The 121,896-nt window shown below is 49.1% G+C and overlaps 3 protein-coding genes across 9 annotated transcripts in view; 2 read left to right on the plus strand and 1 right to left on the minus strand.

The window, feature by feature from the left end:
* Nucleotides 1-33,692, plus strand: part of PTK2B (protein tyrosine kinase 2 beta) — a 126,915-nt gene extending 93,223 nt beyond the window's left edge. For 2 of the 4 annotated variants that reach the window (XM_082622196.1, XM_082622197.1), the window contains exons 6-31: nucleotides 7,332-7,394; nucleotides 7,595-7,649; nucleotides 8,091-8,231; nucleotides 8,661-8,735; nucleotides 9,311-9,412; nucleotides 10,152-10,269; nucleotides 10,632-10,671; nucleotides 11,101-11,147; nucleotides 12,054-12,104; nucleotides 12,660-12,757; nucleotides 13,503-13,587; nucleotides 13,816-13,916; nucleotides 14,159-14,274; nucleotides 15,930-16,030; nucleotides 16,210-16,299; nucleotides 17,422-17,626; nucleotides 20,720-20,828; nucleotides 22,290-22,355; nucleotides 22,994-23,119; nucleotides 27,638-27,784; nucleotides 28,011-28,046; nucleotides 28,410-28,434; nucleotides 29,834-29,880; nucleotides 30,452-30,589; nucleotides 30,848-30,928; nucleotides 32,614-33,692. In XM_082622196.1, the coding sequence (XP_082478322.1) occupies nucleotides 7,332-7,394; nucleotides 7,595-7,649; nucleotides 8,091-8,231; nucleotides 8,661-8,735; nucleotides 9,311-9,412; nucleotides 10,152-10,269; nucleotides 10,632-10,671; nucleotides 11,101-11,147; nucleotides 12,054-12,104; nucleotides 12,660-12,757; nucleotides 13,503-13,587; nucleotides 13,816-13,916; nucleotides 14,159-14,274; nucleotides 15,930-16,030; nucleotides 16,210-16,299; nucleotides 17,422-17,626; nucleotides 20,720-20,828; nucleotides 22,290-22,355; nucleotides 22,994-23,119; nucleotides 27,638-27,784; nucleotides 28,011-28,046; nucleotides 28,410-28,434; nucleotides 29,834-29,880; nucleotides 30,452-30,589; nucleotides 30,848-30,928; nucleotides 32,614-32,829 (2,479 nt within the window). In that variant the 3' untranslated portion in view covers nucleotides 32,830-33,692. The remainder of the gene's footprint in view (nucleotides 1-7,331; nucleotides 7,395-7,594; nucleotides 7,650-8,090; nucleotides 8,232-8,660; nucleotides 8,736-9,310; nucleotides 9,413-10,151; nucleotides 10,270-10,631; nucleotides 10,672-11,100; nucleotides 11,148-12,053; nucleotides 12,105-12,659; nucleotides 12,758-13,502; nucleotides 13,588-13,815; nucleotides 13,917-14,158; nucleotides 14,275-15,929; nucleotides 16,031-16,209; nucleotides 16,300-17,421; nucleotides 17,627-20,719; nucleotides 20,829-22,289; nucleotides 22,356-22,993; nucleotides 23,120-27,637; nucleotides 27,785-28,010; nucleotides 28,047-28,409; nucleotides 28,435-29,833; nucleotides 29,881-30,451; nucleotides 30,590-30,847; nucleotides 30,929-32,613) is intronic. The other 2 variants (XM_082622199.1, XM_082622198.1) reach the window with 2 other exon arrangements.
* Nucleotides 33,693-35,474: 1,782 nt separating this feature from the next.
* CHRNA2 (cholinergic receptor nicotinic alpha 2 subunit) lies at nucleotides 35,475-45,312 on the minus strand (the record flags this gene model as incomplete). Of its 3 annotated transcripts, none has more annotated exons than XM_082618831.1 (6): nucleotides 35,475-35,600; nucleotides 36,751-37,759; nucleotides 40,839-40,948; nucleotides 43,622-43,666; nucleotides 44,105-44,256; nucleotides 45,240-45,312. In XM_082618831.1, 6 exons carry the CDS (start codon nucleotides 45,310-45,312, stop codon nucleotides 35,475-35,477), a joined length of 1,515 nt encoding a protein of 504 aa, XP_082474957.1. The 3 variants fall into 3 exon arrangements, with proteins under 3 accessions (XP_082474957.1, XP_082474956.1, XP_082474955.1); XM_082618830.1 differs by having other exon boundaries at nucleotides 44,150-44,322; XM_082618829.1 differs by having other exon boundaries at nucleotides 44,105-44,322.
* Nucleotides 45,313-56,049: 10,737 nt separating this feature from the next.
* EPHX2 (epoxide hydrolase 2) lies at nucleotides 56,050-115,273 on the plus strand. 2 transcript variants are annotated; one of them, XM_082616084.1, is made up of 19 exons: nucleotides 56,050-56,277; nucleotides 68,632-68,716; nucleotides 71,804-71,963; nucleotides 72,970-73,160; nucleotides 74,581-74,703; nucleotides 78,496-78,570; nucleotides 82,050-82,145; nucleotides 82,675-82,753; nucleotides 84,350-84,384; nucleotides 86,404-86,430; nucleotides 89,046-89,131; nucleotides 92,629-92,740; nucleotides 104,886-104,957; nucleotides 106,709-106,742; nucleotides 107,867-107,969; nucleotides 109,784-109,853; nucleotides 112,551-112,631; nucleotides 114,607-114,665; nucleotides 114,809-115,273. In XM_082616084.1, exons 1-19 carry the CDS (start codon nucleotides 56,177-56,179, stop codon nucleotides 114,885-114,887), a joined length of 1,668 nt encoding a protein of 555 aa, XP_082472210.1. In that variant the 5' UTR covers nucleotides 56,050-56,176; the 3' UTR covers nucleotides 114,888-115,273. The 2 variants fall into 2 exon arrangements, with proteins under 2 accessions (XP_082472210.1, XP_082472211.1); XM_082616085.1 differs by lacking the exon at nucleotides 56,050-56,277 and adding an exon at nucleotides 66,588-66,811.
* Nucleotides 115,274-121,896: the final 6,623 nt, after the last annotated feature.

The raw sequence follows: 121,896 nt of genomic DNA on the forward strand, positions 1-121,896 counted from the left end.
GTTGGGGGGCATTGAGGAATTCTGGCTCCCATCCTCTATCTCAGAGAGAGTGCTGAGGGGTCCCCCAGGGAGAGCCGTGGGATGGGAAGGGGGGCTTCTGAAACTGTTGGCATCTGTGACGGAACAGGTCAAGGACAGCCTCGGAGGGCTCCTCCTTGCTTTCCTACTTGGTAGCTGTCTCAACAAGCCAGGGAACACAAGGGTCCCCTTCACAGAGGAAGTCTGCACCCCTGATGCCAGTTGGAAGACAGACCACCTCGCCGCAGTTGGCAGTGGTCCTGGGAGTTGCGTGCTGCTGGTTCGGGGGCTCTCCGCGAAGTTTACCTTATTACATGTGCCATGTATGCCTTCCAAGACCATCACAGTATTGCAACTTAAACACGCCTATCTTCTCCTCTGAAATTAGACAACTTAAAAAAGCCCACCTTTACCTTTTTGTTTGTGGATCTCATACCCAGGACTCCAGTGTCACTTTGAGACTCTGATCACAGAAGTCACTATCAAAATATCATCACTTAGTAGTAAAATAGCAGCATAGAGAAGACCCATGAGCATTCTAGTTCATGTTCTTCTTTCCTTGAATCACTCCCAAACTATTATTGGTTGTAATAATAATGACTATTATTATTTAGCACCGGGCACTGGGCTAAATACACTGGAGGACAAAGTGCGCCAACTGACGTGGCTCCATTTATAGTCTTATAAGGAATGGATAGTCTCTTGGTGTTGGCTATCTTATCAACTCAGGATTATTCCAAAACCTATGCTTGTTTTACGACAGGGATGTATTATTTCACATCTCCCCTAGCCTGATGAGCAGAGTCAGATAAATGTTCCTATTCTTACGGGCTGACCTTCGAGATACAACATATATTCGGGAAAAGATATGGAAAACACCTATTTTGTAAACTTCATAGATTTTCAAGCCTATAATTTTTAAAGTTGAATACAAAGCTATCCATTATCATGGACTATTTTAAAGTCAAGTTATGACTATTTCTAACCAAGAGAGACAGATATATTTCTGAAAATCAGGCCATAATGCAGAATTTTCAAGGCTGTGATTTTTTTTCCTGAAAAGGTTCCAGAGTGCAGTCTACCTACATATTATGGGGAAAAGTCCTATTAACATTGTTGTGTCACCTGCCTACCCATAATATGATGTCTCCAGAAAAAAAAATGTATTCTTTCCTAGCTTAAAAAAGAAGTGTGGGGCTTCCCTGGTGGCACAGTGGTTGAAAGTCCGCCTGCCGATGCAGGAGACACGGGTTTGTGCCCCAGACCAGGAAGATCCCACATGACGCAGAGCGGCTAGAACTGTGAGCCATGGCCGCTGAGCCTGTGCATCCAGAGCCTGTGTTCTGCAACGGGAGAGGCCACAACAGTGAGAGGCCTGCGTACCGCAAAAAAAAAAAAAAAAAAAAAAAAAAAAAAGGTATATGCACAAGATATGAGATTACCAAGATGAATCCTCAATGGACTCAATTCATAGCAAGGAGCCATTGGGCATAATGATGAAGAGCAAAGGGTCTGAAGCTGGGCTGCCTGAATGTGCATCCTGGGTCTTCCACTTACTAGGCAAGTTACTTCATCTCTCTGTGCCTCAGTTCCTTCATCTGTAAAATGGGAAGGATGATAATGGTAGCAACCCTACAAGCTTGTTATGAGGAATAAATGAGTTAACATATTTAAAGTAGTTAGAACAGTGATAGAGACAGAAGAATTCACTAGTTATTCATTGCTTGTACTCATTAATTTTTTCTCTTTACCTTTATTTTGCTGTTTATTTACTTCAGTTGACTTTATTTTTTAGAACAGTTTTAGGTTCACAGCAAAATTGAGTGGAGGGTACAGAGATTTCCCATAAACCCCTGTCCCCATCAACATCCGCCACCAGCATGGTTCATTCGTTACAACTGATGAACCTACATTTACACATAATGATTACTTGAAGCCCATAGTTTACCCTAGGGTTCACTCTTGGTATTGTACATTGTATGGGTTTTGACACGTGTACAGTGACAATGTATCTACCGTTACGGTATCTTAAAGAACAGTTTCACTGCCCTAAAGCTCCCCTGTGCTCCACCTATTCCTCCCTGCCTCCCCTCCCAAGCCCTGAAAACCACTCATCCTTTACTGTCGTCATATTTGGCCTTTTCCAGGATGTCATATAGTTGGAATCATACTTAATTAATTTTTTTTGTTGATTTACTGGAAGTGCTTTATTTTTTTATTTTGTTTGTGGTACGCAGGCCTCTCACTGTTGTGGCCTCTCCCATTGCGGAGCACAGGCTCCGGACGCGCAGGCTCAGGGGCCGTGGCTCACGGGCCCAGCCGCTCCGTGGCATGTGGGATCTTCCCGGACCGGGGCAGGAACCCGTGTCCCCTGCATCGGCAGGCAGACTCTCAAGCACTGTGCCACCAGGGAAGCCCCTTACTGGAAGTGCTTTATAAATGCCAAATATTTTCTGTAAATATCCCCCTATGAATTAAAGTGTGAAATTCATGGCCCACATGCTGGAGTACCCTCCCAGTCTGAGGAACCAAATAGCCTCCCCCTCACCAGAGACATCCAGGACTATTGTCCACTCCCAGCAGAGCCCCAGAACACTCTGACCTAAAAACTCAGAGTGAATGTGTAACCCAGCAGTAGTTAGCTAGTAACGGATAATACGTAAAGATTAGAGAAAGAACACTCAGCTTGTTTCAAAAGGCATTTTATCTCATAGTTGATTTATAAACGTTCGTGATAAGTTAATACTTGTATTGCTTTTCTTTACTTTCTGCTGTCCTTACCTGAGTGTCAGTCAGGGGCCTGTGCCTGCCCAGAGGCCCTGCTGTCCACCTGGTGTTTGCCAGTCACAGTGGCGGACCAGGCTGCGGAGAACCAGCCAGGCGCTAGAGGGCGCTCCGAGCAGGTGCAGCCTCATTCAAGGATGGCAGTCGGGGCAGGTTGGGGATCGTTGACAGCAGCTGAGACGGGCTTAGCACAGAAGATTGGGAAGATCAGCCTCAGGCGAGAGGGTCCATCTGATGAGGGCTGGTGACTGCTTCTCCCGGACATCTCAGTGATGTTCAACCGCTCCAGACATTAGGGACACAGATCACAGCACACTTGAGTGACTGGGCACCTTGGTCAAAAGTTACACAATACATGATCTTTAGTGCATGAGAGAAGGGCCATCAGTGATATAGGCAGGAAGCTGGATTTCTAGAGATTGGGATGGTGTAGATGTGTTATCTTCCTTTTCCCTAATAAAAAATTTTTCCACTCACCACCTCCTCAATCATTCTAAAATTGATATTATTTTTCATGCTTTTTAATTCCTCGGTGTTCATTTCCAAATTTGTTCACCTTTCCATTTAGCCAACCCCAATTTTTTTTTTTTTTTTACTAAGGCTTATTTAAATACCCCAGTCCTCAGAATTCTTTCATCCATCCTTAGTCTCAAAACTCATTCATTCATTCATTCATTATTGTAAACCAGGGGTGACATTAACAGACCGCTGTCACCTGGGACTGGGAAGCAGATGTCACCCCCTCAGTGGGTAGTGCATCCCCTCTGTCTGGAATACTCGCCTAGTACCCCTTTTCAGCCTGATAAACTCTTCTTTGTTCTGGCAGCTTTAGAAAATGCACTGAGCCAGGGTTGCCCGCTTGCCCTCTACATGCATAGAAAACCTCAGAGGACACCTGTGAAATGTTGGCAATAAACAGGGTGGCCCTGGGCTCTTCCTGCAGAGCCGCCTCAAGGGTCTTTCCACCTCGAAACCTTCCCCTTCCCTGTGCCCACCCCGCCCGTCCTACCCCGCAGGGATCTGCCATACTTACGCGGCAGGCACCGAGTGGTTCACATCCACTAGTCTGAAATCTATCAAACCTTGGAACTCAGGGTTGGTGCCGCCTTCACCTGGCACACGATGAGAGCACAGTACGTATTTGAATGAATGGATAACCCTGAAAGATCTCAATTCCTCTTCTCTGGTGGACACGTGCTAACATTTATTCTGTTAGAATGACATAACTGCGTGCAGCAAGCCAATTCGTTCAGTTACCTGGGAGTACATTTTGCAGCTCACTCAACCCGGGAGGAAATGCGGGTGGCTGTGCTGCCTGTTGTGGAAGCTGCACAGGCGTGCTCTGAGGTTTCCTACGAATGCGGAGAGCCGCAGGGAACACTGGCTCAGAAAACTTTCTAAAGCTGCCATGATTGACTGGAAATTTTAGATCTTAACTGCAAGTGCCTTCAGGTGGAAGTAGGAGGAAAATGATCTTCCATCCAGGGAAGAGCCCTGGATAAGTTCCTCGCGCCCTATAACTGAATGTCATCCCTGCTCACCTGTTGTCTGATTTCCAGAGTGCGGATCTGCCCTTACTCAGCTAGGACACTCCTCCAGCCTCTGCAGGCCCGCTCTGTGAGGCACCCGGTAGCAAGAAGTGGGGTTAGGGAAGAGCCACTCTTTCTAGTTTCCCAAGTTCTCCCCTTGGATCAGGTTCCCAGGGGTTCCCAGCCTCAGCAAGAGGGACATTTGGGGCTGGATAATTCCTTGTTGTAGGGGCCATCCTATGCACTGTAGTATATTTAGCTGCATCCCCACCTTTTACACACTAGATGCTGGTAGGACCACCCCTCATCCCAACCAGCTGTGACTAAAAAAAGATCTCCAGACATTGACAAATGTTTCCAGGCTGGGGAGAGGGTGCAAAATTGTCTCTGGTTGAAAACCACTGAACTAGACCATTGGAAGGTCATACACTCAGACCACATTTAGTCAGGCCCTCCTACTCTCACATTTACTGAATTGTGCTTTAACGTTATACGATTGGTATTTACCAGAATTGCAGCAGGAGGAAAAAAACCATGAAACTGGCTTCACATTTTTTTGGTAGAATGAGTGTTACGACTATTAGTTTTCTTTCAATCAGTGGTTTTTCATACTTTTTAATTTAAGAAATGCAGTCCTTGTTTTATGATTAATATTATCTCCTGATGAGCTAAGCACTTGGTGAGGTTTTCTGTCCACTACCCTGGCTGCCAGGACAACCAGCCCAAGCCACAGATTGGCACATTTTTAATCTCATTTACCTCATTGCCTGGTTTCTTTCTTACTCTATTTTGTTTAAATATGTTTCAAAACTGTATCTTAGGGACTTCCCTGGTGGTCCAGTGGTTAAGACTCTGGGCTCCCAATGCAGGGGGCACGGGTTCCTTCCATCCCTGGTCGGGGAACTGAGATGCTGCATGCCACACAGCACAGCCAAGAAAACCCCAAAAAGAACAACAGCAACAAAAAATGGAAAAAAAAAAACACTGTATCCTTGCATCTTTTCTTAGAAGGAGATAGACTAGAAATACATTTCAATATTGTGAAATATAATTCAACAATATTTACTGAGCTGTCATTAAATATTATTACTCCTTGAAACTCATTTTAATGTACTCGTCTTTGATTCTAGAAGAGAAATTTTATATGAAACTTTTTGTCTTTTGCTTTCCCTCCATTCCAACTGCTGGCCTTTGAAATAACTGGCCCTGCCCCAGCTGGAAAAAAACACTTGTCTTCCTGTACCCCTCTCACCACAGAGCCAATTTTTCTTTCTCATTCTTACTTTGCATCACTTTTTGTCATCTGAGTGAAGCAGTTGAAGTAATTGAGGACAATGCCCTGGTGTGTGTGTGTGTGTGTGTGTGCGTGCATGCGCGTGTGTGCATGTGTGTGCGTGCGTGTGTGTGTGTGTTGGGGACTATAAGAAGAGAGCGGACCATAATGAAGAGAGAAGTGATGATAAAAGATTTGCCTTCAAATATATGGCATCTAAGAAAGGATTAAAGTTAGTCTCCGTAGCTCCAGGGGCCTAATGAGAGGACGGGAAAGGAAAGAAGAACTTTCTACACAGGGGAAACGTGTAGCCATGAAGGAGGCCATCCCAGCAGGGAGTGAACCCAGAAAGCTCGTGCATTACGATGGTTTGACTAATCTCACTGCCTTACATTTTTTTTCAGGTAAAAAGGGTAATACCTGTTCAATGTGGAGTATTTGGGACATGTAGAAAGGGGGAAAAATGACTAAAATTATTTGAAATTTCATTAACCAGAGATAACCTCCATTAGCAGGGTAGATCCAGTCAGGTTTTTTCCAATGCATTTTTTTCTCTAAAACTGAGACCATAATTATTAAAAGATAACTACTTCTCTTCATTGACAATATATTCAAAGACACCATTTATTCAAAATTGTTACGGACATAGCGCTACATGTTTTAAGTGTTTATGGGAGATCTCTTCTATGATTTCATGCTTTAGATATTCTTCTCAATCCCATGATTTGAGAATGTTTCCCTAGCTTTTCTTCTAGTTTTAAAATAGTTTCATTACTCACATTTTCCCCTTTAATCCGTCTAGAATAAATAGTTAGCATAAAGTACGAGGTGAGGATCTAACCTTACTCTTTTCTAAACACTGTGAATTATGTAAATTTATTGCTTTTGAATCATAAGTTGCTTTCCCCTCTCTGCTTATGGTATCTGTAGCTTAAAACTATTCCCAGATGTGCACGAGGACACCCGGGCTAAAGTAACACTGAGTTACTCTAATGTACAATCAAGAGTGGGACAATGTCTGCAACCGTTGAAGAAACTACTAGACACAGTGATCCAAGCAGGGAAGGGAGGATAACACAAATGGGGACATTGGCTATTTGATCTCCACTTAATTGTTATAAATACATAATACATAAAAAAAATCTTCATCAAGACTACATTTTAAGAGAAAATGGGACTTCAAGAATATGTAAAACAAATTAATAGATGTCACCCCTGGTGGTAGGATTATGGATTAATTTTATTTTCATCTTCTGTTCCATAAATTCTAAAGTTTTCCTGTGTACTATTAATACATTTAACAATTATTTACATATACAGAGATAGCAAATGAGGGAAAAGGAAATCACAAAGGGAACCCAAAGCCTAAAGGTGGAGGTAGGTGTTCCTTAGCTGACAGGTCAAGTGTTGGCAGCCTTGGGTCATTTAGTTTTAGAGGCCACTGGTAGAAGCACCATCTTGCTCCTCTGCCCAACAACCGTGTAGTCCCAGAGCTGGGCCCCCCAGAGCACAGCTGGAGTCTTTTCTAGGAAGGAAATGTGTGGGTTTTCCTTTTCTTCATGGTTTTCTAAATATCGAATTTTTCGACTCTCCTAACTTTTCCCTCCCAGTGGTTCCCAATGGAACAGGGGAGGGGGCTTCTAGGCCAACGTGTGGGCATTGGGTGACCCAGCTCCGATGGCCCCATTCCCCAGCCATCAGCCTCTCCGTGGCTTCTCTCTCTCCAGGCGGTTCTTCAAGGACATGCCCCACAACGCACTGGACAAAAAGTCCAACTTCGAGCTCCTGGAGTAAGTCCTGGGACCGGCCCCAGCCTCTCCTCCCTTCCTCTCCTGCTGCCCTGCTCTTCCTGCCCCCCCTATACGCCCCCCCAAGACCACAGCCAGGAAGGACCTGTCTCCCTGGTCCTCCCGCCTTTCCCTGATTGGCCAGAAGTCCTGGGTTGGGGATGAAAGGGAGTCAAAAGCTGCTTTTCTCCCCCATCTTTCAGGAAAGAAGTGGGGCTGGACCTGTTTTTCCCAAAGCAGATGCAGGAGAACTTAAAGGTGAGGAAACCAGTGGGTAAGCAGCTCAGAAAGACTCCCTGTGTGTCTCCTTTGTGTCCCCGCAAGGACTAGAGCTAAAGGGATGGGGCTGGGGGTAGTCGGGGAAGCCAGGGGTCTGCACTGCCTTGGGCCATCTGGACCCAGGACCGCTCCATGCATCCAGCGGGCCCTTTCTGTGGCTGGGAATCAGGAAACATGGCTCTAGTTCCACATCAGAGGCCAGTTAGCTTTGTGGCCTGAGCACTGGGGATGCTGGCTCCCCTGGCTCCCTCCCAGGGCCATGGTAAGCTCCCTTGAGACAACAGATGTGCACTTTAGGTAAGACATCACCACTGCCCTCGTGGCAGAGGCCTGGGGGCCATCCTGCAGCAGCAGGCAGGCTTGCGATGAGATCGTAAGGGAAGGAATCAGGCCCCGCTGACCCCTGACCCTCTCCCCCAGCCCAAGCAATTCCGAAAGATGATCCAGCAGACGTTCCAGCAGTATGCCTCGCTCCGGGAGGAGGCGTGCGTCATGAAGTTCTTCAACACCCTTGCAGGCTTTGCCAACATCGACCAGGAGACCTATCGCTGTGAACTCATTGTAATGCCACGCTCTCTTTATTCTCTCCCTGACCTGAATTCCAGGCCTCTCAGGCAAGGGGGCCATGAAGGCAACTCGGTGGCGGGGTTGGGGGGAGGAGGGGGGTGCGCGGGACGTGCCGAGAAGAGGCTTTGCTTGCTTGTAAGTTCTGTAGCATCAGGGCCTCCCTAATGTATCCGAAAATGCAACTAATGCTAAGCCACTTGCCTGACGAAGGCAACTGAAATCTTGGCTCCAACTCTGGGAGGTGGGCCGTGCTGGCAGGGTGCTGGGAGGGGGGTAATCTGTATGGCAGGGTGCGGTTAGGATGGAAGGAGCTGGAGGGCCCGGGAGACAATGGCCCGTGTCTAGCTTAGTGAGCTGTTTTCAGATTTCTGAAATATGGGCAAGCAGAGCTGGGGCAACAGCCCATCTCTCCTTTGATTCCAGCAAGGATGGAACATCACTGTGGACCTGGTCATTGGCCCTAAAGGCATCCGCCAGCTGACAAGTCAAGATGCAAAGGTAGAGACAGGTTGGGGGCAGGCCCCACCCAGCCCCGGGCAGAGCCATCTTCCCCTTTCGGCTGCCTCGTACCCTGGCCTGCCCTGTCGGTTCTTCCTCCCCCACTGCTGAGAGCTGTGGAGAGGGTGTTTGGGATAACAGCATGGGGCAGAGGGTTCTTTACCTCCCTGTGACTGTCCCCTGCACAGAGGAGGGGGTCAGGGCTGGTTTAGGGGGGACGGCAAGAGGGAAGGTCACAACTATTGTTCTGGCTCAGATGAAAGAGTTGCTCTTTCAATGGCAAAATGGGGTAATCATGCCCCCGGGACTCAGAAGGCCTGGGTCCAGCCCTGGCTCTATCACCAACTTGGCGTACGACCTTGGGCAAGCCCTGACTCTCTCCAGGCTAATTGTTTTCTTCTGCAAGGGCTTGGGCTAGATGATTCTCCTTAATCATCGTTGATTGCCTCTTCATCCCCTTGAGAGACTCCAGTTCTCAGTTCTTTCTTGGGCCCCATCCCCACACCATCCTGACCAATCTGCATGGCCTGATCCCAGGAATGAGATGGTCTGAAGGGCCCCCTCCTTCCCCACAGCCCACCTGTCTGGCCGAGTTCAAGCAGATCAAGTCCATCAGGTGCCTCCCGCTGGAGGAGGGCCAGGCGGTACTGCAGCTAGGCATTGAAGGCGCCCCTCAGGTGAGCATCTCTGGGCACCCGGAAGCTTGGAAACATTGGGAACGGCTGCGGGCGGGGAGCTCCTGCTCAGGCCAGCCTGTCTGGGGCTTCCCTGACTGCTGAGATCTTGTTAAGAAAATGGTACCTAGTTCTTAGACAAGGTAGCAGGATGATGATAAATTAAAGAAACTATCTCAGGAAGCAACGTTATTGTCAAAAATGTCAAGAAAGAAGTTGTAGGAGATTGGGGGGGGCGGGGAGCGGGGGGTAAAGTGATCAGAAATCAAGGTATGGATCAGAGGTCTAACTTTGAACAAGTGACAATGACTCAGAATCAAGACCTTGGGGCCCCAGGGCTTTTTGTGGGTGGGGGAATCAGAGAGACCTCAGGCTGTGAACAGTTTGTCTGTCTCTCCTTTCATCCGTCTGTCCCCTGCCCCACCCCCTCCCTCCTCCCTTCTCTCAGTTTCTGCTTTTGCATACTGAGCACCTCCTAGGTACAAGGCATGAGCTATGCCCTGAAGGGCCAGAATAAGCCAACCTGGAGCTGCCCTCCTAGAGTGTAGGGTGGTCAGTTGGGAGAGGTGATGAGAGCGCCCTCTGGTGGCGGTGGGAAGTGCAAGCTGAGCCCCAGGAGAGGGGCTGATGGCGTCCAGGCTGGGGGTGGGCAACAGTGTCCTGCAGTTTCTTCTCCAGTCCCTTGGGGTAGGCTCTAGCCAAGGCTCTGGGGTCTCATCCTTGGCTGGTCTCTTCCCTGCAGTCCTTGTCCATCAAAACCTCCTCTCTGGCAGAGGCCGAGAACATGGCTGACCTTGTAGACGGTTACTGCCGGCTGCAAGGGGAGCACAAAGGCTCCCTCATCATTCGACCCAAGAAAGGTGTGTTTCCACTTGAAGATAAATTGGACCAAGGGCGGCATGGGGGCTGGCTTCTAGAGGAGAGGATTTGTAGTCCCGGGAAGATCAAAGCTATTGCCGGAACATGGCTGGTCCCTCCTCTTTGGGGATGGAGTCAGAAAGCAGAGGTCAGGCTGGAACACTTGACAGTGGCAGAGGAAGCCTGAGAGTTTCTTCTACTAAAAAGATTCCAATTCAGGCCAGACGCCTACCCAGCTTCCACTCCGACTTTCAGGGGCCACAGAAAGGCGGGAGGCGTGTCCCTAGTGTTGGCCCCTAGGAGCAGTGCAGCCAGGACCCTGTGTCCCTGACTCCACCTCCCCCTCCTCCTCGCCTCTCCCCAGATGGTGAGAAGCGGAACAGCCTGCCCCAGATCCCCACACTGTGAGTACGCCCGGAAGGCGGGGAACTGGCCCCACACTCAGCCTGTGTCTTCCCAGGAAAGGCAGAACAAACAGGGAGCCTCCCTGCCATGGTTTCTGGTTTCTGGGCCCCAGGAGAAAATGCTGGAACCCCAGCATTTCACAAGTGGTGATTTTTCACCAGTAAATTTCTCCCAGAAAATTCATACAGGGATATCCCTGTGTCCTAATGCCACCTGGCATCATCTTTAGTGGGGGAAGGGGGTGGTATTGTTGCTGTTCCCTCCCTCCTGCCCCCTGGCTGCCTGGGCTGTGCTCCCAGGTTACTGCTGTGAGGACAGGCTGCTTCTCCAGGCAGGGTGGGTGGGAGAGAGGGGGCTGAGGCTGCCCTGGGGGAGCATTGCCAGACTCTGAGCTCACTTGGCTCCTGCCCTCCCATCTCCCCCTATAGAAACCTGGAGACTCGGCGACCCCACCTCTCAGAAAGCTGCAGCATAGGTAAGCCTGCCCATCTGCCGTCCTCTGCCTGCGCCCAGAGCCTCTCTTCTGCCTGCTCTTGTGACATCATCAAGTATTCCCTCAAAGTTGCAGAAAAGTGAACTTCCCCCATGCCTGCTCAGTGACAGCTTAAAATATCATTAATCATAACAGTTAATCTATGTTGGGCAGCTAGTATGGGGCACCGTGTTTGTCTTGGTCAGCTCAGTCTCCATAACAAAAACCACAGGCCCAGGGGCTTAAACAACAGATACTGATTTCTCACAGCTCTGGAGGCTGGAAGTCTAAGGTCAGGGTGCCAGCATGGCTGGGTCCTGGTGAGGGCTCTCTTCCTGGCTTGCAGACAGCCGCCTTCTGTGTGTCCTCACATGGTGGAGAGATGGAGAGATCTGGTTTCTCTTCCTCTTCTTCTAAGGACACTAATGCCATCATGGGGGCTCCACCCTCATGACCTCATCTAAACCTAATCGCCCCCCAAAGGCCCCAGCTCCAAATATCATCACACTGGGGATCAGAGCTTCAACATAAGCATTTGGAGGCGGGGGGGACACAACATTCAGTTCATGACAGCGTTAAATACATAATAGGTATTATTTTATTTAATCTTTGCATTCCCCAGAAACATTCATTTCACAGAAAGGGAAACAGATTAAAGGAGACGAACCAACTTGCCCCAAATAACAGCCATGAGCAGCAGTGAGCAAGGACTCAGGCCGAGGTCCCTGGGCCCTGTGGCCACTCTGAAATGCAGGTCAGGAGCCCAGTTCTTGTCTGGCTCCTCCCCACACCCCTCCTGGTGATGTCAGCTTGGTTCCACTGGCCTGCACGGGGGAGCCCCACACCTGGCTCCTGGTGGTGCCCCCTGAGGCATCTTGCCGATGGGGTGTCCTCCTTCCGTCATTCCAGAATCAGACATCTATGCAGAGATTCCCGATGAGACCCTGCGAAGACCAGGAGGTAGATCCCTGACTGCCCCACCCACCCCTGCACGTCAACCACAGCCAGGGCCCTGGGAAGTGACATTTGGGGACACATGTGACACCAAAGGAGGACTTTCTTTCCTTCCTTTTTACTCTCCCACGTGTGCCTCAGACAAGGACAAAGCTGAGTGAGGCATCTTTGATTTTGAAAGTGGAGATCATTGTTTATATCCCCACACCATCGAACTTTTGTGTGCCCTGGGGAGGGGGGCGGAAGGAATCTAAGCCTGTGGATATGGGACCCAGCCTTCAGAGGGAACAACTCTTCCCCTGTCTGAGACAATGAGACCTTCTAGATCCCCTTTCCCAGCCCAGCCCCTGGATCCTGGCTGAGGGGTTGGCAGGGGGGCGGGTGGGGCAGGTCTGGTAACACCTAGGCAGGAGGGGGCGGAGCCTGGTGTTAGAGCCTGCAGATGCTCAGATGCCCAGGGATGCAGGTGCGCAGATTCCCGGGGATGCAGACACTCGGATTCCCAGGGGTGCCAGCTGGTTTCTGCACTCCAGGACTCTCTCGCTTTCTCCACCTGTGCAGGCCCACAGTATGGCATTGCCCGGGAAGATGTGGTCCTGAATCGTATTCTTGGTGAAGGCTTTTTTGGGGAGGTCTACGAAGGTGTCTACACGAGTCACGTGAGTTCCAGACTCTTCCCTGACACTCCTCCTCTGCTTTTCTGTAGAATGAGAAAGGAGCTCAAATACTCTAGAGTTGGAGGTGGCTGCCGTGGTGTGTGGATCTTCCCCAACTTGGTCTTTGCAGTATTTATGAAATACACAGGGAGTGATGAAAACAAGATTCATTGCCAAGAAAGGCAGCAATAGCAGGGATCCAAAGAGAGGCGGCACCTGCCGGGGGGTGACCGACTCTTGGTGGGAGAGCACAACGGGGAGGTGCCATGTAATGCAGTTGTGAGAAAAGGAAGGGTGGGATCTGAGGCCGCCGAGGGGGCGGGACAAGGTTTGCCTTTGTGGTTGTGCTTCTACCAGGCCTGGGGGAAGAGCCGGAGCAGAGGAAAGGGGCAGCACAAATGTCAAAACCAATGATAAAGAGAAAGAGACCAGGACGCCATGTCTGACAATGACCTTGCACGTGCCCCAAACAAGCCTGCTGACTCTGGGCAGATCACGTGGCCCCTCAGGCTCCATGTCTTCATCTGGACAGCCCAGGGCTCGAGGGATCCGATCTCGAAAGTTCTTCCAGTCCTGATCAGGAAGAATGGGGTGGGGAGGGGTGGAGAGGAAGAGACAGAGGAAGAGCAGGCTTTGTGGAGACCCAGACGCCCAGACATCACCTGTTTCCCCGTGGGAAGGCCGTAGGAACGCCGGGGAGGGAAGTGCTGGGCGGGATTGAGGGGCCCTGGACACACTCTCCTTGCAGAAAGGGGAGAAAATCAACGTGGCTGTAAAGACCTGCAAGAAAGACTGCACTCTGGACAGCAAGGAGAAGTTCGTGAGTGAGGCAGGTAGGCGTCCCCGAGGAGGCCCCCAGACAAGGATCTGGAAAAGGCCCCGAGACTATGCAAACCCGGAGGCAGGGAGGGCCCGGAGCGAGAGCCGGGAGGCCACGGACGGCACTGGCGCCCACAGGGGCGGAGGGTTGCGCCGCTGTCTCCAGGTTGGACCAGCCAAGCCCGATTCTCACCTTGGACCTTAGAAGGGCTCAGGCCCGTCTCTCTCGCCGCCACTTTCAGTGATCATGAGGAACCTGGAGCACCCGCACATCGTGAAGCTGATCGGCATCATTGAAGAGGAGCCCACCTGGATCATCATGGAGCTGTACCCCTACGGGGAGGTGAGCTGGCGGGGGCCGAGGAGGACCCTTGCAGTGACGGCTGGGCTGCAGTGGAGCAGGGCCTCGGGGGGGCGGGGGATGCGCTCAGAGCCAGGGGGCCCTTAACTCCCAGCTGAAAGAGCCCAGAGGCCGTTTGGAGAGGAAGTTGCCAGACAGTCCTGCCGCCTGGGTGTGCCCTCCCCTCCCCACCAGCTCCATGCCCCGGCCGGGCAGGGTCCTCAGGGCGTCTTCCCTTCCCGCAGCTGGGCCACTACCTGGAGCGAAACAAGAACTGCCTGAAGGTGCTCACCCTTGTCCTGTACTCGCTGCAGATCTGCAAGGCCATGGCCTACCTGGAGAGCATCAACTGTGTCCACAGGTGGGGCTGGGCAGGGGCGTAGCCTGGAGAGGTTGGAGTCAAGCAGGGCTTTGTAGCTGCACAGAACAGGGGTGAAGGCCTGGCTTTGGTCCGGCCTGTGTGCCAGTGTGATCACCTTCTCTGAGCCTGTCTCCTCCTCTGAAGAGTAGAACAGCAGTATGTTCCTCCCAGGATTGCTATTAAGAGGAGATCTGAAGTCCGAGGTGTCTGCTTGTAACTCAGTCCCATCTAGGCCGCCTCCCTGGGGGTCCAGGAAGTCACTTCCCTGCTTGCTTCTCGCTTGCTGTCCTCCAGCAGTTCCATCTGGTGGCACCTGGCCAGGCAGGAGAGACTGGGTCCTGGCAGCGCTGGTATGATCTTGGGGTCTGGGCCCTGCCAGCCCAAGTGGCTGGCACTGCCCTGGTCCCTGGCACCTCCAGGCTGCCAAGACCAATCCTCCAACTGGCTGTGGAGCTGGCCCCTTCTCCACCCGGCTTTGTCCCCATTCCCTCAAAGGAGGCCCCTGCCATGGGGAACACGATCCCCTGGAGGAGACAGACGGGGTGCCCTCAGAGCCCTGGGGTGAGCGGGTGAATTCTTCAATCCAAGCCCATCGACCTCAGATAGGTGGCCGTATGGGTGACGCTACACAAAGCTATGTCGGGGGATATGAACATTCATTCATTCATTCACCCACTCATGCAACTAATATTATCGAACCCCTACCATGGGCCTCCAGCCACTGTCCTAGGCTCCGGGATGGAGTCATAATCAAAACAGACAAAAATCCCTTTCCTTGTGAAGCTCATCTTCTAGCATCTTCTAGGGTGAATGGTCATGGGGCAAAGGTGGTGGGATCCCAGATTTGCAGCTTTGTGTGAAGTTGTCGTGCTTTGAAGTCATCTTTTCAATAATAAAGAGAAACGGTAGGGTGTGGAGCCTGCCCAGGAGAAGCAAGAGATGAGCCAGTTTGGGGCTAGAAGTGATTCCGGGAGCATGAGGTAACTGAGTCAGCGAGGGCTCCTGGTGGGGTGAGAGCTCAGCTCTGGGCTGATGCTTTTCCCAGCCGGCCAACTGCTGGGCACGTTCCACCAGCTCTCTGCCCTGGTCTCCTCCTCCGTACCAGGGTTCTGAGGGTCTCTGTGTCACGGCTCAGGTGTGTGTAGTCTTTGGAGGGTCCTGGCTAGCCCAGTGCTCCCTGGAAGTGAGCTGTGAGCGGCTGCTGGAATCACAGAACAAGAAGAGGTGGTTAATTGTGACCAGGAGAGTGGCTGGGCTTCTTCCCTGAAGAGTCAGCAGGGTGACGGCATCCCCGGCAGAGGGGACAATACAGGCTGCAGGGCGGTGACTGGAGCAAGTCTGGGGAACCGAGACAGGCTTGGAGGTGGAGACGTGAGAGAAGGGGTGATGGGAACAGGGCTCAGCAATGAGATGGAGGAAGACGACAGGCATGTGTGTGGCAGGGCCGGTGGGCCAGCCGAGGCTCCCGCCTGAGCTGGGCTGCAGCCAGACGGCTCGTGGGTCCAGGAAGGACCGACCGACAGAAGCTGCCCGATTCTGCTCCGGAGGCCGGGGCCCTGAAGCTCTCTTCTCCTTTGCTTCTCTGTCCATCTGTCTGTCTGTCCCCCTGAAGCATTCTCAACGGACTCATCCGTGCCTTTGCCTCTTCCCTCCAGGGACATCGCTGTCCGGAACATCCTGGTGGCCTCCCCCGAGTGTGTGAAGCTGGGGGACTTTGGCCTCTCCCGGTACATTGAGGATGAGGAGTATTACAAAGGTGAGGTGCAGGTGGTGTTACGGCTTTGTCCCCTGGAGGGGTCGCTGAAGCCAAAATCCCCCCAAAAGGTGACTGTTAGGCAAGCCCAGGCCAGCAGTCTCTGGAGAATAGGCTGCATTTCTGGATAAATCTGGATCTCCCTCTCTAGTAACTACTGTAAACCCTTTGTCCACCCAAAGCCTCTGTGACGCGTCTCCCCATCAAATGGATGTCCCCCGAGTCCATTAACTTCCGCCGCTTCACGACGGCCAGTGACGTCTGGATGTTTGGTGAGTGGACTTTCTGGAGGGCGTGGAAAAGTGTTCGATTCTCACCTCCGTGACCAGGTTAAGAGGGGGCACAGCAAGCAGCGGTCGGGGCCCCCAGGTTCTGTTTTGCTGCAGCCACTGAGAAGTCCCAGAAGTGGGGAGGCCAGTGGTGGGTCGGGGGTGACATGGGCTAAGGGCCAGCCTGGGTTCATCTTCCCAGAAAAGGCTCCTGAGATGAGCATGTGCTCCACTAACCAGCCCCGGGACCAAGGTGGGCCACCCTGGAGGGGATCCTCAAAGGCAAAGCTGAGGTTTTCTCCGAGAAGGAGGTGCAGGGTGAGGTGAAAGCAAAACCAGGTGACAGATGGACAGCCGCTTACAGAGCACACAACCGTGTAGATTCTCCCTCTCAGGTCCCCAAAGCCAGCCCAGTAAAATCTCATTATTATTCTTCCCATTTTCCAGATGAGGAAACTGAGGCTCAGGCGAGTCAGGGGCTTGCCCGTGATCACATAGGCAGCAAGCATTGGTGCTAGGCTTTGAACACCAGCTTTCTTTCTTTTTTTTTTAAAATTAATTTCTACTGGAGTATAGTTGCTTTACAATGTTGTGTTAGTTTCTGCTGGACAGCCAAGTGAATCAGCTATACGTATACATAGATCCCCTCTTTTTTGGATTTCCTTCCCATTTAGGTCACCACAGAGCCCTGAGTAGAGTTCCCTGTGCTATACAGTAGGTTCTCATTAGTTATCTATTTTATACATAGTAGTGTGTATACGTCCCAACTGACATATATACCAGCTTTCTGTTGGAGGTTCCACCCACTCCTAAGAGAAGGCACTAGTGGTCCCAATGACGTGCCTTTGATGGTCCCCTCCTCATCCCACAGACCCTAACAGCTCCGTGTGGAAGGGGCCGGGGGGGTGGGGGGATTAGTTCGCTTATGGATGCAGGTGATTGGTCCCTTGGTGGACCGCCGTATGAGCAAGATCCCAGGGATGCTATGGGGGAACGAGGGAACGTGGGGCGGTCCCTGGCAGGCGCGGAGTGCGGACTGCCCGGTTGTTCCTGGGGAGGGTGGGCTGCCTCTCTAGGCAAGAGTCCCCCCAGCAGGGGCCCTGAGACCTCTCCTCCCGCCCTCAGCCGTGTGCATGTGGGAAATCCTGAGCTTTGGGAAGCAGCCCTTCTTCTGGCTGGAGAACAAGGATGTCATCGGGGTGCTCGAGAAGGGGGACCGGCTGCCCAAGCCTGACCTCTGCCCACCCGTTCTCTACACCCTCATGACCCGCTGCTGGGACTACGACCCCAGTGAGCGGCCCCGCTTCACTGAGCTCGTGTGCAGCCTCAGGTGAGCAAGGAAGCCGGAGGGGGGTGCAGGCCCGGGGCCCCTGAAGAGCAAGTCTCCTCTTCAATAGCGCTTACAGGTTTACAGCATCCTTCCTTAAACAAGATGCAGCCGGCATCCTGGTCCCCTCCGAGGGAGGAGGGAATTCAGGCTCAGCTAGTGACTCAGTGCCCAAGGCATGACAGGTGGGGCTGGGACTTGCCCCGGGACCACCGCCCCCCTCATCCCACCCCCTGGCCAGCACAGCACCATGTGTCCAAGCGGAGTTAGCCCATCCTCCCAGTGGAGGAGGCCTTACAGAGGCTCAGTGCTGTGTCAAAGGCAGGAGCCTGAACCTGAGTTCACTGTCAGATATGAACTCAGAGACGCAGAGTGGGGTCAGCCGCACCATCTCACATCTCTTAACCGCGAGCACAGGGCGTTGCTCCTAGTATGTGCCCAGAAAATATATTTTAGGTTTGAACTCAAAGGCTGCATCAGACTTTCACTGCAGTGCCTGTGCTCTTTGCTGAGGTTTGGGGTGCATCTTACAGGCACCCAGCCTGGGCAAGGCACCTGCTTCCCTGGCAGCACCCCTGTGCCTTTCCTCTGCCTCTGATTGTTCCCCCCAGACAGCAGGGAAAGGAGTGATTTTTGGCTGTGAAGACAGTGACAAGGCGTCCCCTCTCCCTTCTGAATGAAGCACTGGTGGTTTGAGGGTCTGATCCTTCTCAGGTGCCCAAGAGCCATTACCCCCGGGTGCTGGGATGTCCTTGGTGAAGTTTGCTGCTGGAGAGCCTTTTAGAGGGTAATCCTGTTTCCTTGGTGGCCCGCCTGCCACCAGTGCCCCCTTGGGTGGTCTGACTTCTTTTATCATCCTTTAGGGCAAGGGTCAGCAAACTTTTTCTACAAAAGGTCAGATAATAAATATTTGTGGTTTTGCAGGCTATACAGTCTCTGTTGAAACTACTCAACTCTGCCGTAGCTCGGAAGCAGCCGAAGACGATACATAAAATGAATGAGTGTAGCTGGGTTTCAGTGACACGTTATTTGTGGACACTGAAATTGGAATTTCATGTAATTTTGACATGTCCTAAAATATTTTTCTTCTTTTAATGTTTTTGAATCATTCAAACATGTGAAAACCATACTTAGTTTAAAGCTACACAAAAATAGGTAGGGAACCGTATTTGGCCTTGTGGGCCTAGTTTGCCGGCTCCTACGTTAGGGAACCTAGTGTTTAATTAATGTTAAATACTGCAGCTTTAAACACTGTTGCCAACATGTGGGCATTGTTTTCAGAGAAAGAAAATAGCCCCCAAAAACTGTCTTGTGGGGAGGAGCCCCAGGGGGAGGCTGGGAACCCCAGGTCCAGGCAATGGGAAATATACTGCATTTGTTTGCGGGCAGGGCTCCAACACAGTCTGCAAGACCTCCAGCTTAGAAGGCCTCTCTGTTCCTGACTCTCTCCTCATTGACGCTTCTGATTAATTCTAGACTCATCTGTTGGTCCCTCATAAGGGAGATTTGAGAAGCCAAAGGGTTCCGGGAGAAAAGTGTTTGAAAGACGTAACTTGAGGGGGTCAGAAGCTCTGGGGTCACAGGGTCTTCATTCATTCTGGAGGCTTGAGACATGTGGGGAGCCTCTCAGATGACCCTGATGACCCCAGGGTACCTCCCTCAGGCCCCAGCCTGATGGTCCTCCATTGGAGCTAAGAAAGGATTTCATGAGGGCTTCCAATCTTTGGGGGTAGGAAGAACCCTCTTAATGTTGAATTTTGAGAACTCTTCCATGTAACATACACTTTTAGAATCCACTGATTGACAGAACGCAGTAAGCCATATAATGAATTTTTTATTGCACACAATATAATGCATATGCATCTGAAAACACAATACCAAATATTATATATTTAGTAGTACTGTTAAAAATTATTAAAGAAGGGGCTTCCCTGGTGGCGCAGTGGTTGAGAGTCCGCCTGCCAATGCAGGGGACACGGGTTCGTGCCCCGGTCCGGGAAGGTCCCACATGCCGCGGAGCGGCTAGCTCCGTGAGCCATGGCCGCTGAGCCTGCGCGTCTGGAGCCTGTGCTCCGCAACGGGAGAGGCCACAACAGTAAGAGGCCCGCGTACCGCAAAAAAAAAAAAAAAAAAAAAAAAAATTATTAAAGAAGACAGTTTAAGTGATACAGACAAACTTTATTTAACACTCCATGAAGTGGCAGTCTCCGTGCCCAAGGGCCAGAGTGCAAAATGGGGTGGAAGTCAGGACACTTTTATAAGATAAAGAATAAGGAACAAGGAAGAGAAAAGCAGAGAATAAATAGAGAACAGGAAATACGTATAGAGCCCAGAGCTGGTTTGGCGTTCGGGTTGGCCAACTGGACGGTACTTTGTTTCTGGTCAAGCAGAGCGTTTAGAGGGACACGAAAGTTATCCTCATTTTGGCTTGCTGATGTGACCCCCTGGGCAGGAGCGGCTCCATCTTGGGCTTAGACATCTATTTCAACAGCACATAATACTTGTCTACAGACAGTGCTTGGTACACATGTGAACATGAGGATTCACGGACCCCCTGTCATTATTCGAGTCCTCTGAGGTCTGGGATTCCCAGGTTGGGAACCACTGGATTGGGTTAAAAAGGCAAGAAGCATGCACTTAGCTAGTCTGGGAGGGAATCCACAACCCTTTCCCATGAGCACACACCAGGAATGCATGGGTGGGAGGTTTAATGAAAAATAGGAGATGTAGAGCAGGGGCCTCTGACATGAGGTTGTCTGGGACATCAGAAAGCTACACAGGTGGTCAGTGCCTATAGGAGGGACAGGAGGGCAAGAGGCATGGGGACATGGGCAGGAGACACACTCACACTGTCCGGTTGGGCTAGGACTCGTTCTCCGAGGACTTTTCCCCACCCTGGACCCATTCTGTGATCCTCCCAGCCTCGGTGAGGGGGGCTGCAGCATCCGTATTGCAGCCTGTCTCTGAGGGGTCTCCCCAGTGCATTCTGCAGAGGACATGGGAATGGAATCCGGACTGTGGTGGAGCACAGAGAGGAGCCCCCCGTAGCATTTTTGACCCTGTTTCTCTCTCCTTATCTGACCTGACTCCCGGCAGTGACATTTATCAGATGGAGAAGGACGTCGCCATAGAGCAGGAGAGGAACGCTCGCTACCGACCTCCCAAAATCTTGGAGCCCACAGCCTTCCAGGAGCCCCCACCCAAGGTGAGCCAAGCCCTGGCCTCACTGGCCCCGTGAATCACAGCAGAGCTGGGCCCCTGTGCGGCCCCTCCCAGGCCTGGCTGCGTAACTCCCCTCACAGCGTAGGTAGGATCGCACCTTATGGTCCTCTCAGCCCTTCAACCCAACCATCCATCAGCGCATCGGCAGATGGAGTCTGAGACCGCAAGAGAGCAGGCACCTTGTGGGACGGCTGCAGCAGGGGATCACCCTGGAGATGTTTCCCTTGAGAGACTGGAGCACTTTTCCTTTTTGTGTTTTTACCCTTGAGGGTACATGATGGGGAGCATCCTTGGGCTCCTGAGGTCCAGCCTCCAATGTCCATGGCATCTCTGGGCACAGGAGCCAGTGCCCTGCGCCCTGCTATTAGGTGGGTGGGTTGCAAGGGACCATGCCTGTAGTAGTCAGCTCGGGGTGCCATACAAAGCACCACAGACTGGACGGCTTAAAAAACAGACAGCGTGGGGGCTTCCCTGGTAGCGCAGTGGTTAAGAGTCCGCCTGCCAATGCAGGGGACACGGGTTCGTGCCCCGGTATGGGAAGATCCCACATGCCACGGAGCGGCTGGGCCCGTGAGCCATGGCCGCTGAGCCTGCGCGTCCAGAGCCTGTGCTCCGCAACAGGAGAGGCCACAGCGGTGAGAGGCCCTCGTACCGCAAAAAAAAAAAAAAAAAAACAGCGTGGAAGCTGGGAAGTCCAACACCAAGGTGCTGGCAGATTCCCGTCTGGTGAGGACTCTCTTCCTGGCTGGCAGTTGGCCACCTTCTCGCATGTCCTCACACAGTGAGGAGAGCGAGCTCTGGTGTCCATTATTATCATTATTATTGTTGTTATTATTAGGACACTAATCCCATCATAGGGGCCCTACCCTTGTTACCTCATCTGACCCTGATTACCTCCCAAAGGCCCCACCTCCAAATACCTTCACACGGGGGGTTAGGACTTAAACATATGAGTGTGGGGGGGAGGGGCGACACTCAGTCCATAACAAATCCCTATGGATGCAGGGCCTTTGTCACTGTCCCCCTTGCCTGCTGTGCCCTGCGCCTTCCCGCAGTCAGGCCCAGGCAGTTTTCGTCCCCTCGGTGAAGCTGCTGTGGGTGCCTGAGCCTTCTATGATCTACCTCTGGATGTCGGTGGCTCTTGAGTGCTAATTTGGCAGGCACTCCCACATCCACGGAGGCTACACACAGAGATCAGTAGCCCCTCCCATTAGCGGGAGCCCCCAGGAGGGCAGAGAGGCTGGCCTCTTTGTACCTTCCCATCACTCAGTAGAAACAGATGCGCAGTTAGTGGACGCATATGATTTTAATGATAACTTTGTTCCTCATCTTCTTCATTCTGAACGAGCCCGACCTGTTTCCTACCTGATATTCCCCTTGGTGAGCTGTGCTCACTCAAGGAGAGAGACACAGGGACTGACTCATTTCTGTGTTCTCTCTCCAGCCCAGCCGGCCCAAGTACAGACCCCCTCCACAAACCAACCTTCTGGCACCCAAGCTGCAATTCCAGGTAAACATGTAACCAGAGGGCTGGGGAAGTTCAGGGCCATTTCTCATCTCGGTTCTTCCTGAAATTCCATCCTCATGCCTTAGAGGAGCAGTAGTCACCTGTTCGGGCAATGGAGACCACCTGCATTGGCTCTTCTTGGGTACCCAGAAAAGAATTAACATACCCTGTATGATGTTTAAACATACCCTTTTGCGATGTTTAAAATAGTGGGGTTTTTTTTAAGGTGTGTATTATATATACACATACCTGTGGGTTAATCATATCTGTCAAATTTGTAACATGATGATGGAATATAGCTCCTTTCTGAAGAGTCCTGAAGGAGGAGACGTACTCAGTAGGTCAGGAACACACATGGACCCATGGTATGCACCACGTCATGGGGAGGGCGGTTGGATGGAAGAGAGACCACCGTGTCTGTGCTGACTTCTAGCCAAGAGCCGTATATGTCGCTCCGCCGTGTCTCCCAAACGGGGCCAATGAAACGCCCACGCCTTGTTCTTTATTAGCTCCTGGAGAGCCAGTCCTGTTTCTCCCATGGAGCTCTTGTATCGTTTCTTTGTGCTCATGTTTGTAGCAGCTAATTGTCGACCTTCTTGCCTTGTCCCTGTGCCTGGTGCTTCTTTGCTTCTCCTGAATAGGTCCCTGAGGGTCTGTGTGCCAGCTCACCCACGCTCACCAGCCCTATGGAGTATCCATCTCCCGTAAACTCTCTGCACACCCCACCTCTCCACCGGCACAATGTCTTCAAGCGCCACAGCATGCGGGTAAGAGGGCTCTGCATGCTGGGTCCCAGCCAGGACCGAAGAGACTGCTAGAGGGAGGTACCTGGGATACAGGGAACCCCATGTCCTCGGGCTCAGGAGGTGCCCTCCATGTACCAGTCAGGCCACTGAGGGGCTCTGTGACTCCCTCTCCTCTGTGAGCACATCAGAGTTAAGGGGCCAAGCCAGGTGCTGCTCTTCAGGACACCAGCTGGACCCAGACCTGCCCCATCCCTACTCTGGTACTGTGGCAAAGGATGTAAAATCTTCCCCCTTCCTTCAGCCCTGGTGATAGTGTGAAAGCTCATGGGAAGAGGGCAATCAAGCCTGATGGTGCCAGAAAAGTAAAAGATCCTGGAGGTTCCGCCCCGCTCTGCCCTTCCTGTCTGATTGTTGTGGTTGCTCAATCTCTCCTCGGTCAAAGGAAAGGCTTCCTTGTGGCTGCCACTGCTGCTGCTTTGTAAAAGTTGCTGCTGTACGAGAAGGAGCTTGGGGGCTAGTGTGGGGCTAAGCCACACCCTCCCCAGTCACCTCTTTGTTTTCAGCTGCCAATGAGGCCCTGAGTATTTTGTGGACTAGCTTCTAATTGTCTTGTTAAAAAAAAAAAAAAAAAAGCACCTTTGCCTGTCCACTTGTAACTTGTCCTCACCCACCTTCTCCTTCAATACAAATGGTCCCTGTGGTCAGTTGCCATGAACACTTGATATACTCTACTAAACGGAGTCTTGATATGTGACATAACAGACTAAAACCCTTATTATTTTAACTCTAACTCCATTACCATGCATGGTATTTCAGGCTCACTATATAAGACTCTAAAAATGGAGGGGAAACTACATTTCTATTATAATACATTTACAAAATGTGGGAAAGTATGCTGAGATATCCTGTGCCGTTCTTCTTAATTTAGTAAAACTTTGAAATGATTCAGATAACTTCGAATTCTAGGCAGTGAGATCTTAGCGGAATCAATATTCCCCTGACCTAGCTCATTTTTCTCTTTTACATTAATTTAACCAATTTATATCTTAGCATATACTTAACGATAATAAAACTGCATTTTTAAGCACGCACTATCATTTAGGCAGTGTTCAATTCCTCCACTCTCCTGCCCTTGACTCTTTATTCATAATTAATTGAGTTTTAGTGAGATTGGCTTTAAAATGTGTCCTTTCAGTAAGAAAGTATTTTGTACATTTGAGGGATGGCACTGCCTTTATCTAACCCCTGACTCACTGTAAGGACTTGGTTCAGTTCCGTAAAGACAGACTGTGCGGCAGGAAAAAAAGACCTTTTCTGTCAGGGGTTTAGAAGTACTTGCCACAAGGAAAGTCTGCCTAAAAGAACATAATGAGCATTTCTTAAAATAAGCAAAAAAAAAAAAAAGTTAAAAACATAAACTCCATTTTATGGTATACATCAGAAACATCGAGAAAGCCTCTTCCAGGCAGAAGAACGCTGAAAAGGTGTAAGAGGCTCCCTGCAAAGCATCTGAAAGCATTTAACAAAAATCAGAGATTTCTGTTCCCACAAAAGCAATTTTTCTACTGACTAACTCTATTGCCTGACTCATCTGAGAATCTGTGGCATTCCACACCAGTCAGGATGGCAGCAATCTGCCTCTTGAAGACCTCACAATTGAGGTTTAAAATAATACTAGAATTCAATAAACAGCACTTTTCTGAAGGGACACTTTGCTGGGCTCTGTCCCAGGCTCTGAAGGGAGAACTGCCTTCAGTGAGCTTACCATCAGCCAGAAGGAACAGGGGAGGTGCATACTCGCCTGAAACGCCAACCAGGCAAGCTGTGAGTGGCTCACAGAGGTACGGCGCAAGTGCAGTGGGAGTTCAGGGGGAAACACGACTCTTTCCAGCTACTCTTCTGCAGTAGAGTAGTGGATGGGGAAGATTCGGAGGGGAAGATACTGGGATGCAGGGGATGAAAGAGGCAGAAGCATCAGTTGGAGCCAAGACTGAGTGATGGGAAACCATAGGATGAGTGCAGGAGCTGTTTTTCTAGAACAAGGAAGGTGCGTGTGGAGGTAGAAATAAGACTGGCAGGATGGGGGGAAGCCAATTCATAAAAGGTGTCAAAGCTTATCAGAGTCTTTTTAAAACACCACAAGGACCTGATTTCTCTTAAAAATGACCAGCAATGTAAGCATTCATTGCCTGATAAAAACACCTGAGGTATACTTCAGACAAGTAAGCCCTGAAGAGGTCCAGTTTAAAAAAACAAAAAATCATTCACGGGCTTCCCTGGTGGCACAGTGGTTGAGAGTCCACCTGCCGATGCAGGGGACACGGGTTCATGCCCTGGTCCAGGAAGATCCCACATGCTGCGGAGCAGTTGGGCCCGTGAGCCATGGCCGCTGAGCCCGCGCGTCCGGAGCCTGTGCTCCGCAACGGGAGAGGCCACAACAGTGAGAGGCCCGCGTACCGCCAAAAAAAAAAAAAAATCATTTGCTCCTTGAGTGTTATGAGACAACTGGAAGACATAGGAACATATCTACCAATGCATGTTAAAATATTTGGTAAGGTGGTGATCAGGCCTGGCGCATACTAGACATTTGAGCGGTAGGAATCTTCTTTTGGCAATTACAAAACTACACAGTGTTTTCTTGAGTCTGGCAACTCCTTCTACTGGTATTTACTCTAGTCTTCCTCAGTCCGTACATTTTTCTTATACCTGGAGATTCCTAACTCTATCTTCCGAATGTTTGACACTTAGTTTCTATTTGTCACTATTTGTCACTAGCCTACGGTAGACATGCCATTGTGTTTGCAGGTGTTGGCATTTAACTGACGATATTTACAGCCTTAAAATCCCCTCATTTGGGGGCATCAGCTGTTGTGAAGTAAATCTTATTTATTTTGATCTATTCTATGATTATGAAATACTCTTATGTTCTGAAATTTGTTTTACTAAAATAAGATCTAACTCAGTAGCTCTCAACTCCAAGGGGACATTTGGTGACATCTGGAGACATTTTTGTTAAACAACTGGTGAGGTGCTGTAGGCGTCTAGTGGGTGGAGTTGCTGTAAGCATCCTACAGGGTACAGGAAATCTTCCTCCCGATAGTGAATTATCTGGCCCCAACGTTAATTGTGCTGAGGTTGAGAAACCCCGTTCTACTATTGGTTACTTGGACCCATGAGAACAGGGACACTGCATATTTAACCATCACTGCCCTCCCAGCACCCAGCTCCATCCCTGCCACATAGTAGCTGCTTAATAAACAGTTATTGAATAGAGCAATGAACAAAGAATATTTCAGCAAGAAAATAAACTTATGATGAGAAGTATTGTTAGAAACTGAGCAGTAATTGTAGCTGAACAAGCCTAGGAGAAACATACCAATGTAACTATTTTCAAACTGTGTGTTATATTCAAGTGTGTTTTAGAGACTTTGGTGGGATAATCTTTTTTAGAGGCTTGGCAGAGACTCTGCCTTGCTAAAGTAGACTGAGAATAATTTTTAGCATTTTATGTAAGTGACTTGTATGTAAACTGGCCAGTTCAAAGGAAAGGATCTGAGTGGCTTGTCAACCTGAATGTCATGGAAAAGTCCCATGCGCCTGGCAAAGGCCACCCCAGGATTTATGCAATCAAAAGAATGCCAATAACACTCCTATGTCCAGGAGACCCAAGTAATCTTGTGCAGCAGAAAAAAAGCAAGCCAGTTTAAAGGGACTAAGCAGATATTTATATAAATGAACCCTGGGGAAGATTGAGGGAAGAGAATTAATAGGAAAACATGCAACACCTTCTGTTTAAGAAATAGCAGGTAGAACTATGAATAGATCCAAAGTCCCACAAATGAGTTAAAACAGGGTTAGATTAATAAAGCTAGGGAGAGGAAGCATTTATTGCGTATCCATAGATCCTTATTTCTTTAAATTGTGTTCTTCACTTTATCTCTTAGCTCATGCATTTGTTTTAACCTTTGGTTAAATAACCCAAGCTACTTTCTTAATAAAGAGTATATTGTAATAAAGAGGCATGATCAGATGAGTGCATGCTGTCGCCCCTCCTCTCGGGTCCCACCCCCCTGTGGACAGCTTTGGGGGAAAACACACCACTGCTCCTCGAAGCTTCCAGACCTGCCACCGCGGTCTTAGGTGGCGGTAAGGGCCCAAGGCTTCCCCGAGGGCTGGCTTTGCTTTTCCAACTGTACTAAGTGATAGCAGCCATGACAAATGCCAGCTGAGAAGATACTATTAGGACAGTTATTTGAAAAGAAAATGGTAGTGACAGATCATGTGATCGTTTGAAAACAATGCCTGTTAAACTATGTGTGCTTGGGTTTGGCATTTCACTGACACACAGGCGTGTGTTTGACGGACCCACAAATAACTGTCTGCATAGATGGCTGCAGATTTAAGGACAACTTTACAAGAAAAAAGCAGCTGGTGAGGCCAAGGCGTGTGGCTCCCACAAAGTTCTTCGGAGGGTCGTCCCTCCTGGGTGTGGGGGCTGGACTCACTGTGTCCTCTCCTGTCTCCCCGCTGTCCTCCCAGGAGGAGGACTTCATCCGACCCAGCAGCCGAGAGGAGGCCCAGCAGCTGTGGGAGGCTGAGAGGCTCAAGATGCGGCAGCTCCTGGACAAGCAGCAGAAGCAGATGGTGGAAGATTACCAGTGGCTGAGGCAGGAGGAGAGATCCCTGGTGAGCAGCCGCCAAGCCGGTGGGGGGTGGGGAAGGGACGCATTCCCTGCCGTGCTGCTGGGCACATTCCGATAACCGCGCTCCCCTGGGAGAGATGTCCAGGCCGTCGTGTCATTCTGTGTCCCCTTTCACCTCCCCAGCTGGCTAGAGTGAGCGCTCTCCATTCATCCTTGGGGGTTTTAGTTCTAGAATCCTAAGTCCTCTGCTTTGGTTTCCTCCCCTGCAGGACCCCATGGTTTACATGAATGACAAGTCCCCGTTGGTAAGTCACCGGGAGGTCTCTGCCTTCGGGGGAAGGCCTGGGAGGGCCTGGCAGTCAGCGGGACCCCGGCTCCAGGCCTGCCCATCTCTTCCTTTCTGCCTTTCACCTCGGGAGCACGTCTTTCCCCTTCACCCTGATCTCCACAGGCTCCTTCCCTGAGCTCACACTTGAGCTGCACCCTTAGCGCCGCCTTCCTCGGCCACAGGGCCCTCAGGTCGCTTCCGGTCAGGAGGTCCCCAGGTCCTCCTGCAGCTATGATCTCTAAACCTCTAAATGGACCCCTGGGGGTGGGGAACAGGCCAAGGAGGGACGTGGGTGGTCCCAGGGCCGCATCAGTGACCTGTTCTCTTTCCTTCCTTCCAGACCCCAGAGAAGGAGGTCGGCTACAGTAAGTGCGAGCACCCTTACTCTTGGTGGGAGTTTCCTCTTAATATCTTGTGAGCAGCCGCCATCCCTGCCCAGGGCAGAGAGCGGCAAAGGGAGTGTGTTTGCAATTGGAAGAAACGACTGCCCTGGCTGAGTTCAGAGTGTGCAGAGAAGCGCAGTTTGGGAGTTGAGATCCACCACCTCCCACCCTCCACCCCACCCCATCCCCCTCCGTCTGCCGCCCCAGCCGCCTGTTCCCACCTCTCTGGGTGGCTGCATTTATTTGGAGGAGTTGGTGATCCTATCTCCCACCCACTCCGTTGGAGGCTCTAAAGTAGCTCCACCGTCTCTCCCAGGCGACGCTGCTCCTCCCCGGGCCCCAGGGACAGAAGAGAGAAAGAGGGCGGGGCCCACTGAGCCCGCAGGGTCTTTCCTGGAGCCTAAAGACCCTCTGCTGCAGGCTGGCCAGGTGGAGCTGGCAGTGAGCCAGGCTCTTCATCACCATGGGGTGGGGGGGACTGATGACGATGGTGATGGTGACGATGGCAGCGACCAATGACAATGACAAGCACTGGCCCAAGGTGCTGAAAAATGTCAACTCGTTTAATCCCACAGCAGTCCTTCCTATATGACAGGTACAATTTCTTACTATGCCCATTTTATAAAGGACATGAAACAGGAACAGGAAGGTCAAGTGACTTACCCACAGTGATTAGCAGAGCTCAGATCTGCTCAGATTTGAGCCCAGGCAGTCTGGCTCCTGCAGGGCCCCTTGTGAGCGAACCCTCCCATTTGACAGAAGACAGTTAAGGGCCTGGGACTGTCAGTAAGCTGCCCCAGGTCACCCAGCTCCCTGGTGGCAGAGGTGAGAGTGGCCCCAGGTGTTTTGATGTCTACTTCAGGCAGCTGCACAGGGCTTGTGTGTGCCTTTGCTCATCAGAGTGGGGGGAAAATAGCAGGCTCCTTCTACCAGTTCACTTCCTGGACCCCCCAAATGGTCAAAGCAGACAAGAGGGAAGCCTCACACATCTACTGCACAGAGGCTGTTGCACCTGGGTGGGGCTCCACGGACACCTGCTGCCTGCAGAGTGGGCTTCTCCCTCATGACTGTCAAGGTCAGGGTGTCGGGGCCCAGGGTGCAGCAGCCCCGAGGCTGGAACACCCCCTGCTATCCACTCCATCTCTGCGTGACTTTGGCTTTTTCTGTCTTTGAAATGGACAATAGTGCTTGTCCCTGACTACAGAGGACCAGGGAGGCCAGAGGTTATTTTCCCCGCCATCGTCCTGGGATTCGGGTTTCATTTCCCAGGGTCTCCTGGCAGTAGTGGAGAGGGGCTTTGCTGGGTTATCAGCAGGTACGAAGGGAGGGGTCGGGGTTCTGAGAACACCCTGCGCTCACTGTCCCCCCTCCCCCCTTGCAGCGGAGTTCACGGGCCCCCCAGAGAAGCCGCCGAGGCTGGGCGCACAGGTACGTGCTGGCTCTGCTGAAGCTGGCCTTGTCTAAGGCCACACAGCTACTTCATAAAAAAGCAAAGGGAAGGCCAGCGCCTTGTCTCCCGTGCCCCCTCCCTGACCTGGAGGAAAGCTCACTGGTCCAGCCCGAGGAGCAGGAGGTGTGGCCCGCCTCCCTTTCTCCAGCCGCGCTTTGGCTCCCGGCACCCACGTGGCTCTGGGGCGATGCTGGTTCCTTCACTCTGGAATAGCGGTTCTCAGCCTTGGTTACCCATTAGAATCCTCTGACAAGCTTTGAAACCACGTGGCCCCCAGGCCCAGGGGTTGATTCCGTTGGTCTGGTGTGAGGCCGGCCAGCAGTATTTTTTTAAGACTCCCAGGCAGACTCTAATGTGAGAACCACTGCCCTGGAAGCAGAAGGGAGGGAGGCACCCCCAGGACGGGACCCTACTATTTCGGAGAAGAGTCTTCAGCAGTTGGGCTGACGCCTGAGTGGGCAGTGCCTGCCCGAGAAAGAACGGCTTGTGTGCCCCTGACTCGCCGCCCTCCCCTCGCGCCCTCTGCTTCTCTTCCCCCGACCCACGCAGTCCATCCAGCCCACAGCCAACCTGGACCGGACCCACGACCTGGTGTACCTCAACGTCATGGAGCTGGTGCGGGCTGTGCTGGACCTCAAGAATGAGCTCTGCCAGCTGCCCCCCGAGGGCTACGTGGTGGTGGTGAAGGTGAGAGGCAGGGCGGGGCCGTGGCCTGGGGAGGCGGGCTGCTCAGCCCCGGAAGGAAGTGGGAGGGGCCGGGCATCCCAGGCCGCCGGCTAGGTGCCTCTCCCAGGAAGACCCTCATTAGAGCCAGGTGGTCAAAGGGACTCTAGTCCCAGGTAGCCTCGGCAGGCAGGCACCATCCCAGGAGGGCTCTTCCCCAGGGAGACGTGGCTTTCTCAAAAAGAGCCAAGCGGACGGTCGCCCCGCCCCTTTCTCTCCCAGAACGTGGGCCTGACGCTGCGGAAGCTCATCGCGAGCGTAGACGACCTCCTGCCCTCCTTGCCGTCGTCTTCGCGGACAGAGGTGAGTGTCCTCGTGCCAGTCGGTGCCATCAGCTGTCACTTGCCCCCTTCACCTGCCCCAGCCGTGTTTCACACAGGAGACTCCGAAGGGCCACGTGGGGCAGCCTAGTCTCTGCTGGGAGCCGCCAGCGGATGGCTCTGCACCGCATATCTGGGAAGGCACCACAATGGGGGGCCGAGTTGGCACCCGGGGACCCGGCCGGCTTCCTAGGGCGAATTTCCTAGTCTAGGTCTCAGATGGTTGTGGTGACTTCTTATTGCGTGAGGACATGCAAAGGATGACACACCCTCCTTTTTAGCGCCCCCTGTGATTCTTTGTCTGGTACCCTCCATACTAAGGTCAAGGTGAGTGTGTCATGGAAATAGCCGTGAAGGTTTCTTCAATCGATCATTTAATCGATTTTCTCTATTTAAGTGAGAAACAATCACTGAAAACCAAAATGGGAGTGTTGGTGCTCTAACTTGAGATGGTCCCGGTGGTAGGCAGACTGATGCCCCCCCTAAGATGTCTACAGCCTCAGAACCTGTGACTATGTGACCTTACATGACAAAAGAGACTTTGCAGATGGGATTAAGTGAAGGATCTTGAGGTTATCCATGTGGGTCCAATGTAGTCACAAGGGTCCTTGTAAGAGGGAGGTGGAAGCAGAGGTCTTATGAGTCAGAGAAGGAGATGTGATGATAGAAGCAGAGATTGGAAGGATGCCACTGCTGGAAGGATCCACAAGCCAAGGAAGGCACAGCCTTTCAAAGCGGCAAAAGGCGGGGAACAGATTCTCCCCCTTGAGCCTGCAGAAGGAACGCAGCCCAGCCGTCACCTTGACATTAGCCCCATGGGACCCATTCCAGACTTCTGACCTCCAGAACTGTAAGAGAATAAACCTGCGTTGTTTTAAGCCACGGCGTTTGTGGTAATTTGTTACTGCAGAACTGGGGACTGAGGCTGTGCCTCTGAACATGTGTTGGTTTTCTGTCTGGAAACCAGCCACAGGCTCCAGCAGAACACCGCACCCCCTGCCAGGCTGTAGCTTGATCCACCATTTCCCAGTGGTCAGCAGTGTGACACAGGTGACCACTGCATCCCACCACTGTCCCCACTGTGACCACGCATAGGGCAGGAGGGTCTGGGCATTTCCCGGGCTCCCTCTGGGTGGCAGCAAGAACCCAGAGGAGCCCCTGCCCAGGCTGTCCTGTCCGGCTTGAGAGCACCAGTCATTCATTTCACTTGATAAATATCTCTTGAGCGCCAAGTATATGTTCAGCAGTGCACTAAGCATGGGGATATGGCGGTAAATAAAACCCTACAGCCCAAACCGCTGTCCCTGATCTCTTGATTTGATGGTACACAGTTAACCAGTGAGTGAATGTACTTGACCCCTGACCATTCACCACGTCGGGCCAGCATGAGGGTATGATGGCACAAAGGCAGGGTCTCGGGCTGGATCGGAGGGGGCTGGCGTAGGCGGGCTGGGGCCTGGGGTGCCCGCAGTGTCTGTCCTTGCCAACCTGGCCCCCAGCCCGCACTGGCCTTGGATTCAGCCCAAGCCTGGGTCAGACCCGCCCCCCAGAGAACGTCCGGCTTCCTGGGCCAGCGCCAGGTGGACTCCCGTGTGGCTTCCGCATCCTCCCGGCCTGCACGTTGCAGCCCCTCAGGGTCCCAGCCCCTCCCGTGTGCTTTTCCTACAGATCGAGGGGACCCAGAAACTGCTCAACAAGGACCTGGCGGAGCTCATCAATAAGATGCGACTGGCGCAGCAAAACGCGGTGACCTCCCTGAGTGAGGAGTGCAAACGGCAGATGCTCACCGCCTCCCACACGCTGGCTGTGGATGCCAAGAACCTGCTGGACGCCGTGGACCAGGCCAAGGTTCTGGCCAACCTGGCCCAGCCGCCAGCAGAGTGAAGAGGGCAACGCCTCCCGCCTGCGTCTCCGCCCCCGCCCGCCATGTCCCTCCCTGCCCCGGCCCCTGCCTGACCTTCGGTCCTGTGGGTCCCCCCAGGGGGGGTGGGCAGGCGAGGAGAGTCCTCCTTCCCCTGCCATTTTGCACGTCCCCTCTCCCCACCCCGCCCCCAGACTGTGCTGCTCAGGCCGCAGCTGGACAGAGGTGACTCAGGGCTGCAGACGGCAGGGGGTGACAAAGAGGGCTCAGAGGGAGCGTGGCTGCTGTCCGCCAGCCACTGCTGCCTGGCCTGAGGGGGCCACGCTCGGGCCCCTTGCGGCCACGATGGCTTTACGCATCGTGTGAAAGGCAGGCTGAGTGGGGGGGAACCAAGCTCCTCCTTCTCTTTCCTGCCCCGCCCACGGAGCCCCGCCCCACACCGTGCACAGAGGGAGGGGCCGGGCGGGGCTCTCTCTGGGGAGGCGGGCGGCTGGTGCCATGAGGGCTGGGCCTGGCTTTCTTGTACAGTGTATAGTGGAATTTATTTAATGTGAGTTTGGTCTGGACTGACAGCCGTGTGTGCCCCTGAGGGGAGACCTGGGACAGTCCAGGGACAAGCTACTGGGGGTCGGGACACAGGAGGCTGTGTTGTCCACGTGCCAAGAGGGGAGGAGGGGAGAGACGAGGCCCAACTGGACTGGGACGCGACCCGCATTCCTCGCCCCCTTTCCGTTCTTCCCTCCCCGGCCCCTTCCTTCTCTTTTCTTACTTGTCTTCTCTCCCCGTTTCTCATCCACTCCCTCCCGCCCGTTCTTGTGTCTGTGCCGAACACTCTTTTACCTTCTTTCTATTTGACTTGTGGATGAATTAAACTTGTACCATTTGCTTTGTGGTTTGATTGTTTTGTTTGTTTGACCTTCGGGGCGGGTAACGATGACCTCCGGCCCGCGGCCCTGGAAGGAATCGACTGTGCTTACTTTGGGCGAAGATCAAAGGCTGAAGCCAGGGCTTAACCCCCCGGGGCATGCGGTGATGCCAGGGCGGCGCGCCTGACCCCCAGGCCTTTGCCCCCCGCACCTGAGCCAAGGGCGACTTTCTAGTGGGGTCCCAGGCAGCCCCTCCAGGGCCACACAGGGATGCCAATGGCACTCTCCCAGCTGCCATCAAATAGCCAGGGCTCTGAGGGGGTGCGGTGGTCCCAGGGGTGCTGGGGAGAGGTCCCATAGCTGACTGAGCAGGCCTTCAGCTTTATTTGATCTCTCGACTCACTTGCCAGTTGGGTGGGAAACGGAATAACAAGAGGGAACATCGCTGCATCAGGAGGTCAAGTCTGGGAGCACCACTGCTCCAGGAGAGCCAGCGGGGAGGACGGGGGAGGTTGCAGCTGCATCCGCAGAGCAGAAGGAACCAGAAAACAGAATGGCCTCTGAGTGGGCGGGTCGTGCAGAGAACTGAGGCAGGAGGACTGGGCCCGCTGTGGCAGGGTCCCCCGGGGTCTGTCAGGGAGAGCAAGTGGGGCTTAGAAGGAGGGGACGCTGAAGGTCAAAGAGAACTAGACGCTTGTCCTGCTTGGCTGCTCGTCCAGAGTCCCCACCCTGTCCAGAGGACCCAGTGCCGCATCTGTTAGGGCTGAGGTTCTTCCCTCGGGCTGGACGGCGCTGGGGCGAGGGACTGCGGGATTCCAAGGGGCAGGACATTCCGCACAGAGCCGGTCAGAAGACATCGAGGGGCTTCGGGTAAGAAGGGCGGGCAGGCTGGGAAGGGAAGAGTTCCTGCAACGTCTCGGGGTGCAAAGCCATCCAGCTCATTCCTCTCAGCTCCTCCGAGCAAAGGTCCTGGATGCCTGGGGCTCGACCACCACTCACCCTGTGCGGGAGGGAGGAGCGCACCGCGGGCCTGAGTTGCGTCAGGAATGGCGGAGGGTGTCCTCCTGCTTTGTCCACGCGCATTGAAGCACAGATGCGCCCCTGCAGACCGGGACTGTCAGTGCGGCCACACCTCTCGGAGGGGCGGCTGGTGCTGAGCGGGTCTGCACGGGGAAGGCCGGGGGCTAAAGGTGGGCGAAGTCTGGGCTGTCACAAGAGCTTCCAGGTGGGTGGGACGGCCCAGCTACCTGCGTCCGCCCCACTTGTGGGCCTCCTCCTCCTGTTCCCCTTCCAACCTGCTTCCTCTGTTCCCCATCCTCAAGCCCACCTCAGCCTGGCTGTCCCCCCTGCCTTTTTGGGCTGTTCCTGAATCCCAAATGCTGTTCATAGCCCTTCCACGCCCCCGAGGCGCTCTCTCCCTACACACCCCTCCTTTGCGGTCTGAGCCTCCTCTCGTGGCCCTTCCCCAACCCCTGGGTTCCCCCCACCCGCATCCCTCACAGTCTGAATCCCAGGAGCATCTTATATATCTTCACGTTGTCATCACGACGTCGTAACCTTCTGCAGAGCAAGTTCCTTTTGGCCCAGCTCTTCAGCATCCAAACAGGGTTCCGTGCCCAGCAGATTCTCAGCACAAAGTACAATAATGTCAAGTGAATCATTCCAAGAAGGCTTCCATGTCTGGACACCATGGAAAGGCACCTGTAGTTGGATGGCGTTGACCCCAAAGGCATACTCCAGAGGCGGCAGCCGTTAAAGACGATCAGCTATGCCACGTCTGGGCCAAAGCAGGTGATGTGGCATCAGATCATTCCAGCTAGGAACGGAGGGAGAAAGAGTCCGACGGTCCCCAGGAAGCAGACGAGGAAAAACAACCAGAGGAATATCCTGTCGATGACCATGGCCACATACCTCCAGTCCTCCTTCACCTGCAGGGGAGATGGGCACTCAGTGACCGAGGCCTTGGGAAAGGGGAGGTGTCCCGCCCGTGTGCAGCCCCTGTAAGAATGGCACTGGGGACAGCGGTGACGCCACTGAGACCTTGGGAGCTAAGGAGCGGGGGGTAAACGGGGATGTCTCAAGACTCAAACGGCCCTCTCCTAGCGATTCCCGTCCTATACCACCCCTATGACAATAGCCCAGAGCCTTTCCATAGGCTCTCAAGTTCCAGGTAAGGGAGGCTGGAGGGACACAGAAGGTTCTAGAGTCACCCAGGGGCATGCACCCTCCCAAGGGGCCTGCAGTGATTTAAACGCAACACTCAGAAGTTACAAAATGGTGAAGACTTTGTGCCCCCATGTTGCCTCCCGCTGGGGGGGTAGGTGAGGGTAGGTGTGGCCCAGGGAAGGCTGGGTGGTGTTTGCAGGGGGGTTAGGGGCTTTGTGGAATTGGGGCTTACAGCCCAGGCAAGTGGATCTGGATTCCTAGCTGCTCCCGGATTAGATAACAATTAATTTGTCTTATCTACTCAGCAAGGCCACCCAGTAATAATCTCCTGGACTTTCATTCTTCCCTAGGTTGATAAGAAGGATTCTGTGACCCTGGGCAGTGGCTTCCTTACCTAATTATGCAGGACACAGCGGGGGGGGGGGGGGGGGGCGGGGGAGGGGAGCCCACAGGCCCATCCAAGCTTCCTCAGTGTCCGTGAGTGAACAGTGAAGTTCACAAAATGCCCAGAGCCCAGGACAAGAAGGAGGGGCCCATCAGGACAAAGGGGGAGGCTGGGTTGTTTGGGGTCTCCTGATGAGTTCCCTCCCCCCCACCTACAGGCAATGGTGGGAAACGGCCTGCGTGAGGATGGCGTGGGGAGACCCCCTCCATCTCTGTCCTGTGTCACCCAGTTAGGCTGAGCGGGGACATTCTTAGTGCTGTTCTGCCACCTACCCAATAAACGTTCTCAGAGCTGCCAGCTAGACCTTTTCCATCACAATTCATTCCAGACTCCAAGGCCATGACTAAGGGAGATGGGTCCTCGTGGAGGAGCCTGGGTTGACCCAAGCTGACACCCTGGAGGGATGGCTCCCTACAAGGCCGGTGGGGTCACCCAGGGGACGGGCCCCTCCCCCAGCCCCCACTCACCGAGGAGTCAGCATCCTCGGCCCGCAGGTGATCGGCAATAGAGCACACGCCCTCCAGTGCTTTCTGTATGCGAGGTGACAGCCGGGGCCCACCCTCCGGCAACGGGGCCTCCGCCTCGGGATCCGAGGCCCCTGGGCACAGACCCCCGTGGCTGTAAGGGACGCCTGTGAACGGGGACGAGTGACCCGCGTGCGCCCATCTGCCTTCCTTCTCCTCATCCGTCCCGTCCGCATCCACGTCGGTCTCCAGCCAGCGGTAGGAGGCGCAGAGCTTCAGATCCGGGCGGTCGCGGAGCTCCAAGGGCGGCAGGGGCCGGCTGATCAGAAGCCACCGGGACACGCAGCCCAGAAAGGCCACCCGCACCCAGTGGGGCATGTTGTGGCTGCTGGCGGAGCGGTGGTGCACGTTGAGGACAAAGACGGTGATGACGATGGACAGGGTGACGAAGATCATGGTGAAGAGCAGGTACTCGCTGATGAGCGGGATGACCAGCGAGGTGGATGGGATGATCTCGGTGATGAGCAGCAGGAAGACGGTGAGCGAGAGGAGCACGGACATGCAGAGCGTGATCTTCTCGCCGCACTCGGACGGCAGGTGGAAGACGAGCACCGTGAGGCAGGAGAGGAGCAGGCAGGGGGTGATGAGGTTGATGGTGTAGAATAGCGGCAGGCGCCGGATGACGAAGTAGTAGGTGACGTCGGGGTAGATCTCGGCACAGCAGTCGTACTTCTTGGTGTTGTAGGTGCCCGTGGCGTTGACGATGGCCCACTCGCCGCTCTCCCAGTAGTCCCTGAGGTCTACCGTCGGCTGCATCGGCACCAGGTCGATCTTGGCCTTGTCGTACGACCAGGAGCCGAACTTCATCTTGCAGTTCTGCTGGTCGAAGGGGAAGGAGGTGACGTCAATGCTGCAGGAGCTCTTGTAGATGGCGGGCGGCACCCACTGCACGGTGCCCGAGGAGAAGAGGTGGGCCTTGGTCATGTGGGTCACCACGAACTCCCCGTCTGCACTGCGGAGAGGAGAGGCGTTGGGGGGACCCTGCCCACCCCAGGCACCCATGCCGGACTGCTCCGGATACCACTCAGCAGGGGGACCCCAATAACACAGCCGGACTGGACCAAGTTGTGGGGATTTGTGCAGGTAAGACTCCCCGGCACACAGACATCTAGAGCTACCTGAGTTGTCTTTCAAACACCATCTTTTTAATTACAAAAGTAGGAATTTTTAAGAATATAGATAGGAAAGTACCAAGAATTTTTAAAATAACCACTATGAACGTTCTGATGTTATAGATCTGTATCTATACATATATGAGATATTTCTATATCTCATGTATATTTGATTGTCATCTAGATAACACATGTAGCATTTTTACGTTTTTGTGACCATGTGGTGTATTTGTAGTTTGATGGCCTGTTTGTATTCATTTAACACGTTAGAGTGATTGTCTACATGAGTATTTTTTCTCTCCTCCACCCCCCCACCCCTGCAGATGGTGAGTAAGCCCCTCTGCTGGGGGTCATGTCATTTACACCTGAGGTTTTTCCTTCCCTGCTCAGAAGACACATGACGTCTTTGCTGGTGAAGGAAGACGCCATCCGTCTTCCTTCAACATGCATTTCTGAGCCAGCCGCACCCACTGGGGCCTCTGCAGGAGCTGTTGGTGGAGGGGAGACTCATGCCTGCCCTTAGGGAGCAGCAGGCCTGAACACCTACAACGCCAGGCAGGCGATTTGGCAACAGCACTATAACTACGGGGGAGGACCCCGCTTCCGGGGAGCAGGGTCACCAAGCATACTGCCATTTTAGCAAAGCCTTGACGGATGGTAGGATTTGGCAGAAAGCTGGGGGTGGAGAGCGGCCCAGCAGAGCATCCTCAGAACAAGGAACAGAGGAGGGAAAGGATAAAACTCACAGTGTATGCTTGGACTGGAGGAGCTGCTGGGCCGAGTTGGGGGCGGGGCGTGAGTGAGGGCGGAGCCCGAGTGGGCATCGTGAGGGCGCTTAAGGCAGCTAAGGGCCCGTGAGGACGCAGGGGACACTGGAACAGCAGTGACCAGTCGGGCCTGAGTCCAATTTCCCCCTGCGAGGTGGCGCAGTGAGCTCTTAGGCCCTGCCTTCCCTCCCTCTCCAGTTCCCACGATCAATCCTAAAGACAGGGGAACCAGAAGAATACACAGGAAGAGGGACTTCCCTGGTGGCGCAGTGGTTAAGAATCCGCCTGCCAATGCAGGGGACACGGGTTCGAGCCCTGGTCCGGGAAGATCCCACATGCCAGGGAGCAACTAAGCCTGTGAGCCACAGCTACTGAGCCCACGTGCCACAACTACTGAGCCCATGTGCCACATCTACCGAGCCCACGAGCCACGACTACTGAAGCCTACGTGCCTGGACCCCGTACTCCTCAACAAGAGAAACCACCGCAATGAGAAGCCCCCGCTCGCTGCAACTAGAGAAGGCCCGCGCGCAGCAATGAAGACCCAACGCAGCCAAATATAAATAAAATTTTTTAAAAGAAGAATACACAGGAAGAGAGACTTCTTTTCCTTGAAGTAGTTCCAGGATAGAGAGTTAGGCTGGTTGGAAACCAGAACTTTGAAAGGGAGTTGCAAACAGATCAGGGCAAAAGTTTTTTTTAAAAAATTTTAAGGCATTTTTGTCATCATACAGAAGCACCACTAGATGGCAACATGTGCCCCCATTTTGAGGAAGGAAAGAAGCAATTCCCTGGGGTCTTCTTAACCTGAAGTGGAGTGGGTGGAGGAGGTACCCTTCTTTAAATGTCTGCAAGAATTTGGTTTGAAATTTTGTCCTATCAAAAGAATTTCCTGTTATAATCAAGTAACACTGGCCAAAGCCTTATTGGCAATCCTAAAACTCTGGGTCCTATCTGATGCTAGGACTTTGCTCCCGCCCTCTGCCAGGTGCACAGGAAGCAGAAACTAGAGGGATCCTGGGTGCAGATATGGGGTGAGGGGTCCGTGAGTCCAGTGGCAATGTTAGACCTTGCAGGTAATTCATGCTGAATGTGTGTTTACAGAGATGGCTCAGATGACAGGGCTTTGGGCCTGACCAGGACTGGGCAGTGTAAAGGGATCACTGTCACCCCCCTCTGACCTATCTGGAGACACCTAACTTCAGAAGTGGATCTGTTTCCCTTTATTCTATTGTTTAAAAATAGCTTTTCTAAATGTGGGTCAAATGAATTGGGAAATTCTGGGCTAAAGGGGTTTCTTGTCTGTACAAGTTCTAACAACATTTAAAATGACATTTTCCAAAGGACTGAGGCTGGGGTGCAGAAAGGGTTTTAATGACATACAATGTTATCTAAAATTATTTGACCACAGAACTATTTTTCATACCTATTCATATCTCCAGGAACTAGTGGTCCCTAGAGTCCCACTTCAGAAAATATTTTTAGGCAAACATCATGCCAAACATCTTTTAAGTTCTTCATTTCTAAATGAAGAATTACCTGATGCCAAACATGAATGAAATTATAGCTCTTTATATCTTCTATTAAAAAAAACCCAACTTGGTCCTCTGGGGCTCTCTTTAGACTCCCCTGCCTTTTACTAACTTCTAGTCATTATGTTCAAAGATTGGTCCTCTTTGGTTTTGAATACAGGGCAACTATAAATAATACTTTTTAAAATACCCATGCTTGATCCCTTCAAAGTTGTTACCCTGGGATGCTGCTTACCTGTTGCAACAATAATGCCATCCTGCAAAACTCCAACACTTAGGCATTTTTTTCACAGCCTGCACCAATCATATTTTTCAAATAATTCTCAGTGTTGGCACAGCTGTGTCCCATTAGCACATCGCAGGCACTGATATGCAGTAGGTGCTCAATAAATTTGGGGTGTATGAGTGAGAGAACAAGATGAAAGAAATAAGGGAATCAAGAGAAAAGGTGAAGCGGCGAGGAGGAGCAAAGCAGGAGTTGATAGGAAGGCCACGCAGCTTGGACACAAGGGGGCGCACCTCCCAAGTGCAACCCAGCCTAGTCTCGTTACCCGCCCCTCGCAGGGAACCCCCTGTCCCAGGGGTCCCAAGGGGCCTCCACAACCCCAGCCGTTTCCTACTTGTTGTAGAGGACGATGTCGGGGATCCAGATCATTTCCGAAGGGACCCGGAGGGATGTGATGTTGCCGAAATCGGCCGGGTTCCAGCGCAGCTTGTAGTCGTTCCATTCCTGTGCGTGGGGAGGGCAGTCAGGTCAGCAGCCCTGCCGGGGGAGGGAGCCTCGGGGCAAACCTAGGGCAGCCTGGGGACGCCCAGCAGCCGGATTCTGATGCACCCGGAGCACCCGGAGCTCCTCACCTAGCCCCACAGAATAGAAAGGGCCGCAATGCCGGGAAAGGGCCCTGAGACGGGAACGGGGAGTCCAGTCTAACATAATCTAGCCCTCGCTTTGCCCCCACTCTTGTACTCAAAGTCCCGGGCACATCTGGAGGACGGGTCACCCTCGTCCCGCCTCTGTTCTGCCACTGCCTAGCTGGACGACCCCGGCAAGCAGCCTCACTCATTCGTAGTAACTTTTTTTAGTGCATCACAGTTTCCAAAGGTTTTTCACACCCTCTGTCTAGGAAGACCCTCAATGGGACAGCCGGGCAAAGAGTGCAGAGCAGGTGGAAGTATCTCCCCATCTAACAGATAAGGAAACTGAGGACAAGAGGGGTAAAGCAACCCCTTTATCAGAGTTACACAGCTGAGAAAGAGGAGTCACCCAGTGGATTTCCAACTGTGCTCTAGGGCGCCCCCTATAGGAACCCTGTTTCCACCGGCTGGTCCAAGCGAATCTGTTTTCTCAAGCGAGGCTTAGAGGGAGGGTACGCTGTCAATAAGTGACAGCACTGGGGCTTGAACCCAGCCTTCCCTGTCTCCAAACTTGCCCTAATTCTAGGGGCCATTTTGCTTTTGTGTATTTGCACTAAAATAGGGCAGTGATGTGCCCTTGAAAAGTCTGCCATGCGTGGTGCCTTTTCCCCTCTAAGGATAGTCATGTAACATTTACACAAACACATCAACTGGCTAGGGATCCAGGAAGAAGTAAGGGAAACAGGAGTGTTTGCAGGAAGCAGGCACATGAGAGGAAAAGCACTGATCCAGCTCAATGGTTCACAAACTTCAAGCACTCAAGTCCCAGCTTCATAATTTTTGCCAATATATTTACACTGCCTATATTAGCATTTACTTAATATTTTCCTTTAAATTAGTTCATTATTTTTAAACCTACATAATTTTTTAAATTTTACATCACTGGAATAGCTGGAAAACCCACAGCACTTGAAACCATCCACTAAAATATAAATATATGACTATTTTAAAAAAAGGTTTGCGAGCCAACTAAAATCATCTCACAAAACTGCCATTGGTACCGAAACTACACCTGGGAAGATGCTGGCCCCGCAGTGGTGCTGATTGCTTTTCTGTAGGGGAAGGCTTAGGCAGAGAGAGGGGCCAGACTTGCAAAGTAGGAAAGATAAAAGTGTTGCTAAAATTGTCAGGATTTCTCAGGACATTGAGGAATAATTTTGAAAGGGATGGGTCTTCATAAATGTACCCCCTTCCCCCAGTCCATTGTCTGTTAAGTTTTCAGGTTCAACCAACATTTGGGGGGCACCTACACCAAGTTGTGTTATATTAATCGGCAATAGATTATATTAGCCCCATTTTACAGATGAGCAAAGTGAGGTTCTGAGACTAACTTGCATGGTATCACAGGCTAATCAGAGGTGGTGCTGGTTGGCCTGACTCCTGCTCCAGTGCTCCTTCCTCTCCTCCCTACTGCAGTCCCTGCAGCCTAGGTAACTGGCCTATGGGGACAATTATGGCCACCCAGGTTCTAGGTCTGACCCTTGCACTCCTATGGCTTCCCAAGTCCCTTCATGGCTCTGCACCTCATCTGTAAAGAGGAGAGAATATATTCAGGCTGTTATAAAGCCTGTGTCCCCAAGTTCTGCCCCAAGAATGGCACATCAAAGAGGTCTACCCATCCACTGGCCAGGATTGATGCTGAGCCAGTTTCTGGTTAAGAGACAACAACTTCATTTCCTGTCTCTTGGGACCCTCGCTCTGGGGTCCCTGGGCCATCAGGTGAGGAGTCCGAACTCTCCTACTGGAGACAACAGGCAGAGAGACCCTGAAAGTGCCTGGAGAAGAGCCCAGCTGGGCCTGTCTTCCAGAACCTTCCAGAGCCTTCCAGACATCTCTGCTGAGGGATGAACCTGTGAGTGAAATCATCTTGGACCCTCCAGAGCAGACCAGCCACCAGCCAAATGCCACCAAGTAACCCCAGGAGTCCCCATGCAAAGCAGAAGAAACCACTAAAACTCCTAGCCATAAAAACTAAAGATGTAATAAACTGTCAGTTGTTTTAAGCCAGTGAGTTTTGGAGTAGCTTGTTAGGCAGCGTAGACACAGAACACTCAGCATTCTCCTGCAGAAGGGGCCTGGGTCTCTGAGTGGGGCACACCTGGGCCGCCCTTGTCTAGCCCAGCTGACCTCTGCTTCTGTTTTCCTCAGCTGTAAAATGGGCAGAACTAAACCTCGCATGGTTTTCGGTGATGACTTGGTGAGCTGATATGCAAACGGTAGCAGGGACGTAGGCAATACCCAGTCCCAGAAAGGGGACCACGTGGCTCTTGTAGGCGACATTCTCAGGTGCTGGACAGAGCCTGGCCGCACAAGAGCACAGCCCCTCACGAGAAGCAGTCTGCCGTTGGCTGGCCTTGGGGACATCCTGAGTGGCAACTCAGGCAAAAGGTAAATTCAGAATCATGCTTCTAGTGGAAGAGTCCTGGGAGGGGCTGGGCTCTGTAGGTTCCCACCCCGCTCCTGTCTTGCCCGGGGGAGGGGCCCTCACCTGCTTTAGCCAGACGTTGGTGGTCATCATTTGCTTCTTCTCATCCTGGCCAATAGCGGGAAAGAAAGCAATTAGAGTGATGAACGAGCCCCAGAAAACAAAGTAGAGTGGGAGGGGCTTATTCAGGCATCCCACTCACCAGAGAACCTGTTAGGTGATACCGCAAGCCCAGCCAACCCACCACCCCTCCTGACACTGCCACCCTCACTCAGAGTATCTCCACTGGGTCCTCTGGGCTTATGTCAGGTGGAACAAGCAGGACAGGGCATTTAGAAAACCCGCTGCTGCCGGTCAACACCCTCCCAGGAGGGGTTTCAGGGCTGAGAGCGGGAGGGAGCTGGAGCATCCCCAGGCTCTGAGGGGTGATGCTCTGACTGAGGTGGGCTGGGAGGGCTGGGGCTGGGGAGGGAACGAGGAGCCCCAGAAAGGGGCCCATGTCTGGGGCTGATCCCAAGGGGGCAAAGGATGGTAGGACAGACGCACCACGTCGATGAGCTGGGCGATGGACAGCCCGAAGTGCACGATCACCACATCCGAGGTGTTGGGCACCGGCCTTGCCCAGCGGTTGTAGCCCCTAAAGAGGTGTTGGAAGAGGCGGTGCTCGGCTTGGGTGGGGGAAGCCTGATGCACGGTTGCTGTGGGACAGGAGGGGAGAGAGGGGTCTCCGGGAGTCCGTGGTGCTGGGCGCTTGGCTCCCTCTCCTGTCCAATCAGAGCCACTTAACCTCACTGCGCCTCAGTTTCCTCATCTACAAAATGGGCGCACTAATCCAGAACCTATTTCAAAACACTATCGAGGAGGAAATATAATCATGTGTGTTAGAGCTTACAAAGTAACCAGCACATGGTTGGTGCTCAAGAAATGTCAGTTACTCTGTGACTGATGGATAAGGGGTGAAAACAAGTGCTGAGAGGGATGCAGAGTAGTGGGAAGAAGTCAGACAGGGGATGCGATCCAGCCTGGAACTGGGGAGCCCCAAGGGATAGCAACGTGGGGGAGACGCCCGATTGTGTGGGGTGAGCTGCAGGGGGAAGGGCTTCACGTGCATCGTGCACTTGGCCCCGGGAACTTTCATTCCCATCCTCTGGTAATGAACAACTAATGCTAACCATGAAATTCTCTTCCATTTGGAGCATCTCGCCTGTTTATCCTCAAACCACAGGCATTTGCTCCTTCTTATCAGCTGGGCAAATTGTCCCCAGTTGTCTGATGGAATCCTCCGTGTCTGATTTCACCGTGTTCTGCAAACAGCTTCACCTCTTCAGGGTTCTCCTGCCTGAGCAAGTCGAGAACTACTGCTCTAAAATTCAGAACATCGATAAGAACAGCTGCCGTGTACCAACGGTATCCGAGGCGCTAGTCACAGGCTCTCATTCCAGGTCACCACACAATAGCCCTGGGAGGGTCACAGTGCAGTTGGCATTTTGCAGATGGGGAGCACTGCGACTCGGGGAGGTTCAGGCGACGCAGCGATCGCCCGCTCACCTTCCCGCGGTGGAACAGCTACATCCCCTGTGGCTCTGGCAGTTGCCACCAGCCCACTTGCAGGAGTTTCCTCCCGGAGGCATGTGTGAGCTCACAGGTGTGACAGGATGCCCTAGGGACCATCCCCACTCACCTGCCGGGATCAGAAGAAGCCACCACAGCCCGAGCTTTGTCGTGGACGGGAGTGCAGGGCGGGAGGGGCCCATGGCTTCAGAGGAGGGGTCTGGCTGCCGCTGGACCTCAGAAGGAGGGCAGGCCGGGCCTTGGCTGTGAGTTGAACCTCGGACTGCTTCCCCAGCAGGGCCTGGGGAGCTGGCACTGCAGAGCTCCCTGGGGATTCCACGTGGCTCCCTCTGACTGCCAAGCCTGAGTGAGCCCAGGAAAGGGTTCTTAGGATGATGCATCTTTGACACAAGTGAACCTTCGTGCCTCACACCTTTGACCTCATGTGGGCCTCCCATCACCCCTAGGAAGGTATGGGGAAGGGTTATGATTATCTCTTTTATTTAAATTTTAAAAATGCTGATGTTCTGAAAAGTTGACTGATTTGCCCAAGCCACGTAGTTAAAAAGCTATGAGGTCGGGATTCAAGCTCACATCTTCAGCTTCTAAACTATAACATGTTCAAGTGCTACTCAGTGGTGCCAGCTAGAAGGATAATTTTGTATGGGCAACTCAGCCAGTACTCGCCTGTGTTTTATAGATCTTAGCACCGTGACTGTCATTGCTCAGCCACGATCACGACTGAGGTCTGTGGCAGACAGGTGGTGACAAGGTACAGGTGCCCTACCCCAAAGCCAGGCTCACCTGGATCCAAGGTGCTAAGAGCTTCCTCTGTGTGCAGCTCACTCACCTCTCCTTCCAACTGATACCACGTGCACAAACCCCAAGGCTATAATCTGTTTCACCTTTCAACCAAGGGCACTAAATAAAAGCATGTGGTTTTTTTCCCCATTAGTGAGAACAGGGGGAAAAGAAATAGAAGTCCAGGCATGCTGAACTTGCATCGTATAAAGATCCAACCAGAGACATCCTGGACCCTCTGGAAGAATGTTCAAATGAGACTGAATTGACTCCAGCGGGACAAATTCCTGCAAGATGGCTCAAATTTGCATCCCTTGTAATTAGCCCACTATGATAATTTCATTAATTTGTCACCGGAAACCAAAGGAGAAATTCTTCCAGGTATTTGACAGTGATTAAACTTTCACCTCTTGTTAGAAGGCTATTGAAAGAGAAAGAGTCCTGGACCCTTTGATCCTCTAAGTGGCCGGACTGGCCGGTTCGGGGGTGGGGGTGGGGGTGGGGGTGGGGGGTGGGATGGGGGGTGGGGGTGTCTGCGGGCTGATGTCCCGGTTTGTAAAGTGGGTCTGGGTGAATGGAGTTCACAGGGAAGCCTGTACAAAAAATATTGCATATGTAAAGGGCTCAGACGCCAATATCCTCACTGAGCTTGTATCACCGCAATGTACCAGTGTGTCCAGACCACCCTGCGCCCCATACCCCAACTCAAGTCAGCCTCTTTTGCCCACATCCTGAATCCTGGTTCCACTGAAGTCAAGGTGATGTGGGCTGACTTGTTTGTCCATCTTCCTACTGCAGCTGGTTTTCAACTTCTCACCCCCATTCTATTCTTCTCATAAGCCCCACCTTCTCCATAAAACCTGCTTCGATTTCACCCCACACTTCTCCGCCATCTGGCACAATCCCAAGCATGGGAGTCATTGCTCCCCCATAACTGTCAACACCCCAAAGAAAGTCTCTTGATTGAGGAAATGACAGTGTCTTTTCTTCCAAATCATTTCATTGGAGATGCTTAGGGAAGAGCGAGCCTATTTCTAGCTTTTATATTTGATCTGCTCAATACATCAATTAATCGCAGAAGCTTGCCACCTCAAGGTTGGGTGGAATCTTAAAGGTCATTTGGATTACCACACCAGCTGATCATTTTCCTCCACAAATTCCAGCCTCAGAAAAAACCTGGCAATGAAGAACTTGCTGTCTTCCAAGTCAGTGAATAACACTGATGTCTGTTAGCCTTTGTTAAAGCATATAGATTATTTACTGAGTGAATAAATAAATGACAAAAAAGGAATAGTGGTAATAAAGACACAGAAGCAGATTCAATAAAGCCAATAACTCCTGAGATGGAGCCACCTTCACCAGTGGGAGGGGGTGACTGTTACTGGGCTCTGGACAGCCCCAGCAGGGACAACCAAAAGACTAACGTTTTTCTAGAAGCAGGCAACTTCCAGCATTCTGACATACCTCCCTCCTAAGTACCCGGAAGCTGCTAATCGGCTCATATCACTTTGAACCGCCCTCACAATGTCCCCGACACAAGCTCGGGGGCACCTTTCTTACCTGTGACCACAGAAGACAGGCCATTCAAAGAACAGAGTACCAGCCTGGCCTTGGAGGTCCTGGTCAGCTGACCAAAGTCCCCGCAGAATGGAAAGGCAGGTGCGGAGCACAGCTGGGTGTCTTCATTTCCTGGTCAAACAGATGCTGGGACAGGACATGCCTTGGCGGATGAAGGAGACCTGACACTGAGAGTCAGGTTGGCTTCCTGGGGGAGGGTTGGACAAGTTCTGAAGACAGGCTGCTGTGCCCAGGCTCCCAGCTCTGGTGACCAGAGAAGCTGCATGCAGGTCCTGCTGAGGAGGATGGAACGGAGAGGCTGGCACGGATGCTTCTGCAGGTAAGAGCCAGGCGGGTCCGCGGGAGGGACCGCCAGCTTGGCAGGCACACAGACTCATGCTCATATTCTCTCTCTCTCTCTCTCGCTCTCTCTCTCTCTCGCTCTCTCTCTCTCTCTCGCTCTCTCTCTCTCACACACACACACACACACACGCACACACACACACTCACACCCTCTCTGGAGGGAAAGAGGAGGAGCCTGTGACTATCTAGTCCTTGCCCAGTGGGGACCGACAGCAGATTGCTTGCCCTCTGTCTGGTTACGAAGATGCTTCGTTCTTTGCTCTGAAGGATCCTGCGCTCCAGGATCACTTCCTGGGTCCCCCAACCTCACCCATAGATGGGGAATCTCCTGGGTCTGTCTGTCAATAGAGCAGGACAGCTTTGAGTAAAATAGCACCAAGGACAGAGCCGCCAGTCAGCAGCCTGCGGTCCTGCTCTTCCCCTTCTCCCCTGCAGGACCCCGGCTCCCTCGTGCTGCCACCTGGTTTGGCTGCAGCTTGCCTGTTTCCTCCTCGGCCTCCTTGCTGGTGACCTTGCCTTCAATTTCCCAGATAAGGAAGTTCAGCTTCCTTCAAACCACAAATTGACCCTTTGCCTCCTTCTCGCCCGCATCAAATCAGGAGTCGTCTTCCTCCTGCTGTGCATGGCGAAGCCTGGCGCTGTGATCCTGGCGGTGGCCCCATCTATCAAATGTCGCCCGGCTCTCTCATATCTTCCTCTCCCTCTCGCTCGTTCCTTCCCCTCAGCCCGTAAGGAAGCTCATCCTCCATCCTAAAAGCACTCTGGGGTCTGCACCTTGCTATCTCATCTCCCACATATTGTTAACAGCCAAGGACGCAGGACACGACTGCCAGGGTTTAACTTCTGGCTCTGTTCCCTTAAAGCTGTGTGGTTTGGGACAGGTCTCTAGAGCCTTCTGTGCCTCCGTTTCCTCATATGTAAAAGGAGGCTATGAATACTGGCTCTACTTCCTAAGCTTGTAATGAGGAGTAAATGAGTTAGTATAAATCAAGGGCTTAGAAAACGGAAATAATACATGATATATATGTGTATGTGTGTAAATATCGGTTGGCCAAAAAGATCGTTCGGGTTTTTGTAAGATCTTCAGAAAACCCAAACGAACTTTTTGGCCAACCCCATATATATGTGTGATATATACAAATAGGATATATATGTGCATATATTTACACATGTGTATATGATTGCTAGTAGTATCTTTTGAGAACATTAAAACACATAAAAGTAACCACCCACATTCCCACTATCCAGAATGAACAAATGTTCATATTTTACCATATGTACTTTCATATTGATATATATGTATATCTGTGTGTATATAAAGTTATGCAAGTATTAAATGCATACAGAGAGAAAACTAGGAGGAAGGAAGGAAGGGAGGAAGGAAGGAAAGAGGGAAGGAAAAATAATAGATTGTATCCGTCAGGGTCTTTGGTTTGAGCAATAAAAATCTACGGATTCATTTAAGCAGAAAATGATTTTATTAAAGGGCAATGGGAAGTTCACAGGTGTACTTACAAAGCTGGAGAACCCCCCCTGGAGCACAGGTGAGAGCGAGGGAAACACCAGCCGGACTAAAGCCCAAATCACAAGCCGTTACCGGCATAGTGGGCCCTGCTGCTGCAGAAATGGATGCAAAACCTTGCACCGTCTGTCACTGGGACTGCTGTCCACTCCTGCTGCTGCCAGAATTAATTCTCCTCTATTCCTACTTCATTGTGTCACTAGCTCCCAATACAAAGGTCAGGATAAACGCATCTGATTAATCATGTGCTCGTGAACTAAATGCATGGAAGGCTGAGGAAGCAGGAATCTGGGGATCTGAGCTTCTATGTGAAAGGTGGCTTCTGCCACATTCAAGGTGGGAACTTTCCCAGAATATTTGAAAGGAGTTTAAATGCTGGGAAACTCCCGCTAATCTTGCTCTTTGGCTCCTCCTACCAACACACACCCAACTTTCCATAATTACACTTTGAAAAAAATGCTTACAACTACCCATTCTGTTCTAAAATGTGTACCCAGGATTTGTTTTCATCAGGTATGGTAAGACATGCAGACACGGGAATGATTGTCACAGAGGAAGACGTTTATACTCACAGATCCCCAGAAGCAGGAATCATGGCATGTCACGTAGGGCCACATGGGGAAGCACATGGGCCAGACAGAGGGCAGGAAGGGAAAGGAGAAAGCATGGCCCAGAGTATGTATTGGAGTTTCTGTAGGAAAGGTAAAGCAGGACAGGGTAAGCAGTCTAGGAGTAGATAGTTTGAATAATTTTTGTGGGCTGTGGGTATAGGGGTGGTCTCCGGTGGTTCAGTACCTGGCCCTGGGGTGATTCAGTGGAGGGGAAATATTGGCCCGGTGTGAGAGAGAGGTAAAGGAGATGGCCGGGGGGTGTGGACCTGAGATTGGCTGGAGGGTTTGTAATATGATGTCTGTACTCCCTTGAAGTCTGGATCACTGGGAAGATGTAAACAACTTTGGCCATTAGTTGCCTTGTTTGCAATGGATGCCAAACCGACCAATAGTGAATCTAAGAAAACATAGTTAGAGCACTAACACAAGACAGCCATGCCTCACAGACACAAAAGAGCTCATCATAACCCCAAAGAGACAAAGTCTGGCGTCTCGTCAGTTACTCCAGTTAGCTCCAAGTCTTGCCTCTCTAGACAATGCACTTTCTTGCTCTAATCCTGACACAATATCATCTTGAAATTCTGTTTCTTATGGAATAAACCATAAAGTCCATCAAAAGCATACTGTAGGGCTTCCCTGGTGGTGCAGTGGTTGAGAGTCTGCCTGCCGATGCAGGGGTCATGGGTTTGTGCCCCGGTCCCGGGAAGATCCCACATGCCGCAGAGCGGCTGGGCCCGTGAGCCATGGCCGCTGAGCCTGCGCGTCCGGAGCCTGTGCTCCGCAACGGGAGAGGCCACAACAGTGAGAGGCCCGCGTACCACAAAAAAAAAAAAAAAAAGCATACTGCATATAAAGTAATGGAGTGGGGGGCTTCCCTGGTGGCGCAGTGGTTGAGAGTCCGCCTGCCGATGCAGGGGACACGGGTTCGTGCCCCGGTCTGGGAGGATCCCATGTGCTGCGGAGCGGCTGGGCCCGTGAGCCATGGCCGCTGAGCCTGCGCATCCGGAGCCTGTGCTCCGCAACGGGAGAGGCCACAACAGTGACAGGCTCGCGTACTGCAAAAAAAAAAAAAAAAAAAAAAAAAAAAAAAAAGTAATGGAGTGGGCAGAAAATAAAACAGATTAACAAGGTAAGGAAGAAAAGAAGGCAGGCACCGCCTTCATCATTGTAAAAGGTTAGAGTTGGACCCTATTGCTGAAGTGCTCACCCTATGAGTGTCACCTATAGCGCTGAAACTATTGCTGCCGAAAGCAGAGGGTCACAGGGCCTGCACCACCCCTGCCAGCTGGGGACCCCGGCTGCTGCTACCGCCCCAAAACTGCCAACCAAAACCTTTCTCCTCTTGCCCTGTTCACCTCACCAGCTCCTGCTGTAAAGTCTGGACTGGGTACGTCTGATTTGCTGAGCTAAGCTCACAGGCCTTCACCTGAGAAGGTGAGCACTTAGCATTTTGGGATTCTATGGTCAGAGTGGCTCTTCCTTCTAAGATTCATAAGGTGGCTACGTCTTACAGGGTTTTTATTTGCAACCACAGACATCTCTCTCAGTCTTATAAGCAGAAAGGGTCTTTTTTTTTTTTTTTTTTGCGGTACGTGGGCCTCTCACTGTTGTGGCCTCTCCCGTTGCGGAGCACAGGCTCCGGACGCACAGGCTCAGCGGCCATGGCTCACGGGCCCAGCCGCTCCGCGGCATGTGGGATCTTCCCGGACCGGGGCACGAACCCATGTCCCCTGCATCAGCAGGCAGACTCTCAACCACTGCGCCACCAGGGAAGCCCAGAAAGGGTCTTATTATAGGATACTGATAACTCAGAGAATCTCAGGGAGGACAAGAGAAGCAGGTGTGGAAACCACACAGCCAAGAACAAGGCAGTGACAGCAAACCACACCAGGTACAATTTTAACAAAGCCATCACTGTGTCACCCCATGGGCACCATGCACTCCCAGAGCTAGACTGGAGAAGCTCTGTCTCAGCCTCCCGAGAGAATCTGAGATAGGAGATAGATGGTCCCCTGGGCTGGACAGCTGGTGTTTGTCAAGGGCAGTAAAATTGAAGCTTTGTTCTCACCCAGATTCTCCAAGGACAAAGCTAGTGGCAGAAGCTGAGCTCCGCTGAAATAAAGAGATAAGATGGCCACTCCTGAGGTCAGGAAAACTTCCCTGACTGCACATGCGCAGGAAGGCTCCTTGGGGGTCAAAAAGGGAGGGGATGCCACTGCATAATAAGTGTGGACATGCACCCACAGGCCTCTGCAGTGGGATCCACCTCAACAAAAAGTTGCGCATGCATGTGGGGAGTGTCCTGGGACCAGCCAAGAGTGAAAAAAGAAAGAAGATAATTGGCCAAGTGTAAACACAGACCTGGAAGGACTGTCCTACATAAGTGATCTAAACCACCTCTTTCCTGCCTCCTCACTCAGGACTCCCGCACCGTTCTCTGGGTGTGTATTTCTGCCTTGCTTCTGTCTTAAATAAACAAACTGTTTCTCTGTGCTCTCTCCCACATGTTACGCTGTGTCTCTAATAATAAACTTTGTACCTGTTTTTACAGTTTTTGCCTCCTTGAAACGTTCTAGCTCTCAAACGGGGAAAAGAGTCAGGGCCACTTTGCCTATGCTCTGCGAGATCAAAACTAGATGCTTCTGCTACTGCTGTGGCTGGAAGAAAGTTCCAGCTCACACAGCTGTCGCTTCAGTTTGCTCATTCCCATACCCAACTCTCACGTGACTGGCAGAGCCCATGTCACATGATCAGTGTGAAGGGATCCCAGCTAACGTGCTGTTTGTGGAGGCTACCTTAAGAAGGTAAAACTCAAAATGTGAGATATTAAATTAGAGCGGTGTTTGAAGGACATTGTGCATCTCTGAATGACAGATGTCCACTACGGGGCAGAATTTTCCAAATGTAGCAAGAGGTTATAGGTGTTGGCAGCCAAAACAATGACAAAGAAGAAACACGACGAGTCGCCACCATCAATATTCCCTGTCTCATTTTCCTCATTGTCCCACAAACAACTGGCAACTCCTTGAACTCATCATTCCACTAAAATGGAAACTTCTTGGTCATCTCTATTTTTTGTCTGTTTTATTTACCAAGGAATCCCAATTGCCAAGAAAGCACGTGGCACATAGCAGGTGCTCCATACATATTTGTTGAATGAATAAAAGAAATTCATTTGCTGCACAAAAGAAAGACAAAGCTTCAGGTGGAATGTGGGTTTAGAAAACAGCTTGAGACAACTTTAAGCTTGATTCAACCACCTACAGCAGGAGAAGCAGCAGTGTGAACCTCTCTCTCAACCACTAGGAATTAAACAGAGTGGTAAAGTAGCGTTGGAAAACCAAGGTCTAGCAGGAGGTGGGAAGGGGTAGCAGGGGCAGGAAATCCAACACGAAATCTAATGAGTTCAGTGTAATGAGTTCAATACAAATGTAGTGACTGACAGCAGATGTAACTTCTGAATTTTCACTACTACATTAGCCATGTTTTAGGAGTCTGTGCTATCACCTAAAACAAATTTTATAAATATTCAAAGTAGCAGACATTAGGGTTAGGAGGTACATTTCAAAAAGATATCCCATTTCCATAGCCCAGCTGAGTGAGCTCTCATCACCTTGGGTGGCAGAAAGCATAGCGGGACAATGACCCATGAGAAAGAGCAAAGCACAATAAAATGCAATCGAGACCTCTAATCTTTGCCTAAGAAGTTCATCCAGGAAGTTCTGTAACTCAGCAGGTGTTACCCAGGAATAAACACACAGCCCAGGAGTAAACAAAGGTCCATAAGACAGCTCCATAATTTCCTCTTCACCAAAGATGATTTCCATCTAAAGTGGAGTCTCATATTCTAAGTTTCTTATTTTTTTTTTAAGGGGGATTTATAAAATCCAGTTCGGTCAGTGTGACCTTTCTCTTCACTTTGCTACATTTTACAAACACATACATGTACTCCTAAACAGTACTGCACCAGTCAGGCAACAGAAATCACTCTAGTTAATTTAAATAGGGAGAGATTGAATACAGGGAATTAGGAACCTGCAAAATCTTTGAAAAGAATGGCGTAGTGAGCTCCAGGCTGGGCCTTTAAGAAAGTCTCCCAGAAAAACACCACCACTGATGTGGAAACTGTCACCTCTGCCCCAATCAACTGGCCACCACTGGGACTGAGTTCAAGGACACAGGGGTTAGCTGGAAACCAGGGGTCTGGAAGCAGTTCCAAGTTCTTTGAATTGAGCAACTGAAAGGGAATGCCCTTTAGTAAGACAGGGAGCAGGCTTGGGAGGTGGGAATGCAGCCAGAGTTCTGTTTCAGTCATGAGAAATTTGAGATAACCTATGAGATATTCATGAGGAGGTGCTGCATAAGAAATTGCATATGCAAGTGTGGAGGTAAAGGGAAGTCTAAACTGGAGATTTCAATTTAAGTGGTTTCTTACAACATAAGCATGCTGCCATTTGCTTTCTTGTTTGTTTGTTTGTTTGTTTTGTTTTGTTGCAGTACACGGGCCTCTCACTGCTGTGGCCTCTCCCGTTGCGGAGCACAGGCTCCGGACACACAGGCTCCGCGGCCATGGCTCACGGGCCCAGCCGCTCCGCGGCATGTGGGATCTTCCCGGACCGGGGCACGAACCCGTGTCCCCTGCATCGGCAGGCGGACTCTCAACCACTGCGCCACCCGGGAAGCCCTGCTTTCTTTTTTTAAACTCAATTTTACTTTTGAGATCACCAACTTCTTGAGCGACTATTGTATGTACTCACTTTAAGTCTGGCTCAGTCTTCAAATCTAGGGTAATCTAGCGTCTATCTCCAAAAACTCCACTGAACGTGTTCTGAAACAGGTCACCCAGCGTCATCCAAGGGCACTATCGAATTTTTTTTTCAGTTATTTCTACAACATTTGGGGTTGTTAATTACTTCCTGCTTCTCAGGAGTGGATCTCAGAAAACACTACGTGTCTCAGGCACAATCCCAGAAGAGGTTATGAAGCAAGAGAAGCAAGCGTGGTCCTGGTTCACGAGAACAAGACACCCCAAGGCAGACTCATTTCTCTTGTCGATCAGATCGATGGTTGGTAGATCAAGTATTTCTTGATTTCAGCAGGGTATCTATCTCTTACAACATTCTTCTAGCTAAAGGGGGAAAATATCTTGGGTAAATTCACAGATGACACTGTGAAGGAGGCAGGGAGGTCTTCGGCACCTATGTCCTGAGCTGTGCTCAGGGCAAGTTGGAATATCAGGCTAGGAGTATGTTTTAATTCATGGAGCTGACTACAAAGGCACAGAGAGTCCAACAACCCGTTTGCAAGCAGAGCTCGGACACTCCTAAGGCTTAGGTTTTCCAGAAACAAATGAGCCAAGAGTGTGGTTTAAAACAAAGCTCAAACATTTTTAGGCAGCATTAGTGTAAGAAGACTGTACAAAGGGGTAATCATAGTTCACATTTATTCCTTCTGAACTTCATTTCACAAGAGACTGGGATGGACGTATTCCGGGTTGGCATACAATACCTGGAGCATGATATTTTATTCTAGAAATACATTTTGCTTTGACAAAGAAGAGTGTGACTAGAGGCTCATGGTCAGGATAGTGACAGACCCGTAACTATATGTACAGAATCTAGAAAAGGGCAACAAAGCTATTACTTTACTAGATATGACAACCAAAACGAATATAGAGGATCCAAATATTTAATGAAGAAACTTTTGGCATCTCTCTCTCTGTCTCCCTCTCTCTCAAGGGTCTGTGGCCTCTGGCTCTTTCTCAGGCCCCCCTTCTCTCCGGGCCGAACTGAGATTCTAGCCCCGGGGCGCCAGGAGGCGGTGGAGATGGAGCCCGGGCCGCCGTGGGTGCGGGTACATCAAGGGATGCCCGGTGGGACGCAACGCCAGCGGCACCAGGACAAGGGGTTGGGGCGGAGGTGGGGCGTGGTCAAATCCGGGACAGGGGGCGAGGCGGAGGCCAGGGCAAAGGGGTGAGGGGGGCCGGGGCCAGAACAGGGGGCGGGGCGGGCGTGGGGCGTGGTCAGGTCCGGGTCAGGGGGCGGGGCGGAGGCCGGGGCAGGGGCGGAGCCAGGGCCAGGACAGGGGCCTGGAGCGGGGCCGAACTCGACTTGGGAGGCCCCGTCGGCCCGCCGCTCTGGTCCCGCGCCCCGGCCTTCGTCCATCTCCTCGCAGCGACCTGTACCTGGGTGGAAGGCTGAGGTGCAGGCAGTCATGGCGCTGCGTGCTGCCGTGTTCGACCTGGACGGGGTCCTGGCGCTGCCCTCGCTCGCCAGCTCCTGGGACCGTGCGGAGGAGGAGCTGGCGCTGCCCAGGTAAGGGGACCCGGGCCGCTGCCTGCACTCAGAAGCCTGCGCGGGTGGCTCCGGGCGGCAGGGGCGCGACCCCTTGGAGAAGTTGCCTTTCGGGACTCCCAGCCCTGGTTTCAGATTGCTGAAGGGCGAGAGCGCTAGGTGAAAGGTTAAAACAATTACTCGACCCTAAAGTACCAGTGTGTGTAACTAGATCCACTGTCTTTCTGAATGCTGATTATTTAAATCTCTCTAAGGACTCCAAAATTGACCTTTATATTGAGAGCTTTTCTTAAAATAAGAGAAATTGCTCCCCGAGCTGTCTGCTGCCCGCTTACTTCTCTGTAATGGAGTGGATCTTAAAGACCTAAGCTGAGATTTCTAGAGCAAAAAGTCCTGTGCCCTGCACATTGTAACAGCAAACCAGAAACGGCCCCAACGCCTAAGCACTGGAAAATGGTAGACAAGGAAGCATCACCAGTAAACGTGACATTCAGGAAGAGATTTCAGTGACATCAGAAAATATCTGTTATAATAAGTGCAAAAAAGCTAGCCCACCAGAGTGTACAACTATTTATACAACATGGAAACTATGGAAAAAAGCTACATGTTGAAAATGCCTGGAAGAAATATACCAAAATATCCCTCTGGCTGCACCAATTTACATTCCAGTCGGCGCTGTACAAAGGTTTCTCTTTCTCCACATTCTTGCCCACATCATTGCTTGCCTTTTTGATAATAACCATTCTAACAGATATGAAGTGATATCTCACTATGGTTTTGATTACATTTCCTGGAAGCTCTTTTAACCACGGTGTTGTTTCACTTTATTTTTTTTTTTTTGGCCCATAAATTTAATTCTTTTAAAAAAGACATAAAAAGAGAGTAAGCTACAATATGAGACACGTTTGTACCTGTGACCTCGTCAATGTGGGAGTGAACATGACTTGTGAATATACAAGTCACAAGTATACTTGTGAGTATACCAGTGAATATACTTGAGAGTATATTTGTGAGTACACAGGTCACAAATGTACAAGTTTACAGATGTGGGGAATTTCAAAGAGCTCTGGTCTCTGAGTCAGACACAGGTTAAAATCTAAATTCTAACACTTAGTGTTGGGTGACCTTGCTTAACCGGACTTAGTCTTAGTCAACTCAACTGAGACCTTAGTGTTAGCCTTAAAATAAGAAAACACCTCCCCCAGAAATTTTTGTGCTAGTTAGATTAGATGACATGTAACGTGGGTGGGTAGCTGCGTTCCTGATACATCTTTTTATTTATTAAAGTCTCATGCACATTCAGAATGATTATTGGACATATTTCGTTCATCTAGTGTGACACTGACTCACACATTCTCCCTGTGACGACGGTCACGATTGTTCCCAGAAGCCATAAACAGGTTATAGCAAACCTAGCTGACCCCAGGAGGTCAGAATCCATGCCTTTGACCTTATTATCCTATGGAGTCTGTGAACCAACCATGAAGGTGTGAATTCACACCGTGAGCCTCAAGGGCCTACCTTGCACTGGGCATTTCCAACTTGCTTGCTATCTGGTATAAAAACTCAGACATCCACAGATGCCATAGTTCAAAATGAAGGCAGTGCCATGAGAGGTACAGAGTTCTTAGTTGCTTCAAAGGAGGGAGAGATTAGGTCTGATCAGGGGGAATCAGGAACCAGAGGCAGACCCTGAGAAGACTGATAGGATGCTGATGAGGAGAGCTGTGAAGGGAGCACTTTCCAGGTGAGGGAACAGCATGAGCAAAGGCTGGGAGGTGGAAAGCAAGGAGAGTTCACAAAACACTGAACATTCCAGCCTAGCCAGACAGGAGGGGAGGCATGAGAGGGAAGTGGGGAGGTTGGCTGGGCCTGCATTGTAGCCCCACGTGAAAGTCAGGCTGAGCACGTACCTAATTTGATAGCAGTTGACTCTGAGTTGAGTTGGGGTGGAGATGCAGTAAAATAATTGTTGTTCACCATCAGCTGCGGTGATGGATCGAGTACACTGGCCAGAGGAAAGAGGCCACCACTCCCAGTTTAAGATTTGAGAGTTTGGCAGCTGGAGGGCGAACAGTGTGGAGAGATGGTGAAGCCTAGTGGAGATTGGAACAGAAGCAAACGAGACCTTCTTGAGCTAGGAGTTTGCAGGGTCACTGGCATGGAAGACGAAGATGAAGATGAAGAATCCAGGCTGCAGGACCCAGCGGAGGACAAAGGAAGCCTGTGAGGCTAGTGTTGAAGCTGAGAGTGGATTAGGGGGTGAGGGCCCAGACATCTGTCAATAGCTGCCTGAGGACACGGTGATACGGAGGCTAGTGGCTGTGCTGAACTGCAGCAGTGGAGAGATTGTTGAATACCTGGGGTGAAACAGAGAGATGCAGATTCCTCCAGCATCACACAGGGGAAGGAGGGAGAGGGAGCTCCAATCTCATCTGTGGTCCTCCAGAGCAGAGGCCGCCGAGGGTGTGCTTGCTGGAGATGGTGGTGCCTTGGCAACTGAGGCTGACATGATCTGGAGGAACCAGGATGGTTCCCTGAGATCCAGATCTGACATGTAGACGGTCATCGTGTGCTTCATGTAATACCTTCTCACCCAGCCTCGTGGACGGTCTGCCTGGCACCACTGGACCGACTGAACCCTTGGAATGATTCAAGTGTCAATTTCTTTCAAAAATGTTTACCCTAGAACTTGAGGTGCTTGCCATATGCAATGCTCAGTGAATGTTTTCTGAGCACGAGAAACAAGTGACCAGCAAATACAGAAAGAGTATTTGAGAACCAGGACTTCCTACTCATATCCTGTGTGCTGTTTCAGGAAGTATTTATTGAATGTTTCCAGGAGCTTCTGGGGCAGTTCCCAGATCTGGGGTTGCTTTTTGCACCTCTGGGCTTTCCTGTACTCTCTGAAGCATCTTTCCTCATTTTTAACTTTACATATGGGTTTTAATTTGACAACTGATAACATAAACTCATTCTTATTATGAAAATATTCAAATGAACAGAATAATGTAGCACAGGAAATGTAAGTGCCTCTTTACCTTTCCTTGTTCCTCTCCCCGTCCCAGATATCATCTTAGTTGATACATAGTTCATTTATCCAAAACCAAGGGTTTAGTTTGTTTTCATAATTTGGGGGCAGTAAAATCCGACCTGTCTTCATTTGGTAGCAAGCCTGATCTAAACAAGCATGAGGCTATTTATTACCATTATTTATTACCTACTACTGTAAATAATCACACATCTCACTGTAAACATATTAATGAGTTTGATTATGAAGGCTGCGGCAGGCTCTCCTGGAGATGTTACTTAATATGTGGTATATCCCCCATTTTACCTTTACAATCGGAAAAATTCTGACTTTTGAAACTCATGTAGTTCTGAGGTTTCAAATAAGGGATCGTCAGCCTGTCACTTATTTATATGAATTTACAGACACGTTTACGCGTAAATTGGTAGGTAGGTAGATTGGTAGACAGGTAGGTTAAAAAAAACCCAATAGAATCATAGAACATATATTGTTCTAGGTTTTAATTTTTTTATGTAATTTTAACTATTTCATTTCATTCGACAGTTGGATATCTTTTGTGTCCATTTACATAGATCTACCTTGCTCTTTTTAACCACTCCTTACTATTCCACAATATGGAAGTGTCATAATTTATTTAACCATTTTTCCCTGTTGGTGAACATTTATTTATTTGTTAGTTGTCACTGTTACAAATAATGTCACTGTAATATTTCTGTAGGGTAGTTTTCTAAAAGTGGAGTTGCCAAGTAAAAGTGTATGTATTTACATTTAAAATATTGACAGATCCTGCCAAGCTGTTGAAAAAATGCTGTACCTGTCCCGACATTGCATGAGAAGGCCAGCCCAGATCCTCCCTGCAGAGGAGATGATCCTCTTAAACTTTTTTTTTTCAATAAATTTATTTCTTTCTTTATTTTTGGCTGTGTTGGGTCTTAATTGCTGCGCACAGGCTTTCTCTAGTTGCGGCGAGCGGGGGCTATTCTTCATTGTGGTGCACAGGCTTCTCATTGCAGTGGCTTCTCTTGTTGCAGAGCGCAGGCTCTAGGTGCAGTTGTGGCATGCAGGTTTCAATAATTGTGGCTTTCAGGCTCAGTAGCTGTGGCTCACCGACTTAGTTGCACCACGGCATGTAGGATCTTCCCGGACCAGGGCTCAAACCTGTGTCCCCTGCATTGGCAGGCGGATTCTTAACCACTGCACCACCAGGGAAGTCCCAACCCTTTCAAACTTTTGCCAGTCAGATGAAGGAAAAATATTACCTTGTATCAGTCTGCATTTTCCTCTCCACTGTTCATTTTTATTGGCCATTTGTATTTTTTCCTTTGGTGTTTACCTATTTATACCATTTGCCCATTTTTGTATTGGATTGTCACTTTCTTCTTGATTTCTAGGAATTCTTGATTTCTACCATGATGTTTTATGTTTTCTACTTACCATCTCTTCTGCTACTTCTTTTTTTCTCCCTTCTTTTTCCCATCTTTAGTTGGGTTGATCAAGTTCTTTTCTTCCAGCTTCCCTTGGGGAAACATCTTGTTTCTAGTCTTCTTACTGATACATTTTGTTTCTAGTTCTCCTTAAGATTACTTTTGGTTTTTTAATATGCATATATAGTAACTCATACTGTTAACATAATCTTTTCTGTCAGCAGACATGTTCATTGCTACCTGTGTTTTTCGTATCAATATAATGATGAATTTGTCTGGTGTTTGTCCTGGGTTCCTAGTACAGAACTTCTAAAAACCCTTGGCATTTTCTGAGTGATCAGTGTGTCTTTGTTATGCTAATGAGGTGACTCACTTGGTGGGAGGTTCTGCAGAGCTTCCTAATGGGGGCTGGTCACCAGAAAGACCAATCTCTGTGATGAGAGGTTTGAAACTTTGCACCTGCCAGAGCTCTAGGGAGGGGAGAACCCTGGGGTTTTAGTTCAAACATGTCGCCAATGAGTTAATCAATCATGCCTCATGAAGCCCCAATAACATCTCTGGACACTGAGGCTCAGTGGAGCTTCCTGGTTGGTGAACACATCAATTTGCCAGGAGGATGATGTGCCCTGATTTCATGGGGAGAGGGCCCAGATGCTCTGTGCGCCCTCACAGACCTTGCCTTCTGTGTATTCTTGAAAATAAAACTTAATGGTACAACTTAAAAGTAAGTAACACGTTTCAGTGTTCTGTACGTTGTTCTAGTGAATTATCAGAACTGGAGGGTTGTGGGAACCCCCAAATGTGTAGCCAGATGGTCAGAAGTACAGGTGGCCTGGAGAACCCCTGAGACTGCAGCTGGTGTCTGACGTGAGGGCAGGTCTGTGGAAGACTTGCCTTTAACCTGTGGGGTCTGTGCTAACTCTGGACAGGTAGTGTCAGGACTGAATCTCAGTACACCCACCTGCTATTGGCCAGTTGGGGTGGAAACAGTAATAACATTCTGCCCCACACGGCCACAGCCAGCTTACTTAACCATCCTTCCTTCCAGCCTCTCATGCTCACTCCCACCAGAACTTTCCCCAGGCAGGTAGATTACTTTGCTTCCAGTTTTATCATGAGACAAATCTGCTGCTTCCAGCTCCTTTGCCTAATACAGTTGACCCTTGAACAACACAAGTTTGAACTGCACAGGTCCACTAGTACATTGGTTTGTTTGTTTGTTTGTTTGTTTGTTTGTTTCAGTAGTGAATACTCCAGTACCACACTGTCTGAGGTTGGTCAAATCCAAGCATTTTGAGGAACCACGTAGTCAGAGGGCCAACTATGGGTTATACAGGGATTTTTGCAGAGGGTCAGTGCCCTAAACCCCAGTGTTGTTCAAGGGTCAGCTGTACATTATTAGCTATGAATGTATGTATTCAGTAGGTGAAGAATCCCTTTGGGGGACGATTGAATTCTAGATATAATGGTTGAGTCTCAAGAGCTCAGTTGTGCAAACCTCACTAATAACAATGATAGTAAACAGTGTGAGGTTAAATTTCACATACAACTAATGTTTTCTGGATGATTGAGGTTACAAAATGTATGCAATATAATCTGATTTAAAATGATGGCTGGGAGGGAGAAAGAGGAGTATTGTTTAATGGGTACAAAATTTTAGGTTGTAAAGATAGGAAGATGAAAAAGTTCTGGAGATGGATAGTGGTGATGGTTGCACAACAGTGTACTTAATGGCACTGATCTGTACACTTAAAAGTGGTTAAAATGGTCAGTTTTAGGTCCATATTGTTTAATGTATCATTTAAAGCTTGAGTTTCCTTCTTTATTTTCATTTTGGATGATCTGTCCATTGGTGAAAGTGGGGTGTTAAAGTCCCCTACTATGATTGTGTTACTGTTGATTTCCCCTTTTATGGCTGTTAGCATTTGCCTTATGTATTGAGGTGCTCCTATGTTGGGTGCATAAATATTTGCAATTGTTATATCTTCTTCTAGGATTGATCCCTTTATCATTATGTAGTGTCCTTCTTTGTCTCTTGTAATAGTCTTTATTTTAAAGTCTATTTTTTCTGATATGAGAATTGCTACTCCAGCTTTCTTTTGATTTCCATTTGCATAGAATATCTTTTTCCATCCCCTCACTTTTGGTCTGTATGTGTCCCTAGGTCTGAAGTGGGTCTCTTGTAGACAACACATATATGGGTCTTGATTTTGTGTCCATTCAGCCAGTCTATGTCTTTTGGTTGGAACATTTAAACCATTTACATTTAAGGTAGTTATCAACATGTATGTTCCTATTACCATTTTCTTAATTGTTTTGGATTTGTTATTGTAGGTCTTTTCCTTCTCTTGTGCTTCCTGCCTAGAGAAGTTCCTTTAGCATTTGTTGTAAAGCTGGTTTGGTGGTGCTGAATTCTCTTAGCTTTTGGTTGTCTGTAAAGCTTTTAATTTCTCTGTCGAATCTGAATGAGATCCTTGCTGAGTAGAGTAATCTTAGTTGTAGGTTTTTCCCTTTTATCACTTTAAATATGTCCTGCCATTCCCTTCTGGCTTGCAGAGTTTCTGCTGAAAGATCAGCTGTTAACCTTATGGGGATTCCCTTGTATGTTATTTGTTGCTTTTCCCTTGCTGCTTTTAATATTTTTTCTTTGTATTTAATTTTTGATAGTTTGATTAATATGTGTCTTGGTGTGTTTCTCCTTGGATTTATCCTGTATGGCACTCTCTGCACTTCCTGGACTTGGCTGACTATTTCCTTTCCCATATTAGGTAAGTTTTCAACTATAATCTCTTCAGATATTTTCTCAGTCCCTTTTTTTTTTCTCCTCTTCTTCTGAGACTCCTATAATTCGAATGTTGTTACATTTACTGATGTCCCAGAGGTGTCTGAGACTGTCCTCAGTTCTTTTCATTCTTTTTTCTTTATTCTGCTCTGCGGTAGTTATTTCCACAATTTTATCCTCCAGGTCACTTATCTGTTCTTCTGCCTCGGTTCTTCTGCTATTGATTCCTTCTAGAGAATTTTAAATTTCATTTATTGTGTTGTTCATTATTGTTTGTTTGCTCTTTAGTTCTTCTAGGTCCTGGTTAAACATTTCTTGTATTTTCTCCATTCTATTTCCAAGATGTTGGATCATCTTTACTATCATTACTCTGAATTCTTTTTCAGGTAGACTGCCTATTTCTTCTTCCTTTGTTTGGTCTGATGGGTTTTTACCTTGCTCCTTCAGCTGCTGTGTGTTTCTCTGTCTTCTCATTTTGCTTAACTTACTGTGTTTGGGGTCTCCTTTTCACAGGCCACAGGTTCATAGTCCCCGTTGTTTTTGGTGTCTTCCCCCAGTGGGTAAGGCTGATTCAGTGGGTTGTGTAGGCTTCCTGGTGGAGGGGCCTGGTGCCTGTGTTCTGGTGGATGAGGCTGGATCTTGTCTTTCTGGTGAGCAGGACCATGTCCAGGTGTTTTTTGGGGGTGTGTTTTGGGGTGTCTGTGACCTTATTATGATTTTAGGCAGCCTATCTGCTAATGGGTGGGGTTGTGTTCCTGTCTTGCTAGTTGTGTGGCATAGGGTGTCCAGCACTGTAGCTTGCTGGTCGTTGAGAGGAGCTGGGTATTAGCATTGAGATGGAGCTCTCTGGGAGAGCTTTCACTGTTTGATATTACGTGGAGCTGGGAGGTGCCTGGTGGACCAATGTCCTGAACTCAGCTCTCCCACCTCAGAGGCTCAGGCCTGACACCCAGCTGGAGCACCAAGACCCTGTCAGCCACACAGCTCAGAAGAAAAGGGAGAAAGAAAAAAAAAAAGACAGAAAGAAAGAAAAATAAAATAAAATAAAGTTATTAACATAAAAAATAAAAAATTAAAAAGAAAAAAGTAGTAAAAAAAAAAAAGAAAGAAAGAAGAGAGCAACCAAACCAAAAACACAAATCCACCAGTGATAACAAGTGCTAAAAGCTATACCAAAAAAAAAAAAAAAAAAAAATGGACAGACAGAACCCTAGGACAAATGGTAAAAGCAAAGCTATACAGACAAAATTACACAAAGAAGCATACCCATACCCACTCACAAAAAGAGAAAAAGGAGGAAAATATATATATTTATAAAATTTAAAAAAAAGAAAAGAGCAACCAAATCAATAAACAAATCTACCAATGATAATAAGCTCTAAATACTAAACTAAGATAAGCATAAAACCAGAAACAAATTAGATGCAGAAAGCAAACACCAAGTCTACAGTTGCTCCCAAAGTCCACCTCCTCGATTTGAGATGATTCATTGTCTATTCAGGTATTCCACAGATGCAGGGTGCATCAAGTTGATTGTGGAGATTTAATCCGCTGCTCCTGAGGCTGCTGGGAGAGATTTCCCTTTCTCTTCTGTGTTCGCACAGCTCCTGGGGCTCAGCTTTGGATCTGGCCCCGCCTCTGCATGTAGGTCACCTGAGGGCATCTGTTCTTCACCCAGACTGGACGGGGTTAAAGGAGCAGCTGATTCGGAGGCTCTGGCTCACTCAGGCCAGGGGGGAGGGAGGGGCACGGAGGCGGGGCGAGCCTGCGGCGTCAGAGGCCGGCGTGACGTTGCACCAGCCTGAGGCGTGCCATGTGTTCTCCCGGGGAAGTTGTCCCTGGGTCACGGGACCCTGGCAGTGGCGGGCTGCACAGGCTCCCCGGGAGGGGGGTGTGGATAGTGACCTGCGCTCGCACACAGGCTTCTTGGTGGCGGCAGCAGCCTGAGCGTCTCATGCCCGTCTCTGGGGTCTGCGCTGATAGCTCGCGCCCGTCTCTGGAGCTCGTTTAGGCGGTGCTCTGAATCCCCTCTCCTCACACACCCCGAAACAATGGTCTTTTGCCTCTTCGGCAGATCCAGACTTTTTCAGGACTCCTTCCCGGCCAGCCGTGGCGCACTAGCCCGCTTCCGGCTGTGTTCACGCCGCCAACCCCAGTGCTCTCCCTGCGCTCCAACTGAAGCCCGAGCCTCAGCTCCCAGCCCCCGCCCTCCCCGGCGGGCACTGGTGAGTGCCGGTCGGCACCGATCCTCTGTGCGGGAATCTCTCCGCATTGCCTTCCGCACCCCTGTGGCTGCGCTCTCCTCTGCGGCTCCGAAGCTCCCCCTCCGCCCCCCGCAGTCTCCGCCCGAGAAGGGGCTTCTCTGTGTGTGGAAACCTTTCCTCCTTCACGGCTCCCTCCCACTGGTGCAGGTCCCGTCCCTATCCTTTTGTCTCTGTTTATTCTTTTTTCTTTTGCCCTACCCAGGTACGTGGGGAGTTTCTTACCTTTTGGGGGGTCTGAGGTCTTCTGACAGCGTTCAGTAGGTGTTCTGTAGGAGTTGTTCCACGTGTAGATGTATTTCTGATGTATCTGTGGGGAGGAAGGTGATCTCCGTGTCCTACTCCTCTGCCATCTTGAAGGTCCCCCACTAATCTCTTTCAAGGGTTTTAATTTCTCTTAATTTTGTAGTTTTTAGTGTAGAGGTCTTAAACCTCTTTCATTAGATATATTTTTGTTTTGTTTTTTTTTTAATTTTAAGGTAAATGATATTTTTTAAAAATTTCATTTCCAATTGTTTGTTATCATTTCTTTTAAACCATCTCTTTCCCGTTCTCAAGATTTTTATTTTGATCTATCTTTAAGTTGACTAGAAGTCTTTCTTGAATTTTTTTTCCAGGAAAGGCGTGATAGCAAACCTTTGTATTCGTTTTACCTGTCTGAAAGTGATTTGTGTGGTTCTCAGCTTATCAATAATCAATGTTGTGGTCGGACCAGTCCTTGTGGTTCTTACTGTGACTGCAAGACGCCCTTCAGGAGTAGTCATCAGGGGAAAAAGTAAAGGTTTGTTACTTACAAGACCTGGAAATTACACAGTACTCCTAGGACCGCACAGTGAGGACGTGAGGAGAAGGAGAGTGAGCACAGGGGCCTGAATTCCGCTTTTACTGGGGATCATGGTGGGGGCCACCGTGGTTTTGTGGGCTCACTCTTTATTGGTGAATTTAAAACAAGAGCGGGAATTTAAAGCATGGGAAGAGAAAAAACCAAATGACCCAACTGGTCAGTTATTGAAATCAACCAAGATCTCTAAAACAAAGGAGCCTCACTGGACATAAAGTAAGTTGTCTGTGGATAGATTTGGGGGGTATTGTTTCTTGTTATCTTTTTATCTCAGTGTCTCATGAGTATTACTCCACAATCTTCTTACATTTAAAGTTGCAGAATAGGCTGTTATCAGTCTGAATTGTTTTGCTTTTGTGTATAATCTGTTTTTCTACACAAAAGGTTGTCTGTTATACTTTGTTATCCCAGGAATTGAAACGTTTCCCTACCCTGTGCCTGCTGTGGTTCTTTTTTCATTAATTTTGCCTGGTGTTTGGCGAACACTTTTGATTTGAGAGCTCAGATTTTTCTTCAGCCCAGAGACATCCTCTCCCATTATTCCTTTGACTATTGCTTCCCTGATCTTTCCTTCTGTGATTTTTCTTGTTTATTGAAGGAATTTGGCCTCCATAGGTCTTATCTTTTTGCACATTATTTTTAATTGCTTCATCATTTTACTCTTTGTTCTTGGAAAATTTGGTGGGTCTTTTGATTCACTGATTTCATTTTCTGTAATAGCCATTTCACTGTTCACTGCTTTTATTAACCTTAAAATTTGAAAGTCATGCTTTTTAATGCCAACAACTTATCTCAAATTGCTTCTTTTTTAAAAAGTACTGCCGGCTTTTGTCCTATAGAGTCATTGGCATCTCCTTCCTCTAGAGCTGTATTCTTCCTTCACTTCCTCTTCTTTTATCAGCCCCTAATCTTCAGGCAGAAAAAACCATTTTCCCTTTGCTTTTCCATCTCACTCATCCACTGTGTAATAGTTATTTGTTTATATGTTGCCTCCCTTGTTCTCCTGTGAGCTCCCTAAGAATAGATCCAAATTTTTCCATTTTTATATCACGGCATCTGGCACAATGCCTTGATACCTTCGGTCCTCAATGCAAGATTGTTGAGTTGAACTGTATATTGCTCTTTGAAATTGGACGGCAGCTGGGGAAAGGCATGAGGGATCTTTTCGAGGTGATAGAAATGCTCTAAAACTGCAACGTGGTGATATTTGCACACCTCTATAAAATTACTACAAGTCATTGAATCGTACACTGAAAACATGTGAATTGGGTGTTATGTAAGTATAATTTAACAATGCTGTTTTTTAAAAAAGACAACTGATGGCAAAGATGTGCCAAAGCCACTGCTGATGCTGGAAAATTGAGCAAGGCTACATATAGTAGGGTTATATTTTTTTTAATGTTTTGTCTAAAGTTGATTATTGTTACCTGCAAGAGGGTTAGTCAGGTAAAAGGTTGTTGACTGTTATCAGATATGAAACTCCCAGATATTTGTTCTCTTAACATGGGAATGGTAAATACTTTTAACTGGGTTGCCAATTCCAGTCCATTGTGAGTATTTGCCTGGAACGCTGAACTAAGAAGAATCATAAATCAGAGTCTGGATGCAGTGGTATAGGATGTGGTGATGGGTTATTAAAATCAGCCAGGGATTCAGAGTTGTGCGTGCATGCCAGGTACGTGCCATCCATTATCTGGCTGATGTCACCCAGCCAGCCATGCTGGGGTAGCTCAGCCACCACTGGGTGTGGGAAATGATCAAGAAAGTGGAATGGGACCTTATGTTTTGTAATGTAGGGAAGTGAGAGGGCAATGAGCTGCTCTCTCTGTGTCTGCTACTCCTCAGGACCACATATAAGACATGGATATGAATTGAGGTGTATTAATCACCTAGGGTTACCATAACGAAGGACCACAGACTGGGTGGCTTCAACAACAGTTCCAGAGGCTAGAAGTCCAAAATCAAGGTGTCTGTCCCCTACCTGCCATTGTGATGAAGTCATTTGAACGTTCCTGATGTTTCTTTGTGTCTTGCAGAGGTTTTCTGAATGGAGCTTTCGTGAAAGGAGGCCCAGATGGTTCCAGTGCCCGCATGATGAAGGGAGAGATCACATTTTCCCAGGTGTGGTGACACCTCACGGACCCCCTTGAGAAGGTGTTCTGTAACTACACACCCATCTCCCCTGCTGACCGTAAGCCCCGTGAGGGCAGGGCCATGTCTGCCTCACCCGTTTACCCCTTATAACACTTAACTCACAAGATTGGGCTGCAGACATTTAAGATTGTTTATTGTCTCTTTGATCCAACCAGAGGGCCACACCCCAGTGATTAGGAAATTTCCAAGCCCTTGAAGATCTATGCCAGGGAATTATAGCAGCCAGAGTAGCTCTTTTTTTCCCCCCCTTCAGCTGTGGTTAAATACACATCACATAAAATTTACCAACTTGATCATTTTTAAGTATACAATTCGGTAGTGTTAAGTATATTCACGCTGGGTAACCAACACCACCGTCCAGCTCCAGAACTCTTTGCATCTTGCAAAACTGAAACTCTATACCCATTAAACAGCAACTGCCCATTCCTCCTTTCCCCAACCCCTGGCGACCACTATTGAACTTTCTGCCTCTATTTAGCTACTATACATATCTTATATAACTGGAATCATGCAATATTTGTCCTCTAGTGACTGGCTTATTTTGCTTAGCGTGATGTCTTCAAGGTTCATCCATATTATAGCCTGTGTCACGATTTCCTTCTTTTTTAAGGATGAATGATATTCCATTGTATGGATAGACTGCATTCTGTTTATCCATTCGTCTATCGATGGACATTTAGGTTACTTCCTCCTTTTGGTCATCATGTCTAATGCTGCTAGGGACATGGGTGTACAAGTATCAGTTTGAAACCTTGCTTTTAGTTTTTCTAGATATGCATCCAGAAGTGGGATTGCTGGATCATAGGGTAGTTTTCCATTTTTAATTTTTTGAGGAACCACCGTAGTGTTTTCCATAGTGGCTACACCATTTTACATTTTTCTCCTAACTGCACAAGGTTTCCAGTGTTTCCACATCCTTGCCAACCTGTTATTTTCTGTTTTCTTGATAGTAGTCATCCTTAGAGTACTTATTTTCAGACAAGGGCCACTGTGTCAGGGGAAGTTTTGTTAATTACTAACTATAAAGTGGGTGGACTTGGGAATCTGATGTCGGGATTTGGATCACAGCTCTCACAGACATGTGGGCACAGCAAGTCACAGAACCCCTCAAAGTCTCAGTTTTGCCACCTGTAAAATGAGATCGATAACATGCTCCGTCTCCTAGGTTGTTATGAAGCTTGAAAAGTGCTTAGCACAGTGCCTGGCACGTAATCAGTGCTCAGTAAACTGTAGTTATTGTTGTTTCTAGAACCTCGATTTTTTTAAATTGAAGTATAGTTGGGGATTATTTTTAAATAAAGTAATCAGGGTCTAAAACCACTTCAATTCTCAATTAGTGCCTCGGAAAAGAAAGGCTATTGAGAATCTACTCTATGAGCACACAGATAAAGCAGTCTGTTTGTTTTTTTTTTAATTTATGAATTACAGCCACCTATCAGTCTAACAGGGAACTTGGGACCCATCATAATAGAAAGCAAAGCCCACCTTGCCAGTGAAGACAAGTGTGGTCTTAGTGTGGGGAGTGTAGTGAATTGTGGTCACTTTAAAATTCTCTCTCTTTCACACACACACACACACACACACACATGCAAACACACACACACATATTTTGTCAACTCGTGAATGAAAACTGTAATGATACCATTGGGGATAAACATTACTGAAGCGTGAATCAATAAAAAAAAAGCTGCAGTAATATTGTCAGAAGGTAAGGAAAGGGAGAAGTGGTGTGAATTTCATTCATTTACACGTGACTATACAGTTTTCCCAACACCATTTATTGAAGAGACTGTTCTTTCCTCATCGTGTACTCTTGGCTTCTTTGTCATAAATTAATTGACACGTGGGGTTTTTTTCTGGGCTCTCTATCATTCTGCTATTGATGGGTATTTGGGTAATTTTTAGTTCGGGACTATTATGTATGAGACAAGAGTGTTACTATGATAGTGTATAAATATACCACAATCCATTCTGCTATTAATGGGTGTATTCCTTTGCTAGGGCTGCCATAAGAAAATACCACAGACTGGGTGGCTTAAACAACAAAATTTATTTTCTCATAGCTCTGGAGGCTGGAAGCCCAAGACCAAGGTGTGGGCAGGGTTGGTTTCTTCTGAGGCCTCTCTCCTTGGCTTGTAGGTGGCCGACTTCTCCTTGTGTCCTCACATTCTTTCTTCTGTGTGTGTCTGTGTCCTAATCGCCTGTTCTTATAAGGACACCAGTCAGATTGGATTAGGGCCCCCCGACCTCATTTTTGTCATGGTCCGAATGCAGGTTGGAAAAGAATTTCCAGACCCAAGGCAGAATGTAAAGATGATAGAATTTATTAGAGGGAGGGGTGGCTGCCTGAACAGTGGGCAGGCTGACTTCCTAGTAGTCTGGGAGAGTCGAGCCCAAACATGTGCTATTAATCAGTTTTTATAGCCAGAAAACAAAGGAATGGTCTGAGGTGAAAATTTCATTTACGGATTGGTCGAGGCACATATACCTTCCTTCTATAGGGTGGAGTGGGACAGGCAAGGTGCCTTTCCTTATTTGGGACAGGTCCCATTGCCCAGGTGGGCAGTTGCCCAGGTGGGCTCAGGAATTTCGTAACCATCACAACACAGTGAGGAGAGCGAGTCAGAGTCCTGTAGGGGGTGTAACGCTGCAACTTTTACAGGCAGGGTCGTCCGTTGTCCTTGAAGCACCATTGTCCTTGGAGCACCACAATTTTACCTTAATGATCTCTTTAAAGACCCTCTTTCCAAAGGACAGTCACCTTCTGAGGTCCTGGGGGTTAGGACTTCAACATGAATTTGTAGGGGACCCAATTCAGCTCTAACACGGGGATTTGAGTAGTTTCTAGTTTGCAGTTCTTAGGAAAAGTGCTGCTATGAACATTTTTGTACATGTCTTTTGGTGAACATATGTAGACATTTCCACTGGGTATGTGTCCAGGAGTGGAATTGCTGGATCACAGGGAATGCATGTGTTCAGATTCAGTAAATGCTGCCCAAAGCTTTTCCAAGTGGTTTCACCAGTTGACAATCCCTCATCAATTCACTTTCACAGTGGATGCCATTCATGGAAGAAAACTGCAGGAAATGTTCTGAGGACTCTGGAATCTGCCTCCCTGAGAATTTCTCTGTAAATCAGATCTTTGGCAAGGCGCTTGCAGCAAGAAAGGTCAACAACCCCATGCTTCAGGCAGCTCTCACTCTCAAAAAGAAGGGTAAGGATCTGATACTGGCTCTTCTCTGACCCAACCACACCAGAACCCTTGGGAGGGTCAGGTCAGAATACATCTAAATGTGCATTGAATTCAATGACAGGCACATTTATACTCACATGTGTTAGTAATTCCTTCAGTTGGTTTTCCTTGACTAGGCATTTATTTAGTGGCAGAGCCCAGCTTTTCGTCACAGGCATGTTTGAGGTCATCCTACCCACTTATCAGCAGCCTTACCTGGTTGTGGCTGAGACATCCCTATGTCCATGTATTTGGACATCCCTATGTCCAAATATGGGTCCATATTTCCCACTCATATTACATGGAAAGGGTCTGTCCATTGACTTCTCCTTGTCTTGTTTCCAGCATCTCCTGGTTCTTGTCCTGTCTGGTTAGGCAGGGGATAATGCTGTCTCTGTTTGCATTTCTCTAGTGTTGAAATGGGAACACCACCTCTGCCAAGGCAGGTGTTTTGAAGCGTGGTCCAGCAGAGTTTGCAGCAATGTAGACTGAGAGGAGGGTTGGAGTGGCGGTCCAAAGGTGGGCTTCAGGGCCTGCCTCAGCTCTGCCTGCACTCTGCGGCTCTGGGTAGCTTATAATTTGTCTGAGCGTCCATTTTCCTGTTGGTAAAAGTAGGATGGTAAGATCTGCCCTGCCTGCCCCAAAGGTGTGAGGATCGAATGGGCTGATGAATGTCAAAACTCTGATCAAATGAGCTGACGAATGTCACAACTTCTTGCTCTACGATTGCAAGAAATGAAGGGATGTAGTGTTCCCATCTGAAAGCCCTCGGCGCACACCGTTAGGGGCTCTAGCGTCTGCGCCGGGAGGGGCTTATGGGTAACGATGGTGCTTTTCTAACTCGTCAGTTTAGAAGCCAGACATCAGGAGATTGATGTAAGTGAGCAGAACCCCACCTGGCCCCATCTTGGGGCCCCCTGTGGGCTACCCGGAGCTTCTCAGAGCAAAGTTCTATAGCTGGTCTATTCACTGGTACCTTCTCACTCAGGATTTACAACCTGTATCCTCACCAACATCTGGCTGGATGACAGCACCCAGAGAGGCAGCCTGGCCCAGATGATGTGTGAGCTCAGGCCGCACTTCGATTTCCTGATTGAGTCATGCAGGATCGGAATGGCCAAGCCTGACCCTCAGATCTACAAGTTCGTGCTGGATGTCTTGAAGGCCAGCCCCAATGAGGTACCTAGACACTGCCTTTCGGTGGAAATGAATGTTCTAGAGATACTGCAGTCAAGGAAAATTGAGGAGGCGTGAACAGATGGGGGACACCTGGGACCTGGCAGGGTGGTCCTATGTCCAGTGGCAGGTGCCACTTCTCCCAGGCCAGGACTTCTGAAGGGCTTTTACCCACCCCTTCAACCTAGAAAGTTCTACTGGAGGTGGGCATCTGGCTCCTCTCCGTGGCTCTTACAGGACCTTGGTTAAAACAGGTATTGTCAAAAGCTGCCAGACCAGCTGCCTCAGTTTACCTAAAAGAAACGTAGACCCTGGGAGACTTTCCAAAGACACAGGCTAGTCAGGGTCACCCCACCAAAAGCTGGGCAGGAATGGGCTCCAATACTGCAGGAATCTCCTTGTAGGGTATCCCCGCACCCCTAAATTCTGTCTTCATGCCGTCTCTAGATTATCTAGTCTAAAATGTTGTTTTTGTTATGTTTCCCTACTCCAATCTCCAAAAAGGCCTTTGGACCAAGATGAAATTCATTTCTCTGGCATTTCTGACCCTTTCTTGTTAACCCTGCTTCACCCACAAGCTGGTCAGAGGGAAATCCTTACCTGTTCAATCCCAGAACTCTTTCCTTCTCAAACTTCGCTTCTGCTCTTCTCAGCCCCCAGATTAAGCATTATAACAGCGCTCTAAATTTTAGTATGCATATAAATAAATGTCTTTTCATTGATGGCTTTTAGGTTGGATGAGCTGCTTAGACATCCAGGCCTGCCCTAATCCAAGATTATAAATAACTGCCCCATGCTTTCTTTGACAACTTTAAGGATTTTCTTTTTTCTTTAAGGATCATTTCTTTTGACATTTAAATCTTTGATCTATTCAGAATTTATTTGGGGAATAAGGGAAGGAAGGACCCACTTTTTCCCCCAAACTGTTGAAATAATTAAATAGTCTTTTAAATAATCTTTTTCCTCACCAATTGTGCATGACACTTTTATTAGAAACTAAATTTTCACTTGTATATGAGTCTATTCCTCGACTCTCTGTTTTTTTAATCTCACTTTATTATAGTTCTTTTCCAGACATTTTTTTGGGGGGGTCTATTCATACATTTTCCTAGATGAATTTTAATGTCATCCTGATAAGTTTATATTCTTCTTTGATCTTTTTACAGTTTCAGAATTCAGGGAACATGTGTATCTATCTGTGTGTTTATGCTTACGTAATTAAATGTTTTTAATTTTAAGAGTAAACAGTTACATGGAGAGAAAAAAATAATTCTTGATCTCTAATCAATCCATCTTATTGTGAGCCTACTAATTCTTAATCTCAACCACCCTTCTCACTTTAACGTGCTTCTGGCCGGTGGCCCTTGTGCATGAGTTTTGCTTTGGTAGAAGTGATGCTAGTGTCCATGCTCTTCGCATTCAGGTGGTTTTCTTGGATGACTTCGGGGTTAATCTGAAGCCGGCCCGTGACCTGGGGATGGTCACCATCCTCGTCCGTGACACCGACACTGCCCTGAGGGAGCTGGAGAAAGTAACCGGGGTGCAGGTAACTTTCTGTCCGCGCTGAGGCAGATTTCCTGCCGCTCATCTGTGTTTAGGTACGCAAGCGACAAGACAGGTGAGGGCATTCGCTGCTCCCGGTGTGGTGCCCAGTAGGGAGCTCCTCGGTGGGAGACGGTCACCCTTTGTGCAATCAGCGTGATGTCCACGAAGAACTTCCTGTTTCCTTCTCTGCAGTGAACAGGGAAAGGACACTCTGAGAGCAAGAATCTATACCTAGAGTCTGTCATACAGAGTGAAGTAAGTCAGAAAGAGAAAGACAAATACCGTATGCTAACACATATATATGGAATTTAAGAAAAAAAAATGTCATGAAGAACCTAGGGGTAAGACAGAAATAAAGACACAGACCTACTAGAGAATGGACTTGAGGATATGGGGAGGGGGAAGGGTAAGCTGTGACAAAGTGAAAGAGCGGCATGGACATATATACACTACCAAATGTAAGGTAGATAGATAGTGGGAAGCGGTGCTTTGTGACCGCCTGGAGGGCTGGGATAGGGAGGGTTGGAGGGAGGGAGACGCAAGAGGGAAGGGATATGGGAACATATGTGTATGTATAACTGATTCACTTTGTTATAAAGCAGAAACTAATTTAAAAAAAAAAGAATCTATACTGGTCAGACTCAGGGGACCAAGACTAGAGTGGGGCCTTCAAAGCCACCCATTCAGAGGAAATACTGAGAATGTAGCTGCTGGGTTTGCCCCTGGGGTGTGTGGGGGGACCCCAGTCCTTCTCTGCTCTGCCTGGTCATGCTGCTTGCACTCAGATGTAGTGGTTTAGCTCCACCTGGGTCACACCTCTTGGCAGCCAGAGGGGAGGCTCCTAAGTAAACCTGTCCTGAGCCCGGGAGGCTGGGATGCCCATAATAATGCCCCTGGGGGATGGTGGGATTAGCCTGCTCTGCCAGAGCTGAGGCACCTTTTGTTCTTGTAATTTTACCTAAGATCACTGATCCCACTGAGTCTGGGCTTTTGTCGGCCATGCTTTGCACGTGTCAGTGTGATGGGAAAGGAGGTGCGGGAGCCCATACGCTTGATTGACGTAAAAGGCGTCCCACTGTTTTTTCAAAGGGAACTATATGAGCTTCCTACGGCTGCCAGAAAGTAGCACAGACTTGGTGGCCGAGACAACAATCTCTCTAGGAGTCTAGAAGTCTAAGAGCAAGTTGTCAAGGGTTGGTTTCTTCTGAAGCCTTCTCGCTGTGTCTTCACGCGGTCTTCCCCTGTATGTGTCTCTTCTTGTAAACACACCAGTCACATTGGATTCTGTCTCCAGTGGGTCCACTACAAGGGCCTCATTTAAGGTTCATCACCTCTTCAAAGACCTTACCTCCAAATATGAGTCACATTCTGAGGTCCTGGGGGTTAGGACCTCAACAGACACATTTGGAGGGCACACAGTTTTGCCCCCATAACAGGAACAGCTGACTTCTCGTCTTTAACAAATAAATTAAAGCGTATATCTAATGACTCTGCAACCTTAGAGCATGTCACCCAAGCTTGATTTGTCTTTCTGCAAGCCTGGAGGTCCTGTGCAGCAGAGAAGAAAGCATCCAGACTTGGAATTGGAGCATCCTCTTGCTGGTTCCACTTGCCAGGTTCCTCCCCTCATTACCTCTGAGCCACAGACACCTGTCCTGTAAAATTGGGAAAGTGAGCCATTGTCCCAGCTATCTTTTCCTCAGGGGTATGGGGAAGGTATAAGGAAAAATGATAATCATTTCTTTTTAAACAGAGGAGAAGCGCCTCTTGTCTCTCAGGAAGGCTGTGGGAATCAGTCATGAAAGGGCTTATAAACTGGACAAACACATGGCGGAATCATTAGAGTAGGAAACCCACACCCTCCCCACCTCTGGAACTAATGGGACATCCCCTGGTGTGTGACCTAGGAAGTCGGGGACACATCAGATAAAGGACCCCAGGGGACGCTGGCCCTGGTGGGTGTCTGGGCTCCTTCACTGCCATCAGAGGCACCCAGCTGCCCATCCCCACGGGCCACACCCTGGGTCCTCTCCAGATGCCACAGAGGTGGGCGCCCACCTATCTCAACCTCTGAGGATGCCCAGGCAGACTCTTCTGTGTTTCGAAGTAGGTGAATTCCATAGTCTACTCCCCATTTTAGAGGGCAGAAAACTCGGTAGCGGAAGAGAATGGCTTCTTCCTTAGGTCTCACCTTTAGGAAAGATGAGAAACCAAACGGTGGGAGTCACCAACATGATGCTGTTCACAAAAGGCCCACTTATATGTGCTCAGCATCCTGTCCTTTGTCATTTCTGTCTCAAGGAAACCGACACGAATACATTACGGAAGCTTCTTAAGGATCTTTGCTCAGGAATTTTCCTGTTTACTGAGATGGACAAAGATGGGTAACCTGACCCCCCTGGGGCTCCAGAGGACAGAACTGGGGCCAGCAGGCAGAAGGCTTTCATCAGCTGAATTTCGTCCCCCCCACCAAATCCATACGCTGAAGCCCTCACCCCCAGGACCTCACAATGTGACTGTATTTGGAGATTGGATCTTTAAAGAGGTATTTAAGGTAAAATGAGGTCATAAGGATGGACCCTAATCCATTAAGACTGGTGTCCCTATAAGAAGAGGAGATTAAGACACAGACACACACGGAGGGAAGGCCATGTGAGGATACAGGGAGAAGATGGCCGTCTACAAGTCAAGGAGAGAGGCCTCGGGAAGAACCAGCCCTGCCAACACCTTCTTGGACTTCCAGCTTCCAGAGCTGTGAGAAAATAAATGTCTGTTGTTTAAGCACCCCAGTCTGTGTTGTGGCTACCCGAGCTGACCCATACACGGCCCGGAGAGTTCGATTTTGGCCAACTTGAAGAAGAAACCCTTCAACAGGGTCATGTAAAGATGGGATGACTGCTCTGTGAACTTGGCATTCCTGGCTGTGTCCAGCATGAGCCTGGGTGACCACTTGAGGAACTGCCCTAGAGAAGAATTATATTCATTAAAGTCCAAAATCTCTGGGTTTGGGAGCAAGTGGTGTTTATTCCTCGCAGATGTGAAATTCAGTGGGTGGTGGCCAGGGGCTTGCCTCACAGCCATTCTAGGACCCAGGTTGATGGAGAACCCCTGTCTTCTACTGGTGGTTTCCGAGGTCACGCTGAACACCAGATGAAAAGGGAGAAAAGAATATAGAGAATCACGTAGGGATTTTCACAGCTCTGGTGGTCAGGCCATGCTCTTCTTTTTTTAATTTTATTTTAATGCATTTTTTATATTCTTTTCCATTATGATTTATCACAGGATATTGAATATCATTCCCTGTGCCATACAATAGGACCTTTTTGTTTATCCATTCTAAATGTAATAGTTTGCATCCACTAACCCCAAATTCCCAATCCATTCCTCTCCCTCCCCGCCTCCCCCTTGGCAACCACAAGGTTGTTCTCTATGTCTGTGAGTCTGTTTCTGTTTTGTAGGTAGGTTCATTTGTGCCATATTTTAGATTCCACATATAAGTGATATCATACATATGGTATTTGTCTTTCTCTTTCTGACTTACTTCACTTAGTATGATCATCTCTAGTTGCATAGGCCATGCTCTTTGTCTGCATCCTGTTGGCCAGAACTCAGTCACCGGACTCCACTGACCCTAGGGGAGAGGGGGCTGGGTTGGTCAGTCACCCGTAGGACTCAGGAAGCCATGGCAAAGGTGACCCAGGGGCTGTCTTATGGAGTTTTGTGAACTCACTCTGAGGCCTTCTCGTGGAAGGAAGCAGAGCCATCTCCCTCACTGTGTCTCTCTTACTTTCAGCTTCTCCAAACTGCAGCCCCCCGACCAATCCCCTGCGATCCAAGCACCGTGAGCCATGGGTACGTGCCCATAAAGGTGAGTCAGCGCTCTCTCACCAGCGGCTGAGTCTCTCTAACCAGCCCCCCTAAAACGACTTGTGAGACATTTGTGAAATCTCAGGGGTAGCTACACATCCACCATGTATATGGAAATGGTATCTGCCACAAGTATGATTCCTCAAAAATCAATAGCAGGGCTACCCTGGTGGTGCAGTGGTTGAGAATCTGCCTGCCAATGCAGGGACACGGGTTCGGGCCCTGGTCTGGGAAGATCCCACATGCCGCGGGGCAACTAAGCCCGTGAGCCACAACTACTGAGCCTGCATCTGGAGCCTGTGCTCCGCAACAAGAGAGGCCGCGACAGTGAGAGGCCCCGCGCACCGCGATGAAGAGTGGCCCCCGCTCGCCACAACTAGAGAAAGCCCTCGCACAGAAACGAAGACCCAACACAGCCAAAAATAAAATAAATAAATAAAAATTTTAAAAGCTAAAAAAAAAAAATCAATAGCAGACGTGGACCAATGTGGTCAGACTCCCACAGAACAACAGGCCACGTGGGGCCTTGCTCCGTCCCCACAGCCTGCGTGTCTGGCACTTTATTTCGTTATTTCATCCAGCGGGTATTATCGGCCCTTCCTTTGTGTCAGGCACGGGCCAGACAGGAAGGATGCAGGGAGGCACCAGATACAGAGAGGGAAATGGCCAGTCATTAGCCCAGCGGTCAGGGCTGCAGCAAGACCAAGGCCACGTGCAGAGGGGCCCTGACTCCTGACCCAGCCGGGATACAGAGCAGGGCTTTAAAACATCTTTTCAGGTTCACTTTGGGATCTTTCTTCATTTGTCACTGTGGCCATTTAACTACAACAGGACCCAGAGCTACGGGTTAGCTCACAAGCAAAACAAAACTCAACAGTTGCTTTGGAGCCGGATGGAACCAGTTTGAATCCTGGCTTTGGCACTTACTACGTTGGCAAATGTGGGCACATTTCTTATCATTTTGGACCCCAGTGTACACAGCTTTATAATGAGATGGCGATAATACCTCCCCTCAATGTTCTTGTAAGGATTAATTGAAATACCCCATGTTGATCACGGGGGTAGGTAGTACCTCGTGCTTCATAAAGAAGAGAGCTGGTGTCCTGAGCTGTGCAGGTCTGGGACCTGGGGAGGACCTACTGCCCTGGAGGAGAGCCCCATGGATGTTCAGTGAGCATTTGCTATTTGCTAGGCACAGAGAGAAATACCTAGATCAATGGAGGTCTTATGTGACCTCAAGGATTGTATGGTCTGCATTCTGCTGAGGTAACATTCCCTGCAGTTACATCCCAGGATGCGGCCCTAACGGCAGTGGCTCAAGCACTCAGAATGGCCTCTGTAGGGGGTAGAGAGAGTGACTGTAATTGCGGGGGATGAGATTCAGTGGTGAAGTGAGCATCAGAGATTGAGTGGGATTTGGATAGCGAGAAAGGTCTTTTCTGGTCAATGTGACTGCTCTTATAACCCTGGGTGCTCCTGGACTGGTTTCATAAGGTTTCATAAGCTCCCCCCAGACCTCGTCTCTAATACTGATGTCGAGTAAGGGACTCTTTGCCTGGGGCTGGGGTCTGTCTGGGCTGTGACCCTGCATCTCCAACCCTACAGACAAGGTTACTCTCACAATCCTCCTGATGCTTGCGTATCCAGCCAGTTTCAGTAGATTCCCCATTTGACCTTGAAGGAGTGTGACCAGAGCTGCCTAACCACTTCCTCTGCCCTCACCCCAAAACTAAAGGGCTGAGGCAGTGGCCTCTGGGGAGCCCAGGCTCTGGGAGTGCTATTACCTTGATGCTAACGCAACTCAAACTGCGTTGATAATAGATCTTTTCCGTTTTCTGACTTAACGGCAATTTTAGAACACACTGTTCAAAGGATGCGAACGTGCATGCGTTTGCTGAGCTACTTAGCTGAATCAAGTATGTAGGAGCAAGAGGGAGCCTTCTAGTTAAGATCCATTGAGGACAGAGGCGGATTAGGATCATTTGATTGGACATCAGAACTATAACAATTTTCAGTATAAAGGAGCATAGAATTTAAAGTTCAAGTCCAGGCTTCCCTGGTGGCGCAGTGGTTGAGAGTCTGCCTGCCGATGCGGGGGACGCGGGTTCGTGCCCCTGTCCGGGAAGATCCCACGTGTCGCAGAGCGGCTGGGCCCATGAGCCATGGCCACTGAGCCTGCGCGTCCGGAGCCTGTGCTCCACAACCGGAGAGGCCACAGCAGTGAGAGGCCCGCGTACCGCAAAAAATAAATAAATAAATAAAGTTCAAGTCCCTCCTTTTGCCAAGTACTAAAGGGAAGACTAGAGAACATATTCTGATAAAAAAAAAAAAAAAGACTGTAGTCCAAGAAGGGGTTTGTGAAATGTCAGCCCGACGTTTTCTTGAGCAAAATAGCTTGTTGGGAATTATGAATGAAACTTCCGGTTTGGAACGCCAGCTTGGAGTAGTGTGAGATGCAGCGAAATAGAGTTGTTCCAAGTGGATTTCTATAAAGTGAAGCTTATTTTTCTCATTTGTTTCCACTAGAAAGTTAGAGATAAAGTACTTTTGGGGAAAAATAGGGTACTTTGACTATATATTGCTTTAGTTCTTTGGCTTAGACCCCCCTGTAATAGTCAGAGTAGGCTCAGTGCTGTAACAAATAGCCCCACACTTTCAGTGGCTTGACTCCAAGTTTGTTTCTGGCTTGCAGCACAATCCCATGTGGACTGGGAGTAGGCTCTCTCCTCACAGTCATTCAAGCACCCAGTCTCCTTCTTTCTGCAGGTTCTTCCTTCCTCAAGGCCCAGTCCATTCAGGCGCAGATAGGAAAAGAGAGGGAGAACCAGGTGCACGGGAGGTTTACGGCCCAGATGGAGCACACATTTCTTCTGCTCATATGCCACTGGCCAGTCACACGGCCACACCCACTGCAGGACGGTTGGGGGAGGCCTGGAAAATACCAGCAGGAACCAAGGAGAAGAGAAGAAGGTGGATATTGGGCCCCGACAGTCTTGGCCATACCCATGTAGCCCACAAAGGACCGGAAGTATAGCAAAGCTGGAAAAAATGTTCACGTTCAAGAGATAAACAGCTTTTAATGAAATAGTCATGGTATTCCGCACCTTCATGTGAATACCATGCCCTGTACGAAATCAGCCCCCGGTTTAAAATATGGAAAACAGGTCAGATGACAGCAGAAACTCTGACAGGATGAGGGCCTTTTGGGGAGGAAGGCCAAGTTGTTTTGTTTTCCAACATTATGATCTTCTTTTCAGGCTCTTCTTGTTCCAGTGAAACTGCCTGTTTTTATTGCACAGTTTGATCACTTGTCTCTTCTCAGACATTTTCTTCTAACATTGGTGGGTTTTTAGCTGAGAAAGCTGGGTCAGGCGCGATCTGGCAACATATTGAAATGGCCCGGGGAGATCTGCCGAAGAGGTGCCTGGTTACCCCCGGCCTGCACTGAGGTCACTCCCCGCTCACCTCTCTCTTCTACAGCCTGGGATGTGTCTGCATTTTGTGGAGCTGGGCTCTGGCCCTGCCGTATGCCTCTGCCATGGATTTCCGGAGAGCTGGTTCTCTTGGAGGTACCAGGTAAGGGAAACTGGGGGAAGTACGCCCCAGTCAGGGTGAGGGGAGAGAAGAGTCTAGATGGTGTGAGCCAGCCTGGAATATCATTAAGAAGCCGACACCTTACCGTGGAGCATCATCTCCCAAGTATGACCACGATATCTCTGAAATGTTGGGGCCAGAGATTGCTCCAGAGCTCAGATCTGTGCTAGCCTATATGCCACCTCTGCAGATGAAAAAAAGCATACTTCCTCAAGATGCTTTATGCCACCTGCTGGGAAATCTCTGTAATGAATATAGAAATCTGCAAGGTCTTTGCTAAGAAAGGTACTCTGTCAGGTGTGGCATTAGGTGCAGTGCACAAACCCTACGACCATCCATGGCGGCCAGGTGGGCTCATGCCAGCCCCATGGTGAGGACACCATGTAGTGCCATGTGGCACTTTGAATTGAACCATTTACAATAACAGGGAGATAGAAGGAAGCAAAGAGGTGGCGTCAGCAAAACACTGATGAGCCCACACTGGAGAGGGTCTGAATTGTTTCTTTTCTAGATCCCTGCTCTGGCCCAGGCGGGCTTCCGGGTACTAGCGGTGGACATGAAAGGCTATGGAGGGTCATCTGCTTCTTCTGGTGGGTTAGCTGTTTTACGGCTTTTGGTGTTGGTCATGCCTTCTGACTGTCTGAGCTCTCCAGCTGCACTGTCTTCCCCTGGTCCCAGGTCAGAGCAGGCAACTACAACACTATTAAAAGAGAAACTATTAATAACAACACATAAACCAAAACTGTCCTGGACAAACTGGGACTTATGGTCATACCCTAATTATGACTCTTTTTTTTAAAACAAAAACATAATTTACATGTTAACTGTTGTCGAAGATGATATATAACATTAATTCTAAAGCCAAGTGCAATGATTTGGAATGCATACATGTACATTTCAGATCATTTGTGTATAAACTTCAGATCATTTGGCAGTAGATTTTAAGTAACAAATTCTTTTCCCTTAAAATTATGAAGCCTTGGGCTTACCTGGTGGCGCAGTGGTTGAGAGTCCGCCTGCCGATGCAGGGGACACGGGTTCGTGCCCCGATCCCGGAAGATCCCACATGCCGCGGAGCGGCTGGGCCCGCGAGCCATGGCCGCGGAGCCTGTGTGTCCGGAGCCTGTGCTCCGCAACGGGAGAGGCCACAGCAGTGAGAGGCCCGCGTACAGCAAAAAAAAAAAAAAAAAAAAAAAAATTATGAAGCCTTTGTCCTAGTATTTTCTAGCTTCCCTTGTTGCTATACAGCATTCCAGTGCCATGTTACCTTTTTTCCTTACCCTTGAGACTTTTAGGATCTTTATCTGTTGTGTTCTAAAATGTTATGATATTGTGCTATGATATGGGTCTTTTTTCATCTACTTTTCTGGGTACATTTAACTTTCAGTTCTTGGAAATTTTCTTGAATTATTTCTTTGAAAATTTTTTCTTCTGTTTTCTCTGTTTTTCTTTCTTTCTCTTTTCTGGAATTGCTATTATTGGTAAAATGTCCATACTGCCCAAAGCAATCTACAGAGTCAGTGCAATCCCTATCAAAATCCCAATGACATTTTTTACAAAAATAGAAAAAACAATTCTACAATTCATATGGATCCACAAAAGACTACAAATAGTCAAATCAATCGTAAGAAAGAACAAAGCTGGAGGACTCATACTTCTTGGTTTCAAAATATATTACAAGGCTACAGTAATCAATACAGTACGGTACTGGTATAAAGACAGACATATACATCAATGGAATAGAGAGTCCAGAAATGAACCCTTGTGTATCTGGTCAGATGACCTTCAACAAGGGTGCCAAGGCCACTCAATGGGGAAAGGACAGTCTGTTCAACAAATAGTGTTGTAAAAACTGAATATCCATATGTAAAATAATGAAATTGTACCCTTATCTTACACCATCCACAAAAAACCACTCAAAGTGGATTAAAGGCTTAAACTGAAGACCTGACACTAAAGTTCCTAAATGAAAACATGGTGGAAAAGCTTCATGATGTTGGTATTAGCAATGGTTTCATGGATATGACACAAAAACCACAGGCAACAACAATGAAAGTAAACAAGCAGGACTATATCAACCCAAGAATTTAATAAGATATTTTTTTTTTTGCCAAAGGGGCTCTTTTAGTTTGCTGGTAATTTTTAAACATGCAAATTAAGTGTATTTCTTTTATTTTTAATTGCAGAAATAGAAGACTATTCCATGGAAGTGTTATGCAACGTAAGGAGGATCTTTGGGTAACATCTGTAACTTCTTCTCCATCCTTGTGTTTTCACTGATATAAGACAGAAGTGTGGGTGTTCATTTAAATCCTAGGAAAGCAGCATTTCACAACATTTGGGTAAAAATTCTTTCCGAAAGTCAAAGTATTTTGAAATAATAGCCAACGTTGACTGTATATCAAGTACTTTTCTAAGTATTTGATGGAAGAGGAAACTGAGTCATGGGGAGGTTAAGTAATTGCCTGAGGTCAACAGCTTGTAGAGCCAGGTTTAAACCCTGCAGTAGCTCCCATGCTCCTGCTCTTAGCTACCCCACCATATCACCTTTCCATTCTGAGAATTTAAAAAATCACTTTATTGTGGTAAACACAGTGTTGGCCAGACCTAGGAAGTTAGTGCGTGGACTGGGGACTGCAGAGGCATTCCTGTTCTAAGACAGGCATACGCACCATTGGGGACAGGGACCCTCATCTTAGAGCTTGCAGGGGAAGGCCAAGGCTGAGGTGAGGAGAGACTGTCACCCAAACCTCCATCAGCCCTGGAGCAAAAGCAAAGGCTGGAGGGACCGAGAGGAAGAAACAGCCTCCTGCTTGGCCAGAAAACTGGCGATGCCAGTGATTATGCTAAAATTACAGAAAGCCTTCATCTAGGAGGGTCACATCTCTGCCTGGAGCACCCCATCAGGCCCCACATGCAGGCTTGATGTCTCATAAGGGGAGCATGGGACTTGTCCGTGCTCGGACAAGTCTGAGGAGGCAGTCTGAGAACCCCAAAGTTAAAGGAATAATAAAGAAAGAAGAAAGCAGAGAGATGCTGTGAATAAAACTGCAGTGCTGAGGGAGTGGTTTGGACAACATCCGCTGGGGGTCCTAGAAGGAGAAGGTAAAGGCGTCCCTGCATCTATTTAATTTCCCCCATTCCTCCTTAATCGCTTCTCTCACTGATGGGGGTCCCAGCTCACCTCAACCACTGTAGCTGGACCACAATTCTGCACCCTTCATCCCTTAGAGGCCCTCTTACATCAGACAGTCTGTTGGTTCCTCATCGGGAGCCTCATGGGTACTGCCACTTGGCATGTTATAGGATTTCTGGGAAACCCTCAGCTAAATTCCCCTACCTGCTCATTCACACGTGGCCCATACAACCGTGCCGGCCCTGATTCTAGGTGACCCTTCCTCCCACGCCCAGAATCTCAGAACAAAACTGCGTGTGGAGACACTCCCTCAGCATCTCATACACCTTTTTCAGACTCCGTGGTTGCCGGCCATGTGGCCAAGTGTCCACGTCTGTTGGGGGATGGGGAACAGGAGCTGACCATCCTGGGGCGAGGCAAGCAGCCAGACCTCTCCAGGGCAGTTTTCTTCTGCTTTCTCCTTCCAGGGAAGAAGCCATGATTTCTGTCTTACATTGAAAATGGTCCATTTCAGTTAGGGATGTGTACTGACCTACCCTGAATAATTCACTGGGTCTGTTGGGAGTCTGTGTGGTTATAAGAGGACGCTGGAAGGGGAAGGGAGATAACTAAAAAGCTAGTGTGAGGTGATTGAACGTGGTGTTAGTTTGCTGGGGCTGCCATGGGAAAGCAGTATAGACTGAGTGGCCTAAACAACAGGAATTTACCTCTCACCATTCTGGAGGCTGGAAGTTCAAGATCAGGGTATCAGCAGGGTTTCATGTGAGGCTTGTATCAACAGATGACCATCTGCTGCTTTTGTCTTCACATGGTCTTTCCTCTGTATGTGTCTGTGTCCAAATCTTCTGTCTTATATTGGATCAGGACCCACCCTAATGACCCCATTTAACTTAATCACATCTTCACTTAAGACCCTATCCCCAAATACAGTCACATTCTGAAGTACCAGGGGTTAGGGTTTGGGCTTCAGCATATGAATTTCGCTGGGGGCAAGGTGGGGGACACAATTCAGACTGTAACCAAGGCAAACACAGTAATTCTAACCTCAAAGCCGCTGAGGGGATGGATACAGTTCTGATTTTGTGTGTGTGTTTTCTTTCTTAGGACATGGTCACCTTCCTGGATAAGTTGGTAAGTAATTATTTTGAACTGATCTCTTTGGAGAATTCTGTTTGGAACTGGGCAATTAAAGAAAAGCTGTAATCTTTGAAGGTGTCAGCTGGTAGAGCCCTCAAGGGAGCGGTATGGGAGGGGGAAGGTGGGGTGGTGGGTCGGAAGGGATTATAAAGACAGGTTTGGAGATTATAGAGGTGAGATTGGTTTGGTTCTTGTTTCATGAAAAGCATCTTCCAGGGGGTAGAATGTCTCTGTTGGCTTTAAGCCAGATGAAGAGCCTTAGTGCCAGCTGAAGAAGTCTGGGAAACATCCAATAGGCTAATATTTCCCAGATGGAAGTCTGAAAACTTCCATCCCTTTTGAAATATTTAAAATCGAATGTCTTCGTTTAACATGGTTTGGAATGTCAATCTCAATGAAAATGATCAACAACAGTGGTCGTCTGAGAATACGCTGCTGCAGGGCACACACGCTCTCAGTTCTGAGACTCAGGAACATCCTCTGCCATCCTCAGTCAGGTCACGTGGCAGAAGGGAGACACCGTAGCATGGCTGAGGGCCCAGCCAGGACAGTGACAGTGCAGGGGGGGCCAAGAGAGAACCTCAAAGCAGTGGGATCTTTCTCCTGTTCACTGGGTGTGCATTGAAAGAAGCAACTGAGATGACGAAGGAGTTCCAGATCTACAGCAGGGCCTGGTGTAGGACGTGCGGTAACAATGTCATGTCCCATCCTCTGCAGATTCTCAGTCCTGTGGAACTGGCTTTGGGACTTTTGAGTGTGATGGGGATAGCTAAGACCCAGTGTGGCCACCCCTCTCCTGACTTTTTCTAGAAGATTTCCAACTGGCTGGGAACGTCTCTTATTCTGATGGTTGAGAGGGCGTCTCTGTGGTTGCTGGCCAGCTGGGTCAGGTGTCCGTCCCCGGCCCAGTCATGACTAGGATATGTGGGAAGGAGACTGGGCCACCCTGGATGACCTGGGTGACCAGATGAGGTGGTCATTTGCCACCTGGACGTGGTGCCTGAAGCCTTTGGAGGAGATGAGCTTCCCAACGCCAGGCCTGAAGGCTGAGCCATGGAATAGTCCCAGGTGAGAGGTAGAGAGGGAGTAGTAGACTCGGAGAAGTAAGAAGAGTCTGGAAAGCACAGTGTCACAGAAGCCCAGGGAAGAATGTTTCACAGGAAAGGCCTCATGCTGCTGTTGACAAAAAAAAAAGCACAACCTAAAGGTTGAGAATTGTGTCTTATTTGGTGGACAAACTGAAGACATAAGCCCGATACAGCATCTCAGACAGCTCTGAGACCGCTTCCAGAGAGGTAAGAGAGGAGGCAGAATATATAGTAGTTTCTGCAACAAAGACTAGGTAGTCGGAACATCAAAAGATTGCTCTTAATTAAAGAAAACCAGGTATCTCAAGTGAAGGAATTTAGCATTTTTCTGTGTATCGGAAGGTGCAAGGGTCTGGGCTCACAGAAGTCATTCCTTCGACACGCACCTCTGCTAGCTGGGGCCGGCATCCTGCTTTTCTCCATCCTGAATCCCCTCCGGGTGCCCCATTGAAGGTGGCTGCCGTGACCGAGGGCTTGGCAGTGGGCAGCCTGTTTGTCTCCATCCTGAGTTCCCTCAGGGTTCACCATCTGGGTGACTGCAGTGACTTGATGGCTGCAACATCCTTTGTTTACTGATATGCCAGGCAGCATTTTTTTCACTCACACTGCAGAACAATCGGAAGAATGAGAACCAAGAGGGGAAAAAAAATTATTAGTGATTAGCAGCCTTTAAGAGAGAAATTTTAGTGGACTTGGGCGTAGCAGGGAAGAAGCCACTGGAGGGACTTAGGAAGGTCCTTAGGGAGACACCTGATACAAACCATTGTGAGAAGCGGGAGAACACAGGAGACGGAGTGTGGCAGAGAGCTAAGGCAAGGAACCACCTTTCCAGCTGGTGGTGAGGCTGGGGAGGATCGGAAGGCCCTAAAGCGGTCAGCGGGTGGCCTAGAGGAGGGAGCCCGATTTTAGGTTAGGAGACCTGGGCCTGCACTTACCATCCGTGCAGCCTGGGCAAGTCACCCGACCCGCTGTGAGCCATCTTTGCATTTGTAAAATGTGAGTTCGAAGGTTACTGGGAGGATTCCAGATAAAGGGCCTGTGACACAGAAGATCCTGCATGAAGGGAGCTGTGGTCGTTCGTGGTTACAGCAGCAGAGGAGAGGAAGGTGCGGGGAGAAATGGGGAGGTAAAGGATGCTTTTGAGGCTCGTAGAAAAGATCCGAAAGAATGGGGACCAGAATAATAACCACTCAATGACAGATGAGCACTGAGGGGAGGGGTGGTGTCATTCTAACGTGAAGACAAAAGGGAGGAAAGAGGGTGAAACAAAGTTTGATTTGTGGGAAGGTAGGGAGGGAATTCATGGCCAATGGCCTCAGTCTTCTGAGAAGATTTAAGAGGCCAGCCATTTGTGTGCAGGGTGGGCGGGGCCTGTACATGGGACCAGAGGCTTCAAGAGGGCGGCTGTTGGGCGTCGCTGCTGTGGTTAGGCCTAAGGGGAGCCCCAGGCCTCCGGCTCTCAGCGCCCATCCCCTGTCCCGGAAAGCTGCTCACACTCAGCCCCCTTCTTTGTCTTCCTAGGGCATCGCTCAAGCTGTGTTCATTGGCCACGACTGGGGTGGTGTGCTGGTGTGGAATATGGCTCTTTTCTACCCCAAGAGAGTGAGGTAATTAGGCCTCGGGTGTCAAGAATTTGGGTCAGACTGGACTTGAATTCCCTAGACTCCTTCCTCAGGTCTTGAATTCTAGAAAACTTCTTGAAAACAATAGGTTACTCTCTGGGAAGGTGACACCGTAGCTCCTTAGCTCATTGGTGTATAAGCAGTGGGGGGTTAATGAGCTAATGTCTTGGGCACAAGGCCTGTCCCAATCACCAGTAATGCAACGAATAATTCAGGGCCTGAGTAGCCAGTGGGAATGCAGGAGAATGAGGGTGGACTTTGAGGGGAGGAGGTGAGGCAGCCGGGGATGTCAGATTCATAGAACCGAGTGCCAGGAGGCACTTTAGCCCTGGTCAGAGTCAGAAAATGTGGCTTTCCCTTTTACCCTGACCTGGCTACGTGACAAATCACTTCACCCGTTAGGCCCTGGTATCTTCAACCACAGAGTGGTAATGGTCACTCATACCCGACTATTCAACCTGCAAAATACAGTAAAACAGATGTCAGGTTGGAATGATATGTCATGATCACCATCACGTCACTCATAATCGTTCTCAGAATGACATTTCAGGGCCCCAGTGGGAGCTTTCAGATGATGGGTTTTGAACCTGGAGAGTCAGGTGGTCTTTGTGGCCACACCCCATTTGAGCTGGTAACTGCAGTTAAAGCCTGTCTGGCCTCCCATTTCAGCCTCAGATCTTGGCAAATTCATTAAAACCACATCCTTAGCAGCCATCTGTGTTTCCCTAACGAATCCAGTTACTTTTTATTTGGCTGAGTTTATAGGAATGGAAACACTGGAGAAACTTTGTTCAGCTCAACCCCAGCTCAGATGGTTGGATGATCTCAAAGACCAGAAAGCATCAAACATTTCCTAAAGTATTTTTAAAGTTTTTGCGCGCTGTTTTCATCTCTTTAGCTTCTCTGTCTGTCCTCTCTGTCATTCAAAAGTGAGATAAGAAAGCTCTTAAGAATCAAGTTCACCAAAAAGTTACCCTGCAGGCTGTGTTAGATGCTCCTTGAGGGGAAGAAAAAGAGATAGAGCAACAACATATGGTCTCCACCTTGTTGTTGTTTTATTAAACTTAATCTAGTTCTCTCTCCTGTGAGAATTTTAAAAGATTTAACGTGAGCCAAGTGTGGTTTCGTGCAGAGTAACATCAGATCTGAGATGCGGGCGTGCTCTGGTTCCCCATTCCTCTTCTCCTGTGCGGTTTCCGCCGTGCCTGCTGTTGATTCTGGGCTAGTTGTTCATTCTACGTCTCCTCTCATCAAAGCAGCCCTTACCTCCTTCCTGGGAGGGCGGGAGGGAGCCGAGACCCTCTCGCAGGGCTGTCCAGGATGGGACCCCGCATCTCTGGGTCTGGGAGCATGTTTTATTTAAGGATATTGTTAACAGCACTAATCTCTGCCTTTCTAGCCAGACAATGAATGAAAGAAAAAAAAAAAAAGCCCACATTTAATGTGGAATATTTCTTTGAATGCTTGGTTTCGCCTCTCTACTGAAATAAGCTTTGGGAACCTATTTAAAATCAGGGTCTACTCACTTGTTTGTTTTCTTTCCTTTCTGTAACAATCACCTGGAGATGCTGCTGCCAGAAGGAGGCTGTGGTTCAGCTTTTTCCTCCTCTTAATGCAGTCGGCAGCAGCATTTATATATTATCATCTCATTTAGTGATGATTCTTTTATATATGGAATAAATGATACGTCAAAGCGATTATAAAGAAAGCCCCATTCTGTTCAGAATATTTAGTAAGAGCTAGAATGTCTTGACTTGTGATTTAAGTAATGCTTAAAATAGGTTCACTATGGTGGCATTAGGAACTTATAGGCATCCATGTAACTTATTTTTTACCCTAACCTGCACTGTCTAATCGTGGCTGTTGAACTTTTGAAATGTGGCCAGTTTGAATTGAGATTACTGTAAGTAGAAAATACCTTCCAGATTCCAAAGACTTAGTATGAAAAAAAGAATGTAAAATATCTTATTAATAATTCTTAATATTGATTACATGTTGAAATTATTAATACTTTAGATATATTGGATTAAATATTAAATTAACATTTAAGTTAACATTAAATTTAAAATGAATATTAAGTTAATATTAAATAATATTTAAAATTAATCTCACATGTTCTTTTTTACTGGTTTTAATTTGGCTACTGGAAAAATTTTAATTATATATATGGCTTGCATTATATATATATATATATTTTTTTTTTTTTTGCATTATATTTCTATTGGTTGGTGCTGGATAAGCCTCACCAGTCCTTCCAATGATTGTTTTATTTGCCCTAATTATCCCATTGCTCCTATTTTATATATCTATTTCTTTTCTGGGAACAAGTTTCCACAGGGTAAGCATGGGATATGGAATTCTTTGCTGACCAGCCAGGCTAAATGTAGTCCTGGCTAACTTCTATCAATTCTGCCTTTGTGTGGTCTCTCAAATTCACCCTCTCTTTTATTCCTTTTGCTGCCATCCTCCTCCCCTCAGGATGACTAATGCAGTAGTCTGCTGGCTTCTCCCCCTCTCTTCAGCCACGTGATGGATCGCCACTTGATACATCACTTCCTGAATGCAGCTTCCATCCACTCTCACCTCTTGCCAGAAGCCCTCATGGCTTTCTTGGTTTTCTGCAGCTTCAAGTCCAGACTCAGGGCCCTTCATGTTCCGGGTCCCATGAGCCTTTCTGGCTTCATTTACCAAGATGCCCCATTAACCACTTGGCCTCTGGCCCTGTAGACTCCTTGCTCCATCAAACTCAACCCCAGGCTTTGCCTCATTCTAGAACTGGCTCAGGCGACCTCATGATGTTTCCCTTGCAGGTATCGGTTCCCCTCCCCACCTCTCCCCCACCTGTGAAAGTCAAGTTCAAATGCTGTCTCTTCCATAAGGTCTTCCATGTTGCCCAAACCTAGAAATCCTTTATCTCTTTGAATTCTGTGGTATTTTGTAGGAATTCCTATGCCTCATGTTGCAGTCTATCTCATAGTATAGTCACGGGTGTATTTGACTAGCCTTCCTTATTAGACTATAATAAGCTCTTGGAGTATTGGTTTTATATTTTCTCTCCCCTAGTATGTGGCGTGGAATTACACTCAACACAGAGGAAACAGTGAGTGAAGGAAGGAAGAAATGACTGTGTTTTTACAAACTAGAGAAAGATTGTACTGTTCACGTATTCTAATCAAGGTGGATATACTGCACGTAACATGCGTGTATGTGGGCGTGCGTGTATGCATGTGTGTCTTTGTCGAAGGCAAGTAGGTGAGAAATACTGCAGTTTAGTGGCAAAAAAAACCAAAACAAAACCACACACTGGGCTGGAGAGTCAAGAAGTATGGTTTCAGATCCCGTTCTCCCTGCACTGCTGGCGTGAGATCTTGTGTGTAGCACTCTCCCGCTCTGAGCTTGGGTTTTGACACATGAGGTCCTTTCTGGTCCTTACAGACTGTCTTCTTATGGGGTCTGTGTCTTGACACCTCTTCTTTCCACAGGGCAGTGGCCAGCTTGAATACTCCCTTCATACCAGCAAATCCCAAAGTGTCCCCAATGGAGATAATCAAAGCCAATCCTGTCTTTGATTACCAGCTCTACTTCCAGGAACCAGTAAGTTTGGGGCCCCGTGAGCAATGATCCCAGCAAGGTTTTTGTTCTTCTTTTGCCTTCCTCGCTCCTTCTTTCCATTGATCGGACTTATCTCTGTCCCCTTGAATTTTCTGTGGCTTTAATGAGAAATGTGTTCACAGATGGGTTCAGGTGAAGCTGGCGCCAGAGCAGGGCTGGTCCTTCCCGGCTGATGGTGCATTTCTCTGTGTGTGTATTTGGGGTGATGACGGGAGCAGGGGGGTGGGGATGGTGCGTGGGGCTCCCCTGCTTCTCTGAAATTGGGAAATGGGGGCTGAACTCTATTTTGGAGCCGCTTCTTCTTAATTCTCTGGCTGAGAGGCTGGTGAAACCCACCTCTTGTTGGTGACAGCTCCTGGCCTCCTGCCAGGGATTTGATATCTCTGCTGAGGAGTGACATTTGTGATTACAGAGAGTGCCAGAGCCTAAAAGCCCTGCATCAGGCCCCAAGTATCCTTTGAGAGATGTGCAAGCTTTCTAGGGGTCACCCATGTGCTACAAGCTCAAGATGCCTTTCAAAGATGCCCACTGGGGTTTGGATGATGTGTGATGGGTGTGGCTGCCACCTTTCACTGGATTCACTGAAAGCAGCAGCATCTGGCCTGGCTGCACCCCCCAGAGCTGCCCTCATCTGTGGAGGGTACCTGCTCCTCTGTCTGTGGGCTCTGGACCCCGATGCCCAGCTATGTCTGGGTAATTCCAAAGAGGATAAAAGATGTTTCCTAACACTCCAAAGAGAGAAGAATAGATCAGATTAATTGACAAAGAGCATGAGAGCATCTCACCACATCTCTCATCCACTCCTAGCCCGTCTGCTACTCATAGGAGGTACCATTGCCAGTGAGGGTCGCAACCATCCCAGTTTTGCTTTGGCGAGTAACTCTTCTCTAAGAATGATTTTAATTAATAAGATGGTGCCTTGGAAGAGGAACTTCTTGATTCAAGCAATAATCTGACTCATTCAGTAAGACACCAGGAGCCTCCAGCAACGTCATGACAAGATGCTTGGGTACCACACCCTCCACTGAGGCCAGAGCCCCACTGCCACAGCCCAGAGTGTGGACAGCTAATGAGCTTCCTTTGGCTTGAACTGAATCACAGTGTCTTGAATTAGTTTGAAGTAACCTTGATCTTGAGAGAGAAAGATGATTTAGATGGTGTATCAGTCAGCTAGGGCTGCCACAACAAAGTGCCACAGCCTGGGGGGCTTAAACAACAAAATTTAGTATCTCATTGTTCTAGGGGCCAGAAGTCCGAGATCAAGGTGTCTACACAGTTGGTTTCTTCTAAAGCTGTTCTCCTTGGTTTGTACATGGCCCTCTTCTTGCTGTGTCTTCACCATGGCATTTTCTCTGTATGTGTGTGTCCCTGTCCAGATTTCCTCTTCTTACAAGGACACCAGTCACATTGGATCAGGCCCACCCTGATTACCTCATTTTACTTTAATTACCTCTTTAAAGACCTTATCTCCAGGGGCTTCCCTGGTGGCGCAGTGGTTGAGAGTCCGCCTGCCGATGCAGGGGACACGGGTTCGTGCCCCAGTCCGGGAAGATCCCGCATGCTGCGGAGCAGCTGGGCCCGTGAGCCATGGCCACTGAGCCTGCGTGTCCGGAGCCTGTGCTCCGCAACGGGAGAGGCCACAGCAGTGAGAGGCCCGTGTACCGCAAAAAAAAAAAAAAAAAAGACCTTATCTCCAAATACAGTCACGTTCTGAGGTAGTGGGAGTGAGGACTGCATAGGAATTTGGGGGAGACACAATTCAGCTCGTAACAGACGGGGACCACGAGGGTGAAGGGTGGGGGCTGTGAGAAACTGACTTATTTGGAATGAGACCCGGGCTCATGGGACAGGAAGGAGGACGTGTCCTCGTGCAAGGCCCGGAAAGCAGCCCCAAGTTTGTAGTCGATGTCGGAATTAGTAGCGAGTTGTTGTAGGTTTAACGTTTATTGTAGGGGGCCCCCATCTAATTCTTTCAGCTGGACTAGAAGTCAGCATCCCAGACCAAGGTGTGTTGCACTGCCTGTCACCCTCTCCCAGGTGTTTGCGTCACTCAAGTGCATCTCAGGCTGGTGAGCAGCATCTGGTGGTGGGAGAGAAATAAGTGCTGGTTCTAGGTTCTTGAGTGGCAGCTGCCTCAGCCTTTAGGGATTGGGAAGGAAACAGCCCCAAGTAAAACTGTGAAGCTGGTGTTTGGGTCCCTGTCACCTCTTAGCTGACCCTTTCTCAATCTCTGGCTCTGCTTGGTCCCCAGCCCCCAAAACCCACCCCCCTCCCACTGCCCTCTGTGTGCCCAGAGGACGCGACCCCGCCCGGCTCTGCCATCACCTTGAGCGCCCCATGCGTCAGAGTTGCTCTCACCTGTGTGCCTTCTCCCCTGGCCCAGCCCCCAGGCCCTGTGGATGGGTTACGACAGGCTCTTGACACTCTGGCTCCCACTGCTGTGGGGCCACACATGGAGCATCCAGAGGGAGAGGGAGGGCGTGGGGTTGTGTGCCCGCTTCTTTCTCTTCCACCTCTTTTTTCCATTTTCTTTCTTATCCTTTTGAATTGGACATTCGTAAGAAGACTCCTAACTGCTGCAAAACAGAGGTGGCCCGTAATTGGGGGGAGGGCTGGAGCCTGACAAATCTGTTGAAGTGTCAGAAATGTTTTGTCCAGTGTCAATTGTAAAGAACTGGTTCATCCAGCAAGTAGCTCTGCACCGTCTATTGTGTGCCAGTTTCGGGGGACATCTAGAGATGAGTGACAACTTTTGAGGGCTTAAACAACTCTCGGGGAGACAGGCACGTAACAGACACCCAGGGAATAAGTCAGCAGAAGGGACTGTAATGGAGGTCCAGCTTACTCTGTGAGCCCACAAGAAAACACAGCTACCTTTTAGCAAAGGAAGGAGCATTTGAACTGGACCCAGAGAGGTGAGTAGGATTTGAGTGGGGGGATCTGAGAGAGAAGGGGCTGCCAGCCTGAGGGGACGAGTGACTGAAGATGCTTATGAAACCCCTTAACTCAGGGATAAATGTCATGAGATGAGAAAGAGAGGGTAAGAAAAGAGTCAGTGACCCTTTAAGTGAACTTCAGAAGGTCTGGAACATCTGGAAACTGCCCCCAGAGTTTAATAGGTGCACGCATTTTTCCAGGAAGAGTCCCTAACTTTCATCAGAGCCTTAGCAGTTCGATAAAGGCTAAGAGGTGCTGAATTGGATGGCCCTGGGCTTTCAGGTGAGGTGCGGAGTCGGGGAGGGGGCGGGCAGCAGCATCAGTGTCACCTGGGAGTTTGCTAGAAATGCAAACTCACCGGCCCCCTTTGTGATCTGCCCAATGAGAATATGCGTTTTTAACCAGGTCCCCCAGCTGACCCCCGTGCGCATAACCTCCCAGCTCTGACAGCTGTCTTCTGTGATTCTCAATCAATTTCTGTGACTGTCTAGTCCGATGATCCTCAAATGTCAGTGTGCTTCAGAATCACCTGGAAGGCTAGTTATGACATAGATCCCTGGACTCCCCCTCCAGAGTTCAGACTCAATAGGTTTTTGATGGGGCCAAAGGATTCACATTTCTTTGGTGAGGTCCTGGAGCCACACCTTGAGAACAGCGACCATAGCCCCAAGGAGGGGGTAATCCAGCCACTTCCCAGGTAGTGATGGGTGGGCAGCCGTCCTTCTCAGTGAATGAGAGACCTCTGGGCAGCTGGCTCCAGTCAAGAGTGGCTGGAGGGGATCGCGCAGGGCATTGACTATCTCGCTAAGGTTCCCTTTTTACAGTGATTCTCCGATTTTCTGATCCCAGGCCCCCTCTGCACTCTTACAAATTATTAGGGACCTCAAAGAGCTTTAGTTCATGTGGGTTATATCTACTGGTATTTACCATACTAGATATTGAAATTTAAAACTGTCAATTCGTTAAAAAAGGATAATGTGCCCATGTTGTTATAAATAACGTCTTTTTATTTTTAAAAAAATCTTTATTTTCCTTAAAAATTTAGTGAGAATTATAGCATTGTTTTACATTTTTCGAACCTCTTTTATGTCTGGCTTAACAGAGACAGATGGATTCTCCTACCTGCTTCTGTGTTCAGTCTGTTGGGATGTAACACGTTATTGGAGCCTCTGGAAAACTCCACTGTACGCTTATGAGAATAAAGAGGATATATAACATGTTAGTATTGTTACAAAAGTTTTTTGTCATGGATTCCCTGAAAGGGCCTCAGGGCTCCCCAAAGGTCTCCAGACTATATACTTTGAGAATTACTGCTTTTTATTTTTTTCAGGCTGTATTAGTTATAGGAGATAGAAAAAGGGAAGTAGTAGTTTCACTATGTATTATCTTTGATCAAACTACATTTAGGGTATTTATCAACAGAATTCAGCTCATTAAAAATTATTTTTCTTTATTATTTTTTAAATTATGGTAAAATACACAAAACGTACCATCTTAACCATTTTTAAGTGTACAGTTCGGTGGCATTAAGTACATTCACATTGCTGTACAGCCATCACCCCATCCATCTCTAGAACTCTTTTCCTCCTGCAGAGCTGAAACTCTATTCATTAAACACTAACGCCCCATCCTCCCCTCCCTCAGCCCCTGGCAACCACCCCCCTACTTTCTGTCTCTATGAATCTGACTACTGCAGGTACCTCCTATAAGTGGAATCATATAGTATTTGTTCTTTTGTGTCTGGCTTATTTCAGTTAGCAGGACATCCTCAGATTCAGCCATGTTGGAGCATGTATCAATTTCCTTTTTTTTTTTTTTTTAAGGCTGAATAATATCCCATTGTGTGAGTTTTTAGTTCATCCATTCTCCCCTTGATGGACACTTGGGTTGCAACTACTGCTTTTTGGGTGCCTGTTGGGCCAGGTGGTTCTGTTTGCAACAGTATGTGGCGCTCTTTCCCACCTTTTCAGCTGAGCAAGCCGAGACCCGGGGAGCCTCACTCACTCGCCTGAGATCAGGTACGTGACTGGGTCAGGATGTTGACCTCGCCTTGTTTGACTTCAAAGCCCACACGCCTCCTCTTAAGCCACACTTTGGAGGGAGTTTGGACTTTCTTTGTGTGCTCTGTGCATCGAAGCAGAGAGGGGAGGAGAAAACCAGGATAAGCTCAAGGTCTTGGTGGAAGGAGGGACCTCAGGGGAAAGACGCTTACTTAACTGCATCCCTAGTAGAGCAAGGATTTTCATTTCAAAGGTTGTTACAGTCTTTGTGGAAAAATCGGTACCTTTATTGGTCTGTGGTAGCTGTTGGCGGATGGTTTTGTTCTTAGAACAAAGCCTCTTGGCAGGGAAATGTTTGATATTCAAATGAGTGATCTGGCCACTCAAAGGCTCCCAGGAAGCGGTTGGGTGAATCCAGCAACTGGGGCTGGTCCGGATGGGCACCAAGCTGGGTCTTAAGGAGAAACCATGGTGGGAGGGGGTGGCGGTCCCGCCAGCCTGTCTGCTCCCTCTTGGTGAGGAAACAGACTGGCCAAGTCCTTTCCTATCTATGGCCCTCAGTTTCCTCATCAGAAAAAGGATGGTCTAGTTGGATGGTTTTCACATGGTTGATAGCTTTAAACATTAGCTAAATTCAAGCCAATGAATAAAGCATAACATAGAGCAACTCTTTGATTCAGGGGTGGGCCCTGGGAGCCCCTCCTTCCCGTCCCTCCTCCCACCACTCTCCAGCCTGGAGGCCGTGCCCAGGAACAGCACTCAGGGGTCCAGATGCCCGCCCCCAGCCCTTCCACCTCTTGCTCAAGTTTGCTGAGCACCTCAAGGTGCAGCTTAGACAAACTCCAGGTTAAGATCCAGCTCCTTGAGCTCTTTGAACTCTTGGCCAACACTTACTGTCCTGTCCTGTGAATTTGCCGAGTCTGGTGGAAACTCAGATCAAAAGCTGTGTTTTTCTTCTCAGAGAAGGGATCATGGCCTTTGCATTTGTGTAGTAAGAAAGGGAAGAGGAGGCAGCTCTGGGCAGCAAAGACAAATAGAATCAGCTGGATAATTTCAGCACCACCTGCTCCATTTTTTAAATCTTAGGATTCTTTTTTTTTTTTTGCCGTACGCAGGCCTCTCACTGTTGTGGCCTCTCCCGTTGCGGAGCACAGGCTCCGGACGCGCAGGCTCAGCAGCCATGGCTCATGGGCCCAGCTGCTCCGCGGCATGTGGGATCCTCCCGGACCGGTGCACGAACCCGTGTCCCCTGCATCGGCAGGCGGACTCTCAACCACTGCACCACCAGGGAAGCCCAAAATCTTAGGATTCTTAACGTCCTTGCTTAGCCTGGGGACATCTCAGAGCCCCTTTGCCCCCGAAATCGGCACATGTCTAGTGTATCCTATTAACCCTGCCCTCTCCCAACCCTGACACTGGTTCCTCTTTATGTTTCTGTAGCAGTGTATTTGTATTTTTATTTCTTTGGGAAAGATTGTATGGTGCACATGGGTGTGTGTGTGTGTGTGTGTGTGTGTAACCGTAACCATAGGCAGATTTCAAGCACCAAAACTCACTTTTAAGTATTTAACCAGCTGAGAAACGAGGGGATAGAGAGAAAACGTGGGGAAAGGAAATTACAGATAGCAGTTAAGAGAGGTGGAAGCTACCTCGACATCCACAAATCATTTTCTTTTCCCTCACAGTGTTGCGTCTTCCTTAATCCCTAGAACACAGTAACTCCTCCAGCTACAGAGACAGCTGGTGGTTTCTTAACATCATCTATTTTTTAGGCAATTCATGCTTGCTACTTAAAAAAACCACACTGAGTTGTGTAAAATAAAAGGTCAAATTCCCCCTTCACTCCTGTAGAACTAGCTACTAGGAATAGTCTGATGAGTATTTCCCAGACGTTTTAAAAATATGCTTTTAAGTGTGTCTGTACATGAGTGTGTGAGTGTATGTGTGTGTGTGTGTGTGTGTATATATATATATATATTTTAAATACAAGTGGAATCATATGCTTTTTCATTTACTAGATCTTGGACAGATTTTTCCGTCAGTACATGTAGATTTACCTCTTTTTTTTTTTGCGGTACGCGGGCCTCTCACTGTTGTGGCCTTTCCCGTTGCGGAGCACAGGCTCCGGACGCGCAGGCTCAGCGGCCATGGCTCACGGGCCCAGCCGCTCCGCGGCATGTGGGATCTTCCCGGACCGGGGCACGAACCCGTGTCCCCTGCATCGGCAGGCGGACTCTCAACCACGGCGCCACCAGGGGAGCCCTTCTGGCCTATTTTGAGAGAACTCTGCCCCAGAGTATCAGAGGAATTCAAGTAAGTGTTATCAAGGCAGACAGATTAGGAAGTGGAGTAGCTGTCCCCAGCCCACTGATTAAAGGGACGCTCCGTCTTCCCTCCGAGAAGCATCTCATGGTGTGAACCATCAAGGACCGGATGCTGCCCGAGCTCACGCTGAGCTGTTATTTAAGTGGCTGTCTCCACTGTCTTAGCAATGAAACAACAGACCCAGTGAAGTGCCCCTTCTGCAGCACACCTATTCTACATCTTGGAAAGAACAGAAGTGCCAGCTGCGGGAACCTCCCCGGCAGATGAGGTGACTAACTGAGAACGCCACCCCTGCCAGCACTCTGGGTGAAAAGTCTGCGCAGAACTTGGTCTTATTCCAAGTTCTTTCTGGGGCTCCTCTGACAGTGAGCTGAAGATGGACATGGAGAGTAAACTGAGGTGGAGGGTGAGGAGAAGTTCGGCTTTTTTGGATCCTGGGAACCTCTGGATCCCCCACCTGTGTCAGCACACCTGTCACCCGGCTGCTAGGTGGGTGCCTGACCGCACTGAACCTGGAGGTTATGTACAGCCTTATCCCTTGCCCTCTTCACCCACCGCTCAAATCAAGAGACTTCTTGAGGTGGTAGGTTATTTTCCTAGGGCTGCTGTAACAGATGCAAACTCTTAAAACAACAGACATTTTTAAAAATCTGAAATCAGGGTGTTAGCCAGTTTGGTTCCTTCCAGGGGCTCAGAGGGAGGCGCCCACCCCACTCCATGCATCTCTCCTAGCTTTGGTGGTTGCCGGAAACCCTTGACCCTCCTTGATTTGTGGGTTCATTCCTCATCTGGAGAGCCGAACTCAATTACATCACAAGGACCCTATTTTCAAATAAGGTCACATTCACAGGTACTGGGCATTCAGTCTTGGATGTATCTTCTTGGGGGTCCACTGTTCAACCCACTGTGGTGGGGTGTGACTTTGGAGTCTGAATGAAAAAACATGTTTCGTCAAACACTGCATTTCCTTTATTAATTTTTAAAGTTAATTTTAATGATCGCGTTGAGGATTGCAATAAGATATCCACATGGACATGTTTATCAGACACTTGGAAATGTTGGAGTTGGAGTCAGGACAAAGCTATAGAGATGGATCTGGAAGCCTTGGAAACAAAGGAGAAGAGAATTAGAAGTTTCTTCCTAGCTATAAGGTTCTGTGATTTCAAGTTTAAAATAGAGGAGTAGAGAAGAGGTGGCTGGTTTTAGTAAACGAGGCCAAGAGATTCTGGCGAATTCTCCAAGGTCGGTTTCTTTTTTATTTACTTATTTATTTTTGGCTGCATTCGGTCTTCGTTGCAGTGCACAGGCTTCTCATTGTGGTGGCTTCTCTTGTTGCGGAGCACAGGTTCTAGGCGCACGGGCTTCAGTAGTTGTGGCGCACGGGCTCAGTAGTTGTGCCTCGTGGGCTCTAGAGCACAGGGTCAGTAGTTGTGGCACACGGGCTTAGTTGCTCCGCGGCATGTGGGATCTTCCCAGACCAGGACTCGAACCCGTTTCCCCTGCATTGGCAGGCGGATTCTTAACCACTGTGCCACCAGGGAAGCCCCAAGGTTGGTTTCTTATACTTCAAGTCCTTCATGAGCTCTATGTTGACTCCTAGGAAGTCTTTCTCCTTAAACAGCCCCAGAGTCTTCTGAGACAAAGCTCCAGGATTCATGGAATTCCAAAGGCTTTGTTCTAGGAGTTTTTCCTGAGAACCTAGAGCTGTCTTCAGTTGCCTGCCCAGTTTTGGGGTAATAGTAGAGCAGACTCGTTCATTTTTTTTTAACTTTTTATTTTATATTGGCGTATAGCCGATTAACAATGTTGTGATAGTTTCAGGTGCACAGCAAAGCGACTCAGCCATACATATACATGTATCCATTCTCCCCCAAACTCCGCTCCCATCCAGGCTGCCACATAACATTGAGCAGAGTTCTGTAGGTTTACTGCCCCCCTCCACCTCAAGCTGGAGGTGAATTACCTTTGCGACGAAAAAATTAATCCATCGATCTAAGACAGAAATGGAAAATTTTGTTCAAGCCGAATTGAGGACTATAACCCGGGGACAGCCTCTCAGAAAGTTCTGAGAGCTGTTCTGCCTGTTCAAGGTCAAAACGCAGTTAGTTACATGTTTTGAGACAGAGGGCTGTGTATTAAATGATGTATTATTGACAGTTTACACAATCTAGCAAGTAGTGGGTCATGGCTCATCGTGGCCCCTTACGACATCAGGAAGGAATGTTATCTTTTAAGGAGTCGTCTTGTTGATGCTGGGAGAATGTTGCTCTTTATGGTTGAGCAGGTATTTCTACTGATGGGGGAGGTTTGGTTGATGCATAATGTAGATACACAGTGCACAGTAGAGGGGAGAAAGGAGGCCAAAGGGCAGAGAAAATTTTTTTTATGTTTAAATTTTTCTTGTCCTGCCATAAAATATGGATGTTATTTCATACCCTCTTTGATGAATGTGAGCTTGCAATGGAGGGCAAGAAGATAAAAGCCACAATCCACGTGATCATTTTGAAGTCACCCCCACCAAAGTCCTTATCTCACATTCTTTCCTTTTTTCCCCTCTCTTCTTCCCAACCTTCTAGCCTGTGTTGGGTACCTGCTATTACCGTGCTATCACAGTGGGAATAAAAATATGAGTAAGATACAGTGTGTGTCCCTAAGGAATTCACAGGCTTGTGAGGGGGCCAGATCCAAAAATAGACAATTCTCATGCAACTAGATAACTTTAATGATGGAGATAATAATAATAACAATAATCACCATTTATTGGCCTCCCTCCCATGTATCTACCAGGCATGGTCAGAAAAAGGCATTATCTCCTATCATCCTTACAAAACTCCCATTTTATAGATGAGGAAACTGAGGCTCTAGAAGATTAAGTTTCCCAGTTAATAAGTAGTAGTAGTGGGGCTTGGAGCCTTGTTTGTTGGATTCCAAAGTTCATCCTTTAATTCCTATGATCAGGAGCACAAAGGGAGGAGCCCTATCCAGCTGGACCGGTGGGAGGCTTGTCATTGGTCTGTGGGACTTAAAAATAGGGTAGCACCTTTTATGAATTACAGAGCGTCCGATGGTATCAGCAGGGCACACAACCAGAGTACAAATGCTCTTATCTTCTCCCCTTTCTGGCCCTCACCTTTGTCCTCTTCATCCCTGTTGATCTGACATGCTTTCACGTGGGTGGAGAGACTTATTTACCTTTGGGCCCTCTTTTTGATTTTTTATTGACCCTTTTGACATTCATTTGCTCTTTTAAGTACTATTTGAGCTCTGCAGCCCGTGCAGACCTCTGGACTCGCGGAGATGCCTCCACACACTGAGACACATCACAAGTTCATGAACAGCAGCTGGGGACTGCTCTCAATACATAAGAATGGTGACCCGTGGCAACATTCAGGGCGTTTATTGAGCGCGTAAAACGTACTGCCTTCCATGGCTGTTTCTCGCCTCGACATTCATCATGTAACTGAAGGCCACGATTGATTCTCCGTCATGATGGAATCTTACACACGTGAGGGGATTGTAATTAACATGCCGGCATTGCTTTCTTCAGAAAATCTCGAACTGCAGATCCAGCACTGCTTGATGATAAATGTTTCCTTGCCTGCCGTGCTGCTCTCGTAGATCCAGAGCTCTCATGACGTGCCATATGCAGAACAGATGAGTGCAGGGTAGCAGGACCTCTTAAAGTGTGCAGGGTCTGAGGGGCGCTGGCCACCAGAACACTTTGCTGACCTGGCTTCCAGGACCCTTCTCTGCGGGAACATTAGTCGGAGGAAAGGAACAAACATACATTCAGCCTCTGCTCCATCCGGGACCAATCACAGATGCCCTGGGGAAGAAGATGAGTAGGAGCTTGCCTGCTCTCAGGGTGGACCATGGAGAGGACTTGAAAGGCTCTGTGAGATCCAGGAAGAGCAGCGCTGTTTTACTGTGATGGGGGAGGGGAGGGCTTCATGGAGAAGGCAGTGTTTGGCACAGGTGTTGAAGGCTTCTTGAAGGCCAAGCTGAGGGAAGTAGGTGCTCTTGGTGGAAGTCACAATATGTTACACCACGGAGCTGAGAAAGTAGGGCGCCCCTTCAGAAAACATCCTGCAACTCAGTTTAGCTGGTTCAGGTGAGCAGTTGGAAAGGAGGAGAAGAAAGTAGGCCAGCACTGTGCTCTGGACTGAGTGTTTGTGAGCCCCCCAAATTCGTGTGTTGAAATCCTAACCCTGATGTGATGGTATTAGGAGGTGGGCCCTCAAGGAGACGATTAGGTCTTGAGGGTGGAGCCCTCATGAATGGGATTCGTGCCCTTTTTAGAAGAAACTCCAGAGAGCTCTCTTGTGCTTTCCTCCATGTGAGGACACAGTGAGAAAATGACTATCTATGAACCAAGAAACAAACTGTCACCAGATACTGAATCTGCTGATGCCTTGATCTTGGACTGCCCAGCCTACAGAACTGTGAGAAATAAATGTCTGAGTTTATAAGCCACGCGATCTATGGTATTGTGTTATAGCAGCCAGAATGGACCACCATACATTGCCATACTCTTACTATTATAGGCTCCCCAGCCTATAATAATAAAGTGATTATTATAAGTAATACATTCCCACTGTAGGGATTTAGATAAACAGAAAAGAAAGCAGCAGCCATAAACCCACCTCCCCGGTGTGGGGCGGGGTGGAGGGGACCACTGTGAGCATCTCATATTTTATTCAAACCGTTCTTAAAAAAAAAAGTGTTTCAATATGAAAATTCAAATTCATGCACTTCTAATGAAACTTGGGCTGGATGGGACAGAGGTTGGGAGCTTCTGGCTTCGGGTCAGATCAGTTTCCAAGATCTCTGCTGAGTCCTTCATTTTGCTTTCTTGGTTGTTCTAGGGAGTGGCGGAGGTTGAACTGGAACGGAACCTGAATCGGACTTTCAGAAGCTTCTTCAGAGCAAGTGATGAGGTGAGGGGTGTGGGAGCCAGGGTGGGGGGTAAGCAGGAAGCGGGAGCTGCAGGGGCGCAGATCCCCAGATGGCTTCCCTGGGAGGATGGGGGGATAGGGGATGTCAGGGTCTGGGAATAAGCAACTTGCCTTCTTTTCTTTGACTTCTGTAGTTAGGGCAGTTAGGGTCCTCACATCACTGGTCCCTTCATTAATGGGGAAAGGTCCTGTCCTCACTGTCACACACCAGTAGGGCTTTGAAACCCAGATCAAAGCAGGATTATAATGGTGACAGTTTAGAAATTCTGCTGTTATTACCATTACCATTTTCATATGGATAATTGCTTATCAAAGTGCAGAATTAATTGATGCTTCTAACCCTTTTCTTGAACAACCACAGGAGCCTAGAATGCTTGAACACGGTAGCCCCGCCCTCCTGTCTTACGTGTTAGGAGTCACTGTTGCTGTTGCTGTATCTGGTCAGTGCCTACTTAGCTGGCCTGATTTTTGCCAGTTTCTTTGCTGACCACTTCTGACCCCTCACTCTTTTATACTAAGTTCAAATTTCTTTCTTCCTGAAGTAGCTTCTTTTGTAGTTTTCTCAGTAAGAGTCTGTTAGCAGTAAACTCATAGTTTTTTGGCCTGAAAATATCTTTATTTTGCTTTCAATCCCAAAGAACAGTTTATCTGAGTATAGCATTCTAGGTTGACAATTCATTTCTTCTAGAAGCTTCTGTCATTGCTTGTAAGACATTGGTCTCAGGTCTACCTTCTGATGTATTATTTGTCTTTTAGTCATGTCTGATCTGCAGTTCAGCCCATCTTTAATTTTGAAGGTTGCATTTGGTTCTTTTTCAAAGCATTCTGATCTCTTTCAGTAGAGTCTTGTTCTATTCTTGTTGTTCAGTTCCTTCTTTTGTCTTTAATCATTTTAAGCATACTCATTTTTCATTCTCTCTCTGTGCAAGTTCTATTCTGTGGTATTCCTGGAGAGTCTTGTTTTACTGTTTGCTCTGTTTGCTGTCTCCTGCAATGGGGCTTTAGTGTATATGTGCAGGGGGTGGGGCAGGGGAGGGAGAGAGCTCTGTGATTTGGGTTTGTGAGCTCATCTTCAGCAGCGCTTCCTCTGCTCCAAGCTGCTTCAGCTGAGATGGAGGAAATGGCCCTCCCGGGTGGTTTAGCATGTGCTTCTCCTGCCAGGCCTTCTGGTGGCATTACCAGCCCAAGCTCACTTTTGCTGTTGTTGTTTACTTCACTTAGTGGGGGTTTCCAGATCTCATAGTGTGGATTCAAACAGAAACACGTGTGAAGGCAGGCTTGTGGCTATGAATTCCTAGGGGAGCTTTTTTTGGTTTCCTCTTAGTACTAAACTGAATGGACCACCTCCTTTGATACCTCTCTGTCATGGTGGGTGGGTTCTTTCTAGTCCACCCTTTAACTGAGGACCCCAGATTGACTGGATTCACCGTGGAGGGGTGGGGAGGATCTCATTTTTACCTTCGCATCTGACCTAAGGTCTCATCTCTTGTTCCCACTGGTTGATACACCCAAGTCCTTACGTTCCCAAGACCCGCAAGCACCCAGGAGCAGTCTTGCCCTTGGAGCTTGGTTGTGAGCTGCCTCTGCTCTGACCACTCAGGACTCGCCTAGCTCTCTTGGGCATTTAGCATGTGTGTATAGTCTGCTGGCATTTGTAGGGTTTTTAGATGCCCCGTTCCTACATATTTCCTTTACTTGACCCATGACTTCCCTTCTAACTTTTCTCTCTCCAGACTTTTCTCACCACGAACAGAGTCTGTGAAATGGGTAAGAGACATTCTCAGGAGGGAATGGAGACAGGAGGGCCATGACGGGAACCAGCCAAACGTTAAATGAGCGTTTCCCCATCTGCCAGCTGTGGGCAGAAGCAGCCACCTGCCAGCCCTGAGCTAGTTAAGCCCTGACTTGCTTAACATAGATCCCCGCCGGTGAATCGCACTGACCCTACCCCTGGGCTGACCACACAGCCTTGGCTTCCTCTCCCCCATGAAGTTTTGGATTCAAGATCTTAAACAGTAAGAGCTTGGAGGACTCTCAGAGCTCTTCAGGGCAGATCCACCCTCTACTGGTTAGGACAGAGACCCAGGAGAGGAACTGACCTCTGCAGGGTCACCTGGTGCAGGCAGAGTGGAAATCAGGCCAGACCCCCAGCCAGGTCTCCTCTGTCCTAGTGCCCTGGCCTCCCCTCCATCAGGCTCAGTTCCATCCCGTGAAGACAGCCCCTGTTCTCCCTCCCAGTTTGGATATAAGTGAGGACCCAGAGCCGGGAGCAGACTGGTGCTTATCCCCTTGACTCCTGGATCTAGCACTATTCCCACAGAACCTTGTTTGACCCCAAGCCTGTGACTTTGCCATCATCCCCTTGTATTTTCATTAATAATGATGATTGCTATCACTTGTTTGAGCACCTACTGTGTGCATCAGACACTGGGTTAGCCCCCTTTAGTAATATTGTTTATATATATTTCTCGTGACATCCGTAAAAACTCTCACTATTATCTCTATTCTACAGATGAGGAAAATGGGTCTCAGAAGAGTTACAGAATTTGTCCAGAGTGGCCAGGCCGGGGTTAAACTCCTCCAAGCCTAAAGCCCACACTCCTCTCACTGGTCAGGAACCCCTCTCCCTTCCCTCCTTCCACCTCTTTACTTATTCACATTGTCAGTCGTTCAGTCCTTCATTCCTCAGAAGTTTTGAGCGCACACTTGGTGTGAGGCAGGGGCAGGTGTCCAAACGCACGAGTCAGAGTCATTGCCCTCCGGGAGCCCAAGTCTCTTGGGGAGACAGAGAGCAGTAATAAAAGAAGGAGAGAGGGTGAAGGGTCTCAGAGGTGTTGGAACTTGAACACCTGACCCAGAGGGTGGGAGAGGAAACCAGTGGCTTTTTGTAGGAGGACTCTTTGTGAGTACCCCAGAGGAGCCCAGCCTCAGCAAGATGGTCACCGAGGAGGACATCCAGTTCTATGTTCAGCAGTTCAAGAAGTCTGGTTTCAGGTAAAGAGAACAGCACCCCAAGAGAACACAGGAGAGAGAAGGTGGGCAGACAGGGGCTCTTCTGGTCTCGCAGTGCAGGGTGAGGCCCAGTGCCAGCTCAGTCCCAGTGAAAGCCTGGCCAGCCTCTGCTTGAATGCCTCCAGTGCCGGGAGGCTCACTATCTGACGATGCTCAGCCTGATCTAGTTTGGAGAGTTCAGCTTGTTCTCCCTTATGCTTAGGGGCCCCTTCAAAGCAGATGTTTTTAACTTTTTTTCAGTGGTGACCTCTGTGAGGATCAGATGACAGCTCTGAGTTCTTACTTCAGAAAAACACAAAAACCCACGTAACCTCAAAGACTGCATACATATTCGGTGGTGGGGGTGGTGGTTATAGGCTCAGCTTTACTGAGCTCTAACTCACATACCATAGAACTCACCCTCTGAGAGTGTACAGTTCAATGGTTTTTAGTCATGTCATGGAGCTGCGCCGTCACGATACATTTTATGGATCGCCACGATCCATTTTAAAGTGCTCTCATCTCCCCAAAAGCAGCTCTGTTCCCTTTCGCGGTCACCCCCACCTCCCCTGGGCCCCCAGTTCTGATCACTCACCCATCTGCTCTCCGTCCCCCTGGAGCTGCCTGTTCCAGATGTTTCACGCAAACGGAGTCGTACGCTGTGTGGTCCTTTGTGTGTGGCCCCTTTCACTCTGGTTCGCCCATGTTGTAGTCTCTGCCAGACTTCGTTCCTTTTTCTCAGGTCTGTTTTTATGCTGTGGCGCAGGGCCCTGCCCTGAAATCACTGAGAGTCCCTCTTAACAGGCCCTTTTCTGCATGTCCCTTCAAGTATTTGGATATTGCAAACCTTCGAAGCTCGTGAGTCCTTCAGGGGCGCCGCAGGTCACCGCGTTTCCATCCTCCTCCTCTCTCCTCACGCCTCCATCCTTCACTCAGACCCGGGGGCGCAGAAGGAGCCCAACAGCAGGACCGCCTTTGTCAGCCCAGCCCACACGTTCACAGTGTGGCGACCTTGGCCGTGAACAGCCGTGGTGGCCTTTAGACCCCAGTGTCTCCAGTATCACAATTTCAACCCTTCCCTAAGCATCTCCTTTCTTTCCCCCCCCGCAACCCGAAGTGGGTGACAATTTAAGAGTCTCAGACTGGGGGACAGAGGTTCTCTGGAAGGGAACGTATAGGCAATCCTATCCGACCCCTCCTTGCACAGCAGGGAAAATTAGAAGTCCCCAAAGGGCACGTGGCTTGTCCAAGGTCTTTCCAGGCCCTCCCTTTCACCAGAAGCCTCAAGGGCCGGACAGCACCAACCCATTCCATACCTGAGGATTGGGAGAGTGCTCCAGGTACAGCCCTGGGGCCACCCTACCTGTCCGGAGGAGACACCTCGGCATCACTTCCCGATGTCACATTAGAAGGAAGCACCTCCCGGTGGCCCTTTTCTGTGGGCTCCCTGGGACAGGGGAGTGGCCCTGGCTGGTGAGGGCACTAAACCAGGCTCCCCACCCCCCATCTTCCGAGACAGTCCCGGGAGAAAATGGAGAGTCTTGTAGGGCTGACTTCTGTGTGTCCCCGGATGTCCACTTCAGAGAACATCAGCCCTCAGCCCAGCGCTGTGCCTGCACCAGGCCGTGCTCGATAAAGCCTGGCAGGCACGGAGGGTACCGAGGTGTGAATCCTGGGCTCTGTTCTCGTCACCCTGCAGGAGGCTTTGCTCTTTCTGGGAAGACTGGCTCTATGCTGAGCGGGTTGCTGGTGGGGTCTGTAGCACAAGCATCTACTAAAAGCTTTCCGCTTTTTATTCCCTTATCCGCCCCTCCCAGGGGCCCTCTAAACTGGTACCGAAACATGGAAAGGAACTGGCAGTGGGGCTGCAAAGGCTTGGGAAGGAAGGTGAGTTCGGCGCTGTTTTCCTCCCCGACAAGTCACCCTTCGGGCATCCATGGACCCAACTGGTAGGCCGCTGGGTCAGAGCCAGGGGTGGACAGACCGGCCGGCTGCTTTTGGAGGTGCCTCCACTGCAGGGTTTCCTCTTAGGACCTCTTTTGCTGCTGCTTCTCCTGGAACGGCAGAGGGTGGGGACAGGGTGGGGACAGGGCTCTGCCAGGTGACTGCAGCAGCGGTCTGGACCGCCTAGGTCTCCTGGCGGTGCCCCGGCTCAGGGCGCAGGTGGTCCTGTTAACTCCAGAAGTAACAAGGATGCAGCTCCTGGCTCACAGAGGAACATCACCTGCTCTCAGAGAGACAGGGCTTTAACCTCCGGCTGCTTCACCTCGACCGAGTCAGTCCGAGTCTCAGTTTCCTTGTTTGTCAAGCAGAAGACAGGTTTCCAACCCCTGGGTCTGCAAAGGGAGTAACTGGGTCCCTGGTTTACATTCAAAACATTAAAAACGTAAGGGAAATTGCATTTTCACATTCCTCAGCTCATTCGGTAGCCCTGGCCATCTTCTTGATTCAGTCACAAATGAACGGCCCTCTATATGCCAGGAATGGTGCAAATAACACAGGCGAGGTCCTGACCTCACGGGGTTGGGTCTTGGGGCAGTAGAGCATAAAAACAGTGGTTCAGAGCAGGCTGGGCAGAGAGTCAGCCTGGGATGTGTGCCCTGTGCCCTGTGTGACCTTGGGCAAGGCACTTAACCACTCTGTTCTCCATGGCCGCTAATACAGAAGTGACAAGAATGGTGCCTACCTCAGGCAGGGGCTGTGTAAGGATAAAGTGGCTTGACGCCCATCAAATGCTGAGTTAGAACAGTGCCTAGTACGTAGTAGTGGTTTAATTAATGCTCTTTAGCCTATCATCACTCTAATCTGTGATGGGCAAAAAGGACAAAACTGCAGTTTGATTGGCAGACTCTCTCAAAGCATGAGGGACGAGGATGAGGTCTTCGGGGAGGTGAACCCCGATGGCAGTAGGTTTGGGAATCCCCTCTTCTGCAGTTACCTTCCAGATCTTCCTCCTCTCCCACCTCCTCCCATTGCCTCCGCCACCACTTTACGTTTTCACCTGGAACATTCTAGAGTATCCATCCCACCCCCACAGCGGCCTCAGGATTCGTTTCAGCCACAAAACCACCACTGGGTCTTCAACCTTTGGTGAACGGGGCGCAGTGAGAAGCGCACAGTTCTGCGTTGTAGGTAAAAAACGGTGCGCATGCCTTACCCAGGGACAGTGAACACCATTTGGAAATTGTCATGGTAGCTTGAGAACACAGAGTAAGAGGAGGTTCTCTCGACCTTGCGGTGCCCCATGTATCAGTAGACAAAAAGTGAAGTCCCTTTGCTGCCGGTAATGTCACACTGGCCCCAGCGTGGCTGGCCCAGTCACCCTCTGGCTTCCCTTGTGAAGCGTCCGTTCCATTCATAGACAAGGAATATTGATCTCCATCTAAGGGCATCTTTCCTCCTTCCCAGTGTCATTTGTTTGGTGTCAGGAATATCAGTCTCACAGGGTGGACCACACGCATGTTTTTACTTATACACACACACACAGAGCCTGTGTGGTCAGTACATGGCTGAATCCATCCGTAGGAGAAAAACCCATTTTTTTCCTCCTGTGTGTCTCCTTTACTTTCACACAAATCACTTTCTTTCTGACACTTCTTATCACCAAATGTGGGGAGGGTTTTCCACACACCACCAAGCAGTTCTCTGCAACACCAGCTGGGTGGCCTACAATTTAACTCAGTTCTGGCACCATCTACCTGGAGGCGGTGTCAGAGCCCACAGGTTAAGGGCTCAGTCCCACAAGACTGCTCCCCACTTCAGACGCCAACCCCAAGTCCAGGTTGTTATCTGTGCTTCCAACTGGTTGGCTATAAATTGGAGGCTCCCAGGACCTCCTCCTTGGGTCTATTAATTTTCTAGAGTGGCTCACAGAACTCTGGGAAACACTTACTTACGTTCACTAGTTTATTAAAGGGTTTGATCAAGGACACAGATGAGCCGCCAGACGAAGGAATCCGCAGGGTGAGGTCTGGGAGGGTCCCAAGCCCAGGAGCCTCGCTCCCTGTAGAGCTGAGGTGTGTTATCCTTTTGGTGTGGATTTCATCAACCTAGAAGCTCTCCGAGCTCCTGGCTACTGGGGTTGTGTGGAAGTTTATGGAGTCTTCCTCACGTAGATGCGATCAATTATTAACTCCACTTCCAGCCCCTCATCCCTTTCGCCTTCCAGACGTGGGGGAGAAGGAGGTGGCTGAAAATCCCAAGTGTCTGATCATGGCTTTGTCTTCCTGGTGACCAGCCCCCACCCAGGAGCCCAGCCAGAGTCACCTCATTGGAACAGAAGTGCTCTTATCACTTAGGAATTTACAAGGGTTTCAGGGGCTCTATGCCGGGAAGCGGGGGCAGAGAGCAAGATACACATTTTCTAATCTCGCACACCATCGTTTCAGATCTTTAGTAATACGGGTGCCTCCTTCACACAAAGCACGTGGTGGAAACAGAGCCAGAGCACAGTGGAGCTGTGAGGGGTCTTCTGCGGGGGAGTTAATAGTGGAGGAGGCCCCGCGGTGTGAAAATAACATCTCGCCCGGGTGAGGGAGGGCCTGAGCGTGGAGGCTGCTTCTCCTTACTGTTAACCCTCCCCAGATCCTGATCCCAGCCCTGATGGTCACCGCGGAGAAGGACTTCGTGCTCGTTCCTGAGATGTCCAAGCATATGGAGGACTGGGTAAGGCAATGGTCCTGCTCGGGGCCATCGGGGCTTCTTGGAAGAGGGTGCAGGCGTCCCAGAGGATGAAGAGTGGGGTGTTTGGGGGAAACACTCGCTTGACGAGGGCTTCCTCAGCAGCATCACTGTCGCCTTTTGGGAGCAGCGATGAAGACTGCTCCTTGGGCTTCCCTGGTGGTGCAGTGGTTGGGAGTCTGCCTGCCGATGCAGGGGACGCGGGTTCGTGCCCCCGTCCGGGAAGATCCCACATGCCGCAGAGCGGCTGGGCCTGTGAGCCATGGCCGCTGAGCCTGCGCATCCGGAGCCTGTGCTCCACAATGGGAGAGGCCACAACAGTGAGAGGCCCACGTACAGCAAAAAAAAAAAAAAAGAGACTGCTCCTTCCTGGACTTCCCTGGTGGTCCAGGGGTTAAGACTCCACGCTTCAGGGAACTAAGATCCCACATGCCACACGGTGTGGCCAAAAGAAAAAAGAAAAAAAAGAAGACTGCTGCTTCCTTTCCCCTTCACTGATGCACTCTCTCATCACTCACTCATTCTTTCATTTCATGGGCTTTTCCTGTGCACTTAGGTGAGTTGGGACAGTGCTAGATACCAGGGAGGTAAATATGAATGGGGTATAGACCCCACCCCGCAGGAGGTCACGTCCAGCTGTTCACCCCATATGCAGGAGGCTTGTGTGGACAAGGGCACAGCTGGGAGCGAGGGCTTCACAGAGGTGCTGACCACTGCCTCTGGCCTTGAGGAACTCCTAAGCCTTGCCCGGCAGAGAATGGGAGAGGAGACAGGGTGTTGAGAGGTGAGGATGGATGAGAGAGGTCAGAGGGTGCGGCTGGGAGGTTATCCTGAGCCCCCTGGGCCAGGCTGAGCCGTGTGGACCTATGGGTGAGGGGACCATTGAAGTGAAGAGATGGGTATCAAACCTGTGTTTTGGAAGCACACTCTGCTGAAAGCGTGGAGCTTGGTAGGGATTGGGAGAGCCGCAAGTGGGGTCACTGTGACTGCTCGTGTATCCTGGCTGGATGCTGAGGGTGTTCGCCTGCACTTGGCAGTGGCTTTGTTAGCATCGTCCAGTGCGGTGGAGAGAGTGTGTTTCAAGGGATGTTGCCAAGGACGCCCTTTGTGGGTGGTGGAGCCAGTCAAGAGAGGGCTGTGACCCACTTTGGGGATTCAGGTGCCAAAAGAGAGACTGAACAGCCCTGCGTGCAGACCACCAGGGAGGAGGGAGGCGACATGGGAAGGGGACGCAGTCATGGCTACATGGCAAGAGCCAAGCTCGACCCGGCATTTTCCAGGCGGTGAACGCGCCGAGTCCTAATGGTTCTGGAGGGAGACAGTCTGTTGTGATGAGTATGGGTCAGCCTGAATTTGAATCTTAGCTCAGCCACTCTCTGTGTGGCCTTGGGCCAATTACCTAACCTCTCTGAGCCTTCATATTACTCAAAAGATCATGGTCAAAGATAAATAAGGCAGGGCTTCCCTGCTAGCACAGTGGTTAGGAATCCGCCTGCCAATGCAGGGGACACGGGTTTGAGCCCTGGTCCAGGAAGATCCCACATGCCGCAGAGCAACTAAACCCGTGCGCCACAACTACCGAGCCCACGAGCCACAACTACTGAGCCCACCTGCCAGAACGACTGAAGCCCATGCACCTAGAGCCCGTGCTCCGTAACAAGAGAAGCCACCGCGATGAGAAACCGCGCACTGCAACGAAGAGTAGCCCCTGCTCGCTGCAACTAGACAAAGCCCGCGAGCAGCAACGAAGACCCAACGCAGCCAAAAATAAATAAATAAAGTAAATGTATATAAAAACAAGATAAATAAGGCAGTGCATGTGGAGCATCTAGCACATAGTAGGAGCTTGATCAGTGGTCATTCCTTTCCTAAATCACGTGGGGTTTTCAGGGGGGCGGCCCACCGGGAGCAGAGAACTTGCCTTCTGCCATTTACTTTTCCGGGTGGGGTTTTCTTCCAGATCCCCCACCTGAAAAGGGGTCACATTAAGGATTGTGGACACTGGACACAGATGGAGAAGTAAGGAGATGGGGGTCCCTGGGTGGGGGACGTCAGGGCTCCCTGTTCGCCTCCCATAAGCCGCTTACTTTACCAACTCTGCCTTCGCCTGAGTGAGGGAGTGCGTCCAGACAGATGCGAATTGCCTTCTGTTCCCTTTCCAGGCCCACGGAGTTGAATCAGATCCTCATTGAGTGGCTGGAGACTGACGCCAGAGACCCACCGGAGGTCTCGAAGCTTTAGGGTGTGACTTGTGTCAGCCGCCAGCAGGCACTGCAACCGTTTCATCTGCTGGGGGCGCTTCTCTGGTACCCGGCTGGGGCCTTACCCGCATCTCTCAAAACCAGCAGCGTTGTTCTGAAGGGGTTCACAGCAAAGAGTGGTTTTCTCTAAATGAAATGAGTCAGATTTGACATCATTTTAGATACAGGAAAAATCACGTGTGATTAATCCTCTGGGTATAAACGTATCCCTTTATGTCTAAGGATGGTTAGTGTTCCGTGGGGGACAACGGGATGGCCGGGGGTGATTTCTCTTTGATAATCAAGTCAGCGTTTTCATGATGCAAAATCAGCAATTTAGAAGCTTTTCAGCAGAGATGGGAACTCCCTTATTCAATAAAATGAAGACAACTGGGATAGCGCTCTTTGTGTTCTTGGGAGGAAAGCAGAGTGATTGTTCTAAGAAAGTATCGTGTTTGGGTGAACACTGTTTCCTCTGCTCTGACTCTACGAGTCTCTGCATGATCTGGAACAGTGCTGTCTGGTAGAACTTTCTTTTTTTATTAATTTATTTTATTGAAGTATAGTTGATTTACAATGTGTTAATTTCTGCTGTAGAGCAAAGTGATTCAGGTACCTATGTGTATCCATTCTTTTTCATATTCTTTTCCATGATGGTTTATCACAGGATATTGAATATAGTTCCCTGTGCTCTACAGTAAGACTTTGTTGTTTATCCATTCTATATGTAGTAGTTCGCATCTGCTAACCCCAAACTACTAATCCATCCCTCCCCCACCCCCCTCCCCCTTGGCAACCACAAGTCTGTTCTCTATGTCTGCGAGTCTGTTTCTGTGTTGTAAATAAGTTCATTTGTATCATATTTCAGATTCCACATGTAAGTGATATCATATGGTTTTTGTCTTTCTCTGACTTCACTTAGTATGACAACCTCTAGGTCCATCCATGTTGCTGCAAATGGCAGTATTTCATTCTTTTTTATGGCTAATATTCCATTGTATATATGTACCACATCTTCTTTACCCATTCATCTGTTGATGGACACTTAGGTTGCTTCCATGTCTTGGCTATTGTAAATAGTGTTGGAACAAACATAGGGTGCATGTATCTTTTCAAACTATAGTTTTCTCCAGATATATGCCCAGAAGTGGGATAACAGGCTCAGATGGCAACTCTATTTTTAGCTTTTTGGGGAACCTCCGTACTGTTTTCATAGTGGCTGCACCAATTTATATTCCCGTGGAACTTTCTGTCACGATTGAAATGGTCGGTTCTGTGCTACCAGATAGAGTGGCCACCAGCCACGTGTAGCCATGTGCCCTGTCTCCTGCTCTGTTGGCATGGTGTACTCACCAATCTATGTTCACCTCCCTCGCTGCTCTTTCTGCAGGCAAGCTTGTGGACAAGGTGGTGTCTCCAGGCTGAATTCTGAATTAGGATGAATGTAAATTAACCAGGCAGAAAAGGGTATGTATGTCCAGGTGTGTGCAGAAAGCAAGGGGCAGATTAGAAATGTTAACAGCGATCATTCTTAAATACCCCTGTGTGCCTGGAGCCCTACACTGACCAACTCTTATCCTTCCCATTTAACAGATGGGAAAACTGAGGTTCAGATAAGGTCACCTGGCTAGTGCAGGGCAGAGCCTAGATTCAGATGCATGCTGTCTGGTTCTGAAGGCTGAGCGCCTCCTACCAAAAGCTCTTTTCTTTTTTAAATCTGGGGGAGACTACCCAGATCAAATCCCTGCTCGGCCACTGACCACAGAGTGACCTCGAGAAAGAGGTCACTGTGCTTCAGTTTCCTCTATTAGAAAAGGACATTAATAGCACCAAACTCATAGGTGGTCGTGAGTATTAAATGAGTGAATACATACAGGGCCCTAGAACAGTGCCTGGCACAGAGGAAGTGCTACTGAAGTATTAGCCGTAAAATTTCCGGTTTATCCCAGGATGAGGCTTCTGAGGGCTTTAAACTTCCAGCCAGCCCACCACCACCTCCTCCCCTTTGGATCAGAGAATTAAAGGACTCATTTAAAAAGCAAATGTGTGCTCTGGGGGAATGACTACAGAAGCCGGCTAACATTATTTCACTAACTGCCTGTGTCCAGGCTTATTTGTCCGGTTGGAGGAAACAAGAATCTCAGAACATCTCTCATCTGAAGAAGCACAAGTAGGCAAACCTATTCAGCCTGTCTCCGTTTCCAGTATTCTACCCAGTAATCTCTGTAAACCATGCAAAACGTTCAGAAATCCTACTCTTTCGGCAAATAAGGGCCGGACGAATCTAGTTCATAGCATTGCAGAACAAATATCACCAGTCATACAAGATGGAGGGTCATAAAAAAAACACTCCATTGGAAAAGGTCTTTAGGTCATTCCCGAAAATAGTTTTCAGATGCCTTGTTAAGTACAAGTTGTTTGAAGTATGTTCAAACTGATTTGATTTAAAAATGTTATTTTTATTTCACACTTCCAAGGGCATAAATAACAAGTGTATTTACCTCTGCAGAGGGAAATAGCTTTTTAAAAGAGGCATGGAAGACCCCACCCACATATCAGTGAGATCATAGAGCTCCCTCCAGGGACCTGAGATCACTCACAGTTTCTGTCCTCACACTCGGTGGCTGTCAACTAGCAGGGTCCAAGGTTTCCAGGAGAAATATCTTCTAAACATGCATCTACTTAGAACATGTGACAAAAAGCTATTCCTGTCTCTCTTGGGGTATAATGAACCCATGGTTTTAGGCCTGGAAGTGACTCTAAGGCCCACTCTTCACACTGACATTACCATGAGCACAAATTAAAACTAAACAATGGTTAAAATATGTAGGTCAGAAGCTCAAAGGTTTTGGCAACAAGCATTGGGTGGGAAATATCAGGCCTCGCAGTTCAAAGGAATCCATCTGGCCACAAATAAAATACGTTCTTGGCAGTTGTGGAAGTTTCTCCCCAGTGTTGGCCGCTGCACCCAATTGTTAATTGTTTCTTCTGCCAGACTGTCAGGTTCTTGGGATTGGAGCCTGCCTGTCTAGGTGATTCATCCTTGATCCTAGCCCAGCGCATGCCTGGTGTTTTGAATGGGTAAATGAGTTCGTTTCAAATGCTTGATTTTTGATGTCCCGCTTCATGAGATGGATGACCAATTGTCTGAGTATTTTCACTGTCCCAAGCCTTGGTAGATCTCTTACTGTTGACATGTGTGCCGATAGCGCTAAGTTCAGGAGAAGACATCCAGATTCTAGACGTCAACACATCTTCCCTAGGATCCATTGGATAAACCATGAGGGTATGTCACTGAGCTTCTGCTTCATGAAACAAATGCGGTAATTATTTTAATAACACAGTTGAAGTATTTAAAGATACTGTAGGTTTTTACAGCTTTCATGTTTATAAGGTATGGGTAGTCATTTTGGCAGTTTACCTAAATACATTTTGTCTTATTTCCATACATATTTCCTGGATGTTGAGGCTGGCACCTGCTTTAGAAAGAATACCAGTGATACCCCTATTCCTGTAAATTCACTTTTTTAAAATTGTGGTCAAACTTGCATAACACAAAATTTACCATTTTTCAGTGCACAGCTCAGTGGCATTAAGTACATTCACACTGCTGTGTAACCATCACCACCATCCATCTCCTCAACCTTCTCATCTTCCCAAGCAACCCTGTCCCCATTAAACACTAACTCCCTTTTCTCCATCCCCCAGTTCCTGGAATCCCCCATTCTAGTTTCTGTCTCTATAAATTTGGCTACTCTAGCTACTTCATATAAGTGGATTCATACCGTATTTGTCTTTTTGTAACTGGCTTATTTCACTTAGTATAAGATCCTGTCAGGGAGGAAGAAAACTTTCCTCTACCCTTCTGTGTTCTTCTGGCTGGTCTAAGAATTAAATTGACATGAGATAGATTAACAGGAAAGATCAAATTTAATTTTGCACATAACGGGAACCCTACGTACATGAGAGGGTCGGAGAGAGAAAGGTAAAATGAGGTATATATGCCACCCTGAGCTAAGGAATGGGATAGGAGCCTGGGGCTTCCAAGGACAGGAGGGTCATTCACAGGATGATAAAAGGAAGAGCAGATGCTGGGCACTTAGGTATTTGCCCTGCCATATGCATGGTGCCACTCAGACAAAATTTATCTCTGGTAATAACTCTTTTCTGGGAAAAATCCCCAATTTAAATTCTTGTAGGTAGTTGAGGAAGGAGCAGTAGTTTCTCTTGAACCCACAGGGGCTCTATTGCCTTTAGCTCCTCGTGCAAAAGTAACACACTTTGGGGAGGCTCATTCTGAGCCCCTAAAATCCTCAAGGCTCATCCATGTCGTGGCCTGTGTCAGAATTTCCTTCCTTTTTAAGGCTGAATAATATTGCGTTGTATGTATATTCCACGTTTTGTTTATCCAATCATACATCAGTTGACACTTGGGTGTACAAGTACCTCTTAAAGCCCCTGCTTTCAGTTCTTCTGTGTACGTACCCAGAGGTGGGATTGCTGGATCATATGATAATTCTCTCCACTGTACTGTTTTCCACACCGACTGAATCGTTTTACATTCCCATCAGCAATGCAAAAGGTTTCAATTTCTCCACATCATCATCATCACCTGTTGTTTTCTGAGTTTTGGGTAATAGCCATCCTAATGGGTTTGAAGTGGCATCTCTTTGTGGTTTTGATTTGCATTTCCCTAATACTAAGTGATGAGCATCTTTTCATGTGCTATTCACCATTTGTATATCTTCTTTGGAGAAATGTGCATTCTTTGCCCATTTTTAAATCAGGGTTGGGTTTTGGTTGTTGAGTTGTAGGAGTTCTTTATATACTCTGGATATTAATCCATTATATGATTTGCAAATATTTTCTCCCATTCTGCAGGTCATAAACTCACTTTTTAATCAGGTAGAAATTTACTTCCAATTTTAAAAGGACCTGGGTTAGGACCTAACCTCTGTTTTGTATGTAGTTCCTTACTGTTTTCCATAAACTTGCTGCCAAGATGGACGGGCAGAACACCTCAGCACTGGGGAGCTTGTGTGACTATTTGGCTTGTGTCAGAATTTGGAAGACAAAAACAATTCTGTGTTTATGCAAATCAAGGTAAGAAAAATCCAGAGAAATCCCCCAACAGTGGTCTTTGTTGCCATTGGAATAGATTGAGGAGATGTATTATTTGGTCAGTGTCTCCATCAGTTATCCTGGACTGAGATGGAAGAGAACCCTAAGAAGCAGGGGATACTTTAAACCTTGCCATCCAGCTTTGTCATTTGTTGAATGAACTTTATGCCTTACAGCAGCCTTTTTATTTATTTATTTTTAATAGATCTTTGTTGGAGTATAATTGCTTCACAATACTGTGTTAGTTTCTGTTGCACGACAGAGCGAATCAGCCATCTGCATACACATGTCCCCATATCCCCTCCCTCTTGAGCCTCCCTCCCTCCCATCTTCCCTATCCCCCCCTCTAGGTCATCGCAAAGCACCGAGTAGATCTCCCTGGGCTATGCACTGCTTCCCACCAGCCAACTCTTTTACATTCGGTACAGCAGCCTTTTTAAAGAGAACGAGCTGGCTGAGTGGGACTAGGAAGTAATATCTACCGATCAGAAATCATTAAACACTCTTCCAAATGTTCGCAGTGTTTCAAAGAAATGTGTTAAGTTACCATGTACAAATTGTATACTAAGGACTCGTTTTCACTGATTAATAAGCACAGGAGGGGAAAAGATTTTTTTAAAAAGCTTCAGTGGCCATCGAGATGGTAACATTAATTTCCCTTGCCAACAAATGTTTGAAAAAGTTAAGACTCAGCAAGTATAGAACAAGCTGAGCCCTTCAGATGAGAAGAAATGAGCAGTAGACCATCGACCTCAACCACGAGATGGTGGCGAGGCAGATTGAATTAACTGATAGACACCGTTTTTGCTGCTCTTTATATTTCTTTTCATGTCATTTTATTTTTTCAAAAAGGCGATTCATGAAAGTGATGCGACTGGCTTGGGGGTGAGGGAGGAAGCGTTCCGTGCAAGGGCAATAGCACGGGGTGAAGAAAGCAAGCCTGGTGGGTGACTCCAGGCTTCAGGAAAGCTCAGCAGAGGAGGGAAGGGAGCCTGCAGGCAGTCTGGGGGCACAGTCCAGGCCCACCGACACCCATGGCATCCAGCTTCTGGAATGTCCTGCCTCAGAATGCATTCACCCAAAGGAGAAAACCTGGCTCCCACTGTAGTTGCAGAGGAACATCTGTGGGTGGGCACAGGGTACATTTCGCCTGAAGCTGAGGGACAGGGCTTGAGGGTGAGCGGGAAGCAAGCTATTTATGTGGGGTGGCATCAGGCTGTCCCCTGCCCTCCTGGCCATGGGCCTCTTTGCCCTCCTGGCACGATGCTCGCCCCACTCCATCTGGTGGCCACAGCCCCTGGACCCCCTTCCAACTCGGAGGAGGGACAGTAGCCAACCTGATAGGTGCTTTCTCCATCCCTCAGCCCTTGGGCCTCCCCACTGCACCCCTAGCAAGGCCTGCCTCTCCCAGGCAGGGAGTCTGTGGGGAGGTGCTGGCATCAGGTGATGGAGCTGGCCGCCTTGGAGCGCCCTGGCCCTGACTTCCACCAGGGACAGCCCGGGGGAAACAGCGCAGAGGCAAGGGGCCTTGCTCTTCTCCTGCATAAAGTCCTTGGTGGAGACCCTAGCACAGAGGCTTGCAGGCAGCCACAGCAAAGAACCACAGACTGAGTGGCTTCAACAACCGACGCTCATGGTCTCACAGCTCTGGAGGCTGGAAGTCTAAGGCCAAGCAGTCGGCAGGGTTGGTTTCTCCTGGGGCCTCTCTCCTTGGCGTGTAGACAGCCGTCTTCCCCCTGTGTCCTCACTTGGCCTTCCGTGTGTGTCTGTGTCCTAATCTCTTATCTAGACACAGTCATATTGGATCAGGGCCCATTCCAATGACCTCATTTTAACTTAATTACCTCTAAAAATCCTATCTCCAAATACAGCCACATTCTGAGGTCCCG

The sequence above is a fragment of the Mesoplodon mirus genome (genome assembly GCF_964341445.2).
Source record: "Mesoplodon mirus genome assembly, chromosome: 1".
In the NCBI taxonomy this organism is placed as follows: Eukaryota; Metazoa; Chordata; class Mammalia; order Artiodactyla; family Ziphiidae; genus Mesoplodon; species Mesoplodon mirus.

What these genes read in the sequence shown, in the direction of transcription:
- EPHX2 (XM_082616084.1), top strand. Translation starts at nt 56,177, where the DNA reads ATGGCGCTGCGTGCTGCCGTGTTCGACCTGGACGGGGTCCTGGCGCTG. An exon ending in TCTCACTCTCAAAAAGAAGG is followed by an intron (nt 71,964 to 72,969) that starts GTAAGGATCTGA and finishes CTTCTCACTCAG; the next exon opens with GATTTACAACCTGTATCCTC. An exon ending in AGAAAGTAACCGGGGTGCAG is followed by an intron (nt 74,704 to 78,495) that starts GTAACTTTCTGT and finishes TCTTACTTTCAG; the next exon opens with CTTCTCCAAACTGCAGCCCC.